We start from the raw sequence: 101184 nt of genomic DNA, 5'->3' as shown, positions 1-101184 counted from the left end.
GCAAAATTTTACCGTAATCCAATAACAAAATACACACAAAAACATTTACAATTTTGCATTTGCAATGATGCAATACCATTCGCACTTAATACTGAACTCCGCTATTGTTTCAAAGCGTTGCCGTATTATTTACTTGCAATAAAAGCGAATTCTAAGAAAACAGATTTACTACTTTTTCCAACAAATGTTTCGCCAAAAGAGTTAAGAAAATTAAACAAATAATTCTATAATTTAATAAATGTTTTATTGTTGCAACAGTTAAATGCACAAAAATGCATTTATAATTATGTAGAACATAAATATTACCCATGCTAATTATATGCCAACGTATGAAATAACTTGTTTATGTAGATGGTAACTTTGTAAACACAAAAAACACGATCATCCTGTTAGCAACACGAACATCTAGAGCAGGGATTGCCAAGACTAAAACTTGCATTGTATTTGTGAGAGAGCTACCCAGAAAACATAATATCAAACACTTAAAATAAGAACAAAATAAAGAATGTTTAGATTTAGAATTTTTGCCAGATATAATAATCAATTTATTAAATTAATGTAATTAAAATTTTAAGGAAATAAAAGAATATACATTATACGGCCGAAATTCTCTAAAATTTTTTATTTATTTCTGACTTTGTTGTTTTGTGTTCAATTATTAGGGTATTCAATTAATCGGGTTTCTGGTTTAATCGGTTAATCGAGCAAATAATTAATCGAGGTTTAGATTTATTCGGTTAATAATCGGTTAATTTAAAATTATTCGATTAACCGAATAATTTATATGTTCATTTTAAATTGAAAATAAAACAACAAAATTTTGTGTACAAAAACATAAAAAACAGCAAATAAGGTATTTGAGATAATTTTTGTTAACATATCGCCTATTTGCTGCAACAACGTCATAACTCAAAATCCGTGTTTTTTGAACTGAAAAATAAAGTTTTATCAGTTTTCAAAAAAGTCAGTTATTTTTTGTATGAGAGTGTTTTTTTGTTGTAAACATCAAAATTAAAATTCATGTTTTCTCATATATTGATAAGTAAAAATTTGGGTTAAATACGGATTAGAAAGATATTAACATGTACTATTTATATTTCTGAAATCGCATGATTTGTTGAAAATTTATTTAAGAAATAGTAAAATGTCATAAAACATTCAAAGACGTTTTTCTCGAAACTACTTTTTTTGAATTATGACGTTGTTGTAGCAAATGAACGATGTGTGAGTTTTTTAGGGTTTTAGTGACATCATCTGAAATATTTTTTTTATAAAAAGAATATAATTTAAACGATTTTTTTCTTTAGATTTAATAAAACTTTTCTTGGAAAAAAAACTCTCTCGCTGATTGTATATGTTGGAGAAATCGAAAGCATGATAAAGAATATTCCTTTTTGGATTGTTTTAGATTTTGATTATTTAATAGTTTTGTTTAGATATGAAAAAAGTTTTTATACATGTTCAAAAAATATCTAATTTTAATTTGAAATTTGTATTTGAATTGAAACGGAAAAATAAATACAAAAAAAATTTTAAAGTGCAAATAAAGGAATTTAGGTTAATCGGTTAATCGACACAAATTAATCGGTTTATTTGTTATTTGAAAATCGGCAATTTCAAATTATTCGAACAGTTAACCGTCCAAAATTAATCGGTTAACCGATTAACGGTTAATCGATTGAATACCCTATCCATTATTCAATTGTGTTTGCTATCAGGGCTGCCAGATGAATTTGGGAAAAAATCGTCAATATCCCGATAAAAAAGACAAAAATCGTCATTTCGAATTTTAAAAATCGTCAAAAAAATCGGAAAATTAAAAAGGTAAAGAATTCTAACAGGAATTTTAAATTTCTATTTAAAAAGTGAACGAAAACATCACATTTATCAAAAAAACATTTCTTAAAATTGAAGTTTATAAATAAGGGATCACTAAAATAAAAAAGTAAAGCCCAATTTAATTATAATATAAGGTTTTATTCAGAAGTTTTTTTAATTTTAAATAAAACACAAAATATAATTTAATGTCTATAATCTTTATTATGACCCGAATGAACAATATCTGACATTACTTTTTAAATATAATTTCATTAAAATATAGCATTTGGTCCATTTGGAAGGTAATAATGCCTGAGATTAAAGCATAAATTCAAGCTTGGCGGCTTCAATTGATGTTATTATATTCTGAATAAATTTTGTCAAAATAGAAAAAGGTGCTTTAGAATTTTTACGTTTTATTTCAGTAATTTATTTACAAAAATTGATTTAAAATCTAAAAATTTTAATTGACAAAATTCAAAATCTAAATATTCACCAACAAAATGAGAAAATTCTTTAACTATTTCATAAAATAGTACCATATTTTCATAATGCAGAAAATCGTAATTTTCGAGAAAGAAATCGTCAAATCTGGCGGCTATGTTTGATATGCTTCGTCCAAAAACCAACCAAAAACAATGCTTAATGAATTTCTGAAAAAAATTCTGCACAATTGTGCTATGAAATGGCAATCCCTGATCCAGAGTCTAGATTTTCAAAAAAAAAATAAAATTTTTCCTATACGATACATACTAATTTCAAATCGATATATCTCGATTCCTAGACCTGACCCATCGAAACACATAAAATTTAAATACATTCCTTCTCATCGCCTACACTTATCATAAATATATTTCGCTTTCAAAATTACTCAAAATCACAATAAATCCCAATGTGTTGATCAATAACTTCTGAATTTTTTTTAACAAAATGTTTAAAAAATTGAAAATGGAGATTTGAAACTGCTGTTAAAAAAAATAATTTTTTTTGGTCACACCTGCGAAGAGGTTAGCGGTATGATACGAAGACAAAAAGTAAAATTTACCTTTTATTTTAATATTTCACAAAAAATGTTAATTTTTTTTCCTAACTTTATTGTTCAAGTGGCCTGAGACATGTTAATGGTCTGGGGAATTTTTAATAACTTTAAGGCCCATTATTACAACTTGCCTTTATAGTTAAAGGTAACTTTAAGCAATAGAAAAAGGTACTCTTAAAGTTAACTTTAACTATAAAGGCAAGTTGTAATAATGGACCTAACACTTTTTAACCAATTTTTTACATTTCGATTATTTTGCATTCAATTGCAAAAGTATTTATTTAGTAGCAATTTTTTTACAAAAATTGAATTTTTTCCGAATTTTAGCGATAATACAGTTTGTGGGTCATTTTGACCCAATTGAGATATTGGGTTAAACTCCAAGTTTTTTTTTACTGTTATTTTCATTAATATAAATAAATCTGTAAAATAATATAGAAAGTTAAGAAGTTTCACAAATTTATTTCATATATATAGTAAAATTTCGCATATATCTGAACTTTGACCTCGATTTTGTCCGATTTGGCTCAAATTTTCAGCAATTAACTTTTAGGCCTAGTATCATAATATTCCACCGGTACCCTCAAAATTAAAAAAAAAAAATTCCATACAATGATTGTCACTCTAATGTACATGTAATGTCTACATATAAAAATGCATTGTTTAAACGTTATACTTTGGTTTAAACCTTTAAATTAATTCCTTTCAATGTCGGAAGAAAACCGGTTTAACCGGTTTTTTCGAAGCCGGTTAACCGAAAAATGGTTTTCTAAAAAAGGCCAATTTTCGGTTAACCAACAAACCGATTTTTTTAAAAGTCGGTTTTTATAAACACTACTACTAGCTGAGTCCATTCAGCGTTTCTGGCCCTTACAAAACATCTGTTTTATATTGCATCTCGATTTTAATATACAGTGTCGGACAAAGTCGGTGATGTAACCTTAATGTTAATACATGTGGTGGCATTCCGGCTGGTTCCAATGAATTCAAAAATTCAGTAGGATAATTGACGGCTTGTCCTTCGTTCATTACTGTGTCAATCGATTTGTATTTCATTGTTTCGCCGGGCAGTTTCTTGGGAATACCTTGTCCACAATGGCTTGACATTTGGCCTTGAACTTTAAAAGTGGGCATAAAGCCGACGTTGTTTACGATACTTGTTGATCCGAAGTACCCAAGGACACCATTTGAAAGCATTAGTTGTACTTTCGGATATTTTGAAGGAAGTGCTTGGAAATCGGAGTGGTACCGGAAATGTTACTTAGAAGCGGCTCAATAATTGGTGGCAGAATAATTTTACCGTTCGAACAGCACATTACCGGACTTTAAATCGATTCATTCTCTTAATCGAGCCATTCGAGAGCGATTGGCTTCTAGTCTTTCGATATGCTGTTCCAGTATCTCTGAATCTCTCTATGAAGATGAACTGCGACGCATTTGCTGACGCCGTGATTCCCGTTCTAGAGCCGTGATTCCCGGCTCTAGATGTAATGCTCTTTCGCGATTTTCCTCCAGACGTGATTCGCCTTCCGCAGCTGTTTCAGCTGCTCTTCTTTCCCTGATCTTCCGTGATTTGGTTGTGTTTATATCAATGCGTGTTTTTTGTTGGCATTTTTGTAAAAAAACTAAATGAAAACAAATTTTATTTGAATAAACCGTTATATTTTATTAAAAGTGGAATTCGCAGAGTTATTCAAAATATATTTTTTTGAATAGTACCGGACGAGTTTCTTCGCTTACAACAAATTATTCGCTTCAGAGTACAACGAAACGAGAGAAAAAAAATTTTGGACAAATGTTTTTTTTTGCAAAATAAAATTTTTTTTGCCAAATTCTTTTATTACAGACCAAAAATCTGACTTTATAGTATTACCCGATAGTCTATTCTGAAGATTCCCTGAAAATTTCATAAAAATCGATTAAGCCGTTTTTGAATCCATTCAGAACATACATACACACATTAATTTTTATATATATAGATTAGCGGTATAATGTTCCCATAGACAGAAACTCAAAAATATGTCTTTACAATATTACCCGCTAGGCTATTCAGAAGATTCCCTGAACATTTCATTAAAATCGATACAGCTGTTTTTGAGTTAACTCTAAGAAATCTAAAATAATATTGAAAATTACACATTGAAATTCAGAATAGCAAATACATATTGAAAAAAAAAAACAATTAAAATTTTAAAAATGGAAAGTAATATTGAGCAAATACAAATTGAAGTTAAGAAATCCAATTTTGTATTGAGAAAAAACAAATATTAATTGAGAAATCTAAATTAATATTGTTACGAAATTTTTACTTGAATTCAAATATAACGATTTTAAGGGCTGATTTAAATGTAGCATAATGCTTTCAAATAACAGTGCTGTAATAGCAAACTGTAACATATCTGTGGGCATTATCAAATAAAAGCTTTCAGTTGACCATTGATAGTAAGTTGGCAACGCTGTTTGCTGCGACCGTATATTCGAATTCGAATATTCAGTTAAAGAACATTGTAGAAATAGAGCATTCTAGATGTTATAAATAGTGGCGGAGGTTGCAGTAGTTAGTGAGTTTATCAGAGACGCTTTTCGAATAAACTTCAACTAAGTGCAGTGTTTTACAAGTGAATTCGTGTACATTATAAAGTCTGTCTGTATTTCTACGAATTTATAAACGTGTATAAAAAACATTGAGTGACTATTTAATTCTGTGGTTGTTGTACATTTTAAATAAATAAAGAGTTGTTACAATTTTCAAACTACTAAACGGCTTTTATTTGCAATCAAAAGTATCCGGTTTATTTAAAGGAAATAAACCCACGTTTTGGAAAGGCTAAAACGTAACAATATTTAGAAAATACTAGTTGATGTTGAGAAAACTTAGATTAAAATTGAGAAATAATAAATTTACATTAGATATAAACACGCTTAAATTCATACATACTTGTAGCTTGTATTTTATAAAAAAAATATATATTAAAAAATAAGATACATATTTTGTTTCTCGACATTAATTTTTATTTTCTCAATTATATTTCTGTTTTCTCATTATTAATTTACTATTCTGAATTTCCATTTGTTTCTCAATATTAATATGCTTCTCTAAATTACAATTTCTCTATATTAATTGGATTTCCCATCTTCAATTTGTTCTCAATATAAAATTACTTTTCAGAATTTAAATTTGTTACTTCTCAATATCAATTAGTATTTCCTTAATTTCAAATTTAAATAATGTAGTCAAAATTATTTAAACGAACTTCTTAATTATTTAAAAGAACTATAAATTATATCGATGGCTTAATATAAAAAAGGCACAACTCTATTTTTTGTTACTTTACAGGAGAAGGAAAAAACTTAAAAAAATCCATAAAATTTTAGACACAAAAAAAGTTTTAATGCAATTTTTAATAAGAAGAGACATCACATTTTATTTCTCATTTAAAATTAATTTTTTTATTTTGATAAGTTATTTAATATAATCTCTTTTCATTGATATTTTTGAAAAAAAAATTAGTTAGGCCTTTTTTATATTAATATCGATGGCTTTATTAAAAAAAGGATTAACTAATTTTTTTCTTCAAAAATATCAATGAAAAAAAGGTCATATATTGCCTAACAATCGAAATTATTGATGTATGGTTTTTTCTGACAACTGACTTAGGATTTTGAATCGGAAGCATGAACATATTCAAACATAAAAACTTTTATTGGTTTTATTTATATTTTATTCAAAATAACAATTTAATCGTATATTAAAAACATTTATCTTAAACTATGTATATTTACTACATCCAACGAAGATTAGAACGTCGACTTTCATTTTTTAGGCTGCTATATAAAAGCCAACCAAATATGGCTGCAATAATCTATAAGAATTGAATGAAATTAAAACATACACATACATACATATGTAAGTATGAATTTTGAAATTAACTTGTAAAAATAAATTGCATCACTTACTTCTCCAACTATCAGCAAACTATTGACAATACTAAATGTCAACATTTTGTCGGACAAATATTCCTCAAATTTCAATTGACAACCTTCTTTATAGAGATTTTCTGTAATGGCGCAATTGTGTTCCTTGCAACATGTTTTCGGTATTTCATGTTTAATCTGCCGATAATCTTCCGTACTATTGACACCACAACATTGTAACTATTAAACGATTTTTCGGGTTTTATTAAAGATAAGTTAAAATGTAAAGTTAATATGTATATCATTGCTCACCCAATCTTCATAATAGGCCAATGCACCCGGTTCTTTGTTTTCCAACAACCACAGCTCGTCAAAGCCCTGCTTAACACTGCCGGATAAACCGTCTTGAGTACCATGAGATGCCATGCTCGTCAATAATAATTGTATCAATATTAATACTGTCAACACTAAAACATACTGTAATGATATTTTACATAAATACAATTAATTTAAATTAATACAAATACTAGCTGGGTTCAGTAACTAACAACCATTACGAATAATAACACTGTCAAACAAATTGAGACTTTTTGATTGGAACAGATAGCGACCCTATAATTCTGAAAAGGCATGTTGAGTAGATCATTTTTGTAGAATAAACTTATAGTCCGGCTGGTATGAATTTTTTTTTACAGTGGGTTATAGTTTTAATTTTTTGATCGAAGGGAGCAGTATACTAAATGAAACAAATGTTGTAAGTTAATGTCTTATTGTCAGAGTTATATTGTGGAATTTGATGGGGATTATTTTTGTGGACGATTTTAACAGTCTATCACCTCTCTTTAGGGGTCAATTTGACCCTTTTTCGAGAAAATTAAAAAAAAGTCCTTTCAAAAAGGACATTTAACATTTAAAGATTAAAATATTCTACGAAAAGATACCAAAGTTGTAAATAAAGCTATTTACGCATAATAAGCGAAATTACACGCCACCTTTGGTCTCACATTTTTAAAAAAAATAGCCAAAAATCTGTTTATGATCCGAATGATCTGATATTTAAAAGGTATACAAAAAACATACATAAATATGTAGGTTATCACTTTTAGGTTAATAGTTATTTAGGTTGATTTATTTTTTTTCCTTAATTTTGCTCGATCTCTTTTTTGGTTTTTAGATATGCCGGGCCTACGGTGGTTCGAAATTTTTTTTTTTAAATGTCATTTGTATTTGCTATAAAATTTCGAATACTATAAATGTAACTTACTAATAGTAATCTCGTCCATATAAAAAGTTACACGTATCCAAATTTGGAACATGTAAAAATGGCCGTATATTTTACCTTTGGTAACTTTGGTGACCCCCACTAAAATTTTCCGGCAAAAATTCGTAGATATTTTAATCCATAAATGTCCTTTTTGAAAGAACTTGTTTTGATTTTCTGGAAAAAGGGTAAAAGGAGCTAGAGGGTTAAGATCTTCCACGAAAACGACCCGCATAAAATTCCACAATATAACTCTGACAATAAGAATTCTCTTAAGGTACGGCCACACGTGGCAAATATTTACTCAAAAAAGCGTAACCAATTTTTTTTGCACAAATTTGTTTGACGTGTTTACTCTTACAATTGTTTTGTAAGATCAAACAGCATCAAATAAAGTAAAACAAAATATTTGTTTTGAATTGTTTTAACTAAAAGGAGCCTTTGACAATAAATAAAAGAATTAAAATATATTTTATTTAGCGGTTACGTCTTTTTCATCAAATATTTGCCTACCTTTAGACATTAACTTACAACAGTTTTTTCAGTTAGTATAATGCTCCTTTCGACCAAGAAATGATAACTTCGACCCACTATAAACAAAATTCAGACCAGCTGGACTATAAGTTTATTCTACAAAAATGATCTACTCAACATGTCCTTTCAGAATTTATGGGTCACTATTCTGTTCCAAAAATGCTATTGGACAGTGTAATTATTAAAAAATGTTCGTGAAAAATACTCTACAAACTTTAAACATTTTTAATAATTCGTAACAGTTTTTTATTACTAAATAAAGTTTTTATACTATTTATATACAGTTCTTATACTCACAATTATTAATTTCCTTTTCGATTCGTGTATGGCTGCCAAACATCCGAATATTGTAATAATTAATATGACGGCACCAAGTGTAATAATGACACCACCAGCCACATTTTCTCCATGATCGATTTTATTCTCTGCGCCGCTTATTAAAATGAATATACCGAATCCAATCAATATCAAACCCAATACCTAATAAATCAGAAACAAAAATATTACAAAACTGGTTAGAATGTTATATTCGTTAAAAAAAAATTTGGAAAAAAGATTCGCGTTAAAAATAGTTTTCCCGAAATTTAACCGTTGTAGATCCAAATTAATGTACAGGTTTGTGGTATCCAGATCTTTCATAAGTTATATTTTGTAGTCTAGCAACTTTAAATCTAATCGATATTCTAATAGTAGGTACTTACAACGGAAAGTTAAAATAATACAGAATAGAAATAACGATGATATCTATTATGTTTGTGATTTCATTTATGGTGTTTTCTTTTCTGGCATAAATAAACCATCAACAAATTGATTTTGTCATTCCGTTTGTAACGCATCAAAATATTTGTCTCCGACTCACATTAGGATATATATTCTGGGTCCCCATACTCTCTGTTGATAAGGTTTGTTTCGTATTGAAAATGGACAAAATCGGTCAATGATTTCATCTAGTCACCATACAAATGTCCCCCCGGGATACTTTTTGAGCAGTCATAAATATTTTGATTATGCGGCACTACTAATAAAATTTTGCATATTGTTACGAAATTGTACTTGAATTTAAATATATCTGTTATAATGGCTAGTTTAAAGTTGCCTCTCAAACAGCAGTTCCTCTCAAACTTTAAAATATCTGTGGGTGTTATTAACATTGCTGTGGAACATATCGAGCACTTAGCGCCAAATTATCGTAAGCGACATTACAGGAAATAAATCTGTAAATTCTAAATGGTTAGATTGGTTTGAATGAAATTTCACATGCGCAAATAAGAAGTGTTGTCGAGTTTAAGTTCTGGACGTGGACCTCATGGGCCCACCAGGGGCGAGACCAAGGGTCCTCAAAGTAGGACACCTCGGGTATGTTACATTTTGAAAACGATCCTATATCTTCGTTTGTGTTTCGATTTCAAAAAAAATACACATCGAGCGCTACAAAAGACATAGCGTAGCTATCAATTATCTCTTATAGCTCAGGAGATATTCGCATTTGAAAATTAAATTTTCAACAGTTTTACCCAACCTACTCCAGTTTTTTGATAACAGCGTATCCAAATATTTTCCGAAGAAAAAGAAGTGTTTAAAAATAATGACTAAGTTCAAAGTTATATGTATTTTAATTTAAAAAATTTTAAAACGCCGATTTTTCGCTAATTTTTTTGGGAAAAAAGGACCAGGTCCATTCAAAAAACACCTATTTTTTGTGTAAAATTAAAATTTAGGGCAAAAATTCTCAAATCTCATATTCGATATCAAAATATAGTAACCGTTTTTAGATGGCCAAATATGCTTTTCATTATTTTGTAAAGGGTTCCGATAACTCCGACCCTGCTATGTTTATTATAGCCAAAAAACTAAAAATTTCCGTTTTTGAGATTTTTCAATTTTTTGGGAATTGCGGGATAATAAACAATTTAATTGCAGATAATAAATTTCAAAATTCGTTTTTATTTTTCCATTTTAAATAGAAAATTTTACATAACTGTGAAATTTCATTAAAAACTATTCATAAATAACAATTTTATTTCAATTCGAAAAATTTGCATCTATGCAAAAATTCAATAAAAAACATTTTTTCTCTTATTTTTCATTAAAGTATTCCATGAATTTTTAATTGTCAAAAGTTATAAATATTTTTGAAAAATAGGCAAATAGCTTGAACCATTGTAGAATTAGCAAGGTACAATTATTAGAAAGTATGTTCTCAATTATAAATTCCCTATAACGTCAAACAAAAGAAAATTAAAAAATATAAAAAGGAAATGCCAAAAAAATAATTGAATTCAAATTTTTATTACAAAAATTTACTAACAATTGAAGAAAAACTATATTTTTTTTAATAACCCCCAGTAACACGAAGTCTGGTTATGTTTTAACTAATAGTTATACTGACAGTTTTCATACAAAAATAAATTTAACCGACAAAGTACAGGTTACAATTTTGAAGATATTTCGATCAAATTTGGTACATATAATATTTTCGACCCAAGGACGAAGCCTATTGAAACATGCAGAAATCGGTAAATTATTTCACCTAGCCCCCATACAAATTTCCTTCCGATAGTGGACTTTATCGGTCGTAAATGGTTAATTTTTAATTCATGTCACCTAATTTTATGATGATCGGTCAATAACACTAGTTTAAAAATCAAACATTTTTGTTTGCTCATGAAATGAAATTTATATTTTTGAGAAGAGACGCTAGTTAATTGACCATTTTTTGTTTCCCACCTATACGTCAAAATTTTGAGATATTTATATGGGTTTTTATTTTTCACCTGCCCTGAGTACTACTAATGCATACTGTAGTGTACCGAATTGTGGTAATTAATTATTTACATCGGTTTTGGGTACTCAACACTCTGGCAAAGCTACTAGATACTTTAGGAGTTGTATTTTTTTGACAAATTCCAACAAAAATTAACGGGAAAAAAATAAAAGTACATCTTTCCTGTAGATGAACGGTAATAAATCGCTATTAATTACAAAACTCTAAAGTAGAAACTATTTTGATATGTCTTATAGAAAGTGTAAAATAAACCCAGACCATTTTTGTTCTATATGCGGAAAAATTATTCAGTCAAATCCTATAACACAAACACTGCAAAATGCTTATTTACATTAAAAAAATTCGTAAAAGCTTTAGATAAGACAAAACCAGCATTTCAATATTCATGCAGCGTGTTCCCGAGTCTTTCTTAGGGCACTGCTACACGTTCAATATATATTGACCGTGATCCAGTATCGCGATATTTATTGAACGTGTAGCATGCAGTATTTATGGATCGCGATCCAAATCGCAGAATAACGTAATTTTGCGTGATCCATTACAATGGATCGCGATCCAAATATCACAATATATATTGAACGTGTAGCAGTGCCCTTAGGCTAAATTAAAAGAAGGGTTATTTGTGGGTCCTCAAATAAGAAAAATTTTGGGTGATACCAAATTTGAGTGTCTATTAACCGATGTTGAAAAAGCTGTATGGAATTCTTTTAAACTTGTTGTTCAAGAATTTTTATTACACAATTTTGTACTGATGGGTGTAAATATGTCCCTCAAAATTCACTTTTTACATTCGTATGTGGATTTTTCCCTAAAAACCTCGGACACATGAGTGACGAACATGGAGAGCGTTTCCATCTAGATTTGAAGTTTTTGGAGAGGAATTATCGAGGTTTTTGGGATCAGAATATGCTAGGAGACTACTGTTGAAGTTTCGTGAGGGAGACAAATGAAAATAATTATAAAAAGTGGACTAAAACACTTCACTTTTAATTTGTTTGTCCTAATTTAATGTACATTTTTAAATATTTCGTTTTTAATAAATATCTAAAAAGTTTGACGTCCAGGATTTTTTTAAATATTTTTTCCGAAGTAAGAAGACCTAAATAAACAAATCCCCATATGTTACAATTCATGAGCAAAAACCTTGTAAACTAGTGAAATTAGTCATAGCTCCTATATAAGGTACGCTTATTGGAAATTGGAGTTTTGAAACTGCCGTTAAAAAAATAATTTTTTTCTGGTTATACCTGCGAATAGGTTAACGGTATCCTACGAAGACAAAAACTCATATACAAGTAAATATGGATATATTATAAGAAAAAATTAGCTTTTATTTTAATATTTCTCAAAATATGTAATTTTGTTGCTACATTTCTTGTTCTAGTGGCCTGAGTCACGTTAATGGCCTGGGATTTTTTAATAACTTTAACATTTTTTAACCAATTTTTGTCTTTTATATTTTATTAGAACTACTACTTTTATGGCAAAATTTTTACAAAAACTGAAAAAAATGCATTTTTTCCCCTTGTAAATGCACCTCAAAACTAAATCGCTAATTCGGCACGGGATGCCCTTCTTAGAACAAGCTAACAAATTTTTTGGTGGTATTTTAGGTCAATACGAAAGTTTTCAGCGGGTATGCGTAAAAAAACGATATCGAAAAATAAGGGACACCCTAATGGACATACATCACACAGCCTAATTTCATGGCGATCGGTCCATAATAATTCATAGCTCCTATATATGGCCGCTTCCGAAAATCATTCACGAAAATAAATTATAGTGTAGGGTATTTTATGGTCGAGCTTGACCGACCGAACATACTTTCTTACTTGTTTTTATCAGCTTATAACATTTTTATAAGTAAAAATGGTGCAAAAAACCTAAAAAAATCCGCATTTTCATGATAAATGCTATAAATAGTTAAAAGTTCAACTTTAACTTTAAATTTCTCTCAACTTAATGAAATTAAAACTGGAGAAAAGAAAACATCTGTCCATCAAAAAAGATCTAAAATATCTCCATTGGTTCAACAGTTACAGAGTTTTGGCCAATGAAAAACGATCCTGAGCCACGTTGAATTGAAACCCATGTATACGCTAGAAGTCCACAAAAAGACACAGTGCTGACGAAGAATCTAGCAGCAATGTGATTAAAATTCCCCGCAGACTACGTCAACTGGTCTTGTGCTTCAGTTGGTTTATTTAGGGTAACCTAAAATAAATAAAATCTTCGGAATTTTGATATATTCATAAAAAGGTCTGGTAAAAATTTTTTTTCCAGAAACTGGCGAATTCTCGTTCCAAACTTTTATGTCGTATTATGCAAATTTAAAATGACCTTTATTTAATACTAGCTAAAACCCGGTGTGCTTCGCTACCCGTACCGTAAAGATTTACAATATATTTAGTCTATCTAAAATTAGTTTCTGTTCATGTGAAAAACATGGATTTTCTAGATTTAGTCCGCAAACTTGCAAACACTGACGTTGGGCTTTATCAATTGTCATTGCAAATACTAAGCAAATAGGAAACTGTAATCGAATAAAATCAAATGGCATTTCCGAAGTTATAATTCCCAGTTATAAAGGTCGCTCCGATTAGATTGTTCATTAATTGCCTTACTGTAAGTCGAGTGCCATTACAAATACGCAAACAATCATACAAACAAACAAACACACATTGACTTTTATATATACAGTGGGGAGCTCAAATGAGTACATGTTTCTATTTTGTGCACTTCTTATGGAATAAAAATAAAACTAATGAAGCAAATCCAAAATTTTTTTCTGTAAGTTACATATATCTAATATGTAACAAAATGAATTACAATTCAAAACAAAAAACATCCAGTTCTAAATAAAAAATAGACAAAACTAAAATAACTCGCATGTACTCAATTTGCACCTCACAATAACTTTAGGGTAGAATTGCATTTTTTAAAAAAAATTTAAAAATCCTTTATTACGTAAATAAAATTTAACACGCATTGGCATATTTTCTATACATTTTTCATTAACTTTTTTTGGAATACTCTCTCTCTCGTGCTCAATCCGCTGTTAAAGCTCGTACAAATTTGGTAGGAGTTAATCGGTATTGTTTCAACCGCCAATTCACGATTCACTAAAAATTCTCAATAGGATTAAACTCAAGATATTGAGCTGATAACTCTATTAATAAGAAATTTTTCTTGGAACACCATTCTTTACGATTTTTGACGTGTGCATTGGGTCACCATCCTATTGAAAAATTACTTGTTCTGCAGGATTTCCAATTTTATATACAAAAACGTGATGATGAGACTACAAAATCGGTATGGTGAGTCTGCAAAATACGCAGATGGTTTTCTTTTCCCATTATTTCATTGATTCTTTGCATTGGTCCAAGGTGGCACCATATAAAGCAACCCCATATCATTACCGTGTTTTACTGTTTCCTTACTGTGTCACCAATTTTGAAAAAATCGGCGAAATAATGAGTTAAGAAGACTATCTGCGTATATTGAAGACTAATCATACCGAATTTATAGACTTGCCATTCCGATTTTGTAGATAAGAGCGCCAATCATGTCGAAGAAGTTATTTTACAGCAATACGGCGAATTAAAGCACTCATCAAAAACTTTGAAAAATGGTTTAGTGAGCAAAATTTCTACCGAAATATTGTCCAGTTCGATATACCGACCTCAATACGTAATCCTCTTTGTATTTTTCACATTCATCTTTTGATTTTGTAAATTATAACGTTTATCCTGAAGAAGAAGTAATTTTTCAATAGGATGGTGACCCAATACACACGTCAAAAATCGTATAGAATGGTGTTCCTAGAAAAATTTCTTATTAATAGAGTTATCAGCTCTATATCTTGAGTTTAATCCTATTGAGAATTTTTAGTGAATCGTGAATTGGCGGTTGAAACAATACCGATTAACTCCTACCAATTTGTACGAGCTTTAACAGCGGATTGAGCACGAGAGAGAGAGTATTCCAAAAAAAGTTAATGAAAAATTAATAGAAAATATGCCAATGCGTGTAAAATTTTATTTACGTAATAAAGGATTTTGAAATTTTTTTTAAAAAATGCAATTCTTCCCTAAAGTTATTGTGAGGTGCAAAATTGAGTACATGCGAGTTATTTTAGTTTTGTCTGTTTTTTTATTTAGAACTGGATATTTTTTGTTTTGAATTGTAATTCATTTTGTTACATATTAGACATAAAATAAATGACAGAAAAAAATTTTGGATTTGCTTTATTAGTTTTATTTTTATTCCATAAGAAGTGCACAAAATAGAAACATGTACTCATTTGAGCTCCCCACTGTATATAAAAGTCATATATATATGGGGGATTTCATGTCAAGTGAACCAACTTTTGAAATCGATGTCTTCCAATCGGGATGAAATTTGCACCAAGGTTAGCTCTATTGGATAGTAACTCAGACACAATTTTTCAACAACATCGGTCGAGAACTCTCTGAGTTATAGGGGGTAAAATTTTGACAATTTGGTCAAACAGGGGTTTTTTCTTATCCATGTAACTTATTACCTATTGTTCTTAGCAAAATGTGTTCCAAATAGTATAGATAGCTATTTCTTCGATCTTTCGAAAAAAAATATTTAAAAAAAAAAATAAAAAATTTTTAATATTTTTTTTCCGAAATCAAAAACTTTTTTGACTTTTTTTTAAAATACGCTATTTTTTTTATTTTTTTTTTTTTCTTAAAATAAAGTTTAGATATTTTCCTTGAACACCTACTTGGTCGCTTAGTGGGATGCGAGTGGGATATCTATCAAAATAAATATTTTGTAACTCAAAACATAAAATTTTTGACTTTTTTTGCAAAATCAAAAACTTTGTTGACTTTTTTTTTCAAAATGGACCCTTTTTTAATCTTTTTTTTTAGGTCAAACAAAAGCTTAGATATTATCCTTGAAGACCCTTTTGGTCGCTTAGTGGGATGCGAGTGGGATATCTATCAAAATAAATATTTTTTAACTCAAGACTTACAATTTTTGACTTTTTTTTTGCAAATACGATTTTTTTTCCAAATGGGCCCTTTTTTTAAATTTTTTTTGTAGTCAAAAGAAAGCTTAGGTCCATTCCTTTAAGATATTTTTAGTCCCTTAGTGGGATGCGAGTAGGATATCTATCAAAATAAATATTTTGTAACGCAAGACATAAAATTTTTTAATTTTTTTTTGCAAAATCAAAATTTTTTTCCAATATGGGCCCTTTTTTAATTTTTTTTTTTGCTCAAAAGAAAGCCTAGGTCCATTCCTTTAAGATATTTTTAGTCCCTTAGTGGGATGCGAGTGGGATATCTATCAAAATAAATGTTTTAACACAAAAATTGTATGTCTTGAGTTACAAAACATTTATTTTGATATATATCCCACTCGCATCCCACTAAGCGATCAAAACCATCTTAAAGGAATAGGCCTAAGCTTTCTTTATAGCAAAAAAAAAAAATTACAAAAAGGGCCCATTTTAAAAAAAAGTCAAAAAAGTTTTTGATTTTGCCAAAAAATCAAAAATTGTATATCTTGAGTTACAAAATATTTATTTTGATAGATATCCCACTCGTATCCCACTAAGGGACCTAAAATATCTTAAAGGAATGGACCTAAGCTTTCTTTTGACTAAAAAAAATTTTTAAAAAAGGGCCCATTTTGAAAAAAAATTCGAATTTGCAAAAAAAAAGTCAATAATTGAATGTCTTGAGTTACAACATTTTTATTTTAATAGATATCCTACTCACATCTTCCTAAGTTACAAAATAGGTCTTAAAGGAAAAGACCTAAGCTTTCTTTTGAGCAAAAAAAATTTTTAAAAAAAAGTCCCATATTGGAAAAAAATTTCGATTTTGCAAAAAAAAATTAAAAAATTGTATGTCTTGCGTTACAAAATATTTATTTTGATAGATATCCCACTCGCATCCCACTAAGGGACTAAAAATATCTTAAAGGAATGGACCTAGGCTTTCTTTTGAGCAAAAAAAAAAAATTAAAAAAGGGCCCATATTGGAAAAAAATTTTGATTTTGCAAAAAAAAATTAAAAAATTGTATGTCTTGCGTTACAAAATATTTATTTTGATAGATATCCTACTCGCATCCCACTAAGGGACTAAAAATATCTTAAAGGAATGGACCTAAGCTTTCTTTTGACTACAAAAAAAATTTTAAAAAAGGGCCCATTTGGAAAAAAAAATCGTATTTGCAAAAAAAAAAGTCAAAAATTGTAAGTCTTGAGTTAAAAAATATTTATTTTGATAGATATCCCACTCGCATCCCACTAAGCGACCAAAAGGGTCTTCAAGGATAATATCTAAGCTTTTGTTTGACCTAAAAAAAAATATTAAAAAAGGGTCCATTTTGAAAAAAAAAAGTCAACAAAGTTTTTGATTTTGCAAAAAAAGTCAAAAATTTTATGTTTTGAGTTACAAAATATTTATTTTGATAGATATTCCACTCGCATCCCACTAAGCGACCAAGTAGGTGTTCAAGGAAAATATCTAAACTTTATTTTAAGAAAAAAAAAAAAATAAAAAAAAATAGCGTATTTTAAAAAAAAGTCAAAAAAGTTTTTGATTTCGGAAAAAAAATATTAAAAATTTTTTATTTTTTTTTTTAAATATTTTTTTTCGAAAGATCGAAGAAATAGCTATCTATACTATTTGGAACACATTTTGCTAAGAACAATAGGTAATAAGTTACATGGATAAGAAAAAACCCCTGTTTGACCAAATTGTCAAAATTTTACCCCCTATAACTCAGAGAGTTCTCGACCGATGTTGTTGAAAAATTGTGTCTGAGTTACTATCCAATAGAGCTAACCTTGGTGCAAATTTCATCCCGATCGGAAGACATCGATTTCAAAAGTTGGTTCACTTGACATGAAATCCCCCATATGTATAAGGGTTTCAAATGTATACATACAAATTTTAGCATTTACTTAATATTTTTGGTAGTCCGCGCATTTCTGTACTAAATATTAATAGCTGCTATAGCTGTCCCTATATATAATTTTTCATCACATCTATGGAGGGTGCCACGCCCACTATTGCTATTTTGCCCATTTTTGGCCTAAATAAGTAGTTCATACAAAATTTTAACGCTTTACATACTACAATTATACAGATAGATATGAATTTTAGTATTTAGTTTGTTTGGGAAGTGCCACGCCCACTATTTCAGTCCGCCCATTCTTGTCCTAAATATTAAAATTGATGGTAGAATATCCGTACAAAATGTATGGATTCTATCTCTTATTGTATCCCATATATTAGATTTTTTAAATAATCATCATATGGGAGGTGCCACGCCCTCTGTGGCTACTACTCCCATTTTTGCCGCAAATATTTAAACAAACAGTGGAATTGCTCATGCAAAATTTGAGGACTATAGCTATTATAGTTTCCTAAATATTTGATTTTAAAAATTAACTTTGTATGGGAGGTACCACGCCCACTTAAAATTTCAAAACAAAAAGTAGCCTATAGCTCCTTCCAGACATACATAAATATACTGTAAAAATTTCAAGCAAATCGGTTCAGCCGTTTAGCCGTCTATAGATCCCAAACTAAAAATAATAAACATACATACAGACACACATTCACTTTTATATATATAGATTAGAGTGACAATCAGTTGTATGGAAAAAAATTTTTGTTAAAATTTTGAAGAGTGCCGGGTGGAATATTGTGACACTAGGCCTAAATGTTAAGTGCTGAAAATTTGAGCCAAATCGGGCAACGATTTCTGGACGCGCATCGAGGTCAAAGTTCAGATATATGCAAAATTTTACTGTTAATATGGAATAAATAGGTGAAACTCGTTAACTTTCTGCATTGTTTTCTAGAAATGTGTAGATTTATTTATATTAATGAATATTACATTAAAAAAAAATTTTTGGAAATTAGCCCTGTATCTCCTTTGGTTCAAAATGACCCAAAAACTGTTTTATCGCCAAAATTAGAGAAAAATGCAAATTTTTCAGTTTTTGAAAAAATTTTGCTACTAAATAAATACTTTTGCAATTGAATGCAAAAGAATCGAAATATGTACGTAATTATCGTTGTAATGAGATATAAATGACAAAATTTTATTAAAAAATTTCAAAGTTATTACAAATTCGCCAGACCATTAACGTGTTTCAGGCCAATTGAACAAACAATTTAGGAAAAAAATTAAGATATTTCGAGAAAAATTAAAATAAAAGCTCATTTTTACTTAAAATATGTCCATATTTACTTGTATATGAGTTTTTGACTTCGTAGGATATCGTTAACCTATTCGCAGGTAAGGCCAAAAAAAATAATTTTTTTTTATCGGCTGTTTCAAAACTCCATTTTCAAATTTTTAAAAATTTTGTTAAACAAATTTCAGATTTTTTCGATCATCACATTGGGGTTTATTGAGATCAAAATAGGGAATAAAAATATGAAAAAATTATGTCAATACCTCTTACAGTTTTTCCGTACCTGCGATTGAAATTTTACGTTTTTCAAGAAAAACTAATTTTTTGTCCATATTTAGGCGAATGAGTCCAATTTCCTTACTGTTATAAATTTTAAGTAAAACCTATTCATAATATTATAGTCCTTGTAATTTTAAATATGTTCTGAAAGTTTTACTAAAATCGGAAAACGATAACCTTTGAATCGTGAAGGTCAAAGGTCAAATTTTTCAATATTTGGAATTTTTCATGGAGAGATAGCGAAATGTTATATATTTTTGGGCCGATTTTCATGAAACTTGAGGAAAATATATATTGGTGTCTAGCATTTACAACAACAGTGCAAAAATGGATTTTAACCTTTAAGAGGACTTGGGGTCAAAATGGTTGTGTTTTTCGTGATTTTAAAAGTTGAGGGTAATTTGAACCCCAAGTGCTGCTAAGGGTTAATTTCCATTTTTGTGCTGTTATTTTAAATTCTGGACTTTATGTTATATTTTCCTTAAGTTGCATTAAAATCGGCCCAAAAATATATAACATTTCGCTATCTTTTCATTAGAAATTCCAAATATTGAAAAATTTGACCTTTGACCTTCACGATTTAAAGGTTATCGTTTTCCGATTTTAGTAAAACTTTCAGAACATATTTAAAATTACAAGGACTATAATATTGTGAATAGGTTTTACTTAAAATTTATAACAGTATGGAAATTGGACTCATTCGCCTAAATATGGACAAAAAATTAGTTTTTCTTGAAAAACGTAAAATTTAAATCGCAGGTACGGAAAAACTGTAAGAGGTATTGACATAATTTTTTCATATTTTTATTCCCTATTTTGATCTCAATAAACCCCAATGTGATGATCGAAAAAATCTGAAATTTGTTTAACAAAATTTTTAAAAATTTGAAAATGGAGTTTTGAAACAGCCGATAAAAAAAAATTATTTTTTTTGGCCTTACCTGCGAATAGGTTAACGATATCCTACGAAGTCAAAAACTCATATACAAGTAAATATGGATATATTTTAAGTAAAAATGAGCTTTTATTTTAATTTTTCTCGAAATATCTTAATTTTTTTCCTAAATTTTTTGTTCAATTGGCCTGAAACACGTTAATGGTCTGGCGAATTTGTAATAACTTTGAAATTTTTTAATAAAATTTTGTCATTTATATCTCATTACAACGATAATTACGTACATATTTCGATTCTTTTGCATTCAATTGCAAAAGTATTTATTTAGTAGCAAAATTTTTTCAAAAACTGAAAAATTTGCATTTTTCTCTAATTTTGGCGATAAAACAGTTTTTGGGTCATTTTGAACCAAAGGAGATACAGGGCTAATTTCCAAAAATTTTTTTTTAATGTAATATTCATTAATATAAATAAATCTACACATTTCTAGAAAACAATGCAGAAAGTTAACGAGTTTCACCTATTTATTCCATATTAACAGTAAAATTTTGCATATATCTGAACTTTGACCTCGATGCGCGTCCAGAAATCGTTGCCCGATTTGGCTCAAATTTTCAGCACTTAACATTTAGGCCTAGTGTCACAATATTCCACCCGGCACTCTTTGAAATCTAAAAAAAAAAAATCGGCTGTCACTCTATTATAGATACATATAGTTTATGTGCAAGTTATGGAAACAGCATGAAAATGCTTAAATAAGTTTCATTGAACTTTAGAATTATTTGCTGACAATCAACAAAATGTTTACAATAAAATCGCTGAACATAAAAAATATAATTGCAAATAATTATGTTGCAATTCAATATTAATTAATTGCTGATTATGTTTTTAAGTTTTTATTAATTAATTGCTGATTGTGTTTCTTATTAGGTATAAATATGACACAGAATTAAGTTAGTTAGTTAGTGATAAGACATGACTGTAAACGGTCAAAAATAAAAAAAATATATTTTTTTTACAAAATGTAAATAAAATATTTTAATTGGGGGCTCAACCGGGATCGCATGCCGTGTGTAAAGTTCTGAAAAAGACAAGTAAGAACATCGGTAGTGCGTCCGCCAAATAAAAAACAAGTATCCTTTTAAAGGAGAAAAGTAAATATAATAAAAACAGTGACTATGAAAAAACAAGTATCCTTTTAAAGGAGAAAAAAATAAAAAAACAGTGGAAAAAAATATCCTTTTAGAGGAGGAAAGAAACATCGGTGACAATAAATTTTTTTTTTTAAAAAGGAAGCAAGTGATTTAAAAAAAAAAAATATTTATACAAAATAAATTAAGCGTCCAAAAAATAAATTTTGATATAAAAAGAACGAGGAAGACTCGATGTTATAACGAAGAGGAATAATCCAAAATAAAACACCAACTGCCCACTCCGAGGCAGCAACACCCCAGAACGATTGTAATCTGGGACAGCTTTAAAAACGGTAGTACATCGACGAAACTGTGTCGACTAGACAACATTGCAGCATCAGATATTGTAAACTACAAAGTATTGTAAGCCTAGAAAATAAGTTAAATTATAAACCTGAGAATTTTTTATAAACTGGCTAATATAGGGGAAAATATATTGGAAACCCTCACTGAAGAGAAAATAAAATATCTAACTAGTAGTAGAGAACTAGATACAATTGACGAGGAATTAGAAGCACTAGATAGAAAATACGAAACAGGCTCAGTAGATAATCTCTCAAATTTATTTAGTAATATGACAACAAACGATAACAATATGAACAGTGGACAAATAATCAGGATAGTGACACAGACCACGGCACCACTCCTAAGGGAATTGGGGGCGCTAAAGGAAAATTTTTACAGACTGACAATTTCAAATACTGTTACAGAATACAAACAACAAACTATGGAAGAACTTACAGAATTTTAATTGACAGTGGGGCAACCAGTTGTTACTGCAGCCCAAATGTCCTTACTAATAGAAAAATATTAGTACTTAAAAAGAGAATTAAAACTATAAATGGATTCACTATTATTGACCATTTCTTCGATGCAAGACTTTTTGGTATAAAGGAAAGATTCTATGAAATTCCCAACTTAGAATCTGATTTATTAATAGGATATAATTTTTTAAAGAAAGCTAATATTAAGCTTGATTTTGAAAATGGCACGATTACTTGTGGCAATAAAACTGACAAATTTCTAAATTTTAATAAACCTGCGTCAATATCTAGTAGGACTATTAATGATAATAGTAAGGAAATTGAGGAAAACATAATAAATAGAATTACCGACTCAGGAAACGATCTTGAGGACAAAACTTACTTAGATGATAAAAATACAATTGATAGATTAGAATGTGAAATTCGCAAGGAAATAGATAATTTGCATTCAAAAATTAATACAATTTTACCATTTAGAACGGATATTAAAGCTGAGATACGTACAATTGCTGAAACTCCTATATGGAGTAAGCAATATCCCTATCCCCTCTCAGTAAATTCGTTCGTAAATAAAGAAATACAAAAACTATTAAATGACGGAATTATACGTCCCAGTAAAAGTCCTTACAACTCCCCAATATGGGTAGTGCCAAAAAAAGGAATTAATGAAGATGGGACAAATAAAATGCGAATGGTAATCGATTATAAAAAATTAAATGAAAACACTATATCATATAAATATCCGATACCAGATTGTAATGTTATACTTTCAAATTTGGGAAAAGCAAAATACCTTTCCACCATTGATCTCGAATCCGGCTTCCATCAAATTTTAATGAAACCGGAGGATATTGAGAAAACAGCATTTTCCATAAATAATGGAAAATATAAATGAAACCTATAATTTTTATCTCGAAAACATTGACTTCTACTGAACAAAATTACGCTACAAATGAAAAAGAGTTATTCGCAATAGTTTGGTCGTTAAAGACCTTGAGAAATTATTTGTATGGTGTTGCAGATTTGGAAATACATACTGACCATCAACCATTAACATTTGCCATATCTACTAGGAATCCAAATGCAAAACTTAAAAGGTGGATGTCTTTTATAGAAGAGTATTCCCCGAAATTTGTTTATAAGCCGGGTGCGACAAATGTTGTAGCCGACGCACTTTCTAGACAGGTCTTGAATAACATTTCTGACGATGAGTCTTTACATAGTACACAACATTCTGCCGAAAGTAGTGAAGAATTCACTATTAAAGAAACTTCCAAACCACTTAATGAATTTAAACAACAAATTCTTTTAAGCAGGGCAAATTTCACAAATTACGAATCACTTACACAATTTAATAGAACTAGACACATTATAGAATTTGATACGAGGGAAAATCTCAAGAACATATTGAAAGAATTTTTACGACCAAATTTAGTGACAGCGATACATTGTTGTCCTGAAGATCTATATGAGTTTAAGGAAACAATAAAAGGAATATTTACCAACAAGTTTGTTTTTACAAGAATCTTTGCAATTGATATTGATAATATTGATGACCAAAAAGCCATTATTAAGGAAACTCACACTAGAGCACATAGAAGTTATAAGGAAAATCATAAACAAGTTTATAAACAATATTATTGGCCCAGGATGATTGATAATTTTAAGGAATTTATTAGGCATTGTGATATTTGCAATAAAGCGAAATATGATAGGAAACCAACTAAGATTCCAATTGGAGAGGCTCCAATTCCTAGAAAGGAGGGAGAGTATCTCCACATTGACATTTTTTATGCCCAAAATTTGAAATTCCTAACATGTATTGACGCTTATTCTAAATTTCTCGTAATAAAACAAATAGAAGACAAAACAAATTTAGGTGAAAAAATATTGGATATATTGCAAACTTTTCCTGCAGCAAGGAAAATAACGTTAGACAATGAACCAGGCTTTAAAACACCTATATTCCAATCTTTAATGCAAAGATTAAGAATTCAATTATATTTTGCTGATCCTAGGCATAGTACTACTAACGGTCAAGTGGAAAGAGCACACTCCACCCTGATCGAAATAGCAAGATGTTTAAAAGAAGAATATCATCTTTTAGACACTGTTGAGATTTTTCATAGAGCAGCTCAACAGTATAATCTCACCATACATTCTGTTACAAATGAAAAACCATTTGAAGTGTTTCACAATAAAGTTAATCATGGAAATCTGCGTAATAAATTATTGGAAGCTCAGACTGGAATGCTACAAAGAAATAATCCTACTCAGATCAGAACATTTGAGGAAAATGAGGAAGTTTATGAAAAATTAATAGGTCAAAGGGATAAATTACTTCCACGTTATAAGAAACAGAAAATAAAAAAAGATTTAGGAAATAAGGTTAAGGTTGTAAGGAACCTCCGGTTACTCCGGGTTTGAAGCTGGGGTAGCACTCAGCCTAGTCCAGGGTCCTTAACATAAAACTTTAAAAACACTTTTTCTTTTGTTTATTTTTTTCACTTGAGTTTATTGAGCCACAAATGCTTCTTTATTGAGAACAATTTGCTGTTGCTCCGTGAACTCCCGGGTGACACGTACCGATGCCCTATCACTCCTGTCCACTAGTTCCTACTCTCAAAATATTCTAGAATGTAATTCTAGAATCTACACTCGTCCCTGATTTTTCCGAGTGTTACTTCCAAGAAAAATATCTACCACTCTTGCCCTGAGCCAGTGCCCTAATCTCCTCCCTCCACGGATGTAAATCTGTGTTGGGCAAGGTAGGATGTAATCCGCCTTGTTTTGCTGATTGTAAACCAGCGCCCTGTTCTCACTATACAAAGGATCGGTGTTACCAAATCCTATTTTTATTACTCCCTAGCACTGCTCTGTAACTTGTTTATTCTTTATCTTACCGGCTTGTCACGTCTTACCCGTTCACTTGTACAACACCAAAGAGAGATCGATTGCCCTGTTACATTAGTTTAAATACATATTATTGTTTTCTACAACTATTGTAGCTATTGTAGCTTTGTAGCTAATGCAGTAAAAAATGTTAGAACCGGTAGCGGTTGTAACAAAATTCATCTCAATTGTTTGATCCTATGTGTGTGTTACTTCTTGGCTACTTCCTTCTTTGTCTTGTGTCCTCTTTAATACGGCTGAATATCTTCTCTCTCTCTTGACTACCCTCTCTTGACTCCTCTCTGTGACTCCTCACTGTTGACTTCTCTCTGTTTGACTTCTCTCTCTGTTGACTCCTCTCTGCTGACACCCTCTGCTGTTGATATTCTGCTGTAGACACTCTGTTGTTTATTTTCGCAGCCAGTATTGTACCCACCACCTGCCCCTGACTGTACGGCTCGTATGACCTCCTGTACCCCATCGTCCTCCGGATCTCTGAAAGTTAATTAAACCCAAATATTGGCGGATGTAATCCGCCCCACTATGATGGATGTCATCCATCATCTGCCCAATAAAACAATAATAGTTTCTTTATTTGGCTTATTCCTAAGTTTTGTACAAATTAATTTATGTGGGTCTAAATTCCAAGAATTTAGGTCCTCACAAGGTTTATAGTAGAAATAGAATTATTCATAAAGAAAATATAAAAAATTAATTTTATCTTACAGAAAATGTTAAAATTGCTTATTTTGCTGGCCACACTCACCAACTGCAAACCTGAGGTCCAAATACTAGACTACTCAAGTTCTCAATTAATTTCAATACACACTGGACTAACAAGATTGCAAGACGGAAATTTTAAATTAATACATTCTATAGATTTAGACAAATATGAACAAGTAATTACGAATTTAAGAGAGGAAATTCGAAGGAAAATACATTCAAGCAACTCCATACTTCCAATACTTGACCATGAGATTGAACAGACGCTACAGCAACTAAACAATATGAGACCAAGACAGAAACGTTCACTAGACATTTTAGGGACAGCTTGGAAATGGTTGGCAGGAACACCAGACAATGAGGATCATAAGATAGTACTTGATAAAATAAATAACATGTTAGAAAACACGAACAGACAACGAATAATAAACAGGGATACCGTCACAAGACTAAACCTGATGACTAATGTAACAAACGTAATCTTAAAGAAAATACAGACTGAAGATGACTTAAGAAAAGAATTTGAACAAAATTTGATTTATAGACTAAAATTAATAAAAGAGGAAATATTGAACATTCAATATGCTCTACAATGGGCCAAAGCAGGAGTTATAAATACTTTTATACTGTCCGAGCAAGAAATTGACGAAATAAAAAAGCAATTAGACTATGAACAATTCCCATACTCCAATATCAATGAAGCTTTAGAATTTTCTGATATTAGAATTGCCTCAAGCAATACAACAATTATTTACATAATAAATTTGCCTACTATTAATAAACAAATTTGTGAAAATATTGTAATTAAACCTTTAAAAAGACAAAAAACTATAATAAGAATTGGAAATGAGAATTAACAAATCCCGAAATATTATGAGATTTTTGATATTTTAGGAAGATTTTTGAAGCACCCAAAATACTTAGAAAGCTATATTTCAGCATATTTATAATACTAATCTCGCTTCAAATCCAAACGCAGCCAGATTTTTTCATTTGAATCAGGGAGCAGCACGTCTCCCTTGCATTGACAGGCTTTTACACAATTTACACTTTTACGAAATTTATGTTCAAGTTATTTTCTGAAGGGGACTAGGGGCAAATGTAGTCCGATTTCCGCAGTACTCTACAGTATAATTTCAGAGTACTTACAACTTATTTTGTGCAAAATTTTATAAGGATTGCCGCATAATCAATATATTTATGCCTGCTCAAACAGTACTCCGGGGGACAATTGTATGGAGCTAGGGGAAATCATGGACCATTTATTTTAATTTAATGCATTAGTTTTTGATTTGTTATAATTGTACTTAAATATATTAATGAAATCAATAGTTTTTATTGTTGAATTTGATGTTTTTGACGTTTAACTAAAATCCCGAAGTCCCGAAAAATCCCGAAATCCCGAAAAATCCCGGGATCCCGGGATTTACATTTCTAAAATCCCGAATCCCGTTTGGCATCCCTAGTTCCAACCATTGAGGAAATAAAACCTGGAATAATCCTATTGAATCAATACAATGGTTCTGTAAGAATCCCTGACGCCAAACCATGGAATTTATCAGGAAGTTTTTTAATAAAATTCCATAATACCACAATTAATTTAAACGGTATTGCAATGGAATTACATGATTGGAAACCGCTTCCACCCATTCTGCAATTAACATCTAATAAAACGGATATTGAAGAAATTCTTTCTCTTCAAATGATGAAAGAAGTCCAGTTGAACAATGTTCAGGAATTAAGCTCATTATCAACCGAAGGAAGAATTGAGTTTTCTTTCAACATAATACTTTCAATAACAGTAATCATTATTATTATTTACACTATATGGAAACAAAAAGACAAAGTAAATTCTACAACCAATAATCAAGGAACTAAGCCAACAACTCCAAATCCTGATAATCCGCCAGATAGACAACAAGTTATTAGAACATTAAAACAAATTCTCCAAAATGATTCAATCGGGACGATTCAACTAACAAAAGGGGGAGTTATGGAAACAGCATGAAAATGCTTAAATAAGTTTCATTGAACTTTAGAATTATTTGCTGACAATCAACAAAATGTTTACAATAAAATCGCTGAACATAAAAAATATAATTGCAAATAATTATGTTGCAATTCAATATTAATTAATTGCTGATTATGTTTTTAAGTTTTTTATTAATTAATTGCTGATTGTGTTTCTTATTAGGTATAAATATGACACAGAATTAAGTTAGTTAGTTAGTGATAAGACATGACTGTAAACGGTCAAAAATAAAAAAAATATATTTTTTTTACAAAATGTAAATAAAATATTTTAATTTGCATAACAATGTATCCGAGATTTAGAAATATTTCCAATTTTAATAAAAATTCGCATACTGTATAAAAGTAGGGACACACATGAAAATATTTGACGAAAAAGACGTAACCACTAAATAAAATACATTTAAAATTAAATACATACAATACTATTATTTATTTCAATAACTTATTTTACTTATGATGATTCAAAACAAAAAATTTAGTTTTATTTTATTTGATGCTGTTTGATCTTACAAAACACTTGTAAGAGTAAACACGTCAAACAAATGAGTGCTACAAAAAAGTGGATGCGCTTTTTTGAGCAAATATTTGCCATGTGTGACCTTACCTTAAGACATATAATTGTTTTGTTGAATTTTTACCTTATAGAAAAATAGAAAACGAAGAAAATTTTAAATTTTGGGACACAAACACATCATACACCTCTCCATTATGACGCTTAGGTCATAAATAGTACAGTACTTATTTTTCTAAATTATTTAAAGAAACTCTAGAATATTTTGCATAAATATTTTCATATGGAGTGTGAAAATTATTATAAATAAATTTGGGAATATATATTTTTTATAAATTTCATTTGCAAACTTACCGTAAATATAAAATTCAACAGCAACAAAATGTGTTTAATTGTAGTAGCTCCCAGACCCATATTGTTTATTTCTTCAATTTATTTAGAATAATTTTCATAATTTCACACACACTAAAATGTTAAAGAAATTTCATACATATTAATACTAATTAATCTAAAAATACAAAAAATAAATGACGTAATTTTTTGTTTCAAAAATGGTTTATCTGTCTCATTTTGTTATGCATTTAGAATTACTTTTATTATTTAAAAATAAAAATTTTATTGCACATTTTTCTATAGGAAATTAATCACTTGTTGTTTTCACTTTCAATTCTAAATAAAATAAGTCATTGTAAAATCTGAAACTACTCATTTGTATTTATTTAGTTATGAATGATTTGACAATTTTTAAAATTGACATCGTAATTACATGTTTAAATAATTGATCAGGTTTTTGTTTTGTTGTTGTGGCTGCTGTTGTTTTGAATATTTTCTAAAATATTGAAATATTAAACTGCTCTGTTTCACAAATGAAAATCGACTAAAATTTTAAGATTTTATTTTGTTTTGTTTCGAAAAAGATTCTATCTAAAATTTATTTATTTTTTGTTGTACCATAAAATACTCCATAGATTTCTAGTATAATTTTGCTCATTAGCATCTCGTATCTTTGAAATATCGGCACACTTACACAGATACTTTGAGTATATTTTTTGGTTTGTATTTAAATCGTCATCTCTCATGCAGTTTGGTTCTTTCTATTCAGTTGGATTCACTACAAAAACAAAGCCAACAACATAAGATTGACTGCGATCGTATTCTACTCTCACCTCCTCCTACTACAATTTTAATTTGTTGTTGTTATTGTTACTTTACGATTATCGTAAAAGATAAGTGGGCTTTTGTTTTGGATGTTTTGACCATATTTTTTTTTTTAAATTTTTGTAGCAAGTTCAAATGTTTGTTTGTGTGATAAATCATTAACCTACGCGATCTGCTTACATATGTACGTCGTTCTATATTAGATTTTTACACTGACAAAAACGTTAAATACATTTCACTAAGTAAAGTTGAAATTTAATATCATTGTGGTTGATTTAACCATAAAGAAATACACATAGAGCGGAATCTAGAAAAAACTCAAACAATAAAATCACACATACGAGTGTTGTGATTGTTTTCAAATAGCTTTTTTACATTGTCACCACTTAGGTTTTTAATATGGTCTTTAATATGATAGTTTCCGATCTATGTATGTCTATTTTTCTATGGTTTTAACTTTATAAAGGGTCTTTTATTAAAAAAAAAACAAGTAAGAACGTATAGTCGGTCAAGCCCGAACTTATGATACGCCATATAATTGGGTGGCATGACTTCTGTATATATGAAACCTATTTGTGTTGAATTTAATTTGAATACCAACATTTTTAAGAAATCTATACTCATTAAAATGATTTTCTGAAGTGGGCATTATATGGGAGCTATGACTAATTATGGACCGATCGTTATAAAATTTAGTGATATGACTTTTGTTTTGAATTTTATTGGAATACCAACATTTTTAAGAGATTTATGATAGTTAAAGTGGGCCTATAATTATGGACCGATCATCACAAAATTTGGTGAGGCGAGTTCGGTTTATATAAAACATATTTGTACTGAATTTGGTTTGGATAACTATTTTCAGATAGGGTAATCGTATGGGGGCTAGGAAATAAGGGACCAATTCTAACCAAATTCAATAGGCTTCGTCCTTGGGGCAATTGAAAAGCTCGAACCAAATTTTGTCGAATTATCTTTGAAATTACGATCTGTAGTTTGATAACAGGGTTTACATGGACGGACGGACTGACAGATGGGCAGACGCTTAATCGACTCAGAAAGTGATCCTGAGCATATTGATATATATACTTTAAGGTGGGTGTTGGGACAATATGTCTGCATGTTACAAACACCACTGTGGTGGTGTAAGGTATAAAAACGAAGTGTGTGTGATATATTATCTAAATTATTTATTCGTTTGAAAGGCCTATGATGCCGTTATATATGGAATACATAAGATCGTGCAAATGTCCATCGCGACTTCGCTGGGTGGCGAAGTGGGCAGTTTACATCACCTCCACGTCAGTTTCCCCACTGTACACAGATACATATAACGAAATGTTGTACAACAGTTAATTCGATTCATCAAAACGAAAACAGGAATTTTAATAAGAGGAACAAATTAATTTTAGTTTCTAGATAAATGAGTATCAATTTGTGGATCAAAAGAATATTATGTATTTTATGTGAACAATGCGAATGAACGGATCGGCTATTGAACTTGAGTTTTAGTATTGAACTTGGAAAAGAAAAGATATTTATGGAATTCTTTTCAAAATTAATTTGAGCACGATTTTTTTCTATTTTGATTTTACATTGATCAGAATTCGTACAAATATATTCCGAATGATTATTAATTTTACAGAATAACAGTATATATCATCGAGTAAATGCATGTCAGGAAAAAAAATGTCTTAAAATTACCCTTTTTTCACAAAAAAAATCTGACATTTACAAGTGTCTGTGCCGATTGATTTGAAATTTCAGAGGAGCATTCGTGTTTAAGCTTTGAATATTAACCATCAGAAGCGGCGCAATGAGGTAGCTCACAATAAAATTTGGCAACGTATAATTTAAGCTCAATGATTAGTTTTTTGAAAAGAACTATTTTTAAAAATGTATAATGTAAAAACACTACATATTGTAATCAGATGGTAATCGAGATTTCAAACTATGCTTTCAAAATTAGAAATCATTATTTTGTTTCATTTTCAAAGTTAAGTAATTTTACAAAAAACTTTATCAACCGCGACTTTCAATTTAATTTGATAACTTCATTATCTATCATAGATTAGGTTTGGAAAGGTGGTGTATAATTGTGATTTCCTTTGAAAAAAGAAACAAATTAGAAAGACAAAAGCGGGGAATGACGAAGAAGATAATTAAAAATGTAATGTTGGTATTAAAGACGAATAAACAGAAGATATCCACCAGTCTATAATTTGCAATGTCTTTCAGGTCATCGTATTATTGTGAAAGGGCAGATGATCTGTTCCACATCGACATACTAATACAGTCGTTTTGACTTACCTGCCTTTCACTTAAGAGCATTTTACATATAAGTGCACAAAACTTGTGTTTTGTATATTTATTTACCAAACTCCATATAAATTCGTTAAGTGCATTGTTCATACCTGCACATTTAAGATAAGTGCATAATACTTTTGGAAGCTATAACTGGTTTTCATGAAAAAAAATTAATTTAGCTGCCTAATACAAAATTAAATCAAAACAAATAAGAAAAATACGATTTTCAATAAAAAAATATGTTGTAAACTTCATGATAATTTTAAAATTAGCTAAAATAGCAATTTGACGATATTTTTAGACGGATAAATCAAAAAGCTTCATGTAAATTATTTGCCGTTAGCTGCTTTTTTGGGCAATAAACTGTAAATGTACTTACCAGCATCAATGAGCAGGTAAGTGCACTGAGGTTAACTGCATTTATATCTTACCTGCACAAAATATCGTTGGTTGTGCAGGTAAGTCAAAATTACTGTACATATTAGAAAAATCCGGAGTGTCATGGACCATATCATAATTGCCAGCATTTTAAACGTCTATAGTTTTTCTTTTAATGATTTTATTACTCTTTGAGTCCAATGTACAGTGTAGTAAATAAGTTGTACATACATATATCTAAATATCCATTCATAAATCCAAGTGAAACGTAAACATTGCCAAACGGGTTTTATTTATTACTACCATTTTAAGACACTAACATCGAATATACATCCATACATTGAAAAGTATTTAAATTTATTCTAAAATTAAGTTTTACATTTTAAACAATAAATAAATAATATATAGCTAGAATGACACGTAGTATAATATTTTTAATATTTACAAAACTCCTTTAAATTATACTAAAAATCATTCATTCATTAAGAAGATTAGTTTTTGTTGTTCATTAAATTTAATTCAACTATAAAATCGTTGGCGATCTCTATGATTTCGTATGCTGTCAACTAAAACGCAGGCAAATATCGAACCAACAAACTGTAGGATGACAAACAAGATAAGCAATTGTTTTAATTAAACTGATTACAAAATTAATCGAACAGTTGTAAAAACTTACCTCCACCGTAATGATCAACCAGCTGAGAATATTGAAATAGTTTGTTTTTGCATTAATATAATTTTGATATTTTTCCTCACAGCCAACAGTATACAAATTGTGAATAATTGCACAGTTGTGATCTTCACAGCAGCTGGATGGAGGCACTTTATCCAATAAAAAATAATCCTCTGCACTATTTTTACCACAGCATTTCAACTGAAAAAGAAACATTCATTTGAAATTATTACAAATGTGTTTTTTTTTGTTGTTTTTGTAATAAAAAAAATCACTAACCCACTCCTCATATATTGAAAGTGTTGCATTTGGTTTTTGATATTTTGTATCCCATAATTCATCAAATCCTTCTTTTAGTTTTTCCGATACTGTACTGTTGGTGGTGGCATGAGTGATGCTGACCATTACGAATTGTATGACTATTAAAACGACCAATAGGACTGCAAACTAAATAGTTATGAAGAATATATTAATTGTATTGTACAAATATGATGAAAATTAGTCGACTACTTACATAAATCAACATTTTCTTGCGTTCCATAATAGCGGCCACAATGCCATAGATGCATACACAGAAAACAACCACTCCCAATGTGATGATTAATATTCCACCCAACTCCTCGCCATGATCAAATTTAGAATTCTCAATACTTTGGTACAGCCATATTCCATACCAAGTCAGCAATATTCCAAGAATCTGAAAGATTTTAACAATTTTGTTATTTGGTAAACAATAAGCATTTATTTCAATTTTGTTTTGTATCCATTATTATATTCAGTGACCTGTTATAGAGTGTCTAACAAATTACAATTTCCATCACTTAGGACAGCCCCATGTTGAAGCGACTCCTTGATGTGAAATATTTTATTTCGAACACTTTCTCCATGGATGCAAAAACTTTCAGATGCAAAAACTTAACAGTACACAGTGGGGCAGAATCGATTTTTTTGGAAATAAATATGGCATTTCTAAACGGCTAGTCCGATCAGTACAAAATTTAACATACACATGCTCCAGGAGCGGCGCTATGGGGGCTCAAAATTTTAAACATGTAAAATTTTTAAACAAGTGCCATTTTTTTTTGTCTCAAATCCGATTTCAAAGATTTTCATATTTTTGGAAATCGCTCAGCTAGGTCTTGTAATTTCCGAATTATAGTCATTTCAAAATTGAAATTTTTTTTTTGAAATATAGGGCATACTTTTGGACCGAATGGACTCAAATTTCTTTTGTTAGTTAGACAACTAAATTATAAAATATATAAAAGATTTTAGAACAATATCAATTATCGATCCAAAAATAAACGATTTTCAATTTTAAAATTCAACAAATAGTAGATTTGCTGTTTTTGGGCGAAAAGGTGACTTAACTCTTTTTTTTATTAAAAAAAAAACTTTCTTTACGAACATATAACAATTTTATGTTTTTCTGTAAGGTATCTTTAGGAAGAACATTTTGGAATAAAACACATGTCCTATTTTTCGAATTTGTCGCCTCGACGCACTATGGGAGAAATCAAAAATTTAGTGGCGCAAATTAAAAAAAACAAAAACTTTCGCATATTTGATTTATTGTTACGTAGTTTCAATCTATAGTTGTTGCTGTACTTAAAAATATTTAACATTTATTAATAACTTCAGTGGTTTGGTATTGACAACTATTTAAATGTAAAAAAATTTTCAGAAATTTTTTTTATGAAGAATTGTTATCAAAGTTGTTGCTGGATAGTACAAGATTTCTTTAAGTTGTATTTTTACTTTTTTTTATGTATATGGAATATGAGGCTTGGTAAATCAGATAAAATAAAAATATATTTTTCGCTATTTGTGATAGCCAATGGCCATATTCTTATAGATTTTTTTTTACTTTTTGAATTTTCGGAAGTTAGTAATGCTGTGAGATGCAGTCCTAATTTTTTTACCAATTTCAAGGCTATATTATAGACTACATATGGTGAACAATTTAGCTGCGAAAAAGTGCGAGATGAATTTATATAATTTTTTTAAGAAATTATTATCGTTGGGACGATGTAAAATCTCGTAATAAATTTTTTCCTTATTTTTTTAAGATTTTATATAAGAAGTGTTATTGGTAATTACATTATATGAAATTTATGTAATTCTAACTACTTACAAGTTGCTAAAAACAAATGCCCGTATACCAAATTTGATATAAAATTATGAGTCCTTTTAAATACTGTAGTGCTTTATTAATATATTTGTTTAAACGCTGTGTAAAAGTTTGAGTTAAATAAAATTAAAAATGGCGATTAAACGTAAGATATTATTTCTAGTTTGGCGAAAAACAAAGGAATTAAATAAAAAAAATTCGACCGTCCTAGAATATGTTTTACGTCGCTTAGGTTTAAAAAATGGAAACAAATCGAAAAATATAACAACATTTTACAATTTGTTCGCACAATATTGATTTGTGAAAAATGGACTTTATCAGATCGCAATCAAAAGGTTTACGAGAACAAAAACAAAAAATGGTTAAATCAAGACATTTTGTCTCAAAAAAAACCGTGGTCGCCCTTGTACAAAATTGTTAGAGTCATCCGACAAAGCACAGTAAAGAAAAGTAACATCTCTGGTACAAAACTCAAGTAAAGAAGAGCTCTTAGTCGACACACGGGTAAGTCTTTATAAAAGTGGGAAGAGAATGGCTGCTCAAGTTATAGACAAAATACCTGAGCAAGCTGCTAAGATTAAAAAAGCTTTACCCAGTCCTCAAATCAATGCATCTCCCTATACATCCGATGAAGCCTCGGCATTATTTATAGATGTAAAATAAACCAAAAAATCATATATACTTATGCAAGCAGGTGCCAAAAGTCGAAATGCAAATACATACCCAACTTATGATGTTTTAAAGGAAGCCAAAAGAAAATGCTATCCAGAGGAAAGTTCTATTTCGGTAGCAGATATATGTTCGGAAGTCCACTTACAAGCACTGGTTGATCATACGGTACAGAGAGTAGTTGAAGATCAAAAAGATGCTTTAATAGAAGCTTTAAATGATACAAAATTACTATGATATACAAATGGGGTTGTGACGGAAGTTCTGGTCATTCATCATATAAGCAGAAATATGTAGAAACTCAAGCACACAAATTGGATGCTTATTTGTTTGCTATATGTTTAGTTCCTCTTCAGGATATTCATTAATAATCCATATTTAGCATCGAGCATCACTGGTATCGACGAAAAATTAATAAAAAATTTTGGTACCATCCTAACCACCATGTCTTCAGGATATGGCGTAAATATCAAGGCTTTCCAAATCCTATGTAGAGAAACTCTAAGTTTATATTTTAGTAAGTACAATTGGTACAACATGGTGCAGATATAATACAATCTGCTACTTTGCCCATTGGAATGTTGTCTGAAGAAGCAATGGAATCAAGGAATAAAGATTTTCGAAATTACAACTTTTATTGGATCCATTACTTCCTAGTGATACATCAGACTCTGAAGACGACTAATTTAAATACATTTTAAAAATCTCATAATAAAAATTCACAAAATTGTAACAAGTGTTAGTTAGCTTAATTACTATTTATTTCATTGTTTAATTATAACTAAATTACACTCTGCTACAAAATGACTCTTCATGTCAGAACTTGAAAAGCGACCAAAATTTTAGTGTAGGTAGTAGTACTTTAGTTACTAAAGTTTAGTACCTCTAACTCACACATTTTTAGACCGATTTTTAAGCTTTAAGTTTTTATTAAAAGTTTCGCTTTATTTTTTATTTTTTTTCATAATTTTTCAAATTCAACAATAGTTAATTTAATTTTTTTCTACAAAAACCTATTCTTTTTTGCACAGTGTTTTAAAGACAACTTTATATGGGAAAAAATGAGATATTACTTGTTAAAATCGGTTTATATTTCCAAAAGTTATTAAACTTTTTTGAAAAAAGGTCGAAAAAATTTACCTTGTAAATTCAAAATTTTACAAATATTTTTTTTTTCTACAGTTTTTTGTTTTTTTTATTCATATCGTTGGGGGAGAAAATACTAAAAATGGTGTTAATTAAAAGTTGAATAACTTATACAATTTTAATCCGATTTCAATAACTAAAACCATGTTTTATTAAGAACTAAATTTCCTATATATGTTGGTATAAAGTTTTATAAACTTTCATATCAAAATAAGCAATGAAAAGCGACTAAAATCAAAAAAGTTGATAAATTTTTTTTTTCTTTTAGATATTCTTAAGAAAAACAATACTTATAACTTACAAATGTATAAAAAAAACTGCAAGTGATTTTAAAGCGTAATCAGTTTTCTTTCCAAACCCGTTAAATAATTTAAATTCGGACAAAAACTGACTGAGTTACAGATCGATAAGTTGACGAACATCACTGAAAACTTTTCAATTTGAGGGTGTTTTTGAAATTTTTTGACACAATTTGTAATGTACTCAGCAAGCCCTATAACCCACGCTAGGTCGTTTTCCAATTTTTTTTTCCATCGTAGCACCGTTTTATTTATAATAACTAAATAAAATCATTTCATAACTAATAATTGTTATTCGTTTTTAAAAATAAACTTATTAATAAAACTAAAAAAAGTTTAATTGTATATGAATATTTCGACCTATGCCGGCAATAGGGTAAATGTCCAAAATCTATAGATTTAAATAGTTACTTGCTATAAATAAAAATACTTATAAAATTTAAATTTTTTGAAAGATATATTAAAATAATTTCTCACAATTGAAAATAGTATAGAATTTCTTCCGAGGTAGTGTAGTTAGCAGCCTCTCCCGCTCATTCAACTGAAGTAGCAGTACCCATTTTACATTACTTTATTAGTTTACCTCCTTGCCTGCAATATCTACATATAAATTAAATTAATTTGGCCAAGCGTTTAGAAGATACGAATTTAATTCCACTAAATTAGGGTTTTCTCCCACTGTGCGACGTCCTTCAAAATTTGACCTATTTTTTATCAAAATTTTAGAAATACCAGATTTATTTCCAAAAAATATCGATTCTGCCCCACTGTGCAGTACTGACTCGCTCTTTACAATAATACACAGTTGTACAGTATCAAAATATTTTGGAAATAAATCTGCCATTTCTAACTGGCTAATCCGATTAACATGAACTTTCATATAGGAGTAGCACATGAGTATTCAAGTTGAGAGATTGACACCACTAATCCCTTCAAAATCAACGATCAAAGAAATTCCTAGAATAGACCTATAAAAATCATGTATGCGTGTGCTATTTGTATCTTATTGTTAGCAGGTTATACTAGTGTTCCTAGTAAGCTGGACCCTCAATGTATGGAAAAATTGAAAAATCATCTATTTCAAAAACGAAGGGCAGTTTTGTATGAGGTTAGGATAAAAAAAATTTACAAAAGTTGATCGGTTAAAAATTGGCGTGCCGCACGAGGGTTAATGTACATAAGAACATTCACAAGCGAAAAAAATGCTATTTTTCAGTTTTTAAAAAAATGTTACCAATGTAAGCCAGCAGTAGACCACGATTGGCCTTGTGCTTTGTTAATGATTATAGAAAAGGCAAGACAAAACGGGAACTAGAGCCGATTGAATTCGATGATTTTTGGCTCAATTAAATTTGGTGAATAATTTTTGATAGTCAATCCTGTTCGGTTGCCTAATTTTGGCGCGTTTAAGTTGCGGAGAAGCAATCCAATGTTAATACATGTGGTGGCATTCCTGCTGATTGCAATGAATTCAAAAATTCAGTAGGATAATTGACGGCTTGTTCTTCATTCATTACTGTGTCAATCGATTTGTATTTCATTGTTTCGCCCAAATGACCAAATTCAATTAAAACTGCAAGTTTAATTGAATTTGGTCATTGAGCTTGTTGACATAAATTTTATGGTGCTAAAATTGCATATTCCCATTGCCAATCCGAAATTTTGTAGTCGGTTGGGAATACCTTGCCGACAATGGCTTGAATATTTATTTGCATTTGGCATAAGTTCGGAGGGAACAATCTCATTTGTGGCGGGATCAACTGGAATTTTTCCATTTCCGATGTCCAAAAGTTGTTTTGAGAATGTTTCGTAATAAGTTAATAAGTTAAATGGGTGAGAAGAAAACCCAGTTTGGCCAAAATGAAAAATTTTGACCCCCTCTAACTCAGAGAGTTCTTAACCGATCTTGTTGAAAAATTGTGTCTGAATTACTATCCAATAGGACTAACCTTCGTTTCATCATATATAATATCGTAATAGCTATTTGTGACAAATTTTGCTATGAACAATAGCTAATAAGTTTCATGGATGAGAAGAAAAACTTGTTTGGCCAAAATGCTAACTCAGAGAGTTCTAGACCGATCTAGTTAATATTGTGTATAAACTAATAGGAATAAGGTTTCAAAAGTTGTATCACTTGAGATGAAAACCCCATTAATATAATACATATTTAACGTTTAAAAAGAAGAAAATTCAATTCACAATGGATTATTTATGATAAAAGATATTGCTTTGAAAACAAAAACTGTTAATGAAAATAATCATACAGAAAGCCTCAAAAGTGAGTAAACACCACAAATTAATTGATTTTTTTAAGATAATGAAAATCCTAAAATCTATCCATGGATTACAATTTAAAAGTTTCGGTTTGTTGAAGATTGGGCTGAATAATAGATTCGGTTTTGAAAAAAAGATTTATGACGGACTATAATGATTTTCATGATTCAAATGCCTATAACTCAATAAATACGAGTTTAAGAGATAAACAGGACACACAACTATGGTTTTTATAGCCCTAATCCAGGATTTTGATTTGCAAGTGGTTACAAATTTTGCATGTCTGAGGTATACTAAACAGCTTCAAATTGCTATATTTATAAAAATTCCCAATTATAGATACTGAAGTAACTAATTTTTATACCCTACACCACCATAGTGGGGAGGGTATTACGCGTTTGTGCAGATGTGTGTAACGCCCAAAAATATTAGTCTAACACCCACCTTAAAGTATACCGATCGACTTAGAATCACATTCTGATCGGTACATAATTGGTCATAGCTCCCATATAAGGCTCACTTCCGAAAATCACTCAAAAATATAAATTATTGAAATTTTAAAAGAAAAACGTTTTTGCTCTTTGTTGAAGAATATAGATCTTTGGAGAAATATTTTTGTTATTTCAACTAAACTATACCGTTTTAACACTTAAAGTAAACTTACAAAAATATTCTTCAGTTAGTATAATGCACCCTTCGATCAAAAAATTAAAACTTTGACCTATTGTAAAAAAAATTCAGACCAGCTGGACTATAAGTTTATTCTACAAAAATTATCTACTTAACATGCCATTTCAGAATTATAGGGTCGCTAATCTGTTCCAATCAAAAAGTCTCAATTTGATGGACAGTGAAATTTCTTAAACGTGTATTTTGAAGTCTCTCAGCGGGAGCTAGGTTTTGATTTTAGACCCATACATTTTGATAATTTTCTTAGAATTTTGTGTAGATTCCGATTTTTCTATACGCCTATCACGTTTTTTCACGCCTGAACAAATTCGCCCACCCTACTATACAAATACCCAACATTACTTTTTCATATCTAAAACATAAATTTAAACATAATTAAAAAATATGATAAATATTTAATTTAAGAGAGGTTACACAACGACAATGACCTGTCTCCCTGTCAGACTTCTAAAGTGAATTAACGAATCAATTAGTAGAATACTTCAATGTATAGAAACAATTTCAAGGAACTAAATAGAAACATTTGATCATTATTAATTTTCTTTTATTTATAAAAATGACCACCCAAAAATGACTAATGTTTTTCTCTAAAACAATAAATATGGGCATTCGAATCTGTTGATCAGGTAATAAAAACTGCTACTTACCCCACAAATTGCATTTATAGAAACTGTTATAATTTTATAGGTTTTTGTTGTAAAATACATTTTGTTCTTTAGTTTTTAATATTTATAAATATTCAAATAGTTTGTTACTTTTTATTTGTTTAAAACATTCTTTCAATAGCTATTTTTTTTTTGCAAAACACATTTAGCATTTGAGTTTTTACTTTGTTTATATTAATTTTAAATAAATATTTTTAACAAAAGCCTTGATATTTACACTCGCAAAAATGACTAGAACATCCGTTTTTCATTCACGTACATTAAGAACTGAAGAACACGACAAAAGATAAAAATCATTGTGTCCAAAGATGATGAGTAAAATTAATTTTCACAAACATTTATTGATTCACATTCAGTTTTGAACTCAACACATTCGTTATTTGAAAGATAGACAAAAAAGCATCTCAAAAAAACAAAAGATGAATGAGAGACATTTTTAGTGTTTCCAAATTTTGTCGCCAGTTTGATAATTCTCTCTCATTCGAGAAGATAAATGCAGATTAATAAATTCGACAGTCACATGGACGAACAAAATACATTGGCCACGCATTCGAACAAAAAACAATAAAAATTAAAAAAAAATATGGTAAGAAAATGACAAAAGCTCAAAGAGCCACATTCATTATGGCGATCAGGTAAATAAAATAGAAATGAAAAATCTCCTACACCTTTTGTTCTCTGATATGAAAAAAATATTGGCCATCTCTATAATATTAAAAATACAATTGGAACAAAGATACTTACAATAATCAGATGCAGATACAAACACTACAAACGATATAAAAAAACAAAACGGAAACTGCGGGTAGCCAACCAAACAAGCTGCATCGTAAATATATTTTATTATCTGATGCTTAACTCTGTAATGATTTGGCTGTCGTTCGAAAAAACCTATAATTAAATGGAGAAGTAATCCCTACTGAAATACAAGTAAAACATGAAAGCATCTTAAAATTATAATTATAATGTCACAAATATAATTATAAAGAAAATCAAATCGCTGAAATTGAATTCAGAATTAATGACACATATCGGTAGACCATAAAAATAACATGTGAACCCGAAATCTTAAGTCACTAATAAGTAGTTCATACCTTAAAATTATGGTAATTTAAAAGTGGAAAATTTATAAAAAAGCTTTGAAGTATTCAATTGTTCTTTTATTAATTTGATATCTGTAATGCATCCGGAATATAATACGAACTTCTCAAACTCTTTTTTCGCGAATGCCATTCACTCTTAACCAACATTGATATTTACTTATTTCTTTCTGAAAAACATTGCAAATCATGTCTTATATTCCCTAAAAATTTTATAAATTTCTAAATATTAAATATTTTTCTTTTCATTGACGAATCCATGCAAAAAATAAATTTAGCAATTTTTCTTCTCAGTGTAGTTCAATAATAATTCAATATGAAATAAATATTTTAATATGCGCTGATAGTAGTAGAGAGGTCCATGAATTGGCATAATATAAATTAATTTTAAAACATAATTTTTGAGCGCAATGATCAACCCTAACTCTGGCACCAATATTTTTCTACGAATCCTGGCACTATTTACATTTATAAATACGTTTAATTTATTATATAAAATATTTAATTTCTCTTATAATCATATTATTAGGGATATTCTATGAAACATTAGGCATACTAGTGTAGCCGTCCTTAATTTAACCACAATACGCCCAGGCTTCAAATCGGAACAAAAATAGTTATATAGGTTTTAGCCATGGCAGAACAAGCAAGGTACAATTACTAGAAAGTATGTTCTCTATTATACATTCCCTATAACGTCAAACAAAAGAAAATGAAAAAATATCAAAAGGAAATGTCAAAAAAAAATAATTGAATTTAAATTTTTGTTACGAAAAAATTAAATTTCAAACATTAATTTACTAACAATTGCAGAAAAACTAATAAAATATTAAATAAGTGTGTAAGTTTTAGTTAAAACGTTACAAATTTATATAATATCGCGGTAACAAATTAAAAAAAGTTAAGTGAATAAATACATAGTTTGACGTTTTGGGGGTGAACATTGGAAACTCTCTCTAATAATTGTACCTGGTAACTGATTGTACCATGGGTTTTAGCTATATTAAAATTCAAATATTTACATATGGGCAATTCCACGAGAATGACAACCACTTAAAACTTTTTTTAAGATGATTTGAGTAGGAGAAAACACTGAAATGTTACTATGTGAATGTATTTAGAGCTTATTACAAAATTTTTTAATTTAATTTTTATTTAATATTTTTTATAATATAGTACCCTGTGAATGGAACAACATAAAGACCAAACTATTTTTCAGATAGTCTTATTTATACAAAATCTATTTCACTTCATAAGTGTACAAATGTCACGTACCATGACATGAAATTGCACATATGTAAATAGTGCAAGATCTAGGGTTAACCCAAACAGTATACAAATACCAAAGGCGTTCGTGTCATAAGAAAAAAATTTTCTCAATGTAAACGCTAAACATCTTTTCTGCATAAAACATCTTGACTGAAATAAGAAATATGTTGACTAATAATATACATATATAACTACAATGCTAGAAACTCCGAATTCACAGTGGGGGAAATTAAAATAAAGTGGAAATAAATCTGTAACTTCTAAACCGATAGTCCGATTTTAACGTTTACTTACAAAAACTATGTAAGTTATGGAGCTTTTTCGAACCTGATTTTTTTTTAAATTGGCCAAGTTTGTATATGTTTGCAGGGTGTTATGTCCGCTTAATTTTACTGAGCCAAATTTTACTTTAAACGCTTTTGAACTAAGTTCTCTTTCAGGATCATATAAAAATTGTATATAAATAGTCCCGAAGGATAAGGACATTTTGCAAAAATCTGCCACAATTCTCCAAGCTATAAATTCTGTATTCGAAACTGATGCCGTAATGTTTGAGAAATATGCTATATAGACAGTCAAGAAACTTGAAAGGATATAAAACAGTTTAGATTGCAACATACACGAAAAATATCGTGCCTTGCTACAAATATAGATCTTTTAAATAGGATCTTTTTAACTTCAGATCCTTATTTATTACCTTATATTACTTAATAACACTGTGTGTAAATTTTTAAGTCATGGAAATATAACCATATACGGACACCACTACGTGATAAAAGACCAAAAAAAAAAAGACCCGTGTCTCCCACTTTTGCCCAAAGTCATGCACTTTTTTATGGAATTTTGATTTATTCTCTGAGGCATAAAGAACTCTTATCATAAAGAACAAAAATTGTGAACATATAAAATCAAAAATTATATAATACCTCATATTGCATTATATAACTTTGTATAACCTTCTAATTTAGTTTTTTTTTTCAGTGTTTATTTCAAATAAATTAAAATGGAATATAAATTTACTAAAATTGTTTAAAACAAACGAATTTTCATACTTTATTTCAAAAATTCTTAAAATGAATTTATATGCCAATTAACCCTTAAAAGATCATATGGCTACTGTGGCTACAGTTATTTATATTTTTTCCTAAAAATTTTCAAACTTTAAGTTCCTCGGGCATGCTATAATCTGATACCGAATTATTTAAAAAAAAAACTTTTCTAAACCACTGTGCATTAGAGTGCTCCAAGATTGTATGGACGAAAAAATTTTTCTAGTTACCGGCCGGGGGGACTCGAATTATTCTATGTATTGTAGAAACACGTCGTATAAAATATTAGGATCATAAGATAACGTTAACTCGTATCGCATTTTTTCAGTTTTTGTAAAAACTTTCCTATTTAGTAATTACTTTTGCAATTTAATATAAAAGAATCGAAATGTGTATGTAATTGTCATTGTAATCTCTATATATAAACATGAAATGGTCCATGTATGTAATGTCATCACGTGAGAACGGATGGAGCGATTTGGCTGATTTTTTTTTATTCGATTCGAATTTTCAGGAGATGGTTTGTGAAGAAAAAAAATTCAAAAATTCTGGGTAAAACTCGGAAATTCTTTTTTTTGTGAGTTCACTCAACTGTAATAAAAAAGCTCCCTAAAGTATGCAGTACAATTTCGCCAGGCTTTTAACGTGTGCATTTTAAGTAAAACCTATTCAGGATATTATAGTCCCGGTAATTTTAAATATAGTCTGAAAGTTTTCCTAAAATCGGAAAACGTCAACCCTTAAATCGTGAAGGTCAAATTTTTCAATATTTGGAATTTCTCATGGAAAGATAGCGAAAGGCTATATTTTTGTGAAAATTTTAATGAAACTTAAGAAAACAAAAACAGCTGAAAAATTGAAATTAACTTTTAATATCACTTAGGGTCAAAATGACCCCAAACTTCATATTGACTGTGTTTTTCGTGATTTTAACAGTTGAGGTTAGTTTTAACCCCAATTGCTATTAAGGGTTAATTTTAATTTGTCTGCTGTTTTTGTAAATACTAGACCTTGTGTTATATTTTTCTTAAGTTTCATCAAAATCGACCCAAAAATATATAACATTTCGCTATCTTTCCATGCGTAATTTCAAATATTGAAAAAATTCACTTTAAAGGGTTGACGTTTTCCGATTTTAGTAAAACTTTCAGACTATATTTAAAATTACCTGGACTATAATATTCGGAATAGGTCTTACTTTAAATTCAACAGTAAGAAAATTCGGCTCATTCGCCAAAATATTGCCAAAAAATTAGTTTTTCTCGAAAATTGCAGGAATGGAAAAATATATATTATGCTCTCAATAAATCCCAATCTGATGATCAAACAATTTTGAAATTTGTTTAACCACATTTTTGTTTGGTCATACCTGCGAATAGGTTAACGGTATCCTACGAAGACAAAAAGACATATACAAGTAAATATGGATATATTTTAATTAAAAAAAGAACTTTTTATTTTAAAATTTCTCAAAATATGTTAATTTTGTTCCTATATTTCTTGTTCTAGTGGCCTGAGACATGTCAATAGCCTGGCGATTTTTTTAATAACTTTAACATTTTTTAACCAATTTTTGTGTTTTATATCTTATTAGAACTACAATTACGTACACATAGAATGATCAAATATTCGACATATACCAAAAACCGGTTTTCGAATAATTCGAAAAAGCGTAATTTTTAAAAACCGGTTTTCGGTTTTTTCAATTAAAAACCGGTTCGAATAACCGGTTTTTAAATTTTTTGTCCATTTATGAATTGAGGTATAAATTAAATATTAACACATAAAAAATACAACTAACTATTAGGTTAGTTTTATTTTTTAAAATAATATTTCAAGAAGAGAATACAATTTAAATGATTTGAGGACACACGATTCCTCAATTTATTTTTGATTAAAAAAGTAACAGAAATAACACGATCATTTATAGTTGTTGCAATACTATTTTTTTTTTTGTGTGGATTTCGAAGTTCTTTTATTGTTAAACTTTATTGTCAATATATTCTTAACCTATATCTACGTATAGGAAGCTGGAACGATTAATTATAACTTTTATTAAAATCAATGCCTTTTTATTATATCCACCAATTTAAAAGACACGCGGTTGGTATAAACTACGTAGAACAGGAAAAACAAAAATGAGCCAGAAATACAACATGAAATCATAACACACATTTAGAAGAAAAGTGTTGTTTAAAGTAATCCCTAATAATTAAAAGTAATCACAGAGTCTTAAAATAAATAAAAAAAATATTCGATTTTGTCGAATAATTAGAGACAAAAAAACCGGTTTGTCGAATAACTCGAAAACCGTCCTTTTGTAAAAATCGGTTTAAAAAAACCGGTAAATTGGAAAATAACCGGTTTTTCGAATAATTCGAAAACCAGTTTGACCACTCTACGTACACATTTCGATTCTTTTAAATTAATTTGCAGAAGTAATTATTTAATTACTTTAATTAAATTTTTACAAAAACTGAAAAATTAACACTATGTATGTATTTCTACAATACATAGAACAATTCTAGAGGCGGGACGGTCCAAATTCGCAATTTTATACACTATTGTTTTATTAAGGGGACGTATTTATGCCTTTTTGTAATAGAGTTGAATGGAAAAAAAATAAAGAATTAATTCTATAAACAATGAATTCTCAAAGGAATGAATTGAATACATATAAAGTAAAAAGGAGTTAGCCTATGAATTAATTCATAATCAATTCATTAACGAAACGGTTAAGAGATAAAATTTATTTTGATTTCGAAAATCTAATTAATTCTTTCTTTTGCTAAATTCTATTAAAAAGGTTTTGGAAAAATATTATTTTTCCAAATTTTGCTCTAGAATGCAATGCTGTTTTATTTCCAATATTTTAAATCTAATTCCTTAATAGTTTATTATATGTATACATAAAAATACATTTAATTGTTATTACTAATTTGTGTACTTAAAAGATAAAAAAAAAAAAAATTGGTTTTACAATAATTTTAAGTTTTTTAATTTTTTTTATTTTTCCTCCGGTTCTAGGAAAATTAACACTCGTTGTAGAACTATTTATTTTCTAACAAGTTCTGAAAATTCTCACAAGTTTATGAAATGCTAAAATTGTGCTTTAATTGACGATCGGGATTCATAGAGTTGATGAAAATAATATATGAAATTAAACAAGAATGTTGTTAGTCTTAAGTTTGTACAATTTATTTATTAAATATGATTTTTTATAAAAAATATTTAAGGAGTTTTTGTAAATTAACAATTTTTATATGTAAGTGTTCGTAAATATATATCGTTCGTTAAATTTGATGCTTCCATAAATGCATTAATATGTAATGTTTAACAATTATACAATTTTCAATATATTAATTAATTAATTAATTGAATTATATACATACATAGATATATCTAACAAATTAAAAAAGCATACATTAAGAAGTATAATTAAGCGTAATTCAACTGAAAACAAAAAATGTCATTGCGTCGAATTCTTTTCAGGGATAAATGTTTATATTTTTCTGTATTTTTTTGGAAAAAAATTTAAGATCGATAATTTAAATATAATTTAAACACAAATATTTATGAATCTCAATGCATAATGACATACTTTCACAAATAGTTACAATAGAGAAAATACAATATTTTTCCCAGAAAAGAAAACGGCATAAATTCCTACATACAATTGGGGTATTTATATGGTCTGCTATTAGTCATATTGTCATAATGTCCTAATATATTATAATAGTTGTTGTTGTGTTTTAAACAAAAAAAGTATTATTTTATGACAAAACAATAAACATAGTTCAAATAGTCTTATTAGTTTAGAACATTTTTTTTGATACACAACAAAAATTTGATTAATCTATCATAATATATTAGGATATTATGAAAATATGACCAAATAGTAGAAAGTGTGAATATCCCAAATATATAGTCGTAAATTAGATTTGTTTAATAAGTTTCTTCAAAATATTTAGTGGAAAATAATAAATTCTAATATTTAGTTATTATGCAAAAGAAAATACAAAATAATTGCTGTATTTATTATAAAAATATTTTTTTTTTGGTTATTATTACGCATTTCTTATATAAAAAATATGAACAACATTTGCATTGATCGATACATTGAATTCTGTTGAGAAGGAAATTAAACAATTCGCTTAAAATTTATTATTGTTTCAATTAAACATTGTATGATTGAGTTGGCTTTATAATTTTGGCACAATTTTACAAATTGATTTTATTGTTTTATTAATTTTGTTATGATTTAAAGAAATAATAAGCAAACTGATGATAAAGATGATTATGAGGTAGACTAGAAAAAACAACTGACAACATAACGGATCTATTAGTAATAATTATTCTCAAATATCTACTATATATTTGACAACAAAACAGACGGTGAGAAAAAATAATAAAAAACAAAGAGAATGGAAATTAAATTAAAAATATATATAATCGAGAATTCAAATCATTCATCTTTGGTCTACTAACGAGAGTTGGGACAATTTCAAATTGTTTTCCCCCAAGAATGCTAAAAAAACTAAACACACGATCACACACTTTAATCATCAAATGAAAATGATGATAATAATGGTGTTGAAGGTGGTCGTAATGATTAAAATTAAGCTGAGAGGATTTTTTTTGTATTTATTTCGTGTAGTATTTTGAACGGCGCCAGCGATTGAGAATACTGTTGGCCAAAACATACGCAAATGCCGCACAAATTAACTGAAAATAAAAAAATACACACACACACTTTAGTAAAAATGTCGTCATAAATACTACAAACAAAAATTTAATTTTTAGAATGTATGACTAATTCTAAATACATAAATTCGAATTTGTGTTGCTGGTATTCATATTTACCTCTACTACAATCAAAACAAGTGCAAAAATATTAAAGATTGTCCAACGATCGGCTATGTAGTCGAGGAACTTTTGTCGGCAGCCATCCATATTTAATTTATCGGTTTCACTATTGTAGCAACTATGGGGAGCCAATACATAATCTTTAGGACCAGCATTGCCACAGCACTCAAGCTAAAAGAACACAAACACACACACAAAATATTCAATAATATTCCAAAAAAAACAAAAAAAAACTTCAAAGAAATCCGATCACTTACCCAACGTTCCAAATTAGCAATGTGTGCTGTATTGTTTCCTGGTCTAATTGGCACGACTTGATTGTTCCATAATTTATCGAATGTCTTGTCCACATTTATCAGCAGTGATGTTTGGAATATCCAAAAGAAGCCCACAATCAAAACATGTAGAATGGCCAAAACGATCACAAATGCTACAAACTAAATTCATACATATGTATGTACGTACGTACACGTATGTATGTTTATTTAAATGTTTCGGAAAAATAAAAAAAAAATATAATTTTTAATATTTTTTAAGATTCGCAATAGTTTTTATGCTTGTTTTGTATTTACGTGCTCGCTGTACTTACACATTTTGACAGACGACTGCTTTCACGTGTCGCGCCCAATATTCCAAAAACTGCGCACAATGTAACAATTATACCCAAACCGAGTATGACATATGCGGCGGTATCAAAATCAAATTTGAACAGTATGTAAATGCCAATACCAGCAACGGCCAATGAAAGGATCTGTAAGTGAAAGAATATAAATTTTTTATTAAAGAAATGAAATCCAAATATGTATTTATATAATACGAGGCGTATGATAACAAAAAATAATTAGAATTTATATTAATTATACGTACACGTTAATAATGTTAAGAAAATTTAAAAGATAATATTGTTGAAATACTACAAACATATCGAGAGCCTATATTCAAAACCCTCTATCCTAAAAAACACAAAACTGTTTATTTTAGCGTATTACTTGAGTTATTAAAACTCGGTATTCTACAATATTTTTTAAAGGAACTACTGAATCTCACATATAACTGGGGCCTATTTCACTAAGCTACAAGTTCACAATTACAAGTGGTTTTGCCTGTAAAATTGTGAACTTGTGAATAATTGTGTTTCATCAAAATACAATTACAAGTTTGTAGCTACAAGCAAATTTTACAAGTCACAAGTATACAAGTCATACTAATACAAGTGGTTTTGTTTCACTAAACTAAATTTACACTTGTAGAATTGTAGAAAAAAAGCTTAGGGTCGACGGAGACCCTCAGAAAAAATTTACAAGTTACAAGTGAATGATAAATTGAAATAAAATTTGATTTTTAACTATTTTTTAATAAAAATTAGTTAAAATAAACACAAAATCCAAAAATTTTAATATTAATTAGTATTTTTTTACCTTAATATAGAAAGGCCCTAACTCGTGTCTTTTTTAGGTCGAGATTTTTTTGCTAAATATGATATATGTATGAATAGACCATTTATTGAAATAATCGAAAAATAATGGGCTTATAAAAAACACGAGTTAGGGTCTCTCTATATTAAAGTAACGATTTATTTATTTTGTTTATTTTTTTGGAAATAAGTTTCTTATGTACAGAAGTCATGCCACCCAATTTTAACGCGGTTGGAGTAGGATATAATATAGTCGAGCTTGACCGACTATACTTTCTAACTTGTTTTTTTTTTGCTTTTGGAAATAGCCACTTTGGAAATCTAAACATATATAGACAATTATAAAATAGTACCCATTAGTGAATGGTAAATCGATTACGATTATGGTCGAAAATCGATTTTTGATAACGATTAATCGAAATAGAAATAAAATTCCGGAATTTTTAGTATTGTCTACGTTTTTTTCTTTTATTAAAATTTGCAATATATTAATCTTCAGCTGACATCGGAAAATAATCACGGAGGACCTCATTTTTAAATGTGAAATTTTTTCAAACTTAAGAAATTTTTATAAAAAAATTGTTGTAAATGTTTGCCGATACGGTTTATAAAATGGGTTCGATTAATCGACTGTAAAAATCGAAATGAAAATGGTTGATCGAAAAGTCGAAAATGGATTAATACCCATAGTTGCAAAATTATTTATTTTTATCAGTCCCCGCACATTTTCCGATAGATTGGGTCTAAAAAATAAGTAATATTATTGAAATATGTTGTATTGCGTTTTTATAGGATATTTTAATATTGCAAGAACTAGCGACTTAAAACTAGATTTTAATTATTTGGATAAATTTTCAAAAATATTTTAACAATGCAATTTTAACAGTTAATAAAAAGGCTAAAAACCGGTTATTCGAACCGGTTTTGATAGAAAAGCCGAAAAGCGGTTTTTAAAATGCTTAAGCTTTTTCGAATTATTCGAAAAACTTTTTTTTGAATATGTCAAATATTTGACAACTCTAGATAGAGGGTTTTTTGTTCTCAAAATATTCAATGTATATGTATGAATGAAATTGAAAAGATAGAGGATTTTGCATTTTAATAAATTAAATTATTTTGATTGCATTTATGCCATCTGTCAGTTTTTAGCGTGATTTATTTAATATATCGGCTAATAATACAACATAAGATAAAAAAAAATGAACAATAAACAATATTAAACCAAAAGTTATAGAAAAATTATTATTTTTTTTTTAATTTTTTAAAATTTTTTGGAGTTTGATTGATAATCATAGATGACACTTTACTGGTAATTCAATTCAGAATCGGTATTCGCAATTTTGATAAATGATTGAAAAATGTAAAATTCATGTTTAGCATGCCAAAATTAGTAAGAATAAAAAATAGCAAGAAGAAATTATTCCTAAAAAATAATTGAAAATTAATTATTTGAAAAGAAAATGTTTTGCATTCGGAAAAATTAATTGTATAAGATAGAGAAATAACAAAAATTAAAATTAAACAGCAAAAATAAATATGTTCGTTATGAAATTCACACCATAGACAAGGGCTGTTTTACTGAACATTTTATGTACCATCAGAAAGTCATTTTCGTGAAAATCAAGGATAGAAGGTTTTGAATATAGTCCCTCGATATATCTGGAAGGAACAACAGGCTACTTTTTATTTTGAAATTTCAAGTGGCACTTCCCATACAAAGGAAATAGTTATTATAGAATATCAGCAGACGTATAATTGTGACATTCTTCAAACTTTATACGAATCAATTTCTTGTCAGTGCATGAAGTTTAACCAAAACTGTGACGCATCCGAATAGGGGATGTGGAACCTCCCATAGAAAGTAAATAGTTATATTTGGAGAATTATAATCGTAAAAGTATCTAACGTTGTATGAATCAGTTTCTTATCACTGCACGGAGTTTGGCTGAATATGGTCGGTATTGGATTAGTGGGCGTGCACCTATCATACAGAGTAAATAGTTATTTTAGAAGATCTGGAGTACTATAATTGTGAATGTCTTCAAACTTTAGATAAATCCATTTCATATCGGAACAGGTGATGAGTCATATTCCCGGGACGAGAAATCCCGGGAAAATTAGCGAGAATTCCCGGGAATTATATTCCTTAGTTTTATGTGATGTTTTTTAACATGACTTTCTCTAAAAGATACTTAAAACTCCAAAACAAATGCAGAAGTTCCATACAACAAAAAAGATTTAACCCAAATAGACCAATAACAAATTCGTTATTCAAATTATTCCAAAAACTCGTGAATGTTCAGGGCTGTCACAGAATTCTATACCCATCGAATGTGGAATTACCATAGTATTTTGCACTTTTCAAAAGATTAAAACGAAAATTTTTGGAATAAAGCCACCGTAGAATTGAACATTGTTTAATATTATTGAGTTTTCTTCAAGTTTTAATTAACATCTTCACTTAATTTTTGATTTAATGTGCAAAAACTTGGCTCAGAATTAAAAAAAAAATATTTATTTTATTCCGAATTAACAGAATTAATTGGAAACTAACGAAGGTAGAAGAAAATGTAATGGAAATTGAAGCCTTCCCATATAAATGACAAATGGTGACAGGTTTGCATATAATAGAGTCAGTTTATCTCTTTATATTAAATTTATTTATTTGTATCCAATTACATTTTAAAAACAAAACATTTATTAGCTTTTTAAGAAAGTCTACATTCTTAAAATTTATTAATTTGTTCTAGGCGGGAATTCCCGGGAAATTTCAAAATTCATCCCGATTTCCCGGGAAATAAAAAAGAAAAACTCTATTAGCATTGTAATTTTTTATTTATATATTTTATTATTTTGTTAATTTCCAATGATAATTGATCTAACTATTTAAAGAAATGAGAGCACACATAATCGACTTATCTTCATTGACTTAGAACAAATCATTCCACTATTGTAAAAAGAGAGTTTTAAAGCTCTTTGAAAAATAGAAACATTTCGAGAAATTTATCCGGAACATCCTCTCCCTACTGATCCTATAATCATTGGAGCACATGGATTGATAAAGTAAAATATTATGCCACTAATTACTAAAAATAAAAGTTTGAAGTTTTATGCAGTTTAAAAGATGAGTCAAATCAATTGATTAAGATTGGAAATCTAAAATATAGATTTAGTTTGAAAATTTTAAAGCTTAACTAAGCACATAATAATTTATTACTAAATACAATAAAATGAATTGAATTGAATTGAATGTAGTACCACAAAGTCACTAAAATCAAAATTTAATCCTTAAATAACCAATTTTAATTTATAAGCTCAATATTTTATTTTCTTCTTATACATTTTTTTAATAAAACTTTGAACCCTTTCGGGACTACTGGGATAATATGTTCCAGCAATTTTCAAATGCAATTTCTTATCTAAATAACACCAAAACCATGTTTAAGAATAAATAAATTGGACAGATTAGGTTTAGGTTTGTGCTTGAACCAAAAATCTCGCTTGTAAAATTGTAATAAGTTATATTTAGACGAATAATTTACTCCTGTTTTGTTTCCATACCATCTAGATTTTATTAAACATTTACAGGAAAGTGTTCTTGTATTATGCATTTTTTTATAATTTGTTGTTTTTTTCTAATTCTATTAGCAAACTGACTAATTCACAACAATAAAAAACCATTATCACTTTTAGCTGCATTTATTGTTGAGGAAGTATGACACTTGATTGATTTCCAAATTAAGTAAATTAATAATGTTTTTATTTAAATGTGTTTTAAAAATAAAATCAATAAACAAATTTAAAGCTAATACTTAAGTACTGATTTTTTAATAAGGAAATAACTACAAAATAATTTAAACGTTACATATTTGGTTAACCACGCAATTTGTAAATAAAAAATCTAAATATAATTATCCATTTTAAAACACCAAATGTAGAGACAAATAATGACAAAGTTATAATTTAATTACTGGCGTTTATAAACAAATTTATAGATATGTAAACAAATATTGATATTATTCTTTTTTATTTGTGGAAATTTGTACATTTAAACAAAATTAACAACTTAAATGCTGACGCAATGGCAACCGACAATACAATTAAAATTCCAGTACATAAGCGTTCATCACACTTTTCATTTAGTTTGTTATTAATATTTTATTTTTGATCACGTTTCATTAGAATCTCCCTAAATGTGAATTCGACTTAAAATAATTTCTAATAAATAACGCACTTTTAAATGAAACCATTTACTTATACGTTTTTATTTTTTAAGTTTTAAATGTAATTTTATATTAATATACAAATACCCAAGGAAATCAATAATTTTCGATTTAATTAATTGAAAAATATTTATATACAACAATCACGTTTTGAATATTAATCGCACAATTTAGTACAATGGCAATAACAACTAGTAATAATACAAATTATTAAATTTGATTTGTGGTAGTACTTTCCATCACTTGTTGACTGCGTTGACATGTGCCAGAACAAACAAGAAAATAACCAATCAATAAACACAATTTTTTAAACTACCGGGAAATAATTGGTAGTTTTGGGATTTTGATATCATTTGTAACGTACATACTTTTTTGAAATTTCAAGACTTTTCATAAAGTTGAAAATTTAACTAAAATTGGTTAATGTTAAACTGTACCGCCACACAGTGATTTAGAAACTTTTTTTGTTGAAAATAATTCGGTATCTTGGGAACTATTGGAGATATTTTTACGAAATTTCACATGCGTTGAGCTTAGGTGATTTCGAGTGCGTAGTCCTTCTCGATCTTTTTATGGTTTTTTAGATACGGAGTGTCAACATTTATTTTTAAAATATTGGCTGTTTAATAAAAATTCTTAAAAGATATTTGTATAACCCCATATGTTTCTTAAATACCTACTAAGTGTTTTTACTAACACACGGTAAATAACGTCACAGTAGGCACTTTTCTAAAAAAAAACTCAGTTTTTGGAACACATTTTCCCCGTTTTAGGAATTTCGGTATTTTAAAATAAAAACTGTCAAAAATTCTAAAGCCATTGATTTAAGGACATCTGAGTCTATATTGGTTCCAAATTTTGTTATGATATCTTTGACAGTTAAGATTTTACATTAGTTCAAATTTCATATTTTTATTCGTAGAAAATCACCATATCATCACGTCATAATGTTTTCAAAAATATCAAATACTTATATAAAAAGCATTTATTTACTTCTCAGAAGTTCCACAACACCTTGACCCTTTAACAAATTTGTACGATTTTTCATATAATAACAATATCTCCAATAGTTCCCAAGATACCGAAAAAAAACAGTTTCTAAGTTTTGAAATTTGTAAATGCATTTACAACGCACAGTGAGACAGAATCAAAATATTTTAGAAATAAATCTGCCATTTCTAATTGGCTGATCCGATTAACATTCGAGTTTAATATTCTAAGAAGGAAAAATACCCAAAGGAGTTGCGCTGTGGGGTCTGAACGTAGGGAACCTCAGACATGGAACATTTTTAAACGCTTGTGTATTTTTTGTGGTTTGTCTAAAACAAATATTAATATATTCTTAAAGCCGTTGATTAGGCCTATAAAAAACATAGTGGCTTATAGTTATTAAGTTATGCGCATTTGAAAATTTAAATTTCACCATACCCTCGCCCAGTTTTTTAATTATATCGAGCACAATGTGTTACCGATTTCATTAAAATTTGTTGCTGTTAGTTGAACAATAAATAAGTCATATGAATATATCTTTTACGAGTAGAAAAAAACCGATTTTGAATTTTAAAATTTAGCAAATGTTGAATTTTTGTATTTTTATTTTGCCGAAAAACTTTAAAGTAGAAAACGCCTTAAATATATGGGTGGTTTTCCTATAACCTTTCGAATTTATACTATTTTTTATCGAAATTATTAATTTAGGCCAAGTGTTTTAAAATCCCAAAGCTAGGATTATAAGATGAGCAACAGTTTTTTAATTGTGATTATTTGTTTGTTTTTTTTGTGAATTGCGAGATTTGCTTTTCACAGTATATTTATAGTATATTTGTTGTTTTTGTACTGACGTAAAAAATTTCATTACGATATGTTGACGAACAAACCTTTTATTGAATATTACATATTTATGTGTTCTGCGATTTCACAGTTTTTGTCTAAATGTGCAGTATTTTTGAAATATCGGAAACAAATTTAATTCGAGTTCCACTAAAATTAACTCTTTTGTTTAGTATGTGTACTTTTCGATGACACGAAAAAAATTAAATATCAATATTCTGTACGACACAGAAAATATCTGACTTTAAAGTTGAATATTGGAGAAACATTGAATTTCATAGATTTTTAGTCAAAAACCTATGAACAAGTCTTATCCGCTGTGTCCAATTGTGAATAGGGGTCATTAACCAATTTTATGCCAAATTTCGGATTTAGCCCAGTTGTTCTAAAATCCCAAAGCACGGAATACCAAAAGAGGCTATTTGAATATGAAGCGCATCATGTGAGCGGTGTAATAATACAAAATTGGGTTTCACAAATTTTTGATATTTTGTATTTGCCATCATGCCAACAGGCCTGTTTAAATTTAATTTGTATTTAATCGAACTGTGAAGATGTTTTGGTTAGAATTTATTGAAATACATATGTCTGCTGATGTATGAATGACATGACTCGTTATGAAAAGTTAATGAATGGATGGAAAGTTATTACTTCGGGTCTTTTACATGTGAAAGTCTGAACACATTTAAGAATATAAGTAAGACTTAGTTCTTTTTTTATAGGCTTTATTGTATTTGTATTATATTTTTGGTGTAGCATGGAGTAATTAAGAAACAAAAACAATATTATTAAAAAATTAAAAGCACTTGAGGTCAAAATAAAATAATTTTCTTATCAGTTCAACAAAATAATAATAAAAACCGAATTATGTAATAAATGTCTCATTCTTTTCAAAAAATGTATTTTGTTTGGACATTTTTATAGCCCAGACCACCATAATGGGGACGGTATATTGCGTTTGTGCTTACGTTTGTAAAGTCCAATAAAGTATAAGTTTTTAAAATTTATTTCGCAGTTTTCAGATTTTTTAATATTATTAATAATAAGGTATTCATTTCAATAAAATGGAAAATTACACTCTGATTTTTTTAAACTTTTACACAACAAAATCATGAACAAAATACAAAAAAATACAACTTTTTTGGATTTTTTTTCTTGTTTTTTAAAAGTGTAAAAAAAACAGAGTGTAATTTTCCATTTTTTTGAAATGAATACCCTCAATGTTTTTTTCTACTTTTTTAAACATGTAGCAGAATTTTAATTAAATTACAATATACCACTGAAAATTTCTATATAAATGCATATTTTTGAACAAATTTTTTTCAATTTTAACTGCACCAGTGTTACATATGACCAGTTTTCAACTAAAAAAAATAATTTCTTATCGAAAATTATGGAAAAATTGTCAATTAAAAAAACAAAATATTCTAATACATAAAAGAGATCAAAACATAACAAAAAATTCATAAAAATTAACGAAGTTTTCAAAAAAGAAATCCGTGTTATATAAAAATCGTGTAAAAAATGTTGCGTATTTGAAATAATGGTTGCTAATTTGAGTTCGCGTTATATCGAATTCGCGTAAATAAAGTACCGCATAAATCGAGGCTTACCTGTACTTAAAAAATTTTTATTTTGTTGAACAAAAGTTTTTTTAGAAATAAAAAGTTTTCTTCACAAAATATATGGCAACACTGCACTGCATGTTTTTATTTTTTTTAGTGCATGAAAATCTGAGCCCTGGTTAAAAAAGTCTGTAATGTAAAATTTCTCTACAAATAAGTTTTATATAAAACTATATCACAGTAGGGGAAATCACTCTTCGTTACAAACTAATCCTGCAAACCTTGCATATGTTACAAATCTTGCATAAGTGCTATATTTGCAGTATCACGACAAAAAATATTGCATTTGCAACATATGCAAGGTTTGCTGGGTAGTTTGCAACGAAGAGTGATTTTCCCTATTAAAAAATTGTATGCGGAAGAAATACAATAACTTATAGGGCGGGCTTTTAAGTCTCGAATCCAAAACTGCTCGTAGTATATTGCGCTGGCGGGAAAATCAAACAAAAGTTATACATTTTAAAAGCAATAGAGTGTATATTATATTCAAATATGCCTGCTATTTACATAATTTTGAAAAGTTTAAACCCAATCGTGTGATAAAATGTGGTTTTCAAATTTACACAATTATTTTTATAACACACACCAACATAATATACCTACATACATATGTACGTACCGGCAAACTTAATTCTAATACTAGTCTTATTCAATTATTAATAAAATTATTAACATTAAGTTTGCATAAAAACTTGTAAGTAATAATTGTGTTTGTCATACGTACAATATTTGCATTAATTAAGTAGTTTTTATTTGTTTTTCTCCATTCATTTTATTTCATTCATAAAAGGAGTTTTTGAGCATGAATAAATGTCTGATCGTTATACATATATGTATGTATGTATGTATGCATATTATAAAAAGCTCAACAACAAAATTAATTTGCATTCAGACTTGAATTTGAAATTAATACTTCACTTTTCATTTCATTACCATGTTTGGAATAGTCTATTTAATCATAAATAAATACATACATATATATACGATATATATAATATACAATCTACGAGCATTTCGTCACCTTAAATGCAAAAGGTCGTAACTAGAATATTCAAAAAATTACTTTTTAAGAAAACCGGTTTTCGGGTTTTTCGTAAAATTGCATTTCCTAAACTGCTTTTTTGTCATTATATCGTATTATTGGAGTTTTTATTTATTATTACTAAAAAATATAGATTTCAAATAATGTGTATGTGTTTTATTGGTATATATTTTTTTAAATAAACAATTTGAAATTAAAAATTTCATACAAAAATCATATTAACAACACTCTTTTTTAATTATTCAAAACCGGTCGGGTTTTTCATACAAAAAAAACGGTTTACCGATTTCCGGTTTCAGTTTTTGAATACTCTATTCGTAACTAACATTTCTAAAATTTATTAAAAATAGGTATGTATGTATATGTAAAAATTAAAATAAAATGTTATATATTTCCAATGACTGTTTTGGTTAATTAAAAATCTTAAAAATCTCAGTACAGTACAACGGTTTTGTGGTGGCTTATAAAAATAATCTACGTTTTGAATTTCGGAAACTTTTTCAACCGCCCACCACAATTATATTTGTACAATACATTAGTATACATACATAAATAAGTTTGTCATATAAATATTCATACAAGAACCAGCAACTCGTTACCTAAAATGCAAAATGAGGTGTCATAAAAAAAATCCGAAATTTACTTTTTTATTGAATACATCTAAATAAATAATGCATATTAGCATTTTCATCTCATCATACGTGGCGTTTTACGCCTAAGGAATGGAATATATTCTGTATGTCGAGCGAAATAAAGGCGAAAATCTGCAAATTGTGGAAGGTTTCTTTCTTTTAATTTCTTATACTAAATAAAAATAATCTTTGGATTATTTATTACATTTTTACAAAAAAATCAAATTTTTTCCAAAATTACAAGGTCCGACCAACAAATTTTGATATAGGAGACAAAAAAAGACACGTATCGGCGTTTTGAAAATTTACATCTGAATTTCATTTGAGGTGGGGTTAAAGTATCCCAACTCTGGCACATTCTTATTGTTAATCGTCATAAGAAATCATGTGATCCATACATTTTAGGTATAAAATGCGTTCAGCAAAGTTATGTAAAATGTTACGGAGAATATTTTTGTAGAATATGTTAACATGGGTCTTTTTTGTCCTGAATACATCAAAACGGAAAATTCAACCATAAAGTCAGAAATAAGACATAACAAAAGAGAGTCTGGGGTTAATTTCGCATTTATTAAGAATTTTATTTTAAAGAAATTTTAGGTATAAAATGTATTCAGCAAATTTATGCAAAATGTTACGGAGAATATTTTTGTAGAATGTGTTAACCCTCTAAATTCCCAAGGCATGCGTCTTTTTTGTCCTTCTTTTAAAAAAGAGCAACAAACACCATTAAAACAGGGATTTAAGGGGCTAAAATGTTCCGCAAAAATATTATCCGTGAAGTTTTACTATAAGTCCCTAAATACACCAAAACGGAAAATTCAACCAGAGAGTCTGAAATAAGACACAACCTTAAGCTTAGTACTCTGTTCATATTTGCTAAAAATTATGGTTGTTTCGTGTGAAAAATTTTATATACAACAAATGATCAGCTGTTTGTTTTAATTTCGTGAGAAAGAAGTGTTGCATATGTTATTTCGTGTGGAAAAATAAGGTTGCCACATGTATTTCACAAAAAGAACAGAGTACTGCTTTTGCGAAATTATTTCGCATATATTTCATTGGCAATATTTTATATGTAATTTGACAGTATTTCGCACGAAATTTTGAACAGAGTACTTAGCTTTAGCCTTCTACATACTAAATAAATTAAAAAATTAAAGATAACCAGTTCAAACTGTTAAAAAATTGTAATAATCTTGCATACACACCACCAATATGTAGTTTTGGTCTTCTACGGGGACTTGAATCAGTTATGATCCGAACTGCATATCATTATATATAAATTAATTATTGACAATAAAATGTTTTTCTGATATAGGGATTATATGGGTGGTAGAGCCAATTATGTACCGAGCCTGACAAAAAGCATACTGTTTTGCTTCTCCTCTTAACATATGAAAAGTGATGTTAAGTCATTTTGCATTCTTGGTGACGATATGCATATATTCTTACTAATTTTTAAAATCCAAAAATATTTGTGGCTTATGGAAATAATCTACTTTTTTTATTAAAAAAACCTTTTTAACCATTCACCACAATTAATGACGAATGAGACTATTTATACATAAGTTTGTCATTCCATCTGTCCTTAAACCTTATGTAATTCTAAGTAGATTTAGAAGTAAGAAATAGAATCTGCAAAATCAGTTTAGTATCAAAATCAAATGTTGATATTAATATATGTAGATTAGTTTCATATAAAGAGAATTTAACGAGTCCATAATATAAGGCCTACTCCCCAGAAATCGCTTAAAAGTACGCGCAAAAATAATAAAAACATAATTTTTCTAAAAAAAAAAAAAAAACTTTACAATAACATTTTTGTTATTCATTTCAATAAAATTAAGCTTAAACTGTTTTCAGTGTCAATAAATGGAAATAAAAATTAAGGTGTTTCCTCTGCCATGGCGAACCTAAATTAAAGAACATCCGTTCTAAATATGTCGTAGGCCCAAATATTCTACATAATTTAAACATTAATTTTCCAACGCTTTCAAACAAAAAAATCTTACAAAATTGTTCGTGTATTTTACACGTAGTATATTAAATATTTTACTACAGTTTAAATGAGTCATATTCAAGATTGAAGACAGTTTGTAGGAGGCCAGCCACACTTACAATTCATTTTCGAACATAATAGTATTTGAAACGTTCGTTAGAAGTTTTTTTTTCTTTACTGTACCTTTAAAAGAAAAAAACAACAATTTACAAGGACTTTTAGCCGATAAAAAGAGCAATAAATTGTTGTTTTCTAGGTCAAGATATTTAAATACAGTCTCGCACAGTTTTGATAAAAAGTGTTTTAAAAAATATCGCATTCTAGCATTTTTAGAAATCCCATATCGCACACTAAATACAATAACGTTACAGCTCAAAATTCTCAAATTTTCATTCAACATTTTTAGTGTTACATATTTTGTTTATCAAAATAAGTATAGTTCGATGGAACTTAGTACCCTCCAGGAGGTTGTTCGTTCTGAGATGTAATACCGTCCATGACAACTCCCGATCATATCTCACACGATCACAAGCACACGAATCCCGGCTATGCGAAAATAATACTTGTACCCTAAAGCACCCTTTGTCTACGAATCATACCTGATGATCTGCTTTGCGGAGAAATGCGCGAAATAGGTGTCAGGACTCATGACATATGTAGGACAGGTTCTCATGGATATCATTTAGACGATAATTCTTAACCAGTGAAGATCTAGCAGTGACCTGTTCCAGTTTTCAATATTGGCATTAAAATGACCTCAAAAGACCAAATCATTCTAGATTTTAGATTCCATACTAAAGAGCCGTTCAAAGGAATAAAGTGGCCTCCCAAGATATAAAAACTCCTCAAATAACTTAATAGTAGAGCCGTTAAAATTCTGCTGAATAATCTCAGATTTCCGTTTCATGGTCGAGTTAACTGTTGGACCTCTTTCATCTACCATTTGGAGGTTAGATGTAGAGTCTGCGATATCGCCAAGTCCATAAGTAACCATATATGCGAAAATTCAAGTCAATATCTTCTTCCAACAGTCTCTCGATAACCAGGATCCACAGTAGAGGCTACCCTCGACTTGTGGACGACCTCTGGACTCCCATATGGTTTCCGATATTGCAACTAGGTCAAATATAATAAGCCTGGATGTCAACAGTTCTTGCGTACCGGAATGAATTTCATTTATAACACCTGGACAATAATTTTGTATTTTTAAAAAACTCTAGTTTTTCCCAAAATTGTACAAATAAAATGTTACATAATAAAGTTGTTCGGCCCTCAAATGATATGAAAAGTTTTTTATTCATTTTGATTATGTTGTGTACAATAAATTCATTTAAAAATACAGAAATAAAGATAAAATCCAAAGACTTAATCACCAAATCTTTCACAATCATATAGACATGTGTTCAAAAGAATTTTTGATAAACTATTACAATTCCACAGGGCCCACTAATGAAAAGATTCAACAAAACATACATGTTTGTTTAACAAACCATTTACATTCATCTTTAGGGACATTGTGGTGAAATACAATCGTAGACATGTGTAATTAAATACAGAAATTATCTACATATATTAGGTCTGTTCATTTACTTTCCCAGTAAATACTTGCAACGAGAGAATAAAATCAAAATTTACAAAATTACTCTCTTAAATTCTCAAAAATAGTAAAAAGTAAATGAACGCTTTTTCAGAAACAATTGTTTTATACACACAATTTTCTAATTTTATTCCTTTTAAAATGTATAAATACTAGGGTATTCAATTAATCGGGTTACCGGTTTAATCGGTTAATCGAGCAAATAATTAATCGGGGTTTAGATTTAATCGGTTAATAATCGGTTAATTTTAAATTATTCGATTAACCGAATAATTTATATTTAAGTTACAAACTGAAAATAAAACCACGAATTTTGTGTATTTATTTAAGTATTTTATTAATAAAAAGAACAAAAACATAAAAATAAACAAAACATAACAATTCAGCCAAAAAATAAATAATTTTCCTGAGTTTTAATAAAACTCGACTTGGAAAAAACTCTCTCGCTGATTGTAGATGTTGGAGAAATCGAAAATAAGGCATGATAAAGAATATCCAACATCTCAGTATTTTTTTTTTATTTTTTTCTAAGCATATAAAATCGTCCTTTATACCATTGAAGTCCTTTTTGAATTTTTTAGATTTTGAATAGTTTCTATAATTTCTACAAGTTCTGATAAAAGACTCGTTTCAGTAAAGTCTCCAGTTTCGTCAATTATAATGTTTTCATCCAACAAATATGTACATACACGTAAATTAAATATGTCAGTTGTTATTGGATGTTCGAAAAAATATGTAATTTTACTTTGACATTTGTAAAAATAAATACAAAAAAATAAGTTAAAGTGCAAAAAAAGGAATTTCGGTTAATCGGTTAATCGACACAAATTAATCGGTTTATTTGTTATTTGAAAATCGGCAATTTTGAATTATTCGAACAGTTAACCGACCAAAATTAATCGGTTAACCGATTAACGGTTAATCGATTGAATACCCTAATAAATACTCACATTTTCTTCAATTTTATTGAAAATTCTTTTTTTTACATTTTTTCACCACAAAAATAAAATTGTAAATAAATAAACAATAACACAAAACATATGAAATATAAGCTGCTAACTATTACGAGTTCAAAATAGAACTTGTAATAGTTTGCAACGAGAGAACACTCTCCAAAATTTATACGCTCTTGATTTTTTCTCTACTTGCAAGTTTTTTGAGTTAATGAACGCTTTTCCAGTAACAATTGTTACTAACTAGTAACAACTTTTAGTTATTGAACAAAGCTATTAAAACCAATGTTGTAGAATAAACAGATAGGCTCTTAATTATTAAAATTAGCCAAGTAATTTTTGACCACACATAAAATAGCTTAACAAGTCTTATCCACGAAGTTGTCCGTCAAAAGAAAAGTACATTTTCAACGGTAATATACATAATACCGGTAAAAAATTTCAATAATTCATCAGAACATGTAGCAAATATAATTTAGTCCGCACCACATTGTAACTTAATTAATATATAGCCCTATATAATAAAAAAGTAAGAGTACTTTTCCGAATCTTATATTTGAGAACATTTTTCCGATATTGGACTATTGTAGATCAGTGATATAAATCGCTGAAAAATGCCTTTCATTTGATAGCCATATTGTCTATGAACATGACTTGTTAAAAATTCTGGTAACCAATACTTTTCCCGAAATTGACCCTTCACCTTCGTGAGAAGGGTATATATAAGTTTGTCATTCCGTTTGTAATTTCCACAATATAATTTTCCGACCCTATAAAGTATATATATTCTGGATCGTTATAGATAGCGGAATCGATTAAGCCATGTCCGTCTGTCTGTTGAAGACCCAAAAAATATCTTCGGGATCCAAATCTTCAATAATTCTGTCAGATATGCTTTCGAGAAGTTTTTTATTTAAAATCAGCAAAATCGGTTCACAAATGGCTGAGATACAGTGAGCCTCAAAAGTGAGTATACACCAAAAAATATTTGTTTTTTTAAGATAATGAAAATCCTAAAATTTAGTCATCGATTAAAATTTTAATGTTTCGGTTTGTTGGATATTGAGTTGAATAATAGATTCGGTAGTGAAAAAAAAGATTTATGGCGGACTATAATGATTTTAATGATGCTAAAAAAATCAAAAAATTCGAGGGTGTTTACTCACTTTTGAGGCTGTGTGTATGAGGAAAAAAACCAGGACAACCTCGATTTTTGACCTATTGTTGATCTATGTATATCTGGATTACTAAGTCATTAATATAGACAATATGGATATCTAATGATAGATATTTCAAAGGCCTTTGCAACGACGTTTATAAGATCATAGTAAGTTTGACCTACAATGGGTCAAAATCGGAAAAAATATTTTTTAAACCGAATTTTTTTATTTTCACCAAATAACAATTCCAAAAAAATTTTTTTCCAAACAGTTAAAAATACTACTTTGGAAAAAAAATTTTGTTTACCTAAAAATATTTAAAATTTGTATTTTGAAGTATAATTTGGCGAAGGGTATATAAGATTCGCCACTGCCGAATCTCTTACTTGTTTTTGTTATTTTCAGATTTTTCGTTTATTACCCCATAAACTTTCAAATTATGCTTGAATTATGGACACACTAGTGTACATGACTTAATAATCGAGATACGTATATGTAGGTATAAATATCATGGATGTCGTAGTTTTTAGCTTATATCTCTGATTTTCGCGAACCAGGGCAGACAGACGGACATATATATAGTGAATCTGCTATAAAGGTCAACAGGAACCAGAAATTAAAATGTTAATAAAGAAATGACTTCTTTAACAGTCTATGAAAATCTATTTTCCGCTAATTTTACCTTTTATATTTATATCATGACTGCATCCATCTCACAAAAAAAATAAAAGATGCCGAAAGCTCGAGTAACGCTAAATTATTAATTTGATTTTGTTCATGTTCCAATGTCACACATTGGTTGAAAAGTGTCTGAAATTCATTTTTTTCAAGTTCACCTATTTGGATAATTTTTTTGTATTTTGTTGTCAGATATCTGAATATTATGATTCCGTAATATTAGGCTGATATATTTATTATTTGTTTGGACAGACACGATCGAAGTTCATACATTTTCGCTTGTTTAAAATGGCATGCAAATTTACTGAATATACAGTACATCTTTTGGTACAATCACAGTAAACTTATCGTTTGACTTTGTTGTATATTTTCGTAAATGACAATTGTTATAGATGAGATTTGAATTAAAAAAAGTTGGAAAAAGTGCCATATAAAAAATTTCGTAGAACAAAATATAAACAACATCAAAATTTCAATGTTCATCAATTTCAGTGGACTGCTTCTTTTTAGCGCTATGGAGCGCTGTTTAACGAAAGATGTCAAATTACAGCTTGAAGTCTCAGCTAAGAGTTAGAAAAAAGTTATGAGAGATGAGCGTAAAGTGGGCGGATCAGGTATATATTTTCAGGAGGCCATTCTACAATTATAATATTTATTTTTTGTTAAAATTGAGTTGATGCATAAAAAATCAAGGAAGTTATGCCACTTTTTCAATACAAGTTGTATGGGAAGTTAGCGTAAAAGTGGACGGATATTTTTAAAATTTCACACAAATTCTGAGTGTTTAAAAATGCTATGTGCCAAAAACCAATGTCGTAGGCGGATCATTTTGATTTTTCCATTTTTTTCTTGATTCAAACAAAAAATGCCTATGTGCCATAGTTGGGGGTAAATTGGATTGGAATCAGCATTGCAAAAAATTTAGTTTGCACTAATTTTTATCAGCTTTAGTGATAATGCTTATTTCTTAACTAGCACTAAAAAAAATAGTGATAGTGATAATTTTTTCACTAAACGAAGATTTAGTGCAAAAGTCTGCACTACAATTAATTAGTGCAACATTTTAACCTGAAATCAAAAAAAACTGCATTAAACATATTATCACTAAATTTTCAAAAATTAGTGATCTTGAAATTGTTGAATACAAACTCGAAAAATAAATATTTGAAATATTTTTTGTTATTTTTAATGAAGTATTAGTCTTAACTTTTAAATTTTAAATTAGTGCACAGAAATAAATTTAAACCATTTTGAACTTAAAAATTTAGTGCATAATTTGAAGTTGCACTCAAATTAGTGCAGAAATCAACTAATTTAATTTTGAGTGCAAAATTTTTTAACTCACTATCACTAATGTTTAGTAAGGCTGATAATTTTCAACTCAGCACTAAATATTAACAAAATGATAGCACTAATTTTGCACTATCACTAAGTATTAGTGCAAACTGCAAAATTAGTGCACTACTATGCACCATCTATGCTATGTGCCAAGTTTCATTGTCCTTCGACAACTTCTTCTATTTTTAGCCGCTCTTTATATGAACCTCAACCAATGTATGTCGCTTTCCGGTACGTAAATCATCGTTAGTTATCAGTTCTCCACGATCGTAAGAATCAGGTGGCTGATAATTTTAGCTCAAATCAAAATTTAATGGCTTTCGAACTAAATATTTTTAGTTAGCATTTTAATTTGATATATTTTTTCAATAACAAAAAAACAAATGTTTTTATTATTTTAACATGCATATTTACTAGATGGGTAAACAGTTTGCCGTAAGAAGGAGGTTATACTTTGGAAATATTAATAGAAATTCACTAAAGTATAATGAATATTTCGATAAAGCAGCAGAGAATCACAATTGTCAAGAACGAGAAAATACTGCATATGGTAGATAACATTACGGAATATGAAGACAAAATTATGAATATAAAGACAAATACAAGAGAATTTGAGCCTTATACTCCTAATCGTTCGTTCGGAAATTGATCTAATCCTTATTACAAACGTAACGGATAAAATATGTCGCGTTACAAATGCCGAGTGCATAATCATAATAAAGATTGTAAAAATAAAACAAATGCAAACATTTCATATTAAAAACTTTAAACATAGATACATTAATCCATTTTAATTTGGAAAAATGTCTTTAAAAATTATGTTCCAATTCGCTGATTTTTTTATTTTTCTAGAGGCAGCTGAAAATGAGTTTTACTTTTTGTATCTTTCGTTATCCCATGTTTATTGATAATCTGCTAGATACAACTAATCGACAAAATATATTTTTTGCACTGTAATGTAAATAAGAATAAAATTAAGATTTAATTTTATCCGAACGCGACAAAAAAATTTCCGTAAAATGTGAAAATTATAAACGGTTTAACAAACTTATATTTATACTAGCTGTCTCGGCAAATGTTTATCTGCTCACACAAAGTTTGAGGACTCCCACTATAATAGTCCTCCAGATATAAAATAATAAGGTGCCACGCCCATTGTACCTATTGGTCATTGGTCAATTGTGAATCTAACCCACCCAGAGACCCACAAACAATTTCATCGATACAAATATGTTGAAACCAATTGATATTATATACGATATTTACAAAGGCCTTGGCAATGTCTATATTAGAAGCATAATTTGTGTGAAGTCTATCAATAGATGCACAAATTTGCCTTTTATAGTTCGTAATAAATCCTACGATTATTATCCACTATTGAAATCTTTCAACTTAAAAACAATTTAATAAATTATTTTCAATAAATACAATTAGTTGTTATTCAAACTTGAATGACTTAAAATTCCGTAAACAAAAAAAAATAAACTTGAAATTTTAAAAAAATGGCAAAAATTGGCAATTAAATATTTATTAAACGTATTAATTTTAAAAATTTTTGTTTATTTAGAGCATTAAACAAAAAAATATTAATAAATTTTTATAAGACGGAGGGTGGGGAGCTGAAATGTTTACTCGTATTAAACTGTGTGTGTTTTTTTTAGAGCAAGAAGCACCCACGTTGAGTTTTTTGCATAAAATTTTGTTATTTTTTTGTTTCATAAAAATCAATGATTTTCAAAATTCAAAATATGTAGTATATATTTTTGGAAAATATAGTTTTGTAGTGTGTTGATGTCATTCTTTTGAGTTGTTTATTTTTCGTCTTCAGAAAATTGTGTATGATTTTCAATGACACCATGAAAAACTAAAATTAAATAAAGAAAAAAACTTTTCTTCATTACTGACATACACACACTATTTGTGTTTGTGTCACATTCGTTCATATATAAAATCGAATGGAAAATAGGGAACTATGTATGGGGAAACTGCAGAAGACACTAGACCATATACACACCCCCAATGGAATAGTTGCGCTGAGTTTCCCCAGTTTTTCATCAACAAGTTATTTCAGTAAAATTTATTAATTTCTTTATTATACATACATACATACATACAGTGACGGACAATACAATAGAATCACTACATATGAATTCGATTAAAGCGGTAAAACTACAAAATTTGATTTCAAAATTTAAAATTTGTTCATTATATATTAATGCTCATAACGTAAACAATAAATAGAAAAAAACAAAATAAAAAAATAACACATTCTTATGTTAAAAACGATGTCAAATCTAAAAGACTAAATAAAATATGCGACATTCAAATAGAATCAATCAGTCTTAAAATGATTAAAAATAAAAAATCATAAGAATTCGATGTTTCTTAATATTTTGTTGCATATCAATTATTTCTAATAACAGCATCAAATCTTTTGGGTATTGAATTTAACAAACTTTCGCATGTAGATCGGGAAATTGCATACCATATTTCCTGAATTTTCTGCCAAAGTTCTTCCTTGTTTTTCAATTTTTCAGGTCCGAGTTTGTCTTTTACTATTTTCCATAGTGATTATCCATATTTTCTTTAATCCAATAAATTGGACCAACGCAATACCAAGAAAAGCATCCCCATATAATGTTTAAACGTTTTTGGTTTTTGCCATTTTTTCGACGTCTAACCCATGTCTTATCATCACTACCAATTAAATGAATGGTCGTTTCGTCCGTCCACAACACATTTTGCCACTTTTTTATATTTTCTGGCCCACACCAATCCTTATGATTGCTCCTGGTTTTAAATGAAATATTGGTAGTGATTTTATTGTAATGTCCGTCACTGTATACAGAGTCTTATTTCTGTAAAATATTTTTAAACTCAGGTAATTGGATTAAATAAACATTTTTATATTTATGTGGACCATTTTGTTAACAAATGGACTAAGTAAACATTTTTTATATTTATGAAAACTTTTTAAATGAATCATACGGCAAATAAGAACAAAATGTTTGTTTCAAATTGCATTTTCATTTAATGTATAATAAACTACCATAAAAGGAAATAAAAATTACTATGAAGTATCATTGCCCATATTGACCTCTTAAACAAAAGTCAAACTTCGAATTTCCAAACTATTACACTGTTCAACCGTCATTTGTCAGATGTCCTTTTAAATGGACTTTAAAATTTCAAAATATAAACAGTTTTCAAAAATAGTTGATACCACAATGGGTAACAAATAAAAGCTAAAAAGTAGTTTACAGAGGGTACCAGTCTGCCAGGATCGAGATAGGCACATATGATGGTATCTTCAAAGAGGAGACGAATAACACAGGGCAACAAAACCGAAAAAATGTTGGAGGCTTTTTAAACCACTACACAATTTTGATGTATTGTGGTTCCAGTAGCACAAAAATGGTAAAATTTTTAAATTCTATGGATAGATTTTATTTAAAAGTTTTATTATTATCGAAGTAAACTTAGACATGTTCAAATTTACATAACCTTTAATCAGGTTATATATTGCGTTGTAATCGGCTCAGTACTTTCGGAGTTATAATAACAAATTGAAAAAAAATATATATTTTTACGTGAAAATATATTTGTTTGTGTTTTAAAAAACTCATGAAAAATCGAAAACAGCAGAACTTGTACTTACTTTGCCGTCTATAATGAGATATCGAAGATAAAAATCGATTGATTCTTTTCGAATTTATTCACAATTAAGTGAATTCGCTCATTTTCACAAAATTTAACTTTTTTGTTTGATATACATAAAATTGAGTAGTTAATGTCCTTCTTTCGATTGATTGAATGTTGAAAGCATTTTCCCCGTGCTATGTACAAATTTTCAAATATATATTGCGTTTTAAACGGCTCAGTAGTTTCGGAGTTATAATAACAAATTGAAGCAAAAAATATATTTTTTATGTAAAAATATAAAATTTTTTTGTTTTAAAAAAATCATGAAAAATCCAAAACGGCAGAAATTGTTTATATTTATTGCTTTATCGCAAAGCAACATGTGCGTACAAGCGTGTACTTTGAGTGTAAATTTTACATGTGTTTTGTTTTTGTTAAAATTTTTGTTACAATCAATCAAACCTACAAAAATCTAACGAACGGTTTTCGGTTTATTCGAAAATTTTCATTTTCTAAAAAATCGGATTCAAATACGGTTTTAGCTGAAAAACCCGGTTAACCGTTTTTAATAGATCTTCTTTTATTTTAATAGAAAAAATTAGATTGCAAATAATGGGTATATGTATTTTAAAGATATATTTTTACACCTAACAAACAATTGAAAAGGAAACAAACAAAAAATATATATAGAAAATCACAACAAGTTTCTGTTCCAGAAAAAACATTGTTTTCAATAAACTTGAAATGAAAATTAAAAAAAAATAGCGGTATTCACAATGTAGAGTACTTGACCTAGTAAAAAAGCAGAAAAGCTATTTATTGACAAACATTTCAATTTCGAATGTATGTATTTGGTTTATAGTTTTTTGATATTGTGCTCTTTTACTACATTACCAGGCCAAGTAAATGATACAGAAGTTCTGGGTTTAACGTGGAGTATCGTCCGTTAAAACTATGTTGACAGGATTTATTTAACAATATTCTTCTCACGATTTTGGGATTTAACCACAGCCACCACGTGATCAATTCCTTGGGCGTGTAGTCCGATGTATATGTAGCACCTTTTGATCTCGGATTGTAATAACACCAAATTCCGGGAATCACCAAGATAACATGCCCCGGGGTGAATTTGTATACGATGTGCAAAGGTGTCGATTTAAGCTTTAAGCTATGAAACACATCACTTGTCATTCTGCAAGAGGTCAATGCCGTAGGACTAGATGGCCGCAGTAGAAAGAATTATCTTTCTCATTCCTTCCTTCTATTCTTTCTGAAATTTTAATAATTTCGAAAGTAAAAACTGTCTTGGAGTAGCCTTCAAAAACTAATCTTTGATCTTCACCAGCTTATATCAAATGAAACTTAAACTCAAGTGTTTCTCCATTCCCCGTTTTATGTATTTTTCATACATAAATAATTATTTATGTTCATTATGCATTTAACCTTAACATTTTTGGCGGCACAGATAGAAAATTAATTCCGTTTCTATTTTACTTTACTAGGGGGGATCTACGATATATTTACAAAGAGTTTGAGTATAAGTATTAAACAAAACTATTTAGAGAAGAGTTCAACATGCCTTACAAGTATTTCGCTATTGGTTGTATATAACAAAAATGTAAATGTGATTTATTAAATTAGAATTTGTTTTCAGAAAAGTTTAGTTTCTAACAGCAAACAAACAAACAAAAAAACGGAACCAACATTAAAATTAGATTTGTTTGTAAACATTTCAAGACACACACACAATAATTAAACAGCAAAACTTAAGATATACAAAAATAAAAAAAATTAAAAAACTTTTAATGGAAAATATGCATAAAACAATAGAATATGTTCCTCTATATACATATCTTCATCTATCTTTATATGGGATGGAGGTAGTTAAAGCAGACAACCTTAGAAATTCATTTAACAATCTACAGAGAGCGAGTGTGAGTGAATGAGATCCCACATAAAATACTATCTAAATATCTATTATTATACCCATCTTAATACGAATGCCCGTCTATGAGTGGAAACGTTTGGGTAGGTCTCAATGACATCTGTAGGAAAAAAGTATAATTTTATTGTAAAACATTAAATAATTTGTCTAATTTTTCACTATCATTTGACACTTTTTTATGTTTGAATCTCATGACGATCATCGTCATTATCATGATTATTATGATGATATTAGGCGATTGTATTTGTGTGAAATGATAATATTCAACGCAAATAGTATCAACTAAATATGGTCGTAATTACAGTACGTTGACAACAGTTTATTTTGTTTTATATAGATTTATTATTATTGTGCGTCGTACTGTCATACAAATACACACATTTTTTACACGCAAATATTTATCTTATCAGTAGTAATTGCCAACATAAAGTAGTGTTTAATTATAGCTTTCAAATGTTCTTATTTTTTTCTGTTTTATTTAATCATTTACTATTTAGTAAGGAGTGAGATCGAAAAATTCTTAACATACATATATGTTTATAAAAAAGAAACCACTAAACTTACAGCTTTAATTTTTTTTTTATTTGATTGAAATTATTATTACAATTTACAAAAAAAATTATTTTTATAGTTTTAATCACTAGTGATGAAATTTTGAACCTTTTTCGGAAACCCTTCCATTAACGTTTTTATAGTGCTTTCTGTCACTTTGCTCGAACATGTAGTCCATCTCCGTTTAAAATCTACCACACTTTTGGACACCTTTTTTGTACTCTTCAATTCTCTTTTAACAAGAGCCCAATATCTCTCCACTGGCCTTAGCTCCGGGCAGTTTGGAGGATTTGCCTCTCTTGGTACAAATACCACATTATTGTTCTTGTACCACTCAAGGGCTTGTTTGCCATAGTGACAGGATGCCAAGTCAGGCCAAAAATAAGTGGACACATTATGAAGTCTTATGAATGGAAGCAGCCTTTTTTGTAAACATTCCTTGATGTAAATTTCGGTATTTATAGAGCCCGTTGTAACAAATGAGTGGCTTCTTTTGCCGCAACTGCATATTGCTTGCCATACCAAGAACTTTCTGGGAAATTTTGTCTGCTTTTGGGTCCTAAACTTTTCTTCAACATTCCCTCGAGCATCAGCAACATAAAATTTTTGACCTGGAAGTTGCGAAAAATCTGCCAGAACATACGTTTCGTCATCCATTATGCAGCAAGAATATTTTTTTATAAAACTTGACTTCAATTTCCGTGCTCTGTTTTTGGCCTCTAAATTTTTAGTAGCGTTCCTGTCAGGAACTTTTTGAGCCTTGTATGTTTTTAAACCTGCATTAGCTTTAACTTTTCGTACCAAATAGTCCGAGCACTGAGCTAACCGGGCTGCTTTCCTACCGGATGTGTTGGGAGCTCTTTTGAAAATGCGTTCTATTTTTTTGGCTTTAGAAACATCATGTGGACCATTCCTTCTACCTGAACCAGGTTTTCTATCAACTGACAAGTTCTCCCGGTACTGTTTAATAACATTGGAAACAGTTTGACGGCAGACCTTTGTATGCTTGGCCAACTTTTTGTAAGACCAAGTTGGGTTTTGTTGAAAATATTTAATAATTTCAGTACGCACTTTTTTCTGGTCACTCATTTTAATCAGATTAACAAAAAAAATAATATAATTGACATTACACATAATAACTGACATGTTTTTCAAAGGTAACTTGATCAAAAAAAAATTCAAATAATACTTGGGTTAAAAAATGTAATGAAAAACGTGTGTTAAGAATTTTTCGATCTCACTCCTTATTTCTGCTTTTTATTTACTATTTATTTTAATTTCATAAATAGGTATTTATTGAAGTATATTTTTTGAATTTGAACTAATATGTATTTTAGAATTTTGATATTCTTGTTTTTGCAAAATATTCATAGTCTGATAATATTTGGACTTGACACAGAAATTAAAACTAGGTTAAAGTTTTAGACAATCATTCATTCATTTAGACATCAAAATATGTATGTACGTCTTTTTGTGTGTTCATTAGTATGAACGTTCATTTAAAAGAGATTACAAAATTGCTTGCAAAAAGTTCTTTACATAGTTGTCTAGAATTTACTTATTTCAAATTTAACGACTTATTTTTATTCTCAGTAAAAAATGTTTATGTAAATAAGGTCGCATGACTGCTATTAAAAGTTTTCGGTTTCAGTTAAAGTGAACGATTTGAAAATACTTACGATTATTTAAAGTATTTTACCGACTGTTTATACTTACCCTACACCAACATAGTGGGCAGTGTATATTGGGTTAGCGCTGATGTTTGTAACCTGCAAAAATATTGTCCCAACACCCACCTTAAAGTATACCGATCGCCTCAGGATAACTTTCACTGAGTCAATTAAGCGATGTCCGCCCGTCTGTCTGTCCATGTAAACCTTGTATTTAAGCTACAGGTCGCAATTTAAAAGATAATAATTTGGTACAAGCTTTTATATTGCCCCAAGGACGAAGCCTATTGAATTTGGTTATAATCGGTCCATTATTTCTCCTAGCCTCCATACGATTGCCCTACCTGATAATAGTTAAGCTCTCACAAATATCTTAGTTGTATAAGTATCCAAACCAAATTCAGCACAAATAAGTTTTATATAAGCCAAACTCGCACTATCAAATATTGTAACGGTCGGTCCATAATTAGTCATAGCTCCCATATAAGGCCCACTTCCGAAAATCATTTTAACGAGTATAGATTTCTTAAAAATGTTGGTATTCAAATAAAATTCAACACAAATAAGTTTCATATATACAGAAGACAAAAACTTCATCTTCAAGGTAAAATTCGCAAAAAACTTTAAAAAATTAGATTTTTACCTTTTTTCCCCTGTTCAGGTCCATAGGTAGCAAACCGTTCAAAATTCAAGGAAACAATCAACTACAAAAATGTACTTAAGATCTCAATAATCAACTTTCTAGAATATATAAACTTCCTAGGAATGATTCTTAAAACCGTTTAGTTAGGTCAATATAAGTTAGTAAGAAAAAACTAAAGGATTAAGTGTTCTGGACCATAAAACATTAAATTATTATAAACTAAAGCATAATTTTAGGCAGCTATAAAAAATGAATTTCTAAATTTATTTGGAATTTTTTAAAGTTTTCTGCGATTTTGATTTTGAAGATGAAGTTTTTTGATTTTATATGACAAGGGCTACAACTTTGCCTCAGAGAGTAAATCAAAATTCCGAACTGTTTGCAAGTTATGACCCTGAGAAAATTATCACTTTTTTGCAAAAATGACACCGAGGGCCCAAATCTTTAGCGGCCAATAAAAAAAGTGCATGACTTTGGGCAAAACTTTTATTCGTGTTATTTGTTCAAAAATGTATTTAAATAAAAGTAACCGAATCATTTTTTAAATCAGTTCCGTCAACCGAATATTCAGCAATTTCGATCACAATTATCGAATTGTGTGATAATTCATACAACCGACAGAATACGATTGGCGACAAAATCGGTAGCAATGACGAATCGGGTTTCTGTGTGTAGTTTAGTGGACTAAGCATGAAATATTATAAGCTACTGTGTCTAATAAAATAAGTAGCCAAAAGCATTTTTAATATCTAAAATAAAGACACTGCATGACTGGTTATCTCAAGTACATGACTAACTGAACAAACTCCTGGATCAGGTCGGTTATCATTTGGGCTGATAAAAATGCCCATCATACGGTCAGGAAAAACTCGAGCATAGACTCACATCTAGGAGTCGAAATTTGATTTGCTATAATCTTGATGTATTAAATAAAGGATCAGAGCCAACCTTTGTTGTTGCGTATAGATGTAAGTTACTAGAAGTTCAGCTAGTTCTAAGCATTATGATAGGATCAGAGAATAAAGTGCCCCTAGGAAATGTGAATTTTCTGACAATTTAAATGTACATAGATTTCGAAATAAAAGTCAATGAGTTGGTAGTGCAAGAAGCCTTTTAGAAACAGGAGAAAGACGGATGTGCGAGGGGACACAATAAATTAAAATATTTTTTATTACTTATTTGGTACGAATTATAATAAAAAATGATCAGAGTTTAGAAGAAGGCGTTGGCAACTTCTGAGTCCTAAAGCTTCTCTTAAAATGCAATGGAGTAACGGTTTTGAAATTAGTAGTCGAGATGTTAATAAATTTCAAAATTATCAAATATTTCCTTAAGAAAATTATGATTTACATTCATCTGGTTAAAATTAAATGAATAAACTAATAATTGCAACAAGTTTGGTGCTTTTATATATTTAATAACGTAGTTATACTCAATTCCATTTAACAAAAAAATTAACTTAGCTCGTTTGTATACCACAAAATGGGTTTAGCTCTTTTGCAGATCACAATATTACAACGAGAAAAACGAAATAATTGTAAATGTTTTTTAAGCCATTTATGTATTGTATTTTACTTATTCTAAAATTTTTTTTTTAAATCTCAATTTTCATAAAAAGTGAACTTATCACGTTTGCATAGTAAGCTAATAATTTGTTTTGTATTTCTATAATGACATAAAATAAGGAAGTTCGATGTTATAATATTGTAATAAACATAAATAAACATCTGTTTAAAATAAATTTAATTTCCCCCAAATGCGTGTTAGAGATTAATAAATCATGGACTGATCTTTCAATGATGTTTCTTTTTATTATATATTCAATTTAATAGCTTAAAAATTATTAAGCCAAAAAGTATCTAATATAAATCGCAAACTACTATTATTAAATTTCAATAGTAGATTTAAGGGTTTCAAATGTTTATAAAGAAAATACTGATAAAAACCAAACCAACTAAATATAAATATTATGTAATTTTATAGCTTTTATTTAACCCTGTAATAATTTATTTATTTTTTTATTGTTAAAGAGTTTTAACAACTTAATCAACTCGTTGTAATTATTTTCTCATTTAAAAAACACACACAAATTTACTTTATTAAACTTGCAGACTGACAAACAACTAGACAAAGATCTTTGAGTATGAAAAACCAACATCATAAATTTCATTAACTGACAAATCTAATCACAATGTTTTCGAATAAAAATTTTTCAACATTTTTTTATTTGAAAAATCACCAAAATTACACTCGTTGAAAAATGGGCAAGTAAACATCAAAATATCTAATTTTAAATTGAACGCTCAACATAAATTATGTTGAAAGAAATACAAAAAGTAAATGAATGAATTGTACTCGTCGAACTACAACTTAGAATCGGCTGTCAGTCAGTCATAGTGATTGTCTGCCTGTTTGTTTATGTTTAATACCCCTCGCATGTGTTTCATTTGTCAGATTGTTTCCACTTGTTGAATATGTTTGCGGCAATTTGAAAAACAAAACATCAAATACAATTTAATAAATAACAAAACAAAACAGCTACTACTGTTTTACTTTGTAGTGATAAATATTCTTTAAAGATTGTGCAACGTATTTTTTTATTTATTTGAAGACCGGTCAAGTCAAGGTGGAAGAATTAGAAAAAACAACAAATCCACATGAACGCCATGCTCTATGGAAAATCTTTTACAATATACCCTACACTAAGCACTGTCAAAATGTTAAAATTGGCTAATGACGGCAATAATGTTACGAATATGGGTTTTCTAGAGGTTCATCATATTTTTCAATTCTAAAAACAAGTAAGAAAGTGTAGTCGGTCAAGCCCGACCATATGATACCCTACGCCAATCTAATTATGGAAAAATCGACATAAAATTAGGTGGCATGACTTCTGTATATATTAAACCTGTTTGTATTGAATTTTATTTGAATACCAACATTTTTAAGAAATCTACACTCATTAAAATGATTTTCGGATGTGGGCATTATATGGGAGCTATGACTAATTATGGACCGATCGTTATAAAATTTGGTGACATGACTTTGTATATATATAAATTATTTGTACTGAATTTTATTCGAATACCAACATTATTAAGATATTAATGCCAGTTTAAGTGATTTTCGGAAGTGGGTCTATATGGCAGCTATGATTAATTGTGGACCGATCATCACAAAATTTGGTGAAGCGAGTTCGGATTATATAAAACTTATTCTTGCTGGATTTGGTTTGGATATCTATATAACTAAGATATTTATGAGACCTTAACTATTTTCAGATAGGGCAATCGTATGGGGGCTTGGAGAAATAATGGACCGATTCTAACCAAATTCAATAGGCTTCGTCCTTAGCAATTGACGTGCTTATACCAAATTTTGTCGAATTATCTTTGAAATTGCGACCTGTAGTTTACATGGACGGACAGACGGACGGACGGACATCGCTTAATCGACCCAGAAAGTGATCCTGAGCAGATTGGTATACTTTATGGTAGGTGTTGGGGCAATATTTCTGCACGTTACAAACATTGGAAACAAATTTTATTTTAATGATAGAACTACAATAATAATAAAATGATAGAATAGAAAATGTGCTAAATACCAAAATATGAATTATAAGTCACCAAGTTTTAAATAGTTCACAATTTATCATTTGAAACCTTACCATTCTACTGAATGTGTTTCACTTGTTTGTTACCAGAATTTGTTTATATTTGAATTACTAGATTGCAAATAAATGAATTTTGAGAAAAAAAAAAATATTTGAATTACAGGTGATGATCGATCGACAAAATGCCAAGCTTAATACTTTAATGTAGGCTAACTGACAGCCCAATATACATAAAAATATCGCATTAAATGTAAACACACTCAATCACTCCGTCGACTTTTGAATGAATCGAAAATATTCCATCATATAAACGCCGCGGCGCGCCGTACAAACATATAGTAGTATATTTTAGCCTTTTACAAAAATAAATAAAATTTAAAAAAAGAAATTAATATTTTCTTCGATTTCCATCAAACTCACAATCTTTCACAAGCATTGATTTAAAAATTTTATCCAATTTAGAAGCTACCAAGATGATTCGAAAAATCATCGAACACTAAATACACTGTGACTAGAGTTTTTCTTTTCCCGCACATTTTCATTTCCCGGGATCCCGGTAATTCTCGCCTAGAACAAGTTATTCAATTTTTCGTTAAAAATCTAAAAATGTCTTTGGTTTTAAAATGTATTTGGATACAAATAAAAATTTAATATAAAGAGATAAATATTTAATTTTTTTTTTAATTTTGAATTGCATTGCGTTGTTTATTAAATCAGAAATTAAGTAAAGATGTTAATTAAAACTTGATGATAACCCAATAATATTAAACAAAATTCAATTCCACGGAAGGTGGTTTTAAAAAAACCAAAATACTAAAATAGTTACAATTTCGATCGGATAGAATTATGTGACAGCCGTGGACATTCATGAGTTTTTGGAATAATTTGAATAATGAACTTGTTATTTGTCTATTTGGGTTAAATCTTTTTTCGTGTATGAATCTCCTCGTCGGGCACTACAAAAAACCTTGTCTTAGCTATCAATTAACTCTTATAGCTTAGGAGATATTCGCATTTCAAAAGTATTCTCTTCTAAGACTTGGACCAAACATTTATTGCTTTTATAGAGAGACTTCTGATAATTTCCTGTACTATGCGCTAACATCTCGAAAGTTGAGTAATTTCACCCTTATTTTGGAATTTTTGAAGAACTTTGAATAATTCCGCGTGATCGACTAAGGATTCTCTGCCTGTCCGGTGTGCATAATAGGATATTGAATTGTAGAAAACGGTGGGTCATCTGTCTATCCATAGAATTAAAAAAATTTACCATTTTTGTACTTAGGTAACCATGATGCATCAAATCTATATAGTGGTTAGTGAAGCCTTTTTTGCTGTTAACCTGTGTTATCTTTAAAATTTTATTATATACACACATATGTTTTTATTTTATAACATGCAAGTTAAAATAAAAATCAAATTTTAAATTATTTTAAATTTTAACTTTAAATTTTAATAGACCACTTTGAAATTGACCCTTTTAAAAGTTGCAATGAACTTTTAGATTTAAATAAGTTGATTTAAATGTCACTGGTAAATTTAATGTTCCAATTCAAACAATATTGAAATTTTCTATTTGATCATTTCAAATAAATGACTTAAGAAGTTTTAATACCTCAATGTATGTATGAGTGGTTGATAGATTAAGAAAATTTGTGTATTTTAAATTAAATTTGAATGAAATAAATGTAATGAATGTACGATATGCATGTATGTATGTAAGAAAATACGAGTACTACGTGAAGTATTTGAATTAATTTCTATGACTACATAGTAAAACTATTCACTATCAAATACCACGCGGCATAAACTCACATAGAGACTTTGCTTACATACATTCATATTTAAATAAAATTCTACATACATACATATATTTACAATTACAAATAAAACGTTTGAGACAAGTGAAAAAATAAAATGCACCTTAAAGCTTCTCCTCCAATATATACTGACGACGAGTACATTTATAGACCTCATTGGCAAGAAGGTTAATAAAATGGTAATAAATTGGTGTTGTTGCAGCTGCTGCTTCTATTGCCGCTTATTTTGTTGTTGGCACGTAAACAAATACTTAAAAAATACACAATATTTTGACTAGATATTGATAAGTTTTTTTTTTTGCTCGAAAATACTCGTAGCTAAGAAATATGTACATATGTATATACAATTTGCAATGTTCCTAATGTTAAATTAAACAGTAACAATAGTAATAGAACTGGGTCTGAGGCGACGTTTTGAATACCCTATCCATAGAAAATGTATCAGAGATGTCAAGTTTATCATTTCTATTGATATTTCGATGAATCGGAAATGTATAACTATCAACATCATATATTAAACAAGTAAGAAAGTATGGTCGGTCAAGCCCGACCATATAATACCCTACACCAAGTAAATGAGTAAAAATATTTTTCTTTTAAAATATCAATAATTTATATTTTTGAGTGATTTTTGGAAGTGGGCCTTATATGGGAGCTATGACCAATTATGGACCGATCACCACAAAATTAGGTCGTGTGATTTATGTCTATATTAAAGTTAACTATGTTGAATTTTGTGTGTATACCAACATTTTTAAGCGATTTATGCACTTTAAAGTGATTTTCGGAAGCGGGTCTATATGGGAGCTATGACTAATTATGGACCGATCGTAACAAAATTTGGTGACATGAATTTTGTATATATAAGAATTATTTGGAGCGAAATTTGTGTAGATACATAGATAAATTAAACATTTATGACCGATAAAGTCCAATTTCGAGGGGACATTTGTATGGGGGCTAGGTGAAATAATGGACCGATTTCAGCCAGTTTCAATAGGCTTGGTCCTTGGGCCAAAAAAGTAATATGTACCAAATTTGATCGAAATATCTTCAAAATTGCGACCTGTACTCTGCGCACAAGGTTTACATGGACAGCCAGCCAGCCAGCCAGCCAGCCAGCCAGCCAACCAGACGGACGGACAACGGACGGACGGACATCGTTTAATCGACTCAGAAACTGATTCTAAGTCGATCGGTATACTTTAAGGTGGGTGTTAGACTAATATTTTTGGGCGTTACAAACATCTGCACAAACGCATAATACCCTCCCCACTATGGTGGTGTAGGGTATAAAAATAGTACAAATACAGTGAGCCTCAAAAGTGAGTTTTTTTTATCTTTTTTAATAAAAATTCTAATATTTATCCATCGATTAAAATTTTAAAGTTTCGGCTTGTTGGAGATTGGGTTGAATAATAGATTCGGTTGTGAAAAAAAAAGATTTAAATCGGACTATAATGATTTTCATGATCTTAAAAAATCAAAAAATTCTCTGGTGTTTACTCACTATTGGACTGTGTGCACATTAGAATGGGCCTTATATTTATATCTTAACAAATAAATTTCATATATTACTTACTAAATTCGAAAATATTTGATTTCGCTAAAATCACCAGACATACTTAGGAACTTACGATAGCAGCATAGATGGACTTATGTATAACTTTACTATAAAAATGGTGTTGGACCACTATTTTTAGGTGTTCGAATCAGTAATATAAATGCAAAATACTCTCCCCATTATGGTACAAAAGCTATATAAAATCAACCATACTAAAACATGCATTTTGAGGCTAAAGTGAAAAAGCCTAAACTAACCACTCTGATAATTTATTTTGTGATTGGCCCCACAGTGCAACTGTTTTTGTAATAGTGAAATGAAAAACAAGCGTTATCGGTTTTTATTTGGAAACTTTTATATTCCTTACCTAACACATATTTATAACCTAAACCAACGTAGTTGGGAGCGTATTATTTATTTGTGATAAATAACATCGCAAATAATGGTCCAACCTTAAAATATATGCATACGGGTATAATGTTGTCATCATAATCACTTTCTGAGCTAACAATGTCCGTCCGTCTGTCTGTCCATGGAAACTTGTTTGTTATTTTATAAAAACTAATAATAAGTTGAGAAAGCACTGTAGTTTCAATTTTAAATCTAGCTGGACAAAATTATACAGATTTGGTCCTTCAGAATAATGCGAAATATACTGTATGCTCAAATAAAAAATATATATTATAGACATTGAAATTAGCTTTTATTAAATTCGTATTTTTGGTCCTCACCATTGTCATATTTTAGTCATATAAAGATGTCCTATTTTAGTTCTTAAAAGTTTAACAAATTTTGTTAAAACATTTATAACATTGCCAAAAAAAAACATGGAGTCCCGTCTAATGACTAAGCTTATCTTTAAAAGCAACTTATAAGGAATGTGTCTCTATTAAAATCGTATCCCAACTCGTCCATCCCTTATATATAAATCATGTGACGTGTATCAAATGCGTACAAAATACAAAATTTGGTGAAGTTCGGATTATGATCGCGATCATAATCCGAACTTCTTTTATTTACCCCAGAAAATCACTATAATGTTTCTGAAACTCTTATTAATATCGGTATCGTTAAAGTATTCGCTTTAGTAAGTTCAATAAAAACATACGTCAATAATTCTGTGAATTGTAAGTTTCAGTACTAAATAGTTCTAAGTCTCTTAGAACTATATTTGTTAATATATTTCTTCCGAAAATAATTTTAAACCTAATTTTTCTCAAGCAAATAATATTACCAAGAGAAACTTCAACGCGAATAACTTTCGTATTAAAAATTTATTATTAATGATGTCAATTTTGAAAACAAATGTCTATAATACCAAAATTTAATAATTTAATGTCTATAAACATTATTTGTGACCTTAAAATGAAAAATAAGGAAATAAATGCACATATTTTGCGATGCTTAAAACTGCACAAAATATGATACGTTGAATGCAATTATTTAAAATTGGGAATTAATGGAAAATTTTCGAATATTTGAAAACATATTTGTTTAATTTTAAATAAAACTGTTAAAATCTTACTTTTAAGTGCATAATTAACCATTTCAACGCCTACATTTATTTTAACACAAAAAAAAATAATCGAACCAGTAAATACCACAATAACAAAAGGTGTTACGTTTTTTCAGTTTCATTCAACAAATTTATAAAATTAAGCTCTACTTTACGTCACAATTAAGTATGTCAATTCAAAACACTTAAATTTTTCCGGTTTCAGACAAGTCTAGAACGGCTCTGAAAAATATATGAAATATGGCCCACATTTAATGCTAAACATATGTAAATATAAAATTAGAAAATACGGAATAAATGCGTGGGACTAAGTGGGTGAACTACTATGGCCTTGAATAATTTTGCAAAATACGTAATAATTTTAAGATTTTAAAAAATAAAGACTACATTTCCTTCAAGCAAACTATAAAGCAAATCAATTGACAGTTTTCAAGTAGACATATTATTAATTGAACCAAAAGTAGCTATTATCCATAGTGTAGGGGGCTTGTAAAATATTGTTTATATTTGAAAAGCACTCTACGTTTATATGTATTTAAAAAAAAGAAATGCAATGAGTGTAAAACAAAATAATATATAAAATTATGAAACTTTAAATATAAATGATGAACACATCATAGGACTACTATCGGTTGGTTGCCATAATAAAAACGTATTTCCAAGATATTTAAATTCATTAGTTAAGATAGATAGATATGTTTAGTACGAGTGACATCTATGTATAGTAGATGCACATACTTATAAATTTATCTAGATACTTACTGCATATAGAAAATCCCATGTGAGTGCAAATATTTTTAACGTTTTCGTTGAACACGCCATGTTTGTTTTATTGCTGCAAATTTACTGTAACAAAATTCTTTTTTTGAAACACAAATATCACAGTAATTAATTATTTTTAATAATACTAAAATAAATAAAATGATTTTCTATAAATTTTTATAAAATTTTCTTTTAATTAATAGGTATAAGAAAATTATATATTTTTCTTTTTAATTATTACAACTATTTATTTGGTTTTTTTCACCTATTTTCTTTTTATTCGCTGCGAGTTCGAGTTTTCGTTTTTTTTTTGCGCGCCACCACACACTTTTAAAATGCCGAGTTTCTTGTTGAACTGTGCGTGTTTTTTTCTTTTTGTTCAAGAAAATTTTAAAAATAATCTCAACTGCCAATTTGCTTATTTTTTCTTTTCGTTTTTATTTTATTGTTGTTAGTATTTTCCTAAATGTTTATTTAATTTTGTTTCATCTTTTTGTTTTTAACCGTAACGTTCGCCGCATGCAAATAAACTAAAAAAAGTGTTTTTAGTCGTTTGTATTTGTTTTGATTTTCTTGTGGCGATTTTGTTTTGCGTTAAAACAAGCTCTTTGTTGTCTGGGAACACAGTGGAATGGAACCTAAACTTATTAAAAGCTTAACAATAAAAACAAAGCTTTTACAAACTAAATATACATGTATAAGTACATATGTATGTATGTATGTATGTACTTACTTGTAAATGGCAACATTGTTCAGTCAAAGCTTTTCTAATGGAGGTTAAAACGGAAATAACTTTTTTTTGTAAATTTAAAATTACTAAAAAAGCTTGGTATTCAATAACAGTGGGACCTTCGTTATTTTAAAAGAGCACTGTGGGGATTTAATCTAAGGCAGATTTAATATAATTTATTTCCATTACGCACAGTGGGAAATTTTGGTCGTTTTCTGATCATAAATCTGTAACTTTTTATCTGAATAAATAAATACCTACAATTAAGTATACTTTTTTTAAATTTATTTCTCATTGAGAAAATTATGATATGTTCAGGTTCTTTAAAAAGCTTCAGTATATCGTGATGTATGTCTTTTTTTGATTTCAAAAAAGTTTTCCTGAGAGTTGAAATATATGGATCCGATATATACATAAGCCTGTTAAAAACATCTTCGTTCGTAGCTTTTCTTGAGCATTTTCTTGCATGATGTAGTCTAAACCTTTTATAATCCTTATTTCTGGATTCCTGGGCATCTTCCGACAACTGGCCAATTGATAAAACCGCAAAATGTGTGATTATGTTCTCTCCATGAATAAGAATTTTATGACTGGAGGATGGCATATAATACCAACTATAATGGTTGACATATATTTTTGCAGTTTCTATTGCATATTTACCAAATTCTTACACCAGTAATTTTTGCGGAGCATGTATAATTTTGGAAAAATGTTTTAGCTGTGTTCCCATCATTACTGTTACCGCTTCCCTGGCGTGGTTTATCTATTATTAAACCTAACTCTTCGCGAAATTTTTTCTGTACCATTTCCTTTATCTTTCTTTTCATCATCTTCAGATTTTATGTAACATACATACTCCGCTCATACTAACGGCAAAATCTTATATAACATCAGGAAATTTAAACGGTTTAAATATTACAAAAACTTGATTTAAATGGCTGAGATAAATTATATAGTACTCGTTTTCCCTGTTTCCATCTATTAAATGGGACTAAAATACCATAAATATCTATATATAAAATACAAAATATATTAAATTTTAAAAATAAATTTGTGAGTTGGGAAGGGTTTTTATTTCCCCGGACTGCAGCCGCAGACCGCCGCAAATTTAATTCATTGAATTTAATATACAACACATTAAGCTTTAATTTTATATTAATTTTACCGCGGTGGCAAGGGGAGCTTAAAACATATACTCCACCAAAAAATTAATACTTCATCAATAGAACATTAAATAGAAAATATGCAAATATTAAGAGCAGTTTATAACCATATTTAAAGATTATGACTTAATAAATATATAAAGAAATTTTTCTATCTAATATTATTTAAAATATTTCCGGTAAAAGCTATATCATCGAAAATAATGACCTTAAATATTGTTATTTTAAAGTACAAAAATATTATATTTGAAATTCTTCATATTTGATCAATATTTTAGGATAGTTATACCAGTTGGATTTCTCCAATATTTCTATGTTATATTACACGATGTCTTAGCTTTACTATGCAAAAAAATTATGTCAATATTTAACATTTTATAAAAAGTATTTATGATCAGCTCCTATTCTACCATTTTCTACTGTGTTACGGTGGGTCTTATATGGGAATTTTTCGATATTAGGTGCTCAAAAGATCTAAAATTTATAGTTCCATGTTCTATTCGGATTTTGAATTCTTAGTTTTTTTTTTTAATTTTGATTTATTTTCTGATCTTGAAAACAATCTTAAACAAATTTATAAGGTAATTTGATCTATGTATTTGAATGGAAAAAGCAGATCTAACAGTGACGAACACGATTTTAGACCAGGAAATTCATCCACAATATTCATCAAATTGTATTCTAGTTTACATAAGTTAGGCCCCTTTCACAGTAGGCAATTAGTTGCGCAAGTCTCTTGTGGTTGTAGATACCAGAGGTAATGTCGGGTTAATGCCCGTAACCTCAACAAATTGATATCTACTGTGTAAAATAACAAGCAGTTAAATTTACCTAAAAGGTAACTTGACATTAATTTCAAATCAATATCTACGGGTAAAAATGACCAAATAATTTTACTCCATAAGTAACTAAGCACTGCCATTAATCTATTTGTTGAAATTACGGGCAGAAGGAGAAGTAAATTTTGCATGTTGTTTTGTTGTTGGGCAAGAGACTTGCGCAACTAAATTGCCTATTTTGAAAGGGGTCTTAATATCGTTGGTTAAAATGTTACAAATTAAGATCATAAATACAGAATTATGAAATATTTTTGGAATTAATGAAAATCCCAATAATGTAATTTTTTACAATTTTACCGATAGGGTCCACATTTCCTTCGGGGATGTGAAAATAATGTGGGGATATGTATATAGGGGAATCCATCATGGTTTCCAAAGTTGATTTCTGTATTCTGATCCCAGCTTTGGGATTTTAGAACATGTGGCCCAAAGTTGAAATTTTGATAGAAAATAATTCAAATTCCGAAGGGAGTACGTCCGACATATTCCAAAAATATGACATGTTTTTTATACCAAAATGTTCTCCGTAAAGATGCCTTACAGAAAAATATAAAATTACTAGCTGTCCCGGCAAACGTTGTTCTGCCATAGCTCACACAAAGTTTGAAGACTCCCACTATAATAGTACTCCAGATATGCAATAATAAATTTTTACTTTGTATGGGAGGTACCATGCCCATTGTACCTATATAGGTCAATTGTGAATCTAAACCATCCAGGGACCCACTCAAACACACACAACAAATTTCATCGAAATCGGCTCAGCCGTTAAGGAGGAGTTCAGTTACTAACACACGTACAGAAGAATTATATATATAAAGATTATATGTTCTTAAAGAATGTTTATTTTTAATAAAAGAAGAAGAAGAAGTTAAGTCACATTTTTAAATTAAAAATGATTTATTTTCGGATCCATAATTGATATTGCTCTAAGTCCATTCGGTCCAAAAGTTCGCCCTATATTTTAAAAAAGCGTAAGGCAAAATTTTTTAATTTCAATTAGAAATGCCTATTACTATATGTAAAAGATAAATAGAACATGCAAGCACTTTCCAAAAATATAAATATCTTTGAAATCGGAAACAAAAAATGGCACATGTTTAAAAATGGTTAATGTCGATGCCATAGCGCTCCTGGAGCATTTGTAGGGTCCATTTTAATAACTCAAAATCGTATACTCCTTGACTCCTTGGCGTTTAGAAATGCCAGATTTATTTCCGACAACTTTTGATTCTGCCCCACTTGCAATCTGGAATTTTATTAAAAAAAAGTGAGGAAAAACTTTAATATTTCTCATAAACTTAAGCATTTTGACATTTTGTAACGCCCATACGGCTAGGAGGTGCCATTTATAATGAAATTATTGTATGTTTACTCGATACTATAGCCAAATTCAAATATATCTGTGAATAGAACTAGCGAAAACGAAACATTTTCTAAAAATGTACGGCAATTCTTTAAAAGTTTGAGAAGGTTGTGTTTTATTCTTGATGGCGATCTTTTAAATATTATTGTCAAAATTTTATTTGACTAATGATTGCACACGATTCATTAAATTTAAATAAAACAAAGTGTGTGTTCGATGCCATTATGTGTATTCCATTACTCAGGCTGAATTTTACCGATGGAATGCGTTATGCTGGCTCTGATTGCCACTGTGGTTTGTGGCTTATTGGCATATTCCTGCGACTTAAGAAAAAGTCTAAAAGGGCCAAATCGCAAGATCTTGGTGGCCAGTTCACATCTCCACCACATACCCTCAAATCGCTCGCGCAGAATATCCAATGTGTCATGTGCTGTGTGACACGTAGCTCCGTCCTGTTGAAACCAAAGGAAGTTTGCCTGACCAAGGTCTTTCTAAAAGAAATATGTACCGATGAAGCAGCCAGCCCAAAATCCACACCCATTCATCTAGAAATGGGCCTCATCGCTGAAGATGATTTTTTGCTGAAAAACGAACAGAACATCCATTTTGATAAAACAATTTTATCATTTGCATGTGTTGTTGAACGCTATCTCCGTCTATGGTGATTTGGCAAAACAAGCTGAATAAATTACACAACAATATGTCACTGTCAACTGTCAAAGTTCGGAAGCCCCTATTGAACCACTCCAAGGCGAATTTATACAAGGTGGAGTCAGTCAAACAGCTGATCATTTTGTTTCGCTTTTTGGTTCTGTCAATGCTTGTTTTTATATTCAAACTAGTTGACCGCCCCGGCTTCGCCCGGTAGCTTAGTTCTTCAAATTTCTCCAACCCACATACACTTGCCTGTTCTTATTTATTTGCAAATAAAATATCTAAATTTGTACTGCATACTTTAGGGGGCTTTTTTTATTACAGTTGAGTGGACTCAAAAAAAATGTCCGAGTATTACCTGGAATTTTTGATTTTTTTTTCTTTATCAATCAGCCAAATTTCTTCAGCCGTTCTCACGTGATGCCATTACATACATGGACCATTTAATTTTTATATAAACCTTGTGCGCAGAGTACAGGTCGCAATTTTGAAGATATTTCGATCAAATTTGGTACATATTACTTTTTCGGCCCAAGGACCAAGCCTATTGAAACTGGCTAAAATCGGTCCATTATTTCACCTAGCCCCCATACAAATGTCCCCTCGAAATTGGACTTTATCGGTCATAAACATTTAATTTATCTATGTATCTACACAAATTTCGCTCCAAATAAGTTTTATATATACAAAATTCATGTCACCAAATTTTGTTACGATCGGTCCATAATTAGTCATAGCTCCCATATAGACCCGCTTCCGAAAATCACTTTAACGTGCATAAATCGCTTAAAAATGTTGGTATACACACAAAATTCAACATAGTTAACTTTAATATAGACATAAATCACACGACCTAATTTAATGGTGATCGGTCCATAATTGGTCATAGCTCCCATATAAGGCCCACTTCCGAAAATCACTCAAAAATATAAATTATTGATATTTTAAAAGAAAAATATTTTTACTCATTTACTTGGTGTAGGGTATTATATGGTCGGGCTTGACCGACCATACTTTCTTACTTGTTATATATATAGAAGATATCTACATATTCTAAGCTTATTAACAAAATATTTATTGTTTACATAAATAAGTAAAGCCTTCACTATTTAGTTATCTACACTATATTAAGTTTAAATACTTTGTTTAATTTTTCATGTAGGTTTTTGACATTTGTTAAGACCAATTGTTGTTTTTGTAGAAATGACACCACCTTTTATGAATTCGCCTTGGACCACTCTTTATTAATACAATATTATGTACAAACAATTGAGTTCTATCAAAAAAAACAAAAATAGTTTTTTACTACTGGAAATTCTATTCCATGTACATCGTAGATATTGTTGTACGTTGTATTGCAATTCTGATTACAGGTGCAACAATGAGAACCATATTCACTTTTCGTTATACTACAGTGAACTACAATATCTGGCGCTAACTGGACTCTGGAACTACACTGAATCAATTAAGTCTCCGTACAGAAATACTTGTAATATAAACTAGCAATTTATGGTCACTTTTCAATACATATTTAAACCTTTTTTTAATTCATTTTATAAAAAATCGTATAAACTAGAAATCAACATAAAAAAGACTACAAACATTTTCATTAAAAACATAAAAATTTACATAAATTCAATAATTGTACGAAAAATATCACCAAAAAAGTCTCCGTACAGTTAACCGTTTTAAAGCAAGGAATCCCAATATTAATCTTAATTGAATTTAATATGTGGTATATGTGGTATATATGTCATAGATGCTCAATCGGGTTGAGATCAGGTGACTGAGCTGAGCGATTTAAGTGCTTAGGAACATTATGAATAAGATATTCCTTTACTAATCTAGAGGTGTGTTTGGGATCGTTGTTTTGTTGGAAGCAATACAAACGTCCCAAGCCTAATTTTTCAGAACTTTGTTTTAAGTTTTCTTTTAATATATTAAGGTATGCATATTTATTAGGGTATTCCATTAATCGGGTTTCTGGTTTAATCGGTTAATCGAGCAAATAATTAATCGGGGTTTAGATTTATTCGGTTAATAATCGGTTAATTTAAAATTATTCGATTAACCGAATAATTTCTATTTTAATTTTAAATTGAAAATACAACAAAAACATAACAATTCAACCAAAAAATAATGGCAGATATGGTATTTGAGATCCCTTTTTTATTGAAAACTTCTGAAATAATCTTTTAAAAAAACAATATATGTAAATTAAATGTTTTCCTTTAAAACTATTTTTTTCTTAATATTTAATAAAACTTGACTTGGAAAAAACTCTCTCGCTGATGTATTGTTGGAGAAATCGAAATCATGATAAAGAATATCCAATATATCAGTTCTTTTCTAGTTATACCATTCGGGTCCTTTTTCTATTGTATTGAATACTTTTAATAGTTTCGTTAAGTTCTGATAAAAAACTCTTTTTCAAAAAAATTTCGTCTATACATGTAAATACAAGCAAAGTTTCAAATACATGTAAATTAAATATGTCAGTTTTTATACTCACTAAACATGTTTCTTGAATGTTCGAAAAAATATGTAATTTTAATTTGAAATAAGTTTTTTAATTGAAACGGAATAATAAATACAAAAAAATATGTATGTTAAAGTGAAAAAAAGGAATTTCGGTTAATCGGTTAATCGACACAAATTAATCGGTTTATTTGTGATTCGAAAACCGGTCATTTTAAATTATTCGAACAGTTAACCGTCAAAAATTAATCGGTTAACCGATTAACGGTTAATCGATTGAATACCCTAATATTTATCCATCGTGTTTTCAACAAAAATAAGATTTTCCACCCCAGATGAAGCCATGCAACCCCAAACAATAACGTTACCTCCTCCATGCTTTACGGTTAGCGTCAAATGCTTCGGATTCATTTCAGTATTTGGCATTCTCCATAACATTGCTCTTCCATCAGAACCAAAAACATTCAATTTACTTTCATCGCTAAAAATAACTCGATCCCAAAATAAAAAATCTTTATCAATATGCTCGATAGAGGCTTCTTTAAGAGCGTTTCTTACAGTTTGTGGTTTTACCGTTAATTCATCACTAGTTTTCAAGTTTCCCGCAATTACACATGCGTTAATTTTTGGAATACTTTCTACAAATCGTACAATTCTCTCTAAGTGGTGGTCTATTTTTCTTGGATGGTCAGTTCTTTGTTTATTTGCCATTGTTCCGGTTTTTTTGAACTGTTGAATAACGTACTGAATGGAAGAGCGTGGTCTTTTTACAATATCCTTGATTTTGGTTAGATTTTTTCCTTCATTTTTGCAAGTTAATAATAATTTTCTTTCTATCCATTAAAATTTGCTTATTTTTGGATTCCCTGACAACAACAAAGCTGGTCCATTCCATTCACAGCCATTAAAATTAAGCAATTGCTCAGAAAGAAGGACCTACCACATAATAAATGCAATTAAGTTTAATATTGCGATTCCTTGCCTTAAAATAGTTAACTGTACGGAAACTTTTTTGGTGATACTTTTCGTAGAATTATTGAATTTATGTAAATTTTTATGATTTTAAGGAAAATGTTTTTTTATGTTGATTTCTAGTTTTTAAGATTTTTTATAAAATGTATTAAAAAAAATTTTAAATATGTATTGAAAAGTGACCATAAATTGCTAGTTTATATTATGAGTATGTCTGTACGAAGACTTAATTGATTCAGTGTACATACTAAAGGGTGACTCCAGTATCTGGAAAGGATAAAATACCAAGTCTCATAGACACTCCAAAAACTTCCTCGAGAAACGTACGATTCTCGAACACGGACATTAATGGACCTGTCGAGGAACTCTCCTCGCCAAAAACTTCGAAATTGATTTTATTATTGATTTCGAGAATCGTTGTGTACAACATTTTAAACTTGTTAAAAATAACCAAGTTATAACCAAAATTCAAAACAACGTACATGCATTTCTTAAGCAAAATAACGTATACGTTTTGAATAATTAATTAATAAATAATATTTTACCTTATTTTAGGTAGTTTTCTAATATTTATACCCTACACCACCATAGTGGGGAGAGTATATTGGATTTGTGCTAATGTTCGTAACGTCCACAATACGATGTCCGTCCGTCTGGTAGGGTTCTATAGCTGAAACAAAAAGTCGACTTTTCGACCTTTCGACTTTTTCCGTTTTTTAAAAAGTCGACTTTTCGAACTTTCGACTTTTTAGTTAATCGACTTTTTTCGATTTTCCGACTATTTTCAACTTTTTACCATTTTAAAAAAAAAAATACATGGTTTCTACATTTATTGATGCGCCTTTTGTAATATTTAGCAATAAAAAATAAATTTATCAAGGCGATAATAGTTAGAAGAATGTTGTAAGAATTTTGTGTAGAAAAAAGCTTTATTTTATAAACTTTTATTTATTATTTACATATATTAGAAGAGAGCTACAAAAAATATTACCATAACATTATTTTATCTCTTATAGTTTACGAGATATTCACCAATTAAAATTAAAATTTGATGTTTTTGACTTACCTTGGTCTGTATTTTTGCAAATTACGGATACAAATCTCTCCCAAATTTTTTGAAATATATATCCCTTAATTAACAATAAATTTATTAGTATTATAAGGAAAAAATTATTGCAAAATCGATAAAATCGATTTTTTTATAAGCGTAAAATGTCACTGTCTTGGCGACTACTGCATTACCAAACGTCGCACAGTGGTATGAGAAAAAAAAGAGGGAAATAAATCTGTAACTTCTAAACCCTTAGTCCGATTTGAATGAGATTTCACATGCGAAAAGGTGAAGTGTTGTCGAGTTTAAGTTTTGAATCTGGACATCATGATAGGACACCTCGGGTATGGTCAATCTTAAAAATTATCCTATTTCTTCGTTTGTGTTCCGATTTCAAAAAAATTACATATATAGAATCGTCTCATATTTCTGATTTTCTGGTTGAATTTTATGTTTTGGTGTATTCAGGGACTTATATTAAAATTTCACGGATAATATTTTTACGGAACATTTTAATCCCGTAATGGGACAAAAAAGACCCATGCCTTGAGGATTTAGAGGGTTAACATATTCTAAAAAAATGTTCTTCTTAACATTTTACATAAATTTGCTGAACACATTTTATACCAAAATGTAGGATCAAATGGTTTCTTATGCCTATTAACAATAAGAATGTGACAGAGTTGGTAAACTTTAACCAGGCTTGGGCGGTAATGATTACATTGTGTAATATATTACTGGTACATTACCATTACCTTGTAATTGTAATTGGATTTTTGCAATTACAATTACTTGTAATGTGTAATTGACCAATAGCACATTACAATTACATGTAATTGTAATTGAATTTTTCAATTACAATTACAAGTAATTGTAATTGCAAAATTTTACATTACAATTACATGTAATTGTAATTGAAAAATGTCAATTACAATTACAAAATTAAGAAAAAGTAATAGTAATATGACTAAAACTATGTAATGATTACTTTCAAAGTATTTATTATTAAAAAAATATAAAATTACAGAAGTTACCAATTACTTATTTTTATAGTGTGCAGTAGAATGCCGAAGACCAGTATATTCCCAGCGGGAAAAAATTATAGGACTTCAGCTTGTAGGCCTTCTAAAAGGCATACTTACACATTCTAAAATAACCGATAATCATTCCACACTGCCTGCTCTTAGAAGGTGTTCAAGAAGGCCTATGAATCCCCTTCTAATAACAAGTGGTTAAATAAAAATAGTCTACATAAAAAAATAAAATACTCTGCATCTCTTTGATTAACTCTCTTTACAAAATTTACAACAATAAATTGCTTGATGTGGCTTCTTATTTATTTTTGTTGTTCTTAAGTATGTAATCAGAAATGATCATGTTTAAAAAAATTAAAGAAACAACTTCATTTTAATTCTTATTTTAGATCTTCTAATAAGACTTTAAATAAGTCTTCCATTGTAGACGTTCTATAAAACTTGAAAATGCACTACTTTTCATAGGACGTCCTTTGATGCCTTATTCTAATGCTGTTTTTCTCTTTTAGGCACTTTATTAGGCTTCTCATGTAGCCCTTCCATAAGACTTTGCAGGCTTTGCAGTAGCCCTACCATTCTAGGCATTCCATATGACATTCCCCTACAGGCCTTTCATTATATCAGTAATAACAGGTTTTTGTACAGGCATAAGACCATATAGCAGAACTGCGAATAGCCCTTCCAAAGTAGACCTTCTAATAGCTCTTCCCAATTAGGCCTTCTAGAAGCCCTTGCAAAGTAGGCCTTCTAGTAGCCCTTCCTAAGTAGGCCTTCTCTCAGCCCTCTAACAGCAGCGAGTGTGCAAGGCCTTGGCTCGCAATGACACGCCGTGTAAAATTGAAATGATTTTGCAATGCGGCTAGAAGTCCTTGTGTCTGCAAAAGAAGGCCTTTAGGAAGGCCTCTTTACTGCATCTTTTTCCCGCTGGGTTATATAGTAACACATACATATCTACTGATGCATACTCGCCCAGCGGCGAAATTTTTGAGGCCTTCAGCTATAAGGCCTTCTGTAAGACCTTCCTGGATCTTTTTTTAGATCCAGTGCTCATGCTCGCTTGCCTTCTCAGGAAGACCTTATGGAAGGCCTACCTGCTCCCTTCTTTTTGTTGCTACAAACGTAGTACAAGCAGAAAATACCGTTAAAAATTCACATTCCAAAGACAAAACTACAAATACAAAAAAATTCAAAAAGTGAAGAGAAAAAAAGAAGTAAACTTCAAATAGTTTTGCTTTAATTCTTGGACAAAGCGGTTGTGAGAATTTTTTACTTGGTCATTATTGGATTTTATTATAAAAAAAATAAAATAAATAAGATATCGCTTAGGCCGGGTAAGTTATTAAATTTTAAACATAGTTTAGGCTTAATCAAATATACAATTTATTTACAAAAGGCCTGAAAACAAGCCTGTGAAGAAGGCCTGCTACCAGGCCTGTTGAAGAAGGCCTTCTATCAGGCCTGTTAAAGAAGGCCTTGGCTGGCTAGGACATCGTGTGTAAAAAATGTATGAGTATGGAATGGGTCAATAAGTCCTTGTGTCTGCTAAATAAGGCCTTCCAGAAGGCCTGCTTACTACTTCTTTTCGCCGCTGGGCGATTAATTAAATTAGTCTTCAGTTTCCCAACAAAGATTGAAAATCTTTATATAAGTATAGTTTGTAAACAATAATTTTTAAATTTTTTCGAAGTACATATGTATATGGATTTTTAGCAACTTCGAATTCTCTGAAATTCAAAGTATACATTCTACACATTTCAAGACGTATTAACTCGAAACTCCAACTTCATATCATTTTATATCCCTCTCAATTAGAACATTTACTTCTCAGAACTAACATATTGACCATTTTTGAAATATGATGTACTACTATTGAACAAAATTAACAAACTATTTTTAAAACGAAGTAAATTTGTAAGTTATGATTTACATTTAAAAACAAGTAAGAGTACTATATTCGGCCGTGCCGAGTCTGAAATACCCTCCACCGAAATATGATGAGAATTATAGAAGTTACATTGGTATAAAGATCCTATTATGTATGAGGATTGAGAAAATCTCATTGAAATACTATTAAATAAATATATGAAATAATATAACAATTGTTAAAAATACTATTTTGAGCAGAAGTTATTTCATTTTGAATGTAAAATAATTATATATAATTCAAATGAAGAATCCGATTATAAAAAAGGGTATACAAATATATTTAGACATAGTTCAAAATTTTGCATACGGAAATTTTAATATACATATATTCGCGTTTAATGAATTTTCCGGATATGAGCCTTATATACGTGCAATATATAATTATGAACCCATAGTCTCAAAATCAAATAGTATGATTTCTGTCTACTTGAAACTGATTTCTGTTAAATTTTTGATCGATATAAATGTGCGTTAATGTATTTTTGGGTTGAGGGACATATGTGGGGCTATGACCTACTTGGTTCAGTAAAGATTTATTTTGGAGATTTGTGAAGGTTAATGAGTTTTCCGGAAATGTTTCTCATGCGAAGGCTATGACGATAATTTATCTTCATAAAATTGAGTACAGTGATTTTTATATGTATTGAAATTTTTTGTTTCGAATTTCAACTTGATAATTATATTTGTAAGAAATTTATTACGATCTTATTCGGGAGTTGACCTTATATGGGAGGTATAGCCAAATATGGACTATATTCACAAAATCCTGTAGTATGATTTGCAAATATAAATTACGGATAGGTATGGAATTTTTGTTCAATATAAATATTTTTTAGATATTTATGCAGCTTAATGTGTTCGTAAGTGGTCCTTATATGGTCCTTAAGAATTGAGTAATAAATCCTCGAAAATTTTACATTTTTTAATTCTTTATGCAATTATTTTATATCTTTGACGAAATAATATTTTTAAAAATAGTATCAAAGTTTTTAAAAATATGTTTAAATGAGCTTTAAAAAAACATATTTCATTAAAACCGTTAAAGAAACCTGAAACCGGTCGAGTTTACAAAGATGAAAAAAACGGTAAACCGGTTTAATATTTATAAATGTAATTGAATTTAAAGTAATTAAATTACTTTTTAATAAATTACATATGCTTTTTCTATCAATTACAATTACTGGTAATTGTAATTGCCATTTTTCAATTACAATTACTGTTAATTGTAATTGAATTTTTCAAATTACAATTACATGTAATTGTAATTGAAAAATCGCAATTACAATTACCAGTAATTGTAATCATAATTCCTCAATTACAATTACATGTAATTGTAATTTGAAATTATCAATTGCAATTACACCTAAAGTAATTTAATGGAAAATGTAATTGGCATCGCCCAAGCCTGACTTTAACCCACCCTCAAATGAAATTCAGATATAAACTTTCAAAACGTCGATACACGTATCGTTTTTTTTTTGTCTCTTCTATAAAAATTTATTGGTCGGACCTCGTAAGCCCCCATATAAGGCCCGCTACCAAAAATCACTTTAACGAGCATAAATCTCTTAAAAACTTTGGTATACACATAAAATGCAACGCAAATAACTTTAATGGCGATCGGTCCATAATTTGTCATAGCTCCCATATAAGACCCTCTTCCGAATATAAATAATTGAAATTTTAAAAGAAAAATGATTTTGCTCATTTACTTACTTGTTTTAATACATGTCATTGAACAATTTGACAGAAATGGTTAAACTGTACATTTTATAGGGACTTAGAGCTTTTTCTTGTGATAAATTGGACTAAGCGCTTTTGCTCATCACTACAAAACTACAACAAAAAGCGAGATAACTGCAATTTGTTTCTTTGTAATCGATGTATTTTTACTTATTGTACATTACTGCATTGAAATCTCAATTTCTAAAAAAATGGACTTAGAGCCTTTGCATGTTAAGTCAGCGATAATAATTAAATAATTAATTGAAAGTTTCAAAAGTGAAGTATTAATCTTTTAATTAATACTATTAATATTTAATTAAAATTTAATATTAACAATGCAATTAAAGTGCTATTAATATTTATTTAAAATTTATTTTAATTAATTTTGTATTAAAAGTTTAATTGATGAACTTTTTTAATTGCAACAAATTTTTATTTTTTTCTGTGTATAATAAACGGTTTTTATTAGAAAGATACAAACCAAATAATAAAAATTTAATGCCAAGATATAATGTTTGAGTTTATTTCGATAAAAATTGAAGAAGAAGGTATTCCAGCAAACGATTTGGGGACACATATAATATGATTAAAAATGCTAAGAACACACCACCATTATACAGGGAAATTGAAATAAATCACGATGATTTTTTGGGCAATAAGTAATTTGCAACAGTTACAAATTAGACGATAACTCAAAAAGTTAATTTCGCTAATTCTAAACATTTTTTTTATTGAATTGTGACATCACTGCTTTTGAATCAATTTTGTATCTCATACCATTTCCGAGATATCGTATACAAACTTTGAAATCTACTCCTGAAAATCTCACTTTTTGGACTTAGCATAGTTTAGTTTGGAGGCGTCTATAGAGTAGGTGTCAACCCAGTTAGTGTCGCGCAGTGTTAAAGAAAAATTCGAACAATCGACTTTTTGCTGAAAAGAATCGAATAATCGATTACGTTATCTCAAAAAGGCGGGTAGTCGAAAATAACCTGAATTTTGGTACACTAGCATTTTTTAATTTTTTATCGAAGGGAGCATTAACTAACTGAAAAAAATTTGTCTGAGAGAATTCTTATCGTCAGTGTTATATTGTGGAACTTTATGGGTATAATTTTTGTTGAAGATCTTAATCCTCTAGCTCCTCTCTTTAGGGGTCAATTTGACCCTTTTTTCGAGAAAATCAAAAAGGACATTTGAGGGGCATTATTAACAGATACAGGCAAACATTTTTTTATTGTAAATTTTATTAAACACCATAAGTTTTAAGCTAATTTTTGATAAAAATATATTTTTACTTCCAATTTATTTTTATTATTCTGTTCGGAGGGTTAATATTAAAATCATTGTATAGATTCTACACTGTAGAACTAAGGGCGCAACTGAGAGTAAAAATAATTACTCTCTACCGCTAAATCACCGTTACCGGTATAATCGTAAATACCTTTACCATTATTCTATAAATAAATTTAAATTACATAAATACAAATTTGTGATTTTATTAATTGAG

General features: G+C 29.1%; 3 protein-coding genes across 5 annotated transcripts; all 3 read right to left on the bottom strand.

Annotated features, from left to right (window-relative positions):
- Positions 1-6567: 6567 nt before the first annotated feature.
- Positions 6568-29701, bottom strand: Tsp42Ei (Tetraspanin 42Ei). 2 transcript variants are annotated; one of them, XM_065512256.1, is made up of 6 exons: positions 29605-29701; positions 29193-29303; positions 8865-9047; positions 7085-7249; positions 6815-7012; positions 6568-6720 (listed from the first exon to the last, which is right to left on the bottom strand). In XM_065512256.1, the coding sequence occupies exons 2-6, from the start codon at positions 29250-29252 to the stop codon at positions 6640-6642; spliced, it is 687 nt and encodes a 228-aa protein (XP_065368328.1). In that variant the 5' UTR covers positions 29253-29303; positions 29605-29701; the 3' UTR covers positions 6568-6639. The 2 variants fall into 2 exon arrangements, with proteins under 2 accessions (XP_065368328.1, XP_065368330.1); XM_065512258.1 differs by lacking the exon at positions 29605-29701 and having other exon boundaries at positions 29193-29322.
- Positions 29702-32952: 3251 nt separating this feature from the next.
- Positions 32953-41373, bottom strand: Tsp42Eh (Tetraspanin 42Eh). Its single transcript, XM_065512228.1, has 5 exons — positions 41214-41373; positions 33869-34051; positions 33634-33801; positions 33358-33555; positions 32953-33278 (listed from the first exon to the last, which is right to left on the bottom strand). The coding sequence occupies exons 1-5, from the start codon at positions 41271-41273 to the stop codon at positions 33201-33203; spliced, it is 687 nt and encodes a 228-aa protein (XP_065368300.1). The 5' UTR covers positions 41274-41373; the 3' UTR covers positions 32953-33200.
- A 6449-nt stretch (positions 41374-47822) lies between these two features.
- On the bottom strand, positions 47823-86267 carry Tsp42Eg (Tetraspanin 42Eg). Of its 2 annotated transcripts, none has more exons than XM_065511683.1 (6): positions 86002-86267; positions 85737-85833; positions 50105-50266; positions 49773-49952; positions 49513-49686; positions 47823-49374 (listed from the first exon to the last, which is right to left on the bottom strand). In XM_065511683.1, exons 2-6 carry the CDS (start codon positions 85794-85796, stop codon positions 49294-49296), a joined length of 657 nt encoding a protein of 218 aa, XP_065367755.1. In that variant the 5' UTR covers positions 85797-85833; positions 86002-86267; the 3' UTR covers positions 47823-49293. The 2 variants fall into 2 exon arrangements, with proteins under 2 accessions (XP_065367755.1, XP_065367756.1); XM_065511684.1 differs by having other exon boundaries at positions 85737-85820.
- Positions 86268-101184: the final 14917 nt, after the last annotated feature.

This window comes from Calliphora vicina, chromosome 5 (genome assembly GCF_958450345.1).
Source record: "Calliphora vicina chromosome 5, idCalVici1.1, whole genome shotgun sequence".
Taxonomy (NCBI): domain Eukaryota; kingdom Metazoa; phylum Arthropoda; class Insecta; order Diptera; family Calliphoridae; genus Calliphora; species Calliphora vicina.
This window is presented reverse-complemented; position numbering and strand designations above follow the sequence as displayed.

What these genes read in the sequence shown, in the direction of transcription:
- Tsp42Ei (XM_065512256.1), bottom strand. Translation starts at nt 29,252, where the DNA reads ATGGGTCTGGGAGCTACTACAATTAAACACATTTTGTTGCTGTTGAAT. An exon ending in TGGCCTATTATGAAGATTGG is followed by an intron (nt 7,013 to 7,084) that starts GTGAGCAATGAT and finishes ATCGTTTAATAG; the next exon opens with TTACAATGTTGTGGTGTCAA. An exon ending in GTTTGCTGATAGTTGGAGAA is followed by an intron (nt 6,721 to 6,814) that starts GTAAGTGATGCA and finishes CAATTCTTATAG; the next exon opens with ATTATTGCAGCCATATTTGG.
- Tsp42Eh (XM_065512228.1), bottom strand. Translation starts at nt 41,273, where the DNA reads ATGTATTTTACAACAAAAACCTATAAAATTATAACAGTTTCTATAAAT. An exon ending in TTTCAATATATGAGGAGTGG is followed by an intron (nt 33,556 to 33,633) that starts GTTAGTGATTTT and finishes TTTCTTTTTCAG; the next exon opens with TTGAAATGCTGTGGTAAAAA. An exon ending in GGTTGATCATTACGGTGGAG is followed by an intron (nt 33,279 to 33,357) that starts GTAAGTTTTTAC and finishes GTCATCCTACAG; the next exon opens with TTTGTTGGTTCGATATTTGC.
- Tsp42Eg (XM_065511683.1), bottom strand. Translation starts at nt 85,796, where the DNA reads ATGGCGTGTTCAACGAAAACGTTAAAAATATTTGCACTCACATGGGAT. An exon ending in GCAGTCGTCTGTCAAAATGT is followed by an intron (nt 49,953 to 50,104) that starts GTAAGTACAGCG and finishes GTATGAATTTAG; the next exon opens with TTTGTAGCATTTGTGATCGT. An exon ending in TTGTTTTGATTGTAGTAGAG is followed by an intron (nt 49,375 to 49,512) that starts GTAAATATGAAT and finishes TTTTATTTTCAG; the next exon opens with TTAATTTGTGCGGCATTTGC.